The following is a 115,221-nucleotide window of genomic DNA, read 5'->3' as shown; positions in this document are numbered from 1 at the left end:
CCTCACAAGATATCCATGTGTTAACTCCTGAAACAGGTGAATGTTATCTTGTTTGGCAAAAAAAAAAAAAAAAAAGAAAAAGAAAAAAAACTTTGTATATGTGATTAAGGATCTTAAGATAGGGAGATTATCTTTGATTTTTTAAGATGAGCCCTAAATACAATCTGAAGTGTTCTTATATGAGAGAAGCAGAGAGATGACACAGACAGAAGAGGAGGTGGATGTGGTGAATGATGGTGTAGAGGACCTCCACTGCAAATACATCATCCTTATCTACACCAACTAGAAGGTGGACAAGGAAAACTATGTGAAGGACCTGCCTAGTCACCTGAAGCTTTCTGAGAACCTGCTATCCCAGAACCAGGGGAACCAGGCTTTCATGATGGGCAACCAGATCTCTTTCATGGACTAAACCTACTGGGCTTGCTGCTGAATCTCTAGGTCTGGCTGCCTGTACTCTTTCCTCCTGCTCTGGCCTTCCTAGGTGGTAACACCTAAGGGTGATCCCCTTAAGCTCAAGGACTTTCTGACCCCTGCCTCAACATGTGAACCTCCCAATCAGTGGCATTGGGAAACAGTAACTGTTTGTGGCACCCTCAGCAGGAGGCAAGGTGGCCTTCCTCCCTTTCTTCAGGATCAATGAAATTTTTGAGAAAGAGAGAAAAAGGTAGGGCTTTGAAGGATCACATTTTCTGATAAAATCCAATAAAAACACAAATAAATTATTACCAAAATATCTTAACCAGATGGAAATTAAGAAACACTTTCCTATATAAATCAAGACTAAATATCTATTATATACACATAAACTCTACAAGTCCATAGAGAAAAATGGAAAATTTCCAATTTATTTTATAAAAGCAGAATAACTTTAATACCAAAACAAATATTGCTCAAAATAAAAGATAACTAGAGATAATCTTTCATGGATATGGATGATATTTTGTAAATAAAATATCAGCATATCAAATCCAGCTGTGTCTCAAGAAAAAAATACACCATAACCATTAAGATGATTTCAAAGCCCTGACTGGTATAGCTCAGTGGATTGAGCATGGGCCTGTGAAGCGAAGGGTCGCTGGTTCAATTCCCAGTCAGGGCACATGCCTAAGTTGCAGGCCAGGTCCCCAGCAGGGGACACATGAGAGGTAACCATACATTGATGTTTCTCTCCCACTCTTTCTCTTTTCTTTCCCTTCTCTCTAAAAATAAATAAATAAAATATTAAAAAAAAGATGATTCCAGCAGCCCTGGCTGGTTTGGCTCAGTGGATTAAGCATAGGCCTATGAACCAAAGAGTTGCTAGTATTATTCCTAGTCAGGATACATGCCTGGATTGGGGGCAACGTCCCCAGTTGGAGACACATGAGGGGCAACCACACATTAATGTTTCTCTTTCTTCTTCCCTTCCCCTCTCTCTAAATAAATAAATAAAATCTTAAAAAAATAATTTCAGGAATTCTACTATGAATAAACATTTGTAAATCAATTTACAAAACTCATCACACAAATACTTTAGAAAGGCCACATAATGCTATTAATTATTATAAAAAGTTGTATGATACAATGAGGTAGCCATTCATATTAATAATAAAAACTCAAAATAGTAATAGAAGGGAACTACTTAAAATTGACAAGACCATTTTCCAAAAATTGCCAGAAAACTTTATACTAAATGATAAACATTTAAACCATTTTCATTAAAATTGGCAAGAAGGTAAGGATGTTCTCTATCATATTTCTTACCGAACATTATTTTGAAGACTATCTCAACATTGTCCAACACGACTTCCCACAACGATGGAAAATGTTTTCTATTTAATATTGTCCAGTATAGTAGCCACTAGCTATGCATGGCTATTGAGCAATTGAAATGTGGCTAGGTGATTAAGAAACTAAATTTGAAATTGTTTTAGTTTAAATAAATTTAAATTTAAATAGCCACATAACTGCAAGCAACACTCTGAGGCAGATGATCAAACAATTTGAACTTGCTATAGCAACAAAGTCTAATCTATTCTGGTGTTCACTCCTCTATGAGGCAAGCCTGTTATATAGACTTAGTTTTAAAAAATGGCCACATAAGCTTAGTGGCTATTGTCTAGTACAGTTGAAATAATCACATCAAATATTGGATAAAAGACAATATCTATATCTGATATGACTGTACAATTAGAAAACCTGAGCGACTATACTAAGAAGCTACCAGATTTTGGACTTCTGGCCAAGATGGAGGTGTAAGTAGGCACACTGTGCCTTCTCACACAACCAAAAGAAGGACAACAATAATTTAAAAACAAAAGACAACCAGAACTGACAGAAAATCTAACTGTATGGAAGTCTGACAACCAAGGAGTTAAAGAGGAAACATCCATCCAGACTGGTAAAAGGCGTGGAGACAGGCACCTGGGCAGAGAGAAGTTGTGGCAAAGTGGCAGTGGAGGACTGGGGCCCGAAAGGTGGTGGCTGGTGGAGTGGGCAGTCCTACATTTACACACAGATAAACTGGGAGGAATACCTGGGGAATAAAACAGACTGAGCAACCCAGGGTCCCAGCAAGGGGGTAATAAAGCCTCAAACCACTGATTGAAAACACCTGTGGGGGTTGAGGTGGCAGAAGGAGAAACTCCCAGCATCCAGCCTCACAGGAGAGTTCATTGGAGAGACCCACAGGGTCCTAGAATGTACACAAACCCACCCGCCGAGGAATCATCACCAGAAGGGCTCACTTTGCTCATTGGTAGTGGGGTAAGTGAGTGAAATCCAGCAGAGAGCAGAGCACACGCCATTGTCCCCTCTCTACCTCTTCCCCACATAGAGTGTCACAAAGCAGTGATGTGTGTAGCCCGGCCCTGATGAACACCTAAGGCTCCACCCCTCATATGTAGCAGGTGCATCGAAGTAAAAAAAATAGCCCAAATGAAAGAACAGATCAAAACTCCAGAAAAAATATAACTACATGACGAACAGGTAGACAACCTATCAGATGCACAGTTCAAAACACTGGTAATCAGGATGCTCACAGAATTGGTTGAATTTGGTCGCAAATTAGATGAAAAAATGAAGGCATGCTAAGTGAAATAAAGGAAAATGTACAGGGAACCAATAGTGATGGGAAGGAAACTGGGACTCCAATCAACAGTGTGGACCAGAAGAAAGAAAGAAACATTCAACCAGAGCAGAATGAAGAAACAAGAATTCAAAAACATGAGCAGAGGCTTAGGAACCTCCAGGACATCTTTAAACATTCCAACATCTGAATCATAGGAGTGCCAGAAAGAGAAGAGGAAAAGCAACAAATTGAAAACTTATTTGAAAACATAATGAAGGAGAACTTCCCCAATCTGGCAAAGACAATACACTTCCAGGAAGTCCAGGAAGCTCAGAGAGTCCCAAAGAAGTTGGACCCAAGCAGAAACACACCAAGGCACATCATCATTACATTAGCCAAGATTAAAAGGAAGCAGAGAATCCTAGAAGCAGCAAGAGATAAGAGAATAGTCACCTACAAAGGAGTTCCCATCAGACTGTCAGCGGATTTCTCAAAAGAGACCTTACAGGCAAGAAGGGGCTGGAAAGAAGTATTCCAAGTCATGAAATCCAAAGACCTGCATCCAAGATTACTCTGTCGAGCCAAGCTATCATTTAGAATGGAAGGGCAGATAAAGTGCTTCTCAGATAAGGTCAAGTTCAAGGAGTTCATCCTCACCAAGCCCTTATTATATGAAATGTTAAAGGAATTTATCTAAGAAAAATAAAATAAAAATATGAACAATAAAATGACAGCAAACTTACAGTTATTAACAACCACACCTAAAACAAAAACAAAAGCAAACTAAGCAAACAACTAGAACAGGAACAGAACCACAGAAGTGGAGGTCATATGGAGGGTTATCAACAGGGGAGTGGGAGGGGAAGAGAGGGGGGAAGGTACAGAGAATAAGTAGCATAGATGGTAGGTATAAAATAGACAGGGGGGGTAAGAATGAATAGTATAGGAAATGTAGAAGCCAAAGAACTTATATGTATGGCCCATGGACATGAACTAAAGTGGGGGAATATGGGTGGGAGGGGGTGTGCAGGGCGGAGAGGAATAAAAGGGAGGAAATGGGACAACTGCAATAGCATAATCAATAAAAATATTTTTAAATAAATAAACTAATAAAAAACTAAAACAAAAAAGAAGTTACCAGACTTGGTAGGTAGTTTTGATAAGGAGCTAGGTATAAGGTATAATTATAAAAATGGGTACTTTTTTCCTATATTAGCAGAAAGCACATAGGATTAGCAAAAATGAATCTGAACAATGACAACAAAATTATTATAAATATCTAAAAATAAATTTTATAAGAGAAGATAATGCACTTATGATAAGACTATAAAATATCATTTCAGTATATAAGTCATGATCAAATATAGATGCAGGCTAATTAGTTACAAAGACTTATTAAGCATTGACTATTTCTAAGCTGTTAACATAATATTGAATAAAATTCAACTCAAAATCACAATACTTTTGTTCTGATAGGAGTTTTGGGAGAATGCTAGAGAATAGCATTCATTTTGAAAATTGATAAAACAATTTTAAACTCCAGCGCTCCTAGAAAAATAAACTTGCAAGAACAAAAATTCTTTGAAATCAGATTACAGACACACAATAGAGTTCAGATTAAATGAATTCACTCATGTCATATGAATAATAGAGACATTTATCGAGGAAGATACAACTGTACCTAAGACAATGATGCCTCAGTCCCCTTGAAAGTAGGCACCTTGCGACCTCACGCAGTTCTCCCAATTGCCATCAGCAGCCATGTCATATTTTCCTGAATCTTATCAAGGGTCTGAAATCTCTTCCCATTCAAAGGTGATTTTAGTTTCAAGAAAAGCCAGAAGTCCAGGGCCCCAAATCTGGGCTGTAGCGGGGCTGAGTCACTTGGGTGATTTGACATTTCACCAAAAACCTCTGCACAAGACATGATGCATGAGTGGGTGCCTTGTTGCAATGAAGCTGCCAATTTCCGTGATTGCCCATAGCTCTGGCCTTCAGATAATCTGGATAGATTCCATAGAAGAATATTCAAGCTTAACACAAATTTGATGCAGATGTGTTGCTTTACTGACTCAGTCATTTTGAATGTAATAGCCACACAGTACACATGGTCACACAACAGTGTCTACTGCCTCCCTCTGTTAGTACAGTGAAGTCATCATTATCCTTGCATGCTCATTCCAGTCTCCTTGGCTGCCAGGTTACATCAATGTTGCACAAACCATTCTCACTATAGTAACAATGGCTGGAGTTTTTCCACAGTCCTTGTATTTGTGACCTCATATTACAGATGTTATGTAATTGAGCAAATGCAGAGCAATGTGTTCCATAAAGGGTCTCAGCTGATAATGAATTTTACTTGAGTCCCATGACCTTGGTAAACAAGGCAGTTCAAAAAATCCCCTTACTTTTTTTGTGTTCCAGAAAATGGCTTACTGACAAGAACTCCACTTCTGTGTATGACTTAGATAGGAGTCACAGATGCCCCACCTTATTTACCTATAAAGATTAAGATACAGATCCTCCAAATTCCCATTCTTTATCTCGTAAACTCTGATAAATTGGAACAAATGCTTGTTAGCTAAACTTTAGTCAGGCTTCTGTCTTTACTACAGGCTCCTGAACTTTGGTCACCCCTTCCTGAGCAAGCACAAAAAATAATGTGGAAGGTGCCCCCTTCTCAGCTTTTTCCGAGAATCAGATCCACTGGTCATTTCCATGATTGTGCAGCTTCTCCAGACTCTGCTGACCTTGGCTTGCCTTGTCCTTAACCTCACTATATGAGAAAGGCAGGCCCTTTTTCTGTTTGGTTATGAGATGCGTGCAGATTTCTAAGATGGGAGCTTTCTTCCTATTGCAATAGTCTCTCTTTGTAATCAGTCTCTTCCTATCAATATGTGGATTTGTTTTTATTTGACACAGCAAAAACAAAGGTTGACTTTAACCTCATGCCACATACTAGACTAAATTCCAACTAAATTAAAGGTTCAAATAAAAAAATTAAAACAATAGAAAAGAAATAAATATTGCCTGGCTAGGTAGCTTATTTGATTTAGAGTATCATTGTAATACACCAAGGTTGTGAGTTCCATCCCTGGTTAGGGTACATACAAGAATCAAGCAATGAATACATAAATAAGTAGAACAATAAATCTGTTTCCCTCTCTCAAATCAATAAATAAAAATTTAAAAATTAATGTTAAGACTACCTTTTTAGGGTGAAAGGATTGAGAAATACAGACTGGTAGTAACAAAATAGTCATGGGGATATAAAATACAGCATAGGGAATATAGTCAATAATATTGTAATAACCACTAATGGTGTCAGGTGGTTGCTGAAAATATTGGGGGGGTACTTGGTAAAGTATATGATAATCTAACCACTATGCTGAGTACGTGAAACTAATACAAAATAATATTGAATGTAAACTGTAACTAAATTTTTTAAATTTTTAAAAATAATAAAGTGAGATACACACAAAAATACAATAAAATGTACTTAATAGATTACAGGTAAACTATGTGATATTTATTAAAGTAGATTTTTATTGTATCATTAAAAAATTACCTTTTTAGGGCTGCCTGAAATAGGGAAGGAGAATCATGCAAGACAGGAGATACAAAATCCAGAAAAGAAAGCTTAGAGTTTTCTGATGAGAGAATACATTTTTGTAATTGCAGATCAAAGGAAACATAAGATGCAAAGAACAAAGAGTTAGGGGAAACATGTTGCAATGCAACTAGCAAAGTGTTACTATCCCTGATGTACAAAGAGCTTCTGCAAAATGATAAGAAAAAAACAAATCACTCTGAAGAAAATTGGACAAAGGATTTGAAGAATGTCAGAAGAGAAAATTGAAATGGTCAACAAAGAGAAAAATATCCTGAGTTGCAGAAGTAGTTAGAAAAATGCAAATTAAAGCAGTTTGATACTACTAGCTCACTGGCCAAAATTAAAAGGAGCATGGACATCCAATGCTAGAGATTTGCCATAATGGATTCATATTTTTGCTGATGGGAGTTGGAAATGTTAGTCTTTTGGGGAAGTGCTTTGGCTGCATTTATCTATTCAAAAACAAAATACCGTTACCTGCATCTAATAATAAAACTTCACTTAGCTTAATATTCTTCAGTTCCATCCATGCTGTTGCAAATGGTAGGAGTTCTTTCTGCTGCACACTAGGGAATTGACTGTATGTGGGGGGGAGGGGTGGGCAGAGGAGGGCAAAGAGGGGGGAAATTGGGACAACTATAATAGGATGACAATTTTAAATGATTTAAAAAATGTCAAAATATAGGAAGTGCCAATTGACTGGTGCTGTGAAAACCTGACTTATCACCGACACAGTGGGGGTATTTCAGTAATGCATGGGGGAAGCAGGAGAAAATGATCAAGGAGATAAACATTTTAAATGACCCAACAAAGAAGCTTGGACCAATAAACACATAAGCTAAACACAACAACTGGAAAATACATTGTTTTTTCGATCAAGAGATGACAGTGTTGAAAACTGGTGTAGTACTTAAGCATTAAGGGAAGTTTTAACAAATTTCAAAGACTCAACATTATTCAGACATTATGACACTGCAGTGCAATTAGGATAGATGTCAGTAACATGGAATTAACTTTGTGTTTAGGGAAATGGAAAATGATGTGAGGAACTGTAAAATTTTCTGTACTCCCTTTTAATTCTTTGTTTGAGTCATTAATTCTGAGAACAGGATGTGGCCGGACTGAGGTGGCCCAATCATAAACTGCTCCTTTAGGCTGAATTTCAACAACTGTAGATCAAGGACCACCAAACTTGCAGCTGGCACTCGGTACTTTCTTTTCCTTCCCCTGTAAATAAAAACTCCTCTCCTATATAAAACTCTCCATGCTCTAGGGGCCACTGCATTGGGTTGTTGTCCCTGTCACTCCCGTCTGAATAAAGTACCTGTTTCCTTGCCCCGTGGGTCTCAAAGCATTTTTACAAGTTCGACAGTGGACTGCTAAATAATTCATGAGTCAAAAGGGGAAGAAAGTTACAAATGAGCACTTGAAATTGAACACTAATGAAAATATATCAAAACTTGAATCTTCAAAACTGTAGCCTTAATGTTTATATAAGGAAACCATAAAGGTTAATTAACGGATTTTTAAACATTAGATGATGTGCCCCACCACAGATGTCACAGACTCCCCCCATCCAAGTTACTCCACAGATTCTTGGTGTCAGACTCCTCATCACCCCTCAAGTCCCCGAGCCCAGAGCGGTTAAACTCTCGCTGCGGGCGACTTCCGCTTCCTGGCCTAAATCTGACACGTACTATTACCCCCGGTGGCAACGATCCTGGGTCGGTAACAGCTGAAGAATCGGGCGATGCCCTCAGCCCACGGGTGGACAGAGGCGCTGTCAGGTGAGCACGAAGCGGCGCCCCAGGCTCCGTGACCGCCAGCGGAACGGGACCCTTCAGTATCCCCGCAGTAAGACGGGGCTGGGGCTTAGGGAGGGGGCGGGCCAATATCTGGGCCGGCTGCTCAGAGTAATCTTTCCAGCTGAGTTGGGGGACGGTGGCTGGCTACGGGTGAAGCAGCTGCGAGCTCGGGGGATACACCTGAGTGCCAGCACCTGCGTTCTGAGAAGGGACAGCGCCAAACCTGAGCCTCGGCGGCTGCTGGGGGACAGTGCTGTGGGAGAAGTCTGGTTGGCACCGCCTGTGGTCTGGCCCCATCGGCTACCGGGAAGTACCACAGGGGGAGATCGGGGCGGGGACCGCCGCTCAGTGGCAGAAATGACTACTCTTCCAAGATGGCGACTCCCGGAGAGATACTCCCAAGGGGACAGCCATGTTAGTTGCCTGACAAAGTCACTCAAGAAAAATTGAGAGCCCACCTCTCCTTGGACACACATGCACACGCACGTGTGTGTGAGCATGTGCAAGATAAAAGAGTCCCTCAAATGCACTTTCAACACTTACGGCTCCTGGCCTAAGTTTAACAGGGACAATTTAGTGCCACTAAAGTATTCATATAATTATCAGGGTGTTATAACATGAATTTGATACTCTGTAGGGTGAATGATGGGGCTTCTTTGGGGTCACTTAGAAGGTGCGCAGAGTAAGTGGCAGGGGTTTATGCGTGAGTGATGGGGACAGTGGGGAAAAATGTGGATAGTCTGTGGAATGAGTGATGGGGAGACGAGTGAGTCATGGAGGAGGTACGAAGGGGGTAAATGGTGCAGAGTTTGAGGTGGGAGTGAGGGGAGAACTGTGGAGTTAGTATTCGGTAGTCTGGGATCAATGACTTGGGGATATGTGTGGTGACCAATCAGGGTCCTCTAAGGTCACTGATGGGGATCCCTAGAGGTTATTGATGGGGTCTGTGAGGTAAATAATTTGATCTGTGGGATAAGTGATGGAGCTCTATGTGGTGAGTGATAAGGGGTTAGTGGAGTAAGGAATGAGCACTGTGGTGTGAGTAATAGGGTCTCTAGGGTATGGTGAGTAGTCTGTGGGATTAGTGGTGGAGGTCTGTAGGGTAAATAATGGAGGATACTCTGCAATGAGTCATAGGGTGTTAGTGGGATAAGCCATAGAGGTCTGTTAAGATGAATGATGGGAGTTCAGTACGGTGAGTAAGGAAGGTCTTTGGAAGGAATAATGGGTAGTCTGTGGTGTCAGTGGTAGAGAGGTGTGATTATTGGACACTCAATTAGCAATGAGGACTGTGAGGTGTGTGATGTGGTTTATTCAGTGGGTAGTTAAGATATCTCTGGTGCGGGTGATGGGGTTCCATGGGCTGAATCATGCATTTATTTGGAACAAGTGATGGAGGGGCCTATGGAATAAGATATGCTGTTTCACGGGGTCAGTGATAGTGAGTCTCAGATGGGATCGTTTCAAAAACCCACTTTTGACTTTGTTGGTCCTCCTGTATCTTTGTTCCCTGTATCATTAATTTCATTATCTCTTATCTGTTTTTAATTCCTATTTCAAAATTCCTAATTGTATGCTTATCTCATTAATACTCATTTTCTTTTATAACATAAGCATTAGGTGTATGAGTTTTTGAGAACATTGTAGCTCCATGTCCCAAGTTTTGATATGAAACATTTTCACTATGCTTCACTTCTCCTGTTTTCTAATTTCTGTTGTGGTTTTCTCTCTGACCCCCTTAGTTATTTACATATGAGATTTTGGTTTTCCAAAAAGTTGACAATTTTGTTATTGATTTCTTAATTACAGTCAGAGGCTGTCATCTGAGTGGTTATTAGGTGCAGGAATGAATGTTTTCAATCAATACATACCACCACATTATTTTCAAAAACTTGTAAAATTAGAACTCCCACCAGCAATATAGGAAACAGCTCTATCCAACATCCTTTCCCACACTGTTAGTGCTTTTTAAATCTTCCCCATTCTGAGAGCCAAACACAAGAATATCTAGCTTATTTTCATGTGCACTTTCCTGACAACTAGTTCTTGAACATCTTTTTCTCTTCATTGACCACCGTAATGTATTTAAAAATTTTTTAGTGTCCTTTGCTCTTTATTTCTTTGGGTGGCTTGTCTTTCTTACTAATTTGTGAATATCAACCTTGTCATTTCTTGTAATTATATTTCCTTTGTCTCTTTATATGTTGACTTTTAAAAGGTGTCTTCACATATAATTAGAAAGAATAATCATCTGATTAGATATATATCTTTATCCTTTACAGTTCCTGAGTGTCTTCTCTTGCCTACACTTCAAGTTTAAACAAGTATATGCCTTAAATTTAATGTTTTATGGTTTTTATTTTTTAAGTTAAATTTTAGTGCAACTGGAAGTTATTCTGGTGTGCTGTGAGATGGGACCAACATTTGTATTTTCCATTTGGATGGAAAATTGCCAGCACTAATCATTTAATGAATACCATTTTCTAACTCAATTGGATGCCATTTTTATGACATAAATTCCTAAATGTTATCATTCTATTTCTGAACTCTGTTTCTGCTTCTGGTATATTTGTCTAACTCCCTATAAAATTGTATTGATTTTAGAAATATTTTTAAATTTAATTTATTTTAATTGTTATTCAGGTACAGTTTTCTGTCTTTTACTCCCAACCCAGCCCACCCCCCAGTGCTCCCCACCTCCCTCCCATTTCCACCCCCCTTAGTTCTTGTCCATGTGTCCTTTATACTAGTTCTTCTAAACCCTTCCCTTTTCCCCTGAAATTCCTTCCCCTCTCCCCTCTGGTCACTGTCAGCCTGTTCTCTATTTCAATGTCTTTGGTTATATTTTGCTTGCTTGCTTTTGGTTTGTGGTTTAGATTCCTGTTAAAGGTGAGATAGTATGGTACTTGTCTTTCACTGCCTGGCTTATTTCACTCAGCATAATGCTTTCCAGTTCCATCCATGCTGTTGCAAAGGGTAGGAGCTCCTTCTTTCTTTCTGCTGCATAGAAATCCATTGTGTAAATATACCATAGTTTTTTGACCCATTCATTTACTGATGGGCATCTAAGTTGCTTCCAACATTTGGCTATTGTAAATTGTGCTGCTATGAACATTGGGGTGCATAGGTTCTTTTGGATTGGTGTTTCAGGGTTCTTAGGATATAATCCTAGCAGTGGAATTGCTGGGTCAAAAGGCAGATCCATTTTTAGTTTTCTGAGAAAATTTCATACTGTTTTCCATAGTGGTTGTATGAGTCTGCAATCCCACCAATAGTGAACTAGGGTCCCCATTTCTCCACAACCTCTCCAACACTTTAAAAATATTTTTAATATTGAATAGTGATAGTCTCACTGTTCTGCTTTTGGTTGTTTTCTTTAATATTCTTTAGCATTTATTCTGGCTTGAATATTAAAGCCACTTTATTTTGAATCAAAAACAACCATTAAAACTATAATATTTATAGTTTTCTTTTTATAGAGTCAGCACCTTTAAAAATATTCTTAGATATTTTTCATTTGTTTTGTCCTCATGGTGAATAACATATTTTTTATTTCTATAGAAAATATCCATTTTTGTAATTTCATTTTCTTTTGCTTTTTATTTTTTATGTACTCCAATCATCAAACTCTCATGTGAATTCCAGTTGCTTTTTATAGTCTCTTAGTTTTCCTAGATATACTAATCATATTACATCAAATTAACAATGATACTCTCTTTTGCTTTCAAATATTTATTCTGATTACCTCATCTTCTCTTATTGAATTAGCTGAAGTCTTCAGAACACTGTTGAGTGATACTTGATAGAGGGAGTAAATCCCTATCTTGTTGCTAATTTGAAAGTGAAATGTGTTTATTCATTCATTAGTTAATTCATTCAACAAACATTTGTTGACTACCTTCTCTTGCCAGATACTAGGTTTGAAATCCTAACTAACTACCTGTTTTTTTTCTAAGAGCTTTGCTGATATAATTCACCTACCATAAACTTCATCCATTTAAAGCTTATGGATGGTTTTAAAGTAGTGGTTTTCAGTATATTTATAGAGTTGTATAGGCACTGCCACAATGTAATTTTAGAATATTTCACCCCTCCAAAAAGAAACATTGTACTCATTCCTCATTCTCACCCCTTACCCACACCTGCAGGTGAAATTTACTTTCTGTATCTATAGATTTGTCTGTTGTAGACTTTTCATATAAATGGAATCCTAAAATATGTGGTGTTTTGTAATTTTCTCCTTTCACTAAGCATAATGTTGACTCATCTATGCTATAGTATATTATCAGTACTTCATTCCTTCTTTTTTACTGAATAATATTACTTTTCAAGGTTATATCATATTTTGTTTGTCATTTCACCAGTTGAATATTCAAGTTGTTTTCACTTTTTTTGGCTACTATGAATGATGATGCTGTGAACATTTGTGTACAAGTTTTTGTATGGTGTGTGTTCTCATTTCTATTGGGAGTGGAATAGCTATATTATATATCTCTGATGCTTAACATTTTGAAGAACTGCCAAACTGGCTTTCACAATGGTTACACCTTTTTACATCCCACCAGCAATGTATGAAGGTTCCAATTTGTCTCATCCTCATCAACACTTGTTATTGTCTGTCTTTTCGATTCTAGCCATCCCAGTGTGTGTGAAGTGGTATTTCATTGTGGTCTTGATTTTTATTTCCCTAATGACTACTGATGTTAAGCATCTTTTCATATCTTCAATTACTGAATGTTTATGCTCCCCTATTCATATGTTGAAATCCTGGGGTGGGATGCTGGGTGAAAAAGATGAAGGGGTTAATCAAAAAACAAAAAAGAAAAAAATCACAAACTGAATACTGTATTGTGATTACTAGAAGGAAAGTGAGATGGGGAGAGAGGCAGGAGAGGGTAAAGGGGGGATGAAATGTTAAAGAACTATACACCTGAAACCTATGTAATTTTATTAATCAATGTCACCCCCACACATTAAATTTAAAAAGAACGAAATCATAATCCCCAATGTGATGGTATTAAGCAGTGAGGTCTTTAGGAAGTGATTAGGTCGTGAGTGTAGAGCCCTCATGAATGGGATTAGTGCCCTTATAAAACAGACCCCAGAGAGCTCCCTTCCCCATTTTGTCATGTGAGGACACAGCAATAAGGTGGCCTTCTATGAACCATGAAGCAGGTTCTCATCAAACACCACACTTGTTGGCACTTGATGTTGAACTTCCTAGTCTCCAAAACTGTGAGAAATAAATGTTTAAAACACCAGTGCATGGTAGTTTATTATAGCAGCCTGACTGGACTGAGCCAATGAGCTCATTGGCCATTTGTATATCCTCTTTGGAAAATATCTATTCAGATCTTTGGCCTATTTTTGAAATCTTTACTGTGTTTTTTTTCCATTACCATTTAATCCCTTTATACAACCCTCCCTTCAACAATCACCACACTGTTGTCCATATTCATGAGTCCTTTTTCATTTTTGTTCAATCCCTCCACCCCCTCACCCCTACCACTACCTGGGTTATTTGTCTTTGTATTACTGAATTGCAAGTGTTCTTTGTATGTTTTGGATATAAGTCCCTTTTCAGATAATATAACTTTTATATATTTTCTTCCATTTTGTGGGTATCTTTTCACTTTCTTGGTGGTGACCTTGTAGCACAAAAGATTGTAATTGTGATGAAGTCCAATTTATCTATATATTTTCCTTGCTTGTTATAGACCTTCCTTCCCCTACTGAATTGTATTGAAATTGTTATCTAAAATCAATTGACTGTAAATGTAAGAGTTTATTACTGAGCTCTGGATTCTGTTTCATTCATCTATGTCTACCCTTATGCCAATACCACACTGTGTTGATTTGTGTAGCTTTCTATTAAGTTTTGAAATAGGAAAATGTGTGTCCTCCATGTTCTTGTTCAATATTTTGGCTATTCAGGGTCCATATGAGCTTTAGAACCAGCTTGTTACCCTCTGCAAAAATGCCAGCTGGGATTTTGATGTGGATTCTATTGAACCTGTACATCATTTGGGAGAATATTGTCATCTTAATGATATTAAGTCTTCTGATCTGGACTTGTTTTTAAGCATGATGTTTTCTCGTGATGTTTTGGTAGTCGTTGTAATATTTGAATAGTTTTTATGTTCCTTTTTAATTTGTGTTTTTATTAAGAACAGCCTCTGAATTGTTTCGGGTGCTTTTTGGTAGCGTCAATGGTGTCATTATCTTCACTTGATTGTTTGTACTGATATGTTTGTGGACCGATCTTTGCCTTCCTGGAATGATTCTATTTCCTCAAGGGGAATCTTTCTTCTGAGATGGTCGGATTTCGGTACTATTTTACTAAAAATTTTGCCACATAAGAAAACCGCTTATATTTTTCTTGTTTTTATTTAACATGTTTTGGTATTAAGCTTATGATAGTTTTTAAAATAAATTCAGGAGTTTCTATCTTTTATATGTTACAATGGCATACTAATTATCTTTAAATTTGAGGTATAAACACATTTAGAACTGGTGCCTTTAAAATGGTAAATTTTAAAGGACTTCCGCCAAGATGGAGGCATAGGTGGAAATACTCTACCTTCTCTCACAACCAAGTTTAAAAACAACAAAGTTTTAGTGACAAAAACGTAGCCAAACCACAGAAAATTGAACTCTAGGGAAGTGTGACAATAATGAACCCTTCAGCCAAACCGGTAAGAGGGGCAGAGCCAGCAGCAGAGTTGGGTCAGGCAGGAAAGATACACTCCACCAACCCAGGTGCGCGACCCAGGCATTCCAGCAGCCCCGGGTGGATCCCAGGTTGGACCCACTGAGGGCTGACCGTGGTCACACATTCGCTCACAGATAACCGGTGAAGGAGCGAGCAGTGAGACTGAGACAGACCACACTGGCCCCAGTGGCAGGAAGCAGCAGAAGGGACCGCCATTGTCTCTCTCTGACCCCGCCCCCACACACAGTGTCACAAACCAGCAACCTGGGTGGCCCCTCCTTGGTGAACACCTAAGGCTCTGATCCTCATACCTAACAGGCACGAACAGAGCAAAACATTATGGCTCAAGAAGAACAGCTCAAAGCCCCAGAGCTAATAACTCTAAGCGATGAAGAAATAGCCAAACTCTCAGATGCACAGTTCAAAACACTGGTGATCAGGATGCTCACAGAACTGGTTGATTTTAGTCACAAATTAGAGGAACATATTAAGGCTAAACTAATTGAAATCAAGGGAAACGCACAGGAAACCAAGAGTAATGGAAAGGAAACTTGGACTCAAATCAATAGAGTGGACCAGAAGGAAGAAAAAAATGACCAAACAGAAAAGGATGAAGAAACAAGAATTCAAAAAAATGAGGAGAGGCTTAGGAACCTCCAGGACATCTTTAAATGTTCCAACATCCAAATTATAGGGGTACCAGAAGGGGAAGAGGAACAGCCATGAGTGGAAAACTTATTTGAACAAATAATAAAGGAGAACTTCCCCAATCTGGCAAAGACAATAGACTTCCAGGAAATCCAGGAAACTCAGAGAGTCCCAAAGAAGTTGGACCCAAGAAGGAACACACCAAGGCACATCATAATTATATTAGCCAGATTAAAATGAAGGAGAGAATCCTAGAAGCAGCAAGAGATAAGGGAATAGTCACCTACAAAGGAGTTCCCATCAGACTGTCAGCGGATTTGTCAAATGAGCCCTTACAGGCAAGAAGGGGCTGGAAAGAAGTATTCCAAGTCATGAAAGGCAAAGACCTACATCCAAGATTGCTTTATCCAGCAAAGCTTTCATTTAGAATGGAAGGGCAGATAAGGTGCTTCTCAGATAAGATCAAATTCAAGGAGTTCATCCTCACCAAGCCCTTATTATATAAAATGTTAAAGGGACTTATCTAAGAAAAAGAAGTTAAAGAAACATGAACAGTGAAAGGACAGCAAACTGACAGTTATTAACAACCACACCTAAAACAAAAGCAAACTAAGAGGACAGCGAGATCAGGAGCGAACCATAGAAATGAAGATCACATGAAGGGTTAGCAACAGGGGAGTGGGAGGAGGAGAAAGGGGGAGAAGGTACAGAAAATAAGTAGCATAGACGGTAGGTAGGAAATAGGTAGGGGGAGGGTAAGAATAGTAGGGGAAATATAGAATCTAAAGAACTTGAGACACATGGTCATAAACTAAAGGGGGGAATTTTGGGGAAGGGGGTGTGCAGGGTGGAGGGGAATGAAGGGGCGGAATAGAACAATTGTAATGGCATAATCAATAAAATATATTTTAAAAAAGATAAGCACAGTGTAATAAGCAAGGAAGAGCCGGATAGATGATGAGCTTGGGGAAATGGGCAGGAGCCAGATCATGCTAAAGGAAAGGTGCAGAGGTGGAGAGAGAGAGGGTCCAAAATGTGAGAAATGGGTGCATGGACTGGGGTGGTGGCCATGGAGGCAGGAAGCAGTATATGGACTCAGACAATATCTTGAGGGTAGGCATGAACTGCAAATTAACCAATTTGGGTGATGGGGGAGCAGAGATACTGAATATAGTAAAGAATTTCATACGATTTCTAGATTTTTGGCCTCAACAGCAGTGTCAACTATAAGACCACTTACTGAGCTGAGAAAGAACAGCTATGTGGTGGAAATCTGAGAATTGCATTTTGGTCATTTTATGGTTGAAATGCATATTAGATATTCTGATGAAGATGTTAAGAAAGTTGTCAAGTAGCTCTCAAGGAAGAGTCAGGGCACAGATATCCATTTAGGAATTGTTTGAAGGTTGTTTAAAGCAATGGGACTCAAAAGATGGCATGGAAAGGCAAGACATCTCAAAACCAAACGCCAGAGATTGAGCTCAAGAGAAGGAGCCAGAAAACAGATAACCAGTGAGTGAGAAGTCAGGGGAATATGCTGCACCTAACAAAACCAAGAGAAAAAATTGTTTTAAGAAAGAGGAAATTACCAGCTGTCTTCAAGGTTACCGAAAGTTTGAAACTTAGTAAAGTGAAGTCGCCCTCATTTTGGCAACAAAGTGACCCTTACAAGATCAAGCTCAGTGGAGAGGCAAGAAAGAGAAGAATGGAGGTGAGGCAGGGGGTTTCAGCGGGACCTCAGACAGCACTATTGCCTTTCGTTTCCCCGGAAGTGGAGCCTGGAAATGGGCAGGGCTGGAGTTGTGCTGGTGGATCAGGGAAGCCTATTTCAGGGACTGATTTTAAATCTTAGATATTTTCAATGTGTGAAGTTCATTCCAGTCATGTTGAAATTTTACAACAGTTATTTTATAATTATTTTGGATAAAGCAACATTATGGGTATATGTAATTAATTAAATGGAAAATACTGAAATGATAAAAATGGTAAATTTTAAGTATTTTCTTTTCTGTGATTACTGGTCTTTACACATTTTTACTTTTGGGTGATTAATTTTGATAGTTTATGTTTGCTAGGGATTTTATATTTTCCCAAGCTGCCCATAATGCTTAGTTAAATTATTTTGATCGCTTCCATATCTGTGGGAATAACTCCTTTTTCCTTCCTAAAATTGTGTGAATGTGTGTGTTTATGTAAATACATATTTAAATAGCCCCGGCTTGTGTGGCTCAGTGGATTGGGTACTGGCCTGTGAACCAGAGGGTTGCTGGTTTGATTATCAGTTGGGGCACATGCCTGGGTTGCAGGCCAGGTCCCCAGTGCGGGGCATGTTGGGGGCAGCCACACACTGATGTTTCTCTCCCTCTCTTTCTCTCTTCCTTCCCCCTCTCTAAAAAATAAATTTAAAAAATATTTAAAATATATATACATATATATACCCACATATATGTATATATATAGTCTTCTCTTACCTCTATCAAGTTTGTCATAAATATTTTCATTTTCTAATTTCTTATGTTTAACACTTAGTTCATTTATCTGTGGATTTCCTTTTTAAATATTAAAAACATTGTGGACCAAAATATTCTTTAAATATAGCACTAGCTATGTCTCAAAATTTGGTGTGAAGTATGTAATTTTATTACTGATTTCATCTTCAATCTTAGCATGTTTAGAGATTATTTCCCCACTCTATTGAGATATAATTGACATATAATATTGTGTAAATTTAAGATGTACAATATTTTGATTTGATTCATTTATATATTGCAAAATGATTACCACTATAGTGTTAGTTAAACCTCCATTGTGTCACATAATTTGTGTGTTGTGTGTATGTGTGGTGAGAACATTTTAGATCTACTCACTTAGTAACTTTCAAGCATAGAACTTAGTTTTATTAGCTATAATCATGATGCTATACAATAGATCTCCAGAACCTCTCTTATAACTGGAAATTTGTACCTGTTGACCAATATCTCCTCATTTCTCTCACACCCTGCCTCTGCTAAATTGCAAGCTGGTTTTGGTTTTTGGTCATCTTTTATATATTTATTTTTTAATATTTATTTATTTTTAGAGAGAGGAAGAGCAGGAGAAAGAGAGGGAGGGAAACATTGATGTGTGAGAGATACATTCATCAACTGCCTCTCGCACACTCCCAACTGAGGACCTGGCCCACAACCCAGGCATGTGCCCTGACCCAGAATTGAACTGGCAACCCTTCAGTTCACAGGCTGGCACTCAGTCCACTGAGCCACACCAGCCAGGGCTGTATATTTCTTTCTTATTGAGATATAATTATCATAAAACATTGTGTAAGCTAAAGCTGTACAACATGTTAATATATTTATATATTGCAGTATGATTACCACTATAGCTTTAGCTAACACCTCTATTATGTTACATAATTATCATTTCTTTTTGTAGTTGAGAACATTTAATATCTAGTGCTTTAGCAATTTTGAATCTATATTTGAACTTATATTTCTGACATTACAGGGTTATAATTATTATAGCCTGTCAAAAATTTAATTTTTAAAAAATAATCAATTTTCTAGCCCTAGTTGCGCAATGAAAATAAAAAAATTTAAGTGTGCCATGAGTTTAAGAGAAGAGTACATTCATTGGACATAATGAAGTTATGCATCTCCAACTTATTGATTATATTTTTCAAATCCTCTTTACTTGTTTTTTGTCTACTTGGCTCATTAATTATAGAAGAGATATAATCAAATCTCCCAGCATAATTATGAGTTTTTAAAAATTCTTTTACTTTGAGCTCTGGCTGGTGTGGTTCAGCGGATTGAGCGCTGGCCTGTGACCCAAAAGGATGCCGGTTTGATTCCCAGTCAGGGCACATGCCTGGGTCCCCTGGCATGGGTTGCAGGCCAGGTCCCCAGTTGGGTGTGTGTGACAGGCAACCAATCAATGTATCTCTCACACACTGATGTTCACTTCTCTTTCCCCTCCCTTCCCTTTTTTCTAAAAAAATAAATCAATAAAGCCTTTAAAAAATTTTTTACTTTGCAAAAATTATAGACTCATAAGAAGTTGCAAACATGAATTATATGTAGTTGCAAATTTAGTACAGAGAGATCCTGTGTAACCTTCACCCAGTTTCCCTCAGTAGTTACATCTTACAAAGTCATAATATAATATAAAAATTTGACATTGGTACAATATGTGTGTGTTTATAATTCTTTGTCATTTTGCATGTGTGCAGATTTGTGTAATAACTGCCACAATCAAGACACAGAACTTTTATCCCTTTTATATTCTTTACCCTCACCATCACCTTTAACCCCTGGCAACCAATAATCTGTTTTCCACCTCCATAATTTTGTTACTTTGAAAATGTTATTTATTTTTTGTTTTTAAAATATACTTTATAGATTATGCTATTACAGTTGTCCCATTTTTCTCCCCTTTATTCCCCTCTTCCCTGTACCCCCACCATCATTCCTTCACCTTAGTTCATGTCCATGGGTTGTACATATCAGTTCTTTGGCTTCTTCATTTCCCATACTATTCTTAACCTCTCCCTGTCTATTTTGTACCTATCAATTATCCTTCTTATTCCCTGTATCTTTTCTCCCATTCTCTACCCTCACCCCTGCTGATAACCCTCCATGAGAGCTTCACTTCTGTGATTCTGTTCCTATTCTAGTTGTTTGCTTAGTTTGTTTTTGTTTTTTAGGTTCAGTTGTTCATAGCTGTGAGTTTCTTGTCCTTTTACTGTACATGTTTTTATCTTCTTTTTTTTAGATAAGTCATTTTAACATTTTAGATAAGAAGAGCTTGGTGATGATAAATTCCTTTAACTTCACCTTATCTGGGAAGCACTTTATCTGCCCTCCATTCTAAACAATAGCTTTGCTGGATAGAGTAATCTTGGAATACTTCTTTCCAATGCTTCTTGCTTGTAGGGTTTCTTTTTAGAAATCAGCCGCTAGTCTTATGGGAACTCCTTTGTAGGTAACTATCTCCTTTTCTCTTGATGTTTTTGAGATTCTCTCCTTATCTTAAATCTTTGGTAATGTAATTATAATGTGCCTTGGTGTGTGTTTCCTTGGGTCCAACTTTTTTGGGACTCTCTGAGCTTCCAGGACTTCCTGGAAGTCTATTTCCTTCACCAAATTAGGAAAGTTCTCCTTCACTATTTTTTTCAGATAAGTTTTCAATTTCTTGCTCTTCCTCTTCTCCTTTTGGCATCCCTATGATTCAGATGTTGGAACATTTAAAGTTGTCCTGGAGAATCCCAATCCTCTCCTCATTTAAAAAAAATTCTTCTTTCTTCATTCTGTTCTAGTTGTATGTTTATTTCTTCCTTCTGCTCCAAATCATTGATTTGAGTTTGAGTCCTGGTTTCCTTCCCTTCAATGTTGATTCCCTTTATTTCACTTTTCATAGCCTTCACTTTTTCCTCTATTTTTCAACCATATTCAACCATTTCTGTGAACATCCTGATTACTGGTGTTTTGAACTCTGCATCTGACATATTGGTTATCTCTTCATCACTTAAGTTCTATTTTTGTAGTTTTGATCTGTTCGTTCATTTGATCCAGGTTTCTTTGTCTTGGCACACTGGTTACATTGTAAGGGGCAGAGCCTTAGGTACTGCCAGGATGGGGCAACCCACATCCCTGTGTTGTGGGAGGGGTCAGAGAGAGAACAATGCTGCTTGCTCAGCTCTCAACCCGCTTTCAGTCACTTCCCCTGCTACTCACAAGCAAATTGGGCCCTTCTGGTGCTGATTCCCAAGTGGGTGGGCTTGTGTATGTTCTAAGACCCTGTGGTTCTCTCCAATGAACACTTCTGTGAGACTGGGAGATTCTGCTGCCACAGCACCCACAGGTTTTTATAGTCAGAGATTTCGTGACTTTCTTTTCTTATGCTGGAATCCTGGGTTGTGTGGTCAATCTCACTCCCCAATTGTTTTTCCTGGTTTATCTGCACGCAAATGTGGGAACACCCTGTCCACCAGCCACCCAACTTGCCACATGTCCTCTCCACCCTGGCTGCCCATCTTCGCCCCTCCTACCACTCTGGATGAATGTTTCTTCCTTAACTTCTTGGTTGTTGGACTTACATACAGTTTGATTTTTCTGGCAGTTCTAGTTGTGTTTTGTTTTTAAATTTGTTTTTGTCCTTCTGGTTGTGTGAGGAGGCAAAGTGTATCTACCTATGCCTCCATCTTGGCCAGTAGTCCCTTGAGAATGTTATTTAAATGGAACCATACAGTATGTGATTTTTGAGATATTTTTTATTTAGCATAATGTCCTTGAAAACCATCCAAATTGTTGTAATAATAGGTCATTCCCTTTTACTGCTTAGTAATATTCTATATTATAGATATGCTACAGTTTGTTTAACTACTCATCTATTGAGAGATATATTGATTTTCTCCAGCTTGGGGTTATTACAAATAAAGTGGCTATGAAAAATCTTCTACAGGGTTTTCTGCACATTTAAGATTTCTTTTTTCTGGCATGAATGCCCAGAAGTATGATTGCTGGGTCATGATGTACAATGTTTGTTTAGTTTTTAAAGAAACTGTCAAATTATTGCCAAACTATTCTCCAGAGTGGCTGTACCACTTTATATCCCCACTGGCATTATATGAAATATCTAACTTCTCTTCATTCTCTACAGAATTTGGTATTAATACTATTTTTAAAAAATTGGCCAATAAGTGTGTAGCAACTATCTCATCAGTGTCTGTTTTTATAAAATTATATTTTATTGATTATGCTATTAATCCTGGTTCTTTCTCCTTCACCCATCTCCACCCAGGGTCCCCTACTCCCTCAGGCAATCCCCCCCACCATTGTTCATGTCCATGGGTCATACATATAAGTTCCTTGGCTACTCCATTTCCTAAACTGTATTTTACATCTCCATGGCTATTCTGTAACTAACTACTTATACTTGTTAATCCCCTCACTTCTTCACCCATTCTTTTCCATCTGGCAAACATTTGGTAACTAACTTCTTTTCTCTCATTGCTTTTTAAAATAATGTACTTTATTGATTATACCATTACAGTTGTCCCCTTCCCCCTTCATTCCCCTCCACCCTGAACACCCCCCCACCCACATTACCCCCTTTAGTTCATGTCCATATGTCATAAGTTCTTTAGTTTCTACATTTGCCACTACTCTTGCCCTCCCCCTATTTTCTCCCCACCGTCTATGCTACTTATTCTATGTACCTTATCCCCCACTCTCCTCCTCCCACTCCCCTGTTGCTAACCCTCAGTGTGATCTCCATTTCTGTGGTTCTGTTCCTGTTCTAGCTGTCTGCTTAGTTTGCTTTTGTTTTAGGTGTGGTTGTTAATAACTGTCAGTTTGCTGTCCTTTCACTGTTCATATTTTTTATCTTCTTTTTCTTAGATAAGTCCCTTTAACATTTCATATAATAAGGGCTTGGTGATGATGAACTCCTTGAATTTGACCTTATCTGAGAAGCACTTTATCTGCCCTTCCATTCTAAATGAAAGCTTTGCTGGACAGAGCAGTCTTAGATGTAAGTCCTTGCCTTTCATGACTTGGAATATTTCTTTCCAGCCCCTTCTTTCCTATAAGGTCTCTTTTGAGAAATCAGCTGACAATCTGATGGGAAGTACTTGGTAGGGGAGTGTCCCCTTATCTCTTGCTGCTTCTAGAATTTTCTCCTTCATTTTAATATTGGGTGATGTAATTATGATGTGCCTTGGTGTGTTCCTCTTTGGGTCCAACTTCTTTGGGACACTCTGAGCTTCCTGGACTTCCTGGCAGTCTATTTCCTTTGCCAGAATGGGGAAGTTCTCCTTTATTATTTATTCAGATAAGTTTTCCACTTGTTGCTCTTCCTCTTCCCCTTCTGGTACCCCTATAATTTGGATGTTGGAGTGTTTAAAGATGTCCTGGAGGTTCCTAAGCCTCTCCTCATTTTTTTGAATTCTTATTTCTTCATTATTTTCTGTTTGGTTGTTTGTTTCTTCCTTCTGGTCCACTCCATTGATTTGAGTCTCAGTTTTCTTCCCATCACTGTTGGTTCCCTGTGCATTTTGCTTCATGTCACTTAGTGTATCCTTCATTTTTTCATCTAATTTGTGACTAAAATCAACCAGTTCTGTGAGCATCCCGATTGCCAGTGTTTTGAACTGTGCATCTGATAGGTTGGCTATCTCTTGGATGGTTAAAAGTATTGGCTCTGGGGCTTTGATCTGTTCTTCTATTTGAGCCATAATTTTTTGGTCTGGTCATGCCTGTTACATATGAGAGTGAGAGCCTTAGGTGTTCACCAGGGCAGGGCAACCCAGTGGCTGGGTTGTGACCCTGTATGTGGAGGTGGGGTCAGAGAGGGAACAATGGAGCTTGTTCTGCTCTCTGTCAGATTTCAGTCCTCTCTGCCACTTCCCACAAGCAAATTGGGCCCTTATGATGCTGGTTCCTGGGTGGGTGGGCTTGTGTACATTCTAGGACTCTGAGGGTCTCTCCAACAAATTCTCATGTGTGGTTAGGAGTCTCTCCTGGCACCTTTTCAATCGGTGCTTTTAGGTTTTATTTCTTGGCGCTGGAGCCCTGGGTTGTGTGGTCTGTCTTGCTGCACATTTTTGCCTAGTTTATCTGCACGCGAATGTGTGACCGCAGTTAGCCCTGCACCACCTGCACTCCTGAGTCTGGCAGCCACTGCCTTTTCCTGCCTCAAACCCTCTCCACTGGCCACCAACTCCACCCCTCTTACCTGTCTTGTTGAATGGTTGTTGGACTTCCCGACAGTTCAATTTTCTGTTTGTTCTGGTTGTGTTTTTGTTTCTAAATCTTTGTTGTCCTTAATTTTAGTTGTGTGAGGAAGCACAATGTTTCCACCTATACCTCCATCTTGGTTGGAAGTCCTCTCACTGCTTTTTTAAAAAAATCTTGGAAATGTTTTTATTTGCTTATTTTTAGAGAGATGGAAAGGGAGGGAGAAAGGGAAGCAAAGAAACACTGATGTGTGAGAGATACATTGATTGTTGGCCTGTTGCACACCGTCAACTGGGGCCTGGCCCACAACCCAGGCATTTGGCCTGACTTGGAATTGACTCAGCAATCTATCAGTTTGAAGGCCAGTACTCCATCAACTGAACCACACCAGTCAGGGCTCTCTCATTAGTTTTAAAAGCTTCTTTTATTAAAAAATTTTTTATTCATTTATTTTTAAATGGGAAGGAAGAGAGAGAGTAGGAGAGAGACATATCAATGTGTAGTTGCCTCTTGCCTGCCCCACACTGAGGACCTGGCCTGCAACCCAGGCATGTACCCTGCCTGACCAGGAATTGAACCAGTGACCCCTTGCTTCACAGGCTGGCAGTCAATTCTCTGAGCCACACCAGCCAGGGCCAAGAGCCTCTCTTTATCCTTAACCCTTGACATTTTAATTATGATATGTCTTGGTGTGGTCCTTTTTGGGTCAGACTTCATTGGGACTGTCTATGTTTCCTGGGTTTGCATGTTTATTTCCTCGCCAAATTAGGGAATTTTTCTTTCATTATTTTTTCAAGTAAATTTCCAATTTCTTGCTCTTTCTCTTCTCCTTCTGGCACCCCTATGATGCGAATGTTGGAGCTCTTGATGTTGTCCCAGAGGCTGCTTATACTACCTTCAGTTTTTTGGATCTTTTTTCTTTCTTCTTCTTGTTCTGATTGGGGTTTTTGTTGTTGTTGTTTTGCTTCCTTATGTCCCAAGTCATTGATTTGATTCTTGGCTTCATCCACTCTGCTGTTGTTCCCCTGTAAATTGTTCTTTATTTCAATTAGTGAATCCTTTGTTTCTGACTGGATCTTTTTTATGCTGCTATAGTCCTCACTAAGTTCCTTGATCGTCCTTATAACTAGTGTTTTGAACTCTGCATCTGATAGATTTCTTATTTCCATTTTGTTTAGCTGTTTTTCTGAAGTTTTGATCTGTTCCTTCATTTAGGCAATGTTTCTTTGTCTCCATGTTTTGGCAGCCTCCCTGTATTTGTTTCTATGTATTAGGTACAGCTGCTTTGATTCCATGTCTTGATAGCATGTCCTAACATAGTAAGTGCCCTGTAGGGTCCAGTGACACAACCTTCCCTATCACCCAAGCTGGGTACTTGAGGTGCTCCCTCCATGTGGTCTGAGTACACCCTCCTCTTGTAGTTGAGCTTTGGTTGATGTTGGTAGGTTAATGGGAGGGATTTACCCAGGCCAGTCAGCTGTAAGGATTGGCTGGGGCCACTTACCACCAAACTTCACAGTCTGTGGAGGATCATCGTTGTATTAATTTGCCTTTCCCTAATGGCTAGTGGCATTGAACACTTTTTTTTATTTTTAAAATTGAAATATTTATTGAGATAACTATAGCTCACATGTAATTGCAAGAAAAAAATAATACAAAATGATCCTTTGTGCACTTAGCCCAATTTCCTCCAATGGTAACATTTTACAATGTGCCAACCAGAAATTTGACTTTGATAAAACTCATCATCTTATTCACATTTCTTCAGTTTTACTCATATGTATGTTTTTAAAAAATATTTTATTTAAGGGGAAAAATGGGGAGGGATTTTGAGGAACAAGTATGAAAGACACAGGGATGAGGAATGCGGGGGGAGGAAATGGGAGGGAGGTGGGGAGACAGGGCGAGGGGCTGGGATGGGAGAAATAGACAAAAACTGTACTTGAAAAATAACTAAATAAAATTTAAAAAAGAATATTAAAAATGTATAATTCTTTAAAATATATATATATTATTTATTTATTTATCTTTAGAGGGGAAGGGAAGGAGAGAGGGAGAGAAATATCAATATATGGTTGCCTCTCATGAGTCCCATGCTGGGAACTGGCCTGCAACCCAGGTATGTGCCCTGACTGGGAATCGAACTGCGATCCTCTGGTTTGCAGGCCCGTGCTCAATCCACTGAGCCAGTGGGGTTTTTTTTTTGCCAGCCTATGCCAGCCAGGGCTTTTTAAAAAAGTTTTATACATGTTATCAACATGTAAAAAACTTAAGTTGATAACATGTTACACAGTTATCATCTGTGTAAATCTGTGTATCCACCACCATTGTCAAAATACTGAGTAGTTCCAACATCACAAGGATCCTTGGTGTTGTCCTTTTGTAACCATACATACCCATTTCTTTCCTGCCCCCACTAGCCCTTAGAAACCAATGTAATCTGTCCTTAATATCTAAATTTTCTTATTTCAGAAATGTTATGTAAATGGATTCATACAATGTATAATCTTTTGGAGTTGGTTTTATCACTCATCATCATGTTCCTGAAAACCATCTAAATTGCTGACAGTATCAATAATTCATTCATTTTCATTACTGTAATATTCCCTGATGTGGATATACCGCAGCCTATTTAATCGGTCGCTTGTTGAAAGACATCTGAACTAATTCTAGTTTTTGGCTATTACCAGTAAAGCTGCTATGAGCATTCATTTTACAGGTTTCTGTGTGAACAGAAACTTTTATGTCTTGGGTAAATGCTTGAGTGCAATTGCTGGATTTTATGATAATTGCATACTTAGTTTTATAATAAAGTACCAAACCATTTCTAAGGGGTTCTGTACTATTTCCCACCAGCAATGTAGGAGAGCCAGTTTTTGTGCATTTTGACCAGCATTTTGTGTTGTCACTTCAAAAAAAATTTTAGCCATTGTGATAGTTGTGTAGTGATAGCTCATTGTGGTTTTCATTTGCATTTCTCTGATGACTAACAATATCAAACACCTTTTCATAGGCTTATTTGTCATCTGTATATCCTCTTTAGTGAAATTCCTATTCATATGTGTGTTTTGCCTAGTTACTAATTGAATTGCTTGGTATATTTTTACTGTTGAGTTTTGAGAGTTCTTTGAATGTTCTAGATACCTGTCTTTGTCAGGTATGTTCTTTGCAAATATTCTTCCCAGTCAGTAGCTTGTCTTTTCATCTTCTTCATCTTTTCCATTCTCTGGTCTTTTTCAGAGCAAGTCTTTAATGTTTGGTAAGATTCAAATTATCAGTGTTTCCTATTATGGATTATGCTTTTGATGTCTTGTCCAAAAACTTTGTGATCTCCAATTCTGTAACACCAAATGAAAGTCCAGCAATTCAGTTATGACTTTAATATCACATCCAATGAGTTAAAGGGCTCAGTCCCACAAGACTGCCCCCACTTCAGATGCCAATCACAAGCTCTGGGCCACACATACTTCTGATTTACTGGCTATAAATTCGTGGTTCCCATGACCCCTTCCTCAGGTTCAATAACTTGCTAGAATAGCTCACAGAGCTCAGGAAAACACTTATGTTTATCAGTTTATTATAAAGGATATAATTCAAGAACAGCCAGATGAAAGAGATGCATAGGGCAAGGTATGAGGGGAGTGGTACAGAGCATCCGTGCACTGTCTGGGCATGTTTCCCTCACAGCAATTCTAGCAAGTCTATATGTTCAACATGGAAGCTTCTGAACCTTTGTGTTTAGGGATTTTTATGAAGTTTTTTTAATGTGAAAGTTCCATTATGTAGGCATGATTGATTAAATCCTTGGTCATTGGTGATTAAACTCAATCTGTAGTCTTTCTCCCCTCCCAAAGAGGAAGGTGGCGGCATGAGGTAGGGGGAGAGGAAGTTGAAAGTTGCAACCCTCTAATCTAGTCCTCTAATTACATGATTGGTTCTTTGGCAACCAGCCCCCAACCCTGAAGTTATCCAGGAGCTCCCTGAGTCATTTTATCAGCACAAACTCAGACCTGGTACAAAGGGGCTAGTGAAGAATAACAAACTAACCACAGGTGCTCTTATCACTCAGGAAATCCCAGGGATTATAGGAGATCTGTGCCAGAAACCAGGGACAAAGACCAAACTTATATTTCTTATTATACTGCACTCTGCCTAGCCCTGGACCCTGAAGATTTTCTTCCATGTTTTTTCTCCAAAAATTTAGGTTTACACTTTACATTTAAGTCTATGATCCATTTTGAGTTCATTTTTCTATAAAGGGGTGAGATTTAGGTTGAGGTTCTTTTTTAAAACTTATGTTTTATTAAATATAGTTGGCACACAATGTTATCTTACCTGCAGTACAACATAGTGATTCATCATTTATATACTTTACAATATGATCACTACAATAAGTCATCATACAAAATTATTACAGTAGGCTCTGGCTGGTGTAGCTTAGTGGATTGAGCGCAGGCTGCAAACCAAAGGGTCATTGGTTCAATTCCCAGTCAGGGCACATGCCTGGGTTGCAGGCCAGGTCTCCAGTGAGGGCCATGTGAAAGGCAACCACACATTAATGTTGCTCTCCCTCTCTTCAAAAATAAACAAATAAAATCTTAAAAAACAAAATTATTACAATATTATTGACTATCTCCCATATATATTACGTTTCCATGACTTATTTATTTCATAGCTGGAAGTTCAGACCTCTTATTTTCCTTCACTTTTTCATCCCTACACCCTAGGTTGAAGTTCTTTTTGCCTATGAATGTACAATTGTTCCAGCATCATTGAATTGTTTTTCACCTTTGTCAAAAAACAGTTGGCCATACTTATGTGGGGCTATTTCTGGATCCTCTATTCTATTACATTGATCTATGTGTTTATCCCTCCACCAAAACTACGGTCTTAGATTACTGTACCTATGTAGTAAGCTTTAATATTGATTAGAGTGATTCTCTCACTTTATTCTTCTTTGTCTAGACTGGTTTAGCTATTCTAGAGCCTGTGCTTTTCTTTTTTAATTTTATTTATTTATTTTTAGAGAGAGGGGAAGGGAAGGAGAAAAAGAGGGAGAGAAACATCAATGTGCTATTGCCTCTCACATGGCCCCTACTGGCCCTGCAACTCAGGCCTGTGTCCTGACTGGGAATCAAACCAGTGACACTTTGGTTCACAGCCCACGCTTAATCCACTGAGCTATACCGGCTAGGGCTAAGCCTGTGCTTTTCTATATAAATTTTAGAATATGCTTGTCTGTGGGTGTTGAACATATTCTCATGTGCTTTTTGCCCTTCTGTACCCTCTTGGTGAAATGCCTATTTATGTCTTTAGCTCACTTTCTAATTGGATCATTTGTTTCTTCAATGTGAGTTTTGAGAGTGTATAATTTTTTATATATTGCTGAATTATATTTGCTAATATTTCGTTAAGAATTTTTGCATCTGCATTTATGAGTGATATTGGTATCTAGTTTCTTTCTTTCTTTCTTGTGCTATTTTTGTGTAGTTTTGGTATCAGGCTTCATGAAATGAGTTAGGAAGAATATCCTCTTCATTTCACTCAGTAGCTTTTCCCAGGGTATGAAAAAATTTCCACTTAGTAATAGCAATAATCTTAGTTATTCCAAATGCTCAATTACATTATTTTTCTTTACTCAGATATAACTGTATATTAACTGCAAGGATTATTTCTCAAAACTGCTTTCCTCTGAATTTGAGATTTCTGCAACTGTTACTGAACAACAAGTGGGGTCCTGCTGCCCGCTACCACCCTCTAGGCAAAATTCCAGAGGCAAAGGTTTGGTGATAAAAGAAAGGAATCTTTATTCCAGGGGTGTCCAACCTGTGCCAGGATGGCTGTGGATGCAGCCCAACACAAAGTCATAAATTTACTTAAAACGTTATGAGCTTTTTTTGTGATTATGTGTCACAATGTATTTAATATGTGGCCCAAGACAAATCTTTTTCCAGTGTGAAGTGGGGATGCCAAAAGGTTGGACACCCCTGCAAAGCCATCACTTTAGCCTATCAAGTCACAGCTTTAATCATTTAAAACTATCAATTAAGGCTAAACTCTAACACCTGGGTTCTCCTAGCATTCTCTCTGTTTTCGGTTGTCTTATTTCTACAGGGTTAGTTCACAAACTAAAACAACATAATACACAAAAGCTACACAATATTGGAAGAATGGCAGGCTTCTGCCTCAGAGTCTGTTCCCTCTAGAACAAACCAAGAATAACCCTGCCACCCTCTGCCAGGCCAGCCTGACCATAGGCTGTGCCCAGAGTTCCTTCCTATCCAAAATATCATCTGTTGGAAAATGCAGGCAACTGTAGCGCGATGCTGGAGGAAGAAAAGCCGGAGAGCAAGGGAGAGCCAGGGAGAGCCAGGGAGAGCCAGTGCCACCTCCTCCCCCAGAGCCCAAGAGCGCTTGTTTTATTTCAAATCTTCTCATTCATAATTCCATGTGCTCTGGAGTCATTCAGCTTCTCAGCCAGTCCTGTTCTAGTCTACTTACTATTGCCTTGGGCAACCTCGTCCTACGGCTTCCCAGTGATCTGATCAGATTTCTCTGTATCATAACTATTTCGTTTATAATTATTCAGACTATTCCCCCGAGTGTTCTCCTGAGATAGGAATATTAGCATATTATGCTCTAAATTCTTTTATGTCTAAAATTGTCTTTTGCTCTGACAGAAAAATGGTTTTGATCAATGGTGGGTTTTAAATTCTAGGATCTCAGTCACTTTCAATAATATAATGTTTTCTTTTATACAGCTTCTATTTTTGCAAATAAGGAGTCTAGGTCTACTGTGATTCCTTCCCATTGTAAAGAACATGTTGTTTCTGTCTGGAAGTGTTTAAGTTTTCTTCTCATCTTTTAAATTCAATGCCAGATCCTATTTGGAGTTGATTGGGTTGCTCTGGGAATCAAAGAATGAGGTATTTCAGTGAAGGAGGATCAATGATTTAGGGTCCAATAGGATTAGATAATTCAGTGTTATTCATGTTGGGGTAGTGAGTGACAGTCTTGTGGAAACCTTGAAGGAAAATAATTGAAACATTTGTGGATAAGTGATTGAGAACTCTGTGGAAATTCTTAAAGTTTAATAAGAGTTGGAGATCTAAGTATCTAAAGTCATTGATTGGTCCATGAGAGTTATTGGTTGGGACTGAGGTGGTGAGTAATTGATTCACCTGGGATTACCAGTCTTTGCAAGTCAGTTTGCAGGGGCCTGTAGGAGTCATTAATTAGGACCTGTGGACATCAGTAATTGAAGGATATTTGAGAGTTGATATTTGATGGACCAGAAGGTCTATTACTGAGGATTTCATGGGAGTCACTGATTCTATATATTGGCTGTGAGTTATAGGCAGTCAGGTTTGGCCCCCCAGGGGCCTTAAGCAGATCCATAGTTGATTTTTTATTGAAGGTACATTGTCTATGTTGGTGATTATTTGAAAAGCCTATGGAAACCAGTTGATGTCACCTTTGCGACACTGTTTTGTCAGACAGTGTCAGTTAATGATTTAGGGACCTGTGCAGACATGTTGGTTTTCAGGGCCCAAATGGGAATTGAGTGAGGTGGCAGGTAATAAGTTTATGCTTTAATCTTTGGCATAAGAAGGTGGGCTCTGTAAGTTGCTCAGAATGTACACTAAATTATACAGAAGGTTGGTTTATGTACAGTGACATGGTCAGCCCTCAGCCAAAATATTCTGAAAGCAGCAGGAAACAGAAATAATAATTGTTGTGACTCTGCCTTGTATAAAATACCCTACAGCACAGCGGTTAAGAAAATGCGCTTTGGAGTCAGGCATACCTGGGTTTGAGTCTTTGTCCTTCCCCCTAATCCGAGTGATCTTGGGGCAAAGTTCTTAAGATTTCCAAATGGCTGTATCTAATGCTAAATGGGAATGATGATGATGATGATGATAATTCACAGAATGGGTGTGAAAATTAAATGAAGTACCTAAAATATATGCCTGGAACATTATAATAGCAATATTTAATATTAATAGAGTGTGCTCCAGGTGCCAAGTAGGAGTAAATACTTTAGAAGCATCACTTCATTTAACTCTAACAATCACATGAGACAGGTATTTTTGCCCTGTCTTAAGATTTAAAAAATCGATATAGGACTTCCGCCAAGATGGAGGTTTAGCTGGATGTGCCTGCCTCCTCACACAACCAAGTTTAGGGACAACTAAATATTAGCATCACAAAACACAACCAGAACACGGAAAACTGAACTTTTCGGAAGTCCGCTAACAACAAATTCTTCAGCCTGACTGGTAAGGGGCGAAACCTGCGTCGGGTGAGGACTTACAAAGGAGGGCTTGGTCGGACCGGGCGCGGAATCCAGACGCACGAATCCAGTCGCGCGGGTTCCAAACCCAGGATTGGACCTAGTGAGCCACCGAGCAGCCCACCGGGGGAGCGACACAGTGGGGAGGCGGTGGCAACGAGTTGACTGTGGTTGCCTGGTTGCGCGCGAGTGAGGGAGTGAGCGGTTGGACCAGCCCAGCGGCGGCCATTTCCCGCTCTGACCACGCCCCCACATACAGCGTCACAACCCAGCGACCTGGGACTCCAAGGCGCCGCTTGTCCCACTTAAAGGGCCAGAACAGACCAAAAATGTCGCAGGCAGAACTCAAAGCCCCAGAGATAAATCTAAATGACGAAGAAATAGCAAAACTCTCAGACGCACAGTTTAAAACACTGGTCATCACCTTTCTCACAGATCTGGTGGATTACAGCCACAAATTAGAGAAACATATGGAGGCTAAATTAAGGGAAATGAATGGAATTCCACAGGAATCCCATAGAGATGAAAAGGAAACTGGGACTCAAATCCATGCAGTGGACCAGAAGAAAGCAAATAATGGACAAACAGAAAAGAGTCAAGGAGCAAGAATTCAAAGAAATGAGGAGAGTCTTAGGAACCTCCAGGACATCTTTAAATGCTCCAATATCCGAATTATAGGGGTACCAGAAGGGGGAAAGACACAACCACCAGTGGAAAAACTATTTGAACAAATAATAAAAGAAAATTTCCCCAATCTGGCAAAGGAAATAGACTTCCAGGAAATCCAAGAAGCCCAGAGAGTACCAAAAAAGTTGGACTCAAGAAGAAACACACCAAGGCATATCATAATTACATTAGCCAAAATTAAAATGAAGGAAAGAATCCTGGAAGCAGCAAGAGCTAAGGGGACAATCACCTACAAAGGAGTCCCCATCAGGCTGTCAGCAGATTTCTCAAAAGAGACCTTACAGGCAAGAAGGGGCTGGAAAGAAATATTCCAAGTCATGAAATCTAAAGACCTACAACCAAGATTGCTCTACCCAGCAAAACTTTCATTTAGAACGGAAGGACAGATAAGGTGCTTCTCAGATAAGACCAAATTCAAGGAGTTCATCATCACCAAGCCCTTATTATATGAAATGTTAAAGGGACTTATCTAAGAAAAAGAAGTTAAAGAAACATGAACAGTGAAAGGACAACAAACTCACAGTTATTAACAACCACACCTAAAACGAAAGCAAACTAAAAGGACAGCTAGAGCAGGAGTGGAAACATAGAAATGAAGATCTCAAGGAGGGTTAGCAACAGGGGAATGGGAGGAGGAGGTGGGGGGAGAAGGTACAGAAAACAGGTAGCATAGACAGTAGATAGAAAATAGATGGGGGGGGGCAAGAATAGTTTGGGAAATATAGAACCTAAAGGACTTGAGACACATGGACATAAACTAAAGGGGGGTAATGGTGGGGTTGGGGGGGCAGGGTGGAGGGGAATGGAGGGGGGAATAGAACAACTGTAACAGCATAATCAATTCAAAAAAATAAATAAATTTAATAAAAAATATAAATAAATAAAAAAATAAAAAAAATAAGTGGAACAACAACAAAAAAATAAAAATAAACTTGTTTGTATAGTTCAAAAAAAAAAAGATTTAAAAAATCAGGCAAAAGTGACTTTCCCCAGAGCTGTATTTCACATTCTCATTCATTTTACAACAAATCTCATGAGTTTTTCCCATATTTGATGCTAATACTTGTTTGTTTTACTGGACTTTTCTCTTCCACAGTATCCAGCAAGCCATCTCTTCCACAGTATCCAGTAAGCCATCTCTTGGTGCCCCCAGGAAGCATTTCTGGGGTGAATGTGGAATAACTGACTATGTGGACACTGTCCACATTTCTTGGAATCTCTGTGGAGTCCCAGGACCAGACCTCATAATGAAGGCTGCAGGATCTCCTTCTAGCCCCAGCAGCTCTGGCTGAGCCCACAGATGCCCTCCTGACTTCAAGCTCCTGGTAGGAACTGAGTTGTCAGCAAGAGGCCCAGGGCTGAGGCTCAGCAGGAACATGCCATCCAACCGGAACTCTCCCCCATGGACCACGACCCTGGCTGCAGAGGGACATGGCAGGTTGAGTGAGGTGAGAAGGGAGATGTCTCCAGGGCAGGAATTCATTCAGTAAGGAGATAGTCTCAGCCTATCATGGGGCCTCAGAGCAGGGGCAAGTGGGTCACTGGGGCAGCATATTCCAGATTCACTGCCCCTGAGACAGATCACTATCTTCCTGCTGAGAGCAAGTACCACATGACTCATATCCCACATCTGGAGTCCTATGTGTTTCAGTGAAAAATGTGATATAACTAATGCAGGAAAGGTGGGAGAAGAGGGTCAGCATCACACCTGGAGGAGAAGGCCAGCTCCCCTGCAGGTTGCAGGCATGTCTGTGTGGGGATGGTCACTGGCTCTAACCAGGGATACGTTGCATCCTGGCCCCTAGCATGGGTCCTTCACTCTCCACTGGCTCTTTGCAGATGCTTAGCCAATCCCCACTGGAGCCTTCTTTCCCCCATGGTCTCTAGGGATTTGCTGATTTCTCCTCTATCATAATCTCAGATAGAAAAATCCCTTTTCTTTGGAATTTAGAGGATTGTGGGATAATGGGGCAACCACAGTCTTTAGGGCCTTTCTAGTTCTTCCTCCTTTCTAAGGTAAACAAAATGGCCAGAGAATGGACATGACTTTCCCTGATGGCTCAGATTGTGGATGATAGTACTGGACTGCAACTCAGTCTCCTGAAGGTGTCCTCCACTCTTGCCCCACTGCAGCCCAGACTAAGTATCCCACTAAAATCTCCCCTGGAGAGGCTGTAAACAGAGGAAGATGATGAGAGAGCCAGACCCTACCAGACAGCTCCCTCCTATGCAGATCATCTTATGGATGCTGTCATTTATGGAACAGGCTCATTGTCACAGGGGCTCTTGGTCATGTGGTCATTAGGATAATATTGAACTTTAAAAAAAAGATTTTATTTATTCATTTTTAGAGAGAGGGGAAGAGAAGGAGAAAGAGAGGGAGAGAAACATCAATGTGTGGTTGCCTCTTGTGCATCCCATACTGGGGACCTGGCCCACGACTCAGGCATGTGCTCCAACTGGGAATGGAACCAGCAATCCCCTGGTTCACAGCCTGCACTCAATTCACTGAGCTACACCAGTCAGGGTCGATAATATTAAACTTTAAAAATTTACTTTAGTTTTTATTATTTCATAATTTTACTATTTAACAATAAAAATGTTAGAATATGCAGGTAAGCAAATAGAAGAGAATAAAACATTATTCATAATTCCAGCATCACCCAAAACGAACTAGTGTTAACATTTAGCTATATTTTCTTTCAGTTGTTGTTTTATATTTGTATGTGCATGAGTGTGTGTATAGGGGTATAGTGTGGGGCTGTGAGTGTGCATACATACTGTATACATATATATTATATAGCTCAAGTTTGAAAATGGAACCATAGTATATGGTGCCTCCTTTTTAACTTGGTAGTTTAACATAATTTTCTAGGCAATAAATATTTTTCTTCATATACACATGATGCATGACATTATGTCTTTTGGATAAACTATAATTAATTTAACCAATCCATTATATGTACATTTAAAGTGTCAGGATCTTAGTTTTTTCATTAGATATCAGGGAGCAGGGAATGGGCACATATACCAAGGAACCAATAAAAATGTCCCCAGGAACAGGGAACAGCTGGTTGGATCAAGAAATAGTGGCTGAGGCTAGAAAACAAGCAGAATGTGTCAGTAAAAGAAAGGGGTGAGAAATAGCCACAGGGAACAGCTGGAGGGACCAGGGTGCACTTACTGGAGATGAAGGATAGCCAAGGGACCTTGAGGACAGGTAGGAGTGCAATAGAGGAGACAGAAGAAATGGGAAACATAAGTCAGAGGTCAGGGAGCAGCAGAGAGACCAAGAAACAGTTGTCAGAGCTGGAGAAGTGGTGATAGTGGTATGCAAAGGAGAGCATGAGGGTCCCAGAATGATTAGGGATCTCAGCATAGGAGGAGGGACCAGGAGATAAAGGAACTGAATAGCAGCCAGAGGGAGCCGGGACCATCCAGAGGGACGAAGAAGCAGAAGACTCAGTTAAATAGAAAAAGCAAAAAGGTTCGGTATGCTGGGTAAGAGCCTGCAGGACAAGCAACTTTGTGTGGTACTAGGGTCTAGAGAAAAATCTGGGGAGATGGGAAATGCAGAGACACCAGGGAACAAGAAATGGAAAGATGAATCTGGGAGTGAGTAGCTGCCAAACGAAGCAGGGACCAGCTGCTGAGGCTGTAGAACAGGTGGAGGAGCAGAGAAAGAAATGACCCATGGGACAGTTGGAGAGGCAGAGAAGGACCTCGAAGGCTGAGGAATAGCTGAAGGCACTAGGGGCCATATGGAACACAGAACAGCTTCTGAGATATAAGACCAGCCAGAGGGAACAGCAAAGGTGTGCTGGGTGTCCACCAGAGGTCCCAGACTAACTGGAAGCCTGAGGAATGGGAGACATGACCATTAAAACTGTCTTGTGTGTGGTAACACCCTGACTGACTAGACAACTCATAGAGGGACTAGAGAACACACAGAAGGCATAGTATTAGTTCTTGAAGCTAGTTAGCAACCAAAGGCCCCAGGCAGTGGGCACTGAAGCTAAGGACAGTTGTAGAATTCAGAAAGAGGCTGGCAATCAGTCAGATGTCCCCAGGATAGGGTGACAGTGGTGTCCTGGGATGGGAGACTTCCAGTGCTAAAATAGGGAAAATCCTGGGCAAACTGGGGCTGTTGGTCACCCTGACCAAGAAATAGAGTACCCAGCCAATAGTCAGGCATAATGTAAGTGATGCAGCAGAAAAAAGTACAGAATCCAGCTGTGGACAGACCACACAGAAATAATATAATTTTATGTTCAAGAGCCTAGGAGCCAACTGACCCACACTCCACAAAGTGTGGTCCATGGACCAGAAATAGCATCAGTTGAGAATGAATTAGCAATGTATTTCAGAACTGCTGAAGAAGCAAAAAAGAATCTAGACTAAAGAATAGTCAGAGAACTAAAATGGCAGTCAGTCTGTGTCTAGTAGGAGAAATGAGAAAATCTCATCAGGACCAGAGAACAGGCAAATGAATCCAATCTAAAGATGGTAGAGGAGTAAGTAAAAATTACACTAACCTCCTTCCAGGACCAATCTGGAATTACAACTATGGTACTTCATTTTGCCATGTTTAATGTTCACCCACATTTTGTATGCATTATATACAGGATTATTATACCCATGGTATGTAATCATTGTACCCATGTATAATGCACATCCTTATTTTTCCCTCAACATTTTGGGCAAAACAGTGCACATTATACATGGCAAAATACAGTAAATTGTAGCAAAATCATTTGGAATAAATAACTAAACAGTAGCTGGAGAGTAAGTAGCCTTATATCTATGAACAGACAGAAGAAATCACTTCACCACAATGTGACTGGTATGGAGTGTGGAGGAGACATGGGAAGGCTTTCTGTGCTCTCATGGGTGGCAGCTGAAGTGCCAGAGGGAAATTTCAGTGGCTGGGGGGTTCCCCCTGAGAAGTGTGGGGTCTAAGCCCCAAGCTAAGCTACCTATCCTACAATACCAGAGTTGGAAAGGAACCCAGATAACATCCAGCTGTGAAAAGTGGCAGGGTTTCTATCTTCCAGGGAGAGATGGCTAGAGACACAGAGAACCTCATAAAGGACCAACCCCCCCCCCCCCCCAAAATTTGTTTGCAGCCACTTATTCTGGGCTCCGGCAAAGGGAGGGCAAAGTAGACTAAAGACACTTGAGAAGAGTCTGGGGATTGTGGCTTTAGGAAGAAAACTGAGGGAACAACCACCAGGATCCCTGAGTCATCCCCCATGCTGCAGGAGCCATCTTGCTCAGGTAGAGCAGTTCTCTCCAAGCAGCATGAGCCTGAAGGGGAAGCAATAGCCCCACCTACGGAAATTACTCTGTTCTACCCTGTGTGCTTAAGCCTGATAGCTGATTATAGACTGACTACATTAACAACAGAAGGAAACAGCCACAAATTGTGGATCACTGGTAGTCTCGAACAGGTTGCCTAGGGCCAGTTTGGGACACCATCTGACATCACCAGGGGCAGATCCATACAGAGAGGATTGGGTAAACACTAGATTCGACTAAGATGAATTCCACTGCAGTCTTAATGATTTGCATTATTTTCTCTCCTGCATAGCTTTTTAACATTCGTTTCTTATCCTTCAAATCTGTGGCTATTAGGTTACTAGTTTTTATGTTATAGTTTATTTCAAATCTCATATTTTGCTCCTCCCTTGTCTTATACCCTTTTACCTTCTTCTTTCCTCTTCTTATTTTTGTTTTAAATTTTATTTTCTTTTTTGCTATGACTTATTTCCATTCCATACTCTTACTATTTCTACCCCCTCTGGCCTCTCAAAACCATTTTTCTTATCATTAGTATGCCATCTGCCGCCTTGCTCACCTCTGTCCTCCAGCCACCACCTTGCTCTGAGTCTTCTCTGCTCTGGCTGCACATCTCTGCCCCTCCTACCTGTCTGAATGAATGTTTCTTCTTAAACTCCTTGGTTGTTGGACTTCCATACAGTTCGATTTTCAGGCAGTTTTGATTATTTTTTGTTTTTAAATTGGTTGTTGTCCTTCTTTTGATTGTGTGAACAGTTGCTTAGGCTTTCTTTGACTTTCATGACACTGACAGTTTTGAAGAATGTCTCTCAATTTCAGTTTGTTTCTTGCTTCTGCATAATTAGATTTGTGTTATTCATTTTTGTCAGGAACATGACAGAAATGATGTTGTGGCCTTCTCAGTGCTTCATGTCCGAAGGCATTTAAATATTTTATTTATTTATTTTCAGAGAGAGGGGAAGGGAAGGAGAAAGAGAGGGAGAGATCAATGTGTGGTTGTCTCTCATGTGTCCCCCACTGGGAACTGGCCTGCAACCCAGGCATGTGCCCTGACTAGGAATTGAATCACGATCCTTTGCTGCACAGGCCCGTGCTCAATCCACTGAGCTACACCAGCCAGGATAAGAAGGCATTTAATATCAATTTATCCCTTATTGATATTAACTTTGATCACCTGGCTAAGATGCTATCTTCCAGATACTCTGAAGTTACTATCTTTCCCTTTGTAAATAATAACTATTTTGGGGGGAGATCCTTTTATACTATGTAAATAACCTATTTCTCATGATTTTGTCCACTGATTTTAACAGCCACTGATGATTTTTGCCTGCAACAATTAATAGTTGCTGTTTCCCTATGGTGTATGGAAAACATTCCTCACTTTGATGCTGAAAAAGGACAGTGATGTGTGTCCCAGGCACAGTGAGCACACTTTGATTTGCCACTTATCACTAGTAGGGAGTAGAGCTGCTTGTTCCTATAAGTGGAGAAATGACTGACTACAGGATTAGAACAGGAAGTGTACAAAATTATCTGGAGGAACTCAGCTCTGGATAGTAATGAGGTACTCAAAAGATGGGGGCATGTCAAAAGCACAGAGGAGTCAGGTTGAAGGAGTTCTCTGGCCAAATCTGGGACAATTTGAGTAGTAATATAAATAATGATAGTAATAGAGTATAACCTGCTGAGTAAAGTAGGAAGTCACCAGTCCACATGATAGGTAGGCAGGTGGGTGGGTAGGCAGATAGATAAGAAAGAAGTAAATGCTTCTTCTAATAGCATCCTGATCTTTCATAGTATGTCCACTAACTTCTCCAATCTTTCTGAAGATAATATTGTTAATTTGTTACAAACTTTTTATTTTGAAATAATTGTAAATTTATAGAAAGTTGCAAAGATGGTACAGAAAGTTCCCATGTAACACTTTGCCCAGTTTCCCCCAATGTTTACATCCTGCATCACTGGAGTATAGTATGGCAAACAGGAAACTGATATTGATACAGTGTGTGTAGTTCTCTGCCATTTTACACATGTGTAGATTCCTGTACAATAATCCAGATACAGAACTATTCCATCACCACATAGGTCTACTGGTGCATTGACATTTTACCAGTTAGAGTGAAATATAGAAAACTTACCTGCCTTTAAGTCCCTTTACCCTCACAGTTTGTAATAAAATTGTCTTAAATATTTCCTCTAAATACATGGAGATCCACATCAAACAATGTTAGACTTTTTGCTCTGAACTTCAGACATAATTTAGAACACTCAAGAGCAGAAGGAAATTCTGTTGTATTTACCCATATATTTGTTCTTTCCATTTTCTCTTTCCAATGTTCCAAGAGTCCTTTTATCATCTCCTTTCTGCTTAGAGAACTTCCTTTATCCTTTCTTTTAGGGTAGGTCTACTGGCAACACATTTTCTTAGTTGTCATTCATTGGGAAAGGTCTTGATTTCCCCTTCATTTCTTCTTTTCTCTTTTTAAATGCTTTTTAAATTTGTACTGATATTTTAGGGGGGAAGAGAGAGAAGGAGGAGCATTGATTTTGTTGTCTTACCACTCATGCATTCACTGGCTGCTTCTTGTATGTGCCCTGACCAGGGATTGAACCCACAACCTTGGTATATCAGGACAGTGCTCCAACCAACTGAGCCACCCAGCCAGAGCCATTTCTTCTTTTAATAAAAGCTTTACTGAGCCCTGGCTGGTGTGGCTCAGTGGACTGAGCACTGGCCTGTGAACCAAAGGGTTGCTGGTTCAATTCCCAGTCAGGGCACATGCCTGTGTTGTGGACCAGGTTCGCAGTAGAGGGTGTGTGAGAGGCAACCACACATTGATGTTTTTCTCCCTCTCTTCTTCCTTCCCTTCCCCTCTAAAAATAAATTAATTGATTAATTTAAAAATAAAGTAAAATAAGCTTTATTGAGATATAATTCACATGCCATATAATTTACCCAAAGTATGTGGTTCAATGTTTTTTTTGTATATTTATAAATACATGTAACCATTACTACAATCAGTTTTAGAGCATTTCCATTACCTCAAAAAGAAACCCTATACATATCCTTAGCCATTACTCCCCTTCCTTGTTTCCCCCCTCCCTACCTCTCCTAACACTATGTAACCACTACTCTCTGTCTCTATAGACTTCTATTCTGGATATTTTGCATGAATTGAATCATATAATATATGATCTTTGTGTATAGCTTCTTTCACTCAACATAATGTTTCAGTGTTCATTCATGTGTAGCATGTATGGGTATTTCATTCCTTTTTATGATTGTATAATATTCCATTGTACAGATATACCACCTTGTGTTTATCCATTCATCAGCCAATGTACATTTGGATTGTTTCCACCTTTTGGATATTATAAGTAATACTGTGATAAACATTTGTGTACAAGTTTTTATATGGACATATATTTTCATTTATCTTGAGTGGAATTGCTGGGCCAAATGATAATTCGTATTTAATCATTTGAGGAACTGCCAAACTTGTTTTTGAAAGTAGGTCCACCATTTTACATCCCACCAGCAATGTGTGAAGGTTCCAATTTCTCTACATCTTCATCAACACGTTATTATCTTTTTAACTCTAGTCATCCTAGTAGATGTGAGGTAGTATCCCAATGTAGCTTTGATTTGGATTTTCCTGATAATTGAGGATGTCAAGCATCTATTCATGTATTTGTTAACTATTACCTCTTTATTTCTGAAGGGTAATTTTTCTAGACACAGAATTCAAGGTTGACAGTTCTTTTCTTTCACACTTGAAAAATGTTGTGCCACTTCCTTCTCACCTCCATGGTTTTGATGAGCAATTCTCTGTTACTTTGTTTTTCCCCCCTGTAGGTAAGGTGTCATTTCTCTCTTGCTGATTTTAAGATTGTTTTCCGAGTTTAGATTTCTGAAGTTTGATTATAGTGTATCTCTGTGTAGATTTTTTTTGGTTTATTCTTATGGGGTTTGCTCAGCTTCTGGACTCTCTAAGTTGATATCACTTGTCAAATTTGAGAAATTTTAAGCCATAATTTCTTCAAATATTTTTTCAGCTCCATACTTCTCCTCTCCCTCTTGGGACTCTGATGACATGAATGCCAGATCTTTTGTTATAGTCTCATAGGCCCCTGAGACTGCTAATTTTTTCCCAGTTTTCTTTGTTATTCAAATTGGATCATTTGTGTTTTTCTATTGTTAAAATGTTTTTTTCCTTTGTCCTCTTTATTCTGCTATTGAGCTATTGAGCTCATCCACTGAATTTTAAATTTTTGGTTATTATATATTTTCGGTTCTAAAATTTCCATTCAGTTCTTTTTTATATCTTCTATTTTTTTGCTAAGACATTCTATTTTTGTATTATAATGCTACTTTAAAAATCTTGTCAGATAATTCTAATATCTGTGTCATCTTGATACTGGTGAAATCTATTGTCTCTTCTCATTAAAGTTGGGATTTTCCTGCTTCTTCATATGATACCTGATTTTTAATTATGTCCTGGATATCTTGGGAAGTATGAGACTCTGGATATTATTTAAATCTTGTGTTTAGCAGGCCTCTGCTGACTCTGTTCTACTAGAAAAGGAGAATCTCTTTCTTACTGCCAGGTGGAGGCAGAAGTTCAGGCATCTCAGAGGGGAATGAGCACCTTGTTGCTGCTGGATTGAGGTGGAAATCCAAGATCTTCTCTTAGCCTAACTGACACTATGGAGGAGAGGCCTTATTACCCCCAGGGAAGGATGAAATTCTGGGCTCCTTACTCAGCTTTTGCTGATGGGAATGGTGGTGGGGACCACAGTTTTCCTGTGATGCTTGGCTGGAATAGGGCAATTATTATCAAAAGTTTTCTTTCTTGTTGCATTTCCCCATTTCCTGGTCCTTTTGCTAGAGAGAGCAAGCTTTGAAGGGGTAGATTTTGTCTATGCCCATTGGCTTTCTGGATTTCCAGCCTTCTCAGCACCTAGTCCAGGATATACGGGACAACAAGAAAACACGGGAAAACCACTATTGTGTCATTTGACAGGTTCTGACATCCCTAGAGAGTTTACCTGCTCTCCAACTGACAGTCTTCTTCATTTCATTTTTAATATTTTAATTAATTTATTTATTTTTAGAGAGAGGGGAAGGGAAGAAGAAAGAGAGGGAGAGAAATATCAGTGTGCAGTTGCCTCTTGCCCTGGCCTGTGACCTGGCTCACAACCCAGGCATGTGCCCTGATTGGGAATCAAACTGGTGACACTTTGGTTCACAGGCTGACACTCAATCCACTGAGACACACTAGCCAGGGCTGACAGAGTCTTCTTATCTTTGTTTTACATATAATATCCAGGGCTTTCAGTTGTACTTAGCAAATTGGAGCAAGGGAGAATCATGTCTATTCCACTTTTATTCAATTGGCAATTTTTAACTTAATTTTTTAACAGTTAACACATTCATTTGGTTTTCTTCCCCAACACCTCAAGTCTCCTTAGTACAGAAAACTGATCCTGATTAGTTTGTAGGTGGGGTATATCTTTAGAGATTATGCAAATAAAAACAACAAAGAAAATATCTTTAACACTTTTCCACAAAGACAGTAGATACTGTTATATTAAGCACTGATTTTTAAAAAGTACTCTTTTTTTTTACCTTTTTTTCATGAAAGATTACACACATTTTAAGTAATGCTGCTGTAAATATTCTTGAACATGCCTCCTGCTGCATATGTACACATATTTAAATTGGGCATATTTCCATGAGTAGAATCACTGTGTCCTAGTGTATGCATGTCTTCAACATTACCAGATGAAGCCAAAATATTTTCCAATATGGTTGTATCAACTTACATGGCTATGGGTAATGTGAGAGTTCTCACTGCATCATATTCTCTTCATTATTTTGTATTTTTAGCCCTTTTCATTGAAGACATTCTGAGGGTTGTGCAGTGGTATCTCATTGTGGTTTGAATTTGAATTCTCTGGTTAAGTAAGGTTAAGCCCTTGTTGTGTGTCTATTGATGCTTCGAATTTCCTCTTTTGTAAAATGACCATTCAAATCCTTTGCCCACTTTTTACTAGGTGGACTCTTTTCTTTCTATTGGTTTGTGAGAGTTATTTATATCCTCTAAATAAGAGCCTTTGTCAGTAATATTTGTTGCAGTTATCTTCTCCTATTCTGTGGCTTTCCCTTTTTCCCTCTTATAATGCTATCTTTTAAATGAATAGAAGTTTTAAACTTTATTATAGACAGACTTATCAATCTTTTTCTTTATCGTTAATGTTTTTTGTATCCCATTTGAGAATTATTTTCCTAAACCAACATCATGAAGATATTTGTCTGTATTGTCTTTTAAAGTTTTTATTGTTTTGCCTTTCCCCCATACAATTCTTCTAAATGCCTTTTAGCACCCTTTGTGTCTTCCTGGGTCGCTGTTCAAGTCTTTAATTTTTTCTATATTTTATTCAACTCTATTGCCATTGCTTAGCACAGAATTGACCAGCAAATGTATTGTATCTTGTTCTTACATTAACCAGAGGACTTAAAGAGAACCCATTTTAATCCCCATTTTTGAAAAGACAAATGACTGAATGAATAAGTGAATGAATGTAGTGCACAATGAATGTCAAGATACTTCAATAAGTTTTTTTCTCAGAAAATAAAAATGCAAAACTAGGTACCGAGTGAAAACCCTATGATACATTATAGTAAAAAGCATTAAAAAGAACTTCCTATTTATCTTCCCATTATACTCCCCGCTCACCATGTTGTTTTGAACAGGATTGTATTGTTACAGGTCTCAGTATCATTCAAGGATGTGACTGTGGACTTCAGCAGGGAGGAGTGGCAACACCTGGACCCTGCTCAGAGGCGTCTATACCGGGATGTGACACTAGAGAACTATAGCCACCTGCTCTCAGTTGGTAAGCACAGCCACCTATGTGTCTATCAGGGGCTTCAGTGAGGCTATTTGCATTCTCAGCTGCTGAGTGTTCTGGGCCATTGCAAGTATGTGTTGATATTATTGTCCTTGATTTATCTGACACTTCAGTCCTTTTTCACCTCTGTGATTACTACTTAATTCCCAGTGAAATGTGATTACTTTTCTGAAGAGCAAATGGAATTGTCATTGAAAGGTCCCTGAAGTCCATTTAGCTAGACTCAATCTTGTATCATGTCCTGTTAACAGGGTACAAAGTTCCCAAACCTGAGGTCATCTTCAAGTTGGAGCAAGGAGAGGGACCGTGGACATTGGAGGGGGAAACCCCACATCAGAGCTGTTCAGGTGAGTGAGAGTAGCTCAGGCAGACAGGGGATATGGAAATAAATTTCACTTTTGTAGGAGACATTGGTACCTTCCAAAGGCTGTGAAGATAACTTGTCTTGGAAGCTGTAAACTTTTGTACTTGCTTGGGGGATACTTGACAGAAGACCCTTTGATACCTAAATGCCATCTCCAGCTATGACCCAACTATTGCCACATCTCTTCTGTTGGCTTTTTGACAAGAAAGCTGTCTCCAGTCCTGTACACTGAATTACATACATACCACCCTATTTAATCTAGCACCTTTTTATACTTCCTACTCCACCTCCATCCCCCTTATCTTAGATTCTTTCCTTGTACATTCAGATACGTTTACATTTCTTTCCTTTTATTCCAATTCCCCATATCCATTACTTATGCCTCCTCCTATGGGTACCTGGTCCAATGTATTTGATCTTTGAATTTGTATGGTATTTCTCTTAAAGCCTGAAGTATTGGTTTATGAGTATGTACTTTTAGTATATATAAATTATTTTCTGCAATATGTCTTAATTCTGTTCCTTTTTTTCACTTGTTATCTTGTCCTTTTGATGATAGCCTTTCTAACAGGTATGAGGTGATACCATTATGGTTTTGATTTCCCCGATGATCAGCGGTATTGGGCACCTTTCCATGAACCTGTTGTTCATCTGTATGTTTTCTTGGAAAACTTTCTATTCAGTTCCTCTGGCCTTTTTAAAATGAGTTGGATTGGAGGGGTGGTGTTCATTGGTTTGTTTTGTTATTGTGTTATGTGAGTTCTTTATATATTTTGAATATTAACCTTTTATCAGATGTATGATTTGCAAATATTTTCTCCCATCACATAGGTTACTCTTCATTTTGCTGATTGTTTTTTTGGCTTTACATTTTTAACATTTTCTTTATGTTTAGCACATTTATTGTCTTCATTGAATCTTACTGTATTCTGTGCTGTTTGTTGAGATGATACATTTTCACCCTGTGATCAGGTATCAATTTCCATGAAATGGCTCTTAATTATTTCAGCATATATGGCTCTTTCCTTTTTCTCTTCTTCCATCTCATGGGAATTTAGAGATAAAGCACAGGATTTTAGACTGTGATAACTGAGGCTTTTAACTCTGTTTTTACAAAGTTCCCAGACTTAAGACCTTGTTTCTATTGTATAATTCAGGGTCTGATCGGAAAAGAGAGACCACATACTAATTTGAACTGGGAAGTTTAACAGAAAGAATTATTAGCTATAACACGATTGAACTAACAAGGGTGGCTAGTAAAAGTAAACAGAACTCTAAAGAATAAAGAAATAGCAGGAATAAGGAATAGCCAGTACCTCTACCATTGTGATGCAGCACCCAAGCAAATGCTTCCCCTACTTCCAAGGGATGAGATCCAGACTTTGCTGTGAGGGCACAACTGTGGTTCACAGCATGACAGAAGAATTTCTGTGGTGCCATGCTGGCAGGAGTTGCTGGAAATCTTCCCTCTGGGATTTCAGAAAGGGGATCATGGGGAAGAGTCTTGCTGGAGGTATTACACTACCAATCATCTGAGCAGGGTGCCAAGGTAAACCACTGGGTGCTGCTGGCTGCAATACACTGTAGGGTCTGGGTGCTGGAGAAGTCACCCATTACAGACAGGAGCTGAGCTCTAAAGAAGCCACCCACTCTGCAAGACCAGGGTGCTGGGGAAGTTTCATGTGCATCATGAGCCAGATATTAGCAAATCTGCCCACACTGCTCTTGCTGAGAGTGTGTTAAGTGAGCCTACTAGAATGAGGAAGCAAAACCACTTCCCCCTGTGATGTCTCTCCATTACTTTCCACTGACCAAGCTTGTCATTGTGCCAGCTGACAAGGGAAAAGCATATGTAAAAAGACTCAGATCCATTTTTGTAGAGTGTACAAGGAAGCATAAATTTGGAGTTGAGAGGCAATAAATTGATAACTGGCACACTTATTCTTTAGTTTCCCAAAGTGAAGCATGGAAATTATTTAGTAAATTTAAACTTAAATTTATTGAATTTGGGGAGATAGAGGAGGATATTTTACTCTCTTTCAGAAGGATTGTTCAAGTGTCTGCTAGGAGGCATTCAAAGAACCGTAGAATATATTTGGAAAGGGAAGACAGATGCATGATATGTTAATGATTTCAGTCTTTGTGTATTAATATTTTCTGTTATAACACAAAACTATGCCAAATTGAGTATCAATGTGTATGTGCTATATTTCTTTATATATTCATAGCAGATACAACCTCCCCAGAAATTTACTGAAATTAGAAGTAATATCATGAGCAATCCATTTTGAATGTGCACAGAGGAGTAAAACAACAAGCTTAACATAAATGTTTATCCCCTCATATAATAATTCTGAAGTGAATGGGTTCATTCAACAAGTCAACCTTAATCCTGACATATCACTCATGGACCATGTTCCAAATCATTGTTCTGCCATCTCCTAGGACATTGTTGTCAATTGCATGGTTTATGTTGGGTCATTACGGCATTCAGTGGGGAGGGAAAGGAGGAATACAGAAAATTTGTCCCCTGTCTTAAGGCCTGACATGGAAGTTGCACATATCAATCACTTATGCTCACACTCCACTGGTGAGAACAAAGTGAAGATGGTCAGTGTAATGCCCAGTTACATTCTGTTACTATAAAATAAGAGGTAAATTGATTTTGATGGATGGCTTGAAGTTTCTGCAAGAGATAGCTTTCCTTCTATTATTTTATTCTCATTAAAAGCATATATTTCTGGGACCAAAAAAACCTCTTGCAGCTGGCTATAGAAGTGGAGCACAGATACCTATTTGCTGTTTCTCTATGTCAGGATGGCTGGTGTTGTAAGAGTTTTTCTTATATATATAAAAGAATTGATGTTTGATGCACATAATTTTATTGTTGATGCTCATAATGGTTCAGAGAGAAAAGTAAGAAGCAGAGAGATTAGTAAGGTTTTAGTGTTGATATGTAATAAAGACATATGGAGTCTGTCCGGAAAAAGTCCAGCCATTGTTAATGTAATGAGAACAGTTTGTGCAATATTGATGTAACCTGGCAGCCAAGGACAGTGGACTGGAATGCACATGTGTGAATAATGATGACTTCACTGTACTAGTCATTGGGGGGGGGTAAACACCATTGAGTGACAATGTGTACTCCGTGGCCATCACATTCAAAATGATAGAGCGAGTAGAGCAATGAGTCTGCATCAGATTTTGCTTCAAGCTTGAATATTCTTCTATGGAAACTAACAAGATGACCCAGAATGCCACAGATATGGGCAACTAGTGATTGGCAGCTTCATCACAACAACATGCCTGCTCATGGATCACGTCTTGTGCAGAGTTTTTTTTGCAAAACATCAAATCACCCAGGTGACTCAGCCCCACTACAGCCCAGATTTGGTGCTCTGTGAATTCTGGCTTTTCCTAAAACTAAAAGCACCTTTGAAAGGAAAGAGATTTCAGACTGTCAATGAGATTCAGGAAAATATGGTGGGGCAGCTTATGGCAACTGGGAGAACTGTATGAGGTCCCAAGGTGCCTACTTTGAAGGGGACTAAGGTGTCATTGTCCTATGTACAATATTTCTTGTGTCTTGTATCTTGTTCTATAAATGTCTATTTTTCATAGAACATAGCTGGATACCTTCTGGACAGACCTTGTATAATCTGAAATATTTCTTGCATGCCAGACTTCCCTTTAACAGACTTTAGTTTCTTCTTCTGGTTATTCTGTTCATTATCCAGACCTTCTACTAGTGGATATGGATTCCCAGGGTTCAAATCCCATCTCTCTCACTTATTTGGCTATTTGATCTTCAACAAGTTACATAACTTATCTGTGTTTGTTTTCTCATCTATAAAACATGATTGATAATGATAGCTACCTCTTAGAGTTTAGTGAAGATTAAATCAGTTGTTATGTGTAAAGCATTTGGAACAGTGCCCACTGCATCACAAATGTTATATAATTGTTTTGTATATAGTGCATGTTCTACAAGAATTTTATATTACTGCATTATCACTATTTTCATTATTGTCATATGGACTCTGTGTTCATCTTGTCTGAATTGTATGTACCCTCTATCCTCTGCTAATTATTCTTTGAGTCATTTTCATTTTCCCTTTTTCTTTTTAGATGAAGATGTTGGGCAAACCAAACAACAGAGAATTTCTGGAGAAGTTTTATTCCAGTGTGAGAAATTTGGTCAATCCATAGAAGATTCATTGTGTTCCATTTTAGAATTGTGGCAAGATAATGACCAGCCGGAGAGAGATCAAGAAAAGCAAAATAACCCTCTAAGTCATGTGAAAGTATTCATTAAAGAGAGGGGCTATGAATGTAAAAACTTTGAAAAACTAATTCATGTGAGTACCAAGATTGTTCCTTCAATTAAAAGACTCCATAACTATGACACATTTGGAAAGGGTTTGAAGCATACTTTAAACTTACATAATCATAATAAAAGCAATGCAACAATGAGCCTGGATAAGATTTTTGGAAATGGCAACAATTTTTCCCATAGCTCTTCCTGCACTAAGAATGACAATGCTAATACAGGAGCAAATGCTTGTGAACACAATCAGTGTGGAAAACATCTTGGCCACAAACAAGCTCTCACCCACCATCAGAAAATTCACACCAGGAGGAAACTTTGTGTATGTACTGAGTATGTGAAGAGCTTCACCCAGAAGTCAGATCTCTTTGCACATCAGAGAATTAATGCTGGAGAAAAATCTCATGAATGCAACAAAAGTGATACGGTCTTCACCCAGAAGCCCCAAACTGATGTAGCTCAGAGTGTTTATACAAGAGAAAAGTCCTATATATGTACTCATTGTAAGAAGGCCTTTACTCTCAAGTCAAACCTCACTACACATCAGAAAATTCATACTGGGCAGAAACCCTACAAATGCAGTGAATGTGAAAAAGCCTTTTTCCACAGATCTTATCTCTTTAGACATATGAGAATTCATACAGGAGAAAAACCTTATGAATGCAGTGAATGTGGAAGGGGCTTCTCCCAAAATTCAGACCTCAGTATTCATCAGAAAACTCACACTGGAGAGAAACTCTATGCATGCAGTGAGTGTGGGAAAGCCTTCACAAGAAAATCAGCACTCAGGATGCATCAGAGAATCCACACAGGAGAGAAACCCTACGTATGCACTGAATGTGGGAAGGCCTTCATCCAGAAATCACATTTCAATACACATCAGAGAATTCATACTGGAGAGAAGCCTTATGAATGCAGTGACTGTGGGAAGTCATTCACTAAGAAGTCACAACTCCATGTGCATCAAAGAATTCACACAGGAGAAAAGCCCTATATATGCACAGAATGTGGGAAGGTCTTTACTCATAGGACAAACCTCACTACTCATCAGAAAACTCATACTGGAGAGAAACCCCATATGTGTGCTGAATGTGGGAAGGCTTTCAGTGATCAGTCAAATCTCATTAAACATCAGAAAACTCATACTGGAGAGAAACCCTATAAATGCAATGGTTGCGGAAAAGCCTTCATATGGAAGTCACGCCTCAAAATACATCAGAAATCTCATATTGGAGAGAGACACTATGAATGTAATGAATGTGGGAAAGCCTTTATCCAGAAATCAACACTAAGTGTGCATCAGAGAATCCATACAGGAGAGAAACCCTATGTTTGTCCTGACTGTGGGAAGGCCTTCATCCAGAAATCACATTTCATTGCACATCATAGAATTCATACTGGAGAGAAGCCTTATGAATGCAGTGACTGTAGAAAATGCTTCACTAAGAAGTCACAACTCCGTGTGCATCAGAAAATTCACACAGGAGAGAAACCCAATATATGTACTGAATGTGGGAAAGCTTTCACTGACAGGTCAAATCTCATAACACACCAGAAAATCCATACTCGAGAGAAACCCTATAAATGCAGTGACTGTGGAAAAACCTTCACCTGGAAATCACGCCTCACCATCCATCAGAAATCTCATACTGGAGAGAGACACTATGGATGCAGTAAATGTGGGAAAGCTTTCATCCAGAAAGCAACACTAAGTATGCATCAGTTAATTCACACAGGAAAGAAACCCTATGCTTGTACAGAATGTCAGAAGGCCTTCACTGACAGATCAAATCTCATTAAACACCAGAAAACTCATAGTGAAGAAAAATTTTATAAAAGCAGTGACTGAAAAAACGCCTTCAGCTGGAAATTGTAGCTGTGTATGCATCAGATGGCTCATAGTGAAGAAGAGGAGTGCCTGATGCCACAATCATTGTGCGTGGGGAAATAGATGCAACAGACTGCATGTGAAGTGAACAGAATGCAAACAAAGCCAAGTATCCCCCAAAACCAAATAACTGCATCACCACAGTTGATACACAATTCTACATGTAGGGAGACTCTTTCAACAATAGTCCTGTTTGGTTTCATGACTCATGTAGGTGGGTCTCAAGCTCCTGCAAATAGTAGAAAAAGGGACCCCAGAAGATTATTTGTAATCTCATATGTTTCACTTTTTGAATAAAGGACTTTATAAATTCAGCATTGATTAGTTCTTCATACCCTGGAGTGAAAGGTATTCAATATTGGACAAAGTTTTTCAAATTTCTAGGGTTGGGAAAAACATTTTCATTGTCTAAATACTTGCAGGGCACAGAAGTCAAGGCAAAAACCTACTTCAGAATGCAGATCTGTGAGTAGAAGCCAGGAGTTTTTGTGATCATTGACATTTAGGACACAGAAAAGACTGCCATGAACTATTCTTTCTCTTCCCTTTGAGAAGTCACCATGGTATGCTTCTTAAAAATGTAATTTTAAAACTTAAAGTTAAGTCTGACTTTATGCATTGGCAAATTAAGCAAAGCTCTAGCTTATGTTACAAGAATACAGTTATTACATGTTGCACACATCTAAAGGTGGCAATTGTTCCCTCATTAATTCCATGATGTGGCAACAGGTTGATGATTCACACTCGAAAAAACCATGCATACCTTCTAACCCATACCCCAAAACCTACCATTTACATCAATTGCATGCCACAGACTTCTTATCTCTTTAGTGACTGACCTTGACCCATGAGACTCTGGACTTCCAGTCTCATCCACTGAAGCCTTTGCTTTCTTTTGAATTCTTGTTCGAAAAAGAATGAGTGAGAAATTGGGTTTTAATACATAAAGTTTTGCTTTTATTTTTCTACCAATTTGATTAACACATTCATTTTCTATATGCATATTAAGACTACTTTTGTGTGGATTGCTGTGGGATAGTCATTTTGCATTGTAGTTGGCTAGTTTAAGATATGATTAAGCTTATGATAGTTGAATAACTGGAAGACTTTTCTAGAAAGAGCATTGCTTTTTTTAAAGCACTGATATATAGATACTTTCTCATTTTCTCTTAAATGTTTTTAAACAATACTCATGAGAAAGGGAGTTTTATTTCTTAAATGCAATTTAATTTTACTAAAGTATAATGCATACAGAAAATACATATGTCATAAGCATACAGCTGAATGAATTCTCACAAACTGAAAATACTCAGATCAAGAAACAGAACATGACCAACACTCTAGAAGCAATCCCTTTGCTCCCTTCCAGGCCTTACTACTGCCTCCCTCCACAAAGGTAACCACTGTCCTGACTTTTTTTTTGTCCTTACTTTTAACAGCACAGATTGTTTTTCTGTTTTGTATTTTATATACATTAAGTCAAACAATTATAATTTATATTTTAGTGTTTATCTTCTTTCATTCACATTATGAATGTTAGGTTCATCTATATTGTTTAATATAGTTGTAGTTAATTCATTGTCATGTTATATTCTACTATGTGAATATGCTATAATATATTTATCCATCCTACTATTGATGGACATTTGGATTGTTTGCAGCTTGGGATTATTAGGAATAGTGCTGCTATAAATATATTAGTACCTATCTAATGGTGAACATATTTATGAATTTGTTAAGTAAATGCCAGGTCATAGAGTGTCCATATAATCTGCTTTAGTTTATAAAACTAGTTTTCCAAAGTGGCTGTGCCAACAGCAAATTATGAAGCAAATTCTAGTTACTCTAAACTTTATCAACACTTGTTATTTTCTATCTTTTTTACTTTAGCCATTATGGTGGCTATATAGTGATATCACAGTGTTGTTTAATATTTATTTCATTGTCCTCCAATCCCACCATAGTGTCTCTCCAAGACAGCTGACTGATATCTGAGTTCTGAGACCCCATCACAGTCCTCACATGTCTGTACCATTTTATATTCCACCTTCAATAAAAGCAATTAATAGGTTTAATTCTTTTTTAAAAAAATTTATTGTATTTTTTCTGTTACTGTTTGACCCCCGTATACCCTCCTCAGTTTAATTCTTCTCGCACACACAAAAGACCAAAACTAGATGGTTTAATTGGTTAATGGCATCAAACACTTGTGAGATAAATAATATCTATGTTCCACAAAATCTCTCAGAAAACAGGAGAGGGGAGTACTCCCCAATTCTATGAGGGCAGTATTACCCTAATACTTAAGCCATACAAACATATCACAGGAAAAGAAAACTAAAGACCATTATTCCTAATGAACATAGATGTAAAAATCTTCAATAAAATACTAGCAAACTGAATCCAGAAATATGTAAACATATATATCATGATCAACTGGGATTTATTCTAGTGATGCAAGGCTGCTTCAAAATTCAAAATCATGCAATATAATCTATCATATTAGCAGGCTAAAAAAGAAAAATTACATGATCTACAGGTTCAGTACAACTCTCTCCAATTTCCAACAAGTCTTTCTTGCCTAGAAATTTATAAGCTAATCCTAAAATTTATACAGACATAGAAAGGACCAAGAATAGCAAAAAGAAGTTTGCCAAAGAACAAACTGGGAGGAAATTCACTTCCTAATTTCAAAATTATTATAAAAGTAGAGTAATCAAGACAGTATGGTAATGGGATGGGGACAAAGAAATATTCTGTTAATGGAACAGAATAGAGAGTCCAGGAGCAAACCCTCATACTTATGGTAAAAATATTCTTTATAAAAGTGTTAAGGTAATTCAATGGAGAAAAACAGTCTTTTTAACATTTACTGAAAGAATAATTGGATATTCACACACAAAAAGATGAATTTAAATCTTGTTTAACACCATACTAAAAATGAACTCAGAATGGATCAAAGATGTAAATATAAAAGCTAAAATTATGAAAGTTTTAGCAGAAAACATAGGAGAAAAATCTCTGTGTCTTTGTATTAAGCAAGTAATTCTTAGAGAGTATACCATGAAGAAAAGAATGATAAATTGGACTTCATCAGAACAAAAAAGGTCTATACTTCAAAAGACACTATTAAGAAAGGGAAAAGACAAAACAGACTAGGAGAAAATATCTGTAAATCATGTATCTGACAAAGGACTTGTATTTAGAAAATATAAAGAATGCAATAATAAAAAAAGAAAAACAACCCAGTTTAAAAATGGGCAAAAGGCCCTGACTGGTTTGATTCCATTGGACAATATCCCACGAAAGGTCGCAGGTTCAATTCCCAGTTGGGGCACATGCATGGGTTGTGGGCCAGGTCCCTGGTTGGGGCATGTATGAGAGGCAACTGATTGTTGTTTCTCACACATTGATGTTTCTCTTCCTCTCTTTTCTAAAAAAATAAATAAATAATTTTTAAATGGGCAAAAGATTTCAAGAGACATTTGCAACCTAAGTACCCATCAGTAAATGAGTGGATCAAAAAACTGTGGTACATTTACACAATGGAATACCATGCAGCAGAAAGAAAGAAGGAGCTCCTATCGTTCGTGACAGCATGGATGGAACTGGAAAGCATTATGCTAACTGGAAAGCATTATGCTAAGTGAAATAAGCCAGGGGGCAAAAGACAAATATCATATTATCTCACTTATAAGTGGGACCTAATAAGCAAAACAAACAAGCAAGCAAAATACAACCAGAGACATTGAAATAACAATCTAAAAGTAACCAGAGAGGAGGGGGGAAGAGAGACAATGTGGGGGACCATCAAGGAACATGTATGAAAGACACATGGACAAAACCAAAGGGGGTGGGTTTGAGGGTGGGAGGCAGAGATGGGCAGGGTGGGGTGGCATGGTGGGGTGAAAAATGGAGACATTGTACTCAATAAAAAAAGAAGACATACAAATAAGTACATGAAATTTGCCCAACATCATTAGTTATAAGAGAAATTTTAATGAAAACCACAACGAAATACCACTTTTTTGTACAATACATATACTAAAATGGCTATAATAAAAGACAATCATAACAAATGTTGGTAAGGATATGTAGAATCAGGAACTTTTATACATTTCTGGTGTGAATGCATTAAAATGGTATAGCCACTTTGGAAAAGTCTGACAGTTTCTAAAAAGTTGATTATAAATTTACTGTAGGACCCAACAATGCCATTCCTATTATGTACCCAAAAGATATGTAATGTGGTCACACAAGCACTTCAATATTCATAAATGCATTATTTATATGAGGCAAAACATAGAGACAATCCCAATATCAATCAACTGGGGACTACATAAACAAAATGCAGTATATTTGGCAATAAAAAGGAATAAATACTAATTCAGGCATACCTGGTTTTATTGGGCTTCATAGGGGTTGTTTTTTTTTTTTTTACAAACTGAAGGTAAGATCAGCAGAAAGATTATGACTCACTTTTTTGCAATACTCACTTTATTACAGTAATCTAGAACTGAACCCACAGTATATCCAAGGTGTGCCTGTAAATACTACAACATGGGTGAACCTCGAAAGTATTATGCTAAGTGAAAGAAGCAAGACACAAAAGATCTAATATTGTATTTGTACATTGTATTTATAGGAAATGTCCAGAAAAGTAAAATCTATAGATATCAATAGATTAGCAGTTGTCTGGAGGTGGGAATGAGAACAGTCATTAACTAAATTAGTACAAGGGATATTATTGGGGTGATATAAATGTTATGGAATTTGATTGTGGCAATGGTTGCAACTGAGTAAATGTAATAAAGGCCATTGAGGTGATCCTTAAATCCATTCCTGTTTAAAGAAGTCTCTGCCATAACATCTGTTGCCACCTATAGCTAGAAGAAAGTGTCTTGGAGCCTGTTACATACTTAAGAATAAACTTTTGGATGTCACTGCCAGGCACCCAGTGGGACGTTGGCCAAGCCTTCAGCAGGCTTTCTGGGAACAAAAATGGTTATGGCCAGCAATTTCTACCTGTACTACTGTTTAGGGCACAAAGGCAAATTTGGACATGAGTTTCTAGAATTTGTGTTTTGGTGGAACAGAAGTTTAGACGTGGCCACAACAGCAATGACAAAAATGATTTGCTGATCAGAAAAGAGGAATATGTACAGAAGACTCATGTGAAGAGAATTACTGATGACAGTGAAATTACAAAAGAAGATGATGCTTTGTGGCCTCCCCTTGACAGGGTTGGCCAACAGAAGCTTGAAATTTGAATTGGAGATTAACACATTTCTTTTACTACATAAAAAAATAGGTGCTCTTATTGATGTAAATCAGTCAGAGGATTCTGAAGGCCTTTGAGTATTTTACTGTTTGGTGCAGGATATAAAATGTTTAGTTTTTAGTCTTAATGGAATACATTTCAAGATTAAACCAATCTAAGTTATATGTTTTTTAAAAGATTTTATTTATTTATTTTTAGAGAGCCGGGAAGGGAGGGAGAAAGAGAGGGAGAGAAACATCATGTGCAAGAGAGATACATCAATTGGTTGCCTCTGGTACACCCCTAACTGGGGACCTGGCCTGCAACCCAGGCATGTGCCCTGATGGGAATCAAGCCAGCAGTCCTTTGGTTTGCAGGCCAGCACTTGATCCACTGAGCCATACCAGCTAGGGCTAAGTTATATGTTATTTGAACTTTTAAAAATATTTAATTAAAGTTTGGGGAAGGGAGGGTTTATCTTTTACAATATTGCCATTTTTGTGAATGTGAAGCAAGCACAACGTTTTGTATGCAAATTGAAAATAAGAAAATATATAAACAACCCTGGCTGGTGTGGTTCAGTTGGTTTGAGCACTGTTCTATACACAGAAAGATTGGTGGTTCCATTCCCCATTCCTGGTCAGGACACATCCTGGGTTACATGCAAGAGGCAATCAATCGACGTTTTTTCTCTCACATAGATGTTTCTCTCTCTCTTTTTCTCTCTCTCTCCCTCCCTCCATCTCTCTTTCTCTCCCTGTCTCATCAATGGAAACATGTCCTCTTGTGAGTATTTTTAAAATTATATACACACACACAGGTTTAATGGTTATCTTCACTTGTGTCCAAGTGGGTTGGACAGTCCCCAAGCACATTAAATTCTGTAAATAAAAGCCACCTTTCATTGAAATTTTGCTCCAATGAAACTTACCAAAGCCTGAAAAAATATATTTAAAGATTTTTTTTAAAGAAAAAAGAACAGCCCTGACCAGTGTGGCTCAGTGGATTGGGCATCATTCCACAAAGCAAAAGGTCACTGTTTCAATTCCTGCTGAGGGCACATGCCTAGGTTGTGGGTTTGGTCCCCAGTCAGGGCATGTATGAGAGGCAGCTGATTGACTTTTCTCTCTCACATCAATGTTTCTCTCTCCCTTCCCCTATCTCTAAAAATAAACCAATAAAACCTTTACAAAATAAATAAAAATGAAAAATAATACTTTTGTTTTTTTAAAAAAATCATTGAAATGTACAATTTAAATATGGAATGTAAATTATACCTCAATAAAGTCTCTTTTTCAGTTATTTTTTACTATTCTAGGTCCTTGACACTTCCATATGAATTGCAGAATAAGTTTGTCCATTTCAACAACAAAAAAGCTACTATGATTTTTATTGGGATTGGTTTTTTAATCATTTTTATTTTCAATTACAGTTGTCATATATTATTGTATTGCTTTCAGGTGTACACCTCACTGATTAGACATTACATAACCTAAGTGATTATCCTGATAAGTCTCACACCCATCTGACAACATACATAATTATTAGACTATTATTGACTACTTTCCCTATGCTATATTTTACATGCCTATGACTTATTCTGTAACAACCAATTTGTATTTCATAATCCCTTCACCTTTTTTGCCCATCCCTCTAACCCCCTCCCATCTGGCAGCCATCAAAGTGTTCTCTATATCTATGATTCTGTTTCTGTACCACTTGTTCATTTATTTTGATTTTTTAGATTCAATTATTGATAAATATGTATATATTGCCATTTTGTTGTTCGTATTTTTTATCTTCTTCATGAAGAAGACCCTCTAACACAGGGGTATCCAACCCATGGCCCACAGGCTGCATGTGGCCCAGAATGGCTATGAATGCAGCCCAATGCAAAATCATAAACTTACTTAAACATTAATAGATTTTTTGTGATTATATGTCACAATGTCACATAAAATAAATATATGTACAATAATGTGTAAAATAAATGTATGTACAATGACATTTTATTAGATATGTACATTTTCTATATTAGTGATCACAAACCTGGGACCTGCTTGATGATTTTAAAAGAGTATCAAGCCCTGGCTGGTGTGGCTCAGTGGATTGAGTGCCAACCTGTGAACCAAAGGGTCACAGGTTCAATTCTTAGCCAGGGCACATGCCTGGGTCACAGGTGGGGTCCCTGGTTGGAGGCACATGAGTGGTAACCACACATTGATGTTTCTCTTCCTCTCTTTCTCCCTCCCTTCCCGTCTAAAAATAAATTAAAATCCTTTAAAAAACAATTATTGAAAGGGCTGCTGCATAATGAGGTTATTATGTGAGGACTTCTTTGCTTATCTGTGGTGGCAGACATCATGAAAATTATGCACAGACCTGTTTTTTTGCTCATCAGTTTTCATTAGTATTTGTATATTTAATGTGTGGTCCAAGACAACTCTTCTTTTTCCATTGTAGCCCAGAGATGCCAAAAGGTTGGAAACCCCTGCTCTAACATTTCCTATAATACTGGTTTGGTGGTGATGAACTCCTTTAGCTTTTTCTTGTCTGGGAAGCTCTTTATCTGTCCTTCGATTCTAAATGATAGTTTGCTGGTTAGAGTAATCTTGGTTGTAGGTCCTTGCTTTTCATCACTTTGAGTATTCCTTGCCACTCCCATCTGGCCTGCAAAGTTTCTTTTAAAAAATTAGCTGACAGTCTTATGGGAGTTCCCTTGTAGGTAACAAACTGCTTTTTTTTCCTGCTTTTAGGCTTTTCTTTAACCCTTGACATTTTAATTGTGATATGTCTTGGAGTGGGCTTCCTTCAGTTCACCTTGTTTGGGACTCTCTGTGCTTCCTGGATTTTTATGTCTATTTCCTTCATCAAATTAGGGAAGTTTCTCTCATTATTTTTTCAAATAGGTTTTCAATTTCTTGCTCTCTCTTTTTCCCTTCTGGCACCCCTATGATGTGAATGTTGGTATGCTTGACATTGTCCCACAGGCTCCTTACACTATTTTAATTTTTTTATTCTTTTTTTTTCTTACTTTCCTGATTAGGTGTTTTTTGCTTCCTTATATTCTAAATCGCTGATTTGATTCTTGGCTTTATCCGCTCTACTGTTGATTTCCTATAACTTACTCTTTATTTCAATTAGTGTATCTTTCATTTCCGACTCTTTTTTTTTAATGTTGTTTAGGTTCTCACCAAGTTCACCAAACATCCTTATAAGCAGTGTTTTGAACTCTGCATCTGAAAGATTGCTTGTCTCCATTTTGTTTAGTTCTTTTTTGGGAGTTTTGATCTGTTATTTCATTTGGGCCATGTTTTTTGTCTTCTCAGTTTGGCAGCCTCTTGTTTGATTCTCTGTATTAAGTAGAGCTGTTACATCTTCCAGGCTTGACAGAGTGGCCTAATGTAATAGGTATCCTGTAGGGTCTAGTGGCACAGCTTCCCCTATCAACTAAGCTGGGTACTCGAAGTATAACTTCTGCGTGGGCTGAGCACTCCCTCCTCTTGCAGTTGAGCCTTGATTACTGTTGGCATGTCAATGGAAGGGATTTACCCAGGGCAATAAGATGCAAGGAATGGCTATGACCACTGACAACCAACTTCCAACCACCATGGGGTATCATCTGTGCAGAGGCCCACTCCACAGAGCAAGACTTACTTTAGCAGGGCTCTCATGCCCAGAGACTGCTCCTTGAGTGTGTCACTTGTGGAGGTGGTTGGGTGGTGGTGTCCCAATGCAGTCTGAAGCTGTCCACTAGGTGGGTTGGCTCTGGGGCCTCCCAGGACGTACAGGCCAAGGTCAGCCACCACCTGTGCTTTCCTTGGAGCACCCCCACCCTAGCCTAAGCTACAAAGTGATCTGCAGGTGGCTGCTACTTGTACTGGACTTGGAGGTGTCCAGGTGAGGCCAAGCTGTGAATCAAGGCTGGCTGCTGCTACTTAGTAAGAGGTATGAGGTTAGCTGAGGCCAGATGCTGCTTCTTTGAAAGAATTTAAGAAAATCTGAAGTATGAGCCAAGATAAGCCATTTGCATGGAAAAGCCACTGGTAACATCTTTGGTGGCCCAGAAAGCTGGGTGATGTGAGGGCCTCAGGCAATCATGGCACAGGGTGGGAGGGCAAACAATGTGAGCCAGAGTGATAGAGTCTCAGATATGGCATCTGCCTGCTAGCTTTGAGGGGGGAGGACTCAAAAACGGAACAGTGGCCTCTGCCAGCACTTCTGTCTGGGAGAAAGCCCTCCCCAGCTCTTGCCTTAATGCTGAACAATTCAGTGCCTCTCAGTATGTCTCTGGTGCGGTGCCTTTCAAGCTGCTTTCCCCTGCTCTGGATCTCAGAGGGAGTGAGTCCAAGTAAGTCCGTGCATGGGCCCTTTAACAGGAACTGCTTAGGACTTCAGAAGTTTCCATCTTCCTCATCTTCAATCTGCTGGTTTTTACAGCCAGAAGTTATGGGGACTTCTCTTCCTAGTACTGGAACCTTTGGCTGGGGAGTCTGGTGTGGGCCTAGGACCCCTCACTCCTGAGATATCCTTCCTGAATTTTATCTGCCACACATGGGTGTGGGACCAAATCATTCTGTGTCTCCACCCCTCCTACCGGTCTCGATATGGTTTCTTTTTTAATTCCATAGTTGTAGGACTTCCATTCGGCTAGATTTCTGGCTGTCCTGAATGATGGTTGTTCTGCAGTTTAGTTGTAATTTTGATGTGGTTGTGTGTGGAGGCAAGTACTGTGTTTACCTCTTGGGACTGGTTTGAATCTATAGATTAATTTTAGGAGAATTGAAATCTCAACAACATTGAGTTTTCTGACCCATAAATAAGGTATATCCCTCCATTACTTTAAGTATTCTTTGATTTCTCTCAGAAATATTTTGTAGTTTTCAGCATACAGGCCTTTCACATCTGATAAATTATCCCCTAAGTATTTTATATTTTTGATGCTATTTTACTTGGTGGTGTCTCATTTCAACTTTATTGTGTGGTATTGGTTTTTAATTTCAATTTCTTGCTAATTACTCATACATTGAAAATCAATTGATATTTGTATGTTTATCTTGTGCAAAAGTTAGAAGAAACAGTCCCCACACGAAACTTCCCTCCTAATACCAATTACAAGTTCAAGTTCAAGACTCTCCAATACCACCCTCTGGTTCAATAACTTACCAGATTGATTCACAGAACTCACTGAAAGCTATTATACTCATAGGTACATTTTATTACAGCTAAAGAATAGATATTAAAATCAGCCAAGGGCCCTGGCTGGTGTAGCTCAGTGGATTGAGCTCGGGCCTGCGAAGCACACAATCACAGTTCGAATCCCAGTCAGGGCACATACCGGGTTGCAGGCTGGTTCCCTGCAGGCCAGTTCCCAGCAGGGGACACACGAAGACAACCATACATTGATGTTTCTCTCCCTCTCTCCTTCCCTTCCCCTCTACAGATAAATAAATAAAATCTTTAAAAAAAATCAGCCAAGGGATGAAACACACAGGGCAGAGTGAAGGATGGTAAACAAATGCAGAGTTTCTACTTATCATCTCCCCACAGAATCAAGACAGCATTACTTTCCAGGCATTGATTGCAATAGCAATACCAACCAGGGAAACTCACCAAAACCTTGGTGTCCAGAGCCTTTAATGGGGCTCCATTATGTAAGTACAGGTGACTGCTTGCTCACATGGCTGAGCTCAGTTTCCAACCCTCAGGAGGCCAAGTTTCATGACCCAAAGACCCTACCCTTCATCATGTTGTTGATGTGGCTCTGAGCCCCCATCCTAAATCACAGATACTGTCTGGATGGCACAAGGCCCCCAGGTAGACAAAAACATTCCTACCAGCCATTACATTCCAGGGCCCTAGAGATTACCTCCCAGAAGCTGAGGGCAAAGGCAAGGTCTCTCTGTGGTTAAGGTTGAATGCTTTACTACACATGCCACCCCTAGCCTTTGGCCAAGGCTCTTTCATAGCAAAATACATTTATCTGGGCATCTAGTTTTAGTATAGCACTTATATGACACACAGCAATAGTAAAAAATTAATTAACCCTATATAACCATTATATACATTTTCATATTTTAATACTAATGATAACTCTTCCCCTTTCATCTACCTCTATTTGTACCTTATGATACACTTGTACTGAATTATTTAGCATAGAAATTAGTTGACAATCAGCTAAATCCATTTCTTCCTCAAGCCAGTCATTTCCATCAGTATTCTATCCTGAAAAGTCTTTAACTCAATTTCCTGATATATTACACCATCATTATAAATATAATCTTAGCAACAATGCCAGTGTTACACCATATCATAGTATGGTAGTAGATGTAAACTGCATATAACACTGTACCTATAGTCAAAATAACATACTATATTTTTTAATTTTTGTTAAGAGGTTATATCTCTTAAGTGTTCTTCCCAAAATAAAACAATAAAATAAAATACTGAAAAGATACTGGCACATTACTAGAATCCACTTTGCAACAGCATGGATGGAACTGGAGAACATTATGCTAAGTGAAATAAATAAGCCAGGTGGTTAAAGACGAATACCATATGATCTCATCTATAAGTGGGACCTAATCAACAAAACAAGCAAGCAAAATACAACCAGAGACAGTGAAATTGAGAACAAACTGACAGTGACCAGAGGGGGGAGGGGGGAGGAGATAATGGGGGTAAACAGGGGAAGGGTTTTCAGAAATATGTATAAAAGACACATGAAAAAAAACAAAAGGGGGTAGGATCAAGGGTGGGGAGCCTACACACACACACACACACACACACACACACACACACACACACATGCTTATAACCACTCAGTGGAGACAAAAGTCCTGGCTCCATGATCAATTTTTTTCTGACACCACCTTGACAGAAGTTTGGCATGACTTTTAGGGCCTGTTCAGGGTAAAAATATAAGGTACTCACTTGGCATGTGTTGGTATGACTGTGAGTTGTGCCACAATTTTTTTCTATACTGTTCAGATGCAATAAAGCAACTATTTTCTATAAGTTTACTGTCTTGTTAGGCTGCCCATTTCCTGGTTCCTTGACTAGAGAAAACTAGCTATTTTAGGGTCATATTTTTGTACGGGTCCATTGACATTCCAAGTTGCCAGGTCTTCCAGCATAGTCTCAGATATATGAGGCAAAAAGGGAAAATCCATGAAACTCACCAATATGCTCTTTTGGGAATCCTAAGGTCCCTAGCCAGTCTACATTATATACTCCATCTTTCAGAATCATCTTGTTTGTTCTATGAGTATCATTTCCAGGGTTTTTTGTTGGACATAGCAGCAGGAAGAGGGAAAAGTACATCTCCATTTTCCCAGAAGTAGAAGTCTTATATTTGGGCCTCCCCCCCCATTTTCCATGTCTCTACTAACTTTCTCAGCATGTGGAATACATTTATAGTAACTTTTTGAATATCCCTGTTGACTAATTCTAACATTTGTGTCAGTTTTGGGTTGGTTGATTGCTTGATTATTCTCATTATGTGTCTTGTTTTCCTACCTCTTGGCATGTCTAGTAATATTTGATTGCCATACATTGCAAATTTAACTTTGTTGGGTTGTATATTTATGCATGCCTATAAATTATCTTGAGTTTTGTTCTGGAACACAGCTAAGTTACTTGGAAACAGTTTAATTTTTACAGGTCTTGCTTATATAACTTTTAGATCTATCTAAATAATCCCCACTTATGAGACAATAGCTTCCTGAATTCTCTACCCAGTGACCTATTTTTCCAGTCTGGCTAGTGAGAAAAGCCCTGTGTGAGCATCAGATACTATTTGCTCTTATCCATTCAAATGGTTCTCTCCCTGGCTTTAGTTTCCTCATACACATGTGCTGATCAGTACTCTACAGAACACTCAAGGACACAGAATACCTAGGCAAATCAACTGGGTCTTCTCTCTGTGAAGTTTTCTCCACTCTGATAGCTTGCCCTATGAATTCTAGCTGTCTTGTTCTCCTTAGACTTTCAGTTCTTTCTCAACTTAGGGAATTCACCATCTTCCTCAGTTTCCCCTCTTGCCAATGCCTTAAAATCCCTCTCAAGGAAATAATGCTGGACCAATCATAGGGCTAACCTATTTGTTTCCCTTTTCTCAGAGATCACTGTTCTTTATTGCCTGACATCCAGTGACTTGAAAACCATTTTTTTCTCAATGTATTTTGTCTATTTTTGTTTTCTTTGTTTATTCCAGGCATGAGGGTAAACCCAGTTACTATGACTCCATCTTGGCAGGAAAAGGTCACAGGCAGGATTACTTTATGACAGAAGGGGTCTTATAAATATAATTAAAGTTACTAATCAATTGACCTTAAAATAGGGAACTAATCCAAGTGAGCCTAACCTAATTAATTAAGCTCATGAGGATCTTTAAAATGAGTTCTTCCTTCAAAACTCCTCCTTCAAAAATGAGTTTTGTCCTCCTGGTGGCAGAAGAGGACATCAGAGAAACTAGAAGTATGAGAAGCATTTGGCTCATCCTAATTGGCTTTGTCAGCCAGCGAAGAATTGGGAATCTCAGTGCTACAACTGTAAGGTACTGAATTGCCAATAACCTGAATAAGGTTGGAAATAGATCTTTCTGAGAGCCTCCAGAGAAGAGTCCAGTGTGGCAAACACTCTGACTTTGGGTCTGTGAGACCATTAAGCAGAGAACTCTGCCAAGTTCACTTGGACTTCTGACATACAGAACTGTGAGATAATAAATGGGTGTTGTTTTAGTCTATTAAGTTTGTGGTAATTTGTTACACAGCAATGGAAAACTAATATAATATTTGCCAATTGGGTATTTGTGAAAGAGGGGATATGCCACACTGATGAGAGAGGACTTTTCAAGGGAATGATTTACAAAAGGCTTGGGGATATGTCATCTGTAGTCTTGGAAATAGTAGAGATTTATAAACATTAGGATGTGACCATAGCAAGGACTGCATAATGGCAAACTGTTATGGGTTGAACTGTGTCCTCCAAAAATATACAATGAAGTCCTAATCCCCAGTGCCTCAAGATGTGAGCTTACTTGGAAATAGAAAACAGGAAAATTATCACTTGGGGAATGGTTGTCCTCAGAAGTCTTTGAAAATGTTAGTATTTGTCAGTAGGGGAATCTGCACACTAGAAATTATTGTATGAGCAACATCATTGGTAGAAAAATATTATAATAAGCATACTAAATATTCAAAATGTCTTTGGGAGAGATTATTAAAATCATGAGTTAAAGGTGCCAAAGTGTATGAAATTATTACTATGATATATTATTTCCAATATTATAAATGACCATTCTTCATAAACATTATTTGCAATATTATAAATAATCATTACTAACATTTATCACTACTAGGTTATAAATTAAATTATATTTACCACTACTACTACAAATAATAATACATACAGCTATGTGCCTAGCACTGTTTTAAGCATTTACATATATAACTTGATTTAATACTCACTTTATCCCTATGAATTAATAGGCATTATTTTAGTGCCATTTTATAGATGTAGCAACAAGCATAGAGAGGTAATATGATTTCTCCAGTAACACACAACAAGGACAAGAAAAAGGCAGAATTTTTTTTCAAAATGCAAGCAGGTATTAATTAAAAATTTTTTGTTATGACCTAGTTAAAATCTTTTTATTTTTATATATATTTAAAACTTTATTGACATGCAATTCACATACAGTAAAATTTATCCATTTAATATGACAATTAAATTAACATATTAACAGAATTGTGTGATAATCACAATAGAACTTTAGAATATTGTCATCATTCCAAAGTGAAACCCCATACCCATTAGCAGTCACTCTACATTTCTCCCACCTCTCCCCACCCTATCCCTATACAACCACTAATGTACTTTCACCATAGTCTCCAAAGATTTGACTATTCTAGACATTTCATATATATGGAATTAAACAATATGTGGTATTTTATGACTGGCTTCTCTGAACTCCCATGTTTTCAAAGTTCATTCATGTTGTAGCATGTATCAGTACATTTCTTTTCATTACTGAATAATATACCATTGTGTGGATAGACCACATTTTTATTATCCACTCATCAGCTGATGGACATTCGGGTTGCTCCCACTTTTTGACTACTATGAATAATGTTGCTGTACGCATTTGTGTATAAGTTTTTATATGGGCATGTTTTCATTTTTCTTGGATGTGTACCCAGGAATGAAATTCCTGAATCATGTGGTAACTCATTTTGAGAAACTTCCAAACTGTTTTCCAAAACAGCTACACCACTATACATTATACCCGCAATATAAGATGGGTCCAACTTTTCTACATCCTCATTAACATTTATTATCATCTTTTTTTCCCTAGCCATACTGGTGGATGTGAAGTGGTATCTTGCGGTTTTGATTTCTATCTTCATGATGCCTAATGATATTGAGCAGCTTTTCAGGTGCTTAAGCCATTTGAATATTTCATTTAGAGAAATGTTTATACAGATCCTTTGTCCATTTTTAAGTTAGGTTATTTATTAATTTTTATCATTGAGTTTGAGTTCTTTATATACTCTGGACAGAAATTATGTGTATCAAATATATGATTAGCAAATAATTGCTCTCATTCTGTGGGCTGACTTTTTACTTTATTTACAGTATCATTTGCAGCATAAAAATTTTAAATTTTGATAAAGTAAAATTTATCTTTTTGTTTTATAGTGTGTGCTTTTGGTACTGTGTTTAAGAAACTATTAAGGGGCAGGATATCAATACAGATTTGGCTCCGCTGTTCATGTTCTTAATTAATATATTACATAGCCTATCTAAAAATTGAATCACTGTTAGTAATATTACACATGAAGTGATTGTTAGAAGAGTTTTGTGTGTTGACCTGAAAAAATTACCAAGGGGTGAATACACTCATGGATCATCCTCCAACCCTAGCACAGACCTTGGAAGGATTCTGGGTAGAGACTGTGAAGCCCATTTTTTATGGAGAAGGACTGAGGCTTGACTGAGGGAAAGGCCAGCCCCCAGGCTACGCATTGAGCCGGACACCATGCTGAACACCTCACACACAGGGCTGCCACCCCCATGTGCTTCCCCTCAGCCATCAGGGTCTCTCCCAAGCAGAGATTCACAGATATACAGAATGCTGGGGTAGGGGTGAGGGTAAGTTACTTTACTCACTTTAGTGGGTTTTCTAGAAGTGTGATGGGGAGATATAGTGACCTCAGGACTACAGATACTCTGCCAGGAGCTACACCAGGAGCCTGAAGCAGGCAGCCTCTCTGTGGCATGTATGTCTCCATAGCAACCATAGCTAAAGGGATCTACCTGAAAGAAAGGTACTACCTGAGCAGCCTGAGAGTCCCACTTGCTGTTTAATGTCCCTGACCATATCTAGTATATGTAACATTCCTGGTAATGAGAAACAATTGGAGAAACCAGAATATAAGTAGAAGGAAGATGTGTAAATATATTCAGGACTGAGGTAATAATTGGGAAGGTAAGGTAACCTATTTCAGGTATTGTGGAACAACTACAAGCTGCAGGAACAGTCTGTGATTCCAGACAATAGGCCAGAGCTGGGGAAACATCCCAGAACACTACAAAAGAGCCAGAGGAACCAGGGAACACTCACTGCAGTGATGTGAACAGTCAGAGAGACTATTAAACAGCCAGAGCACCAGAGAATAGTCCTTATAGTTAGATGACAGCCAGGGAAGCTCTAGAACAGCAAACGGAAGAGGAAATCATCCCTAAATGTCATGGAACAATTAAAACTACACAGAAGACAGCCAGAGAGATAAGGGAACAATGTTAGGCTCAGGAAACAGCCAGAGAAACAAGGAAATAGCTGAAGGGACAAGGGAACAGTGTCTGGAGTTGAGGAACAGAGAAATTATCAAACATCTGGAGAGACCATAGACAACCTTGTATTTAGAGGATAGTCAGAGAGAGGTTCTACAAAACAGCCACAGCAACTGGAGATAAACCCTTGGGATCAAACCACAGCCCAAAGACCAAGGAACAGTCTCTGAAGTTCAGAAAACAGAGAAATAAGAAAGCAACCTGGCCCTGGCTGGTGTGGCTCAGTGGATTGAGTGCTGGACTACAAACTTAAGGGTTGCCAGTTCAATGTCTAGTCAGGGCACATGCCTGGGTTGCAGGCTGGGTCCCCAGTTAGGAGCATGTGAGAGGGAACCACACATTGATATTCCTCTCCCTTCTTTTCTCCCTCCTTCCCCAATAAAAACAAAGGAAAGCATTGTGAAAGACTGAGGAATCACTAGAGTCCAGGGAACAATTGCAGGGATTTAAAAAACAGCCAACAAACCAACACGCAAGGATCAAATACCAATGATTGGTCCTGTTATAGGGTAATCACAAAATGTGGGGAGTAATTACAAAGATCAAAAACACTATAACAATGACTAGAGGGAATTCAACAGACACGAGAGCTAATATAGTATCAGCAGACATGGCTATGGGGACTCATGAGGGTCAAAGACATTGTATTGGTGACTAATACAAGATCATCTGAAACCATGAAGGGTTCTAATGTAGGGTAGGCTCTAATGAGTCCCAGCATAGTGCCTTATGCTGCCACTCTTGAGGTCAATACATTGTACTAGTAGATAAGGAGAGACCAGCATCTGTAGGGATGGGGACAGTGAATAGGCTGATGGAGACAAAATCACTTTAGTGGTGGCTAATGGCTTATAGAGTGATACAGGGCTAAAATGGGGTCAGTGGATACTGAGTTGATTTTTTATCAAGATCATAGATAATACTTGCAACCAAAATTAGTAGACACAGTGATGATAGTAATTAATATAAGGTCCACAGCACATACCATGATTGAGAAACATGAGGCAAAAACTAAACTAGTGGCTAGTCGTCAGCAGTCAGTGTTGAGACTAATATAGAGTTAGCATACACAGTGATGGGCTCAAAGGTATGGCCAGCATGCACTGTACTGGGCCATCATTGCATTTATTTATTTATTTTATTTAATTTATTTTTTAAAAGATTTTATTTATTTATCTTTAGAGGAGAAAGGAAGGAGAGAGGGAGAGAAACATCAATGTATGGTTGCCTTTCGTGTGTCCCCTGCTGGGAACTGGCCTGCAGGGAACTGGCCTGCAGGGAACCGGCCTGCAACCCTGGTATGTGCCCTGACTGGGAATTGAACCTCAATTGTCTGGTTCGCAGGCCCATGCTCAATCCACTGAGCTACACCAGCCAGGGCCTTATTTATTTTTTAAAATATTTCTTTTTATAGAGAGGGGAAGGAAGGGAGAAACAGAGGGAGAGAAACATCAATGTGAGAGAGAAATATCAATCAGTTGTCTCTCACATGCCACTTCATGTGAGACTAAACCTGCACCCCAAGCATGTGCCCTAGCTGGGAACAAATCTGTGGCCTTCTAGTTCGAGAGACAATACTCCAACCCACTGAGCCACACCAGTCAGGGTGTATTTAGACACAATCAGTGGCTAATAGGGATCAATAAGCACAGTGATGAGAGTTAATGCATGGTCAGCAACACTGTGATTAGGACATATGAGAATCAAAGACATTGTAGTCATGGCTAATGGGTGGTCAGTAAGGTGAGACTACTGTGGAATCAGCAGAGACTGTGATAGAAGCTTACATAGGTTAGTCTCTGCTGTTGTGGCTAAGTGGGGATCACCAGAATGATAGCAGCCAATGTGGCTTCAGCAAATACATGCTAGAGTCTCAGGGGTGTCAAAGAAATTGTACTGTTGGCTAATGGAGGATCAACAGACACCATGATGGGAGCCAATATGGGGTCAGCAGACTACTCAGGTTTGAATGGGTCAATGACACAATACTAGTGGCTAAAAAGGGTGGGATTCAGCAGACATAGTAATTCAACTATGGAAATGACTAAAAACATGGTGCTGGGCCCTCAAGGTCGTACTCTGTGTTGCTGACTAATAAATCAGAAGACATTAATATATGGTCAGCAGATACACTGACAGTACAATGAATGACTATAATGTAGGGTCGGAAGACACAGTGATGATCACTATTTTAAAGAAAACAGACACCACTGGGTCCTCACATTTTAAAAAAACTTGAAAATTAGTAAATGGGGAATCAGAAGACAATGTGACAAGGTCATGTGAGTTCTGCAGACATTGTGCTTGGGCTCAGAAGGATCAAAGTCACCATATTGGTGGCAAATTGTGGAACTGTAGATAAATATTACTGCAATTGTGCTATACTATGGGTTTATGGGGGTCAAGACACTGTACTGGTGGCTAGTGGAAAATCAGTAGACATAGTAATGAGAACTAATGTAGGATGAGCAGACACCATGATTAGAACACATAGGATTAAATATCTTGTATGGCCCTGGCTGGTGTACTTCAGTGGATTGAGTGCCGACCTGCAAACCAAAGAGTCACTGGTTCAATTCCCAGGCAGAGCACATGCCTGGGTTGCAGACCAGGTCACCAGTGGGGGATATGTGAGAAGCAATCACACACTGATATTTCTCTCCCTCTCTTTCTCCTTCCCTGTCCCTCTCTCTAAAAATAAAATCTTTTAAAATAAACATCTTGTATGGTAATCAATGGAAGATCAATAGACAAATGGTGAGGACAAACATAGGGTCAAGCAGACACTACATGAGATCTAAAGAAAGGTGATAAAACATCCCTGTGAGCTAATGGGAGGTCAGCATTCACCATGCTGAATCTAAAGGAGGGTAAAAAGACACGATAATGAGTTAATGAAGGCTTATCAGTCACCAAGCTGGAGGTGAAATATGTGAAAAAACACTATACTATGAGCAAATGGGGATCAACAAAAATTGTAATGGATACTAGACTTATTCAGGTAATTAATTCCTGAGTTATATAAAAGTCTAATCACTATGTTGTACAGCTAATATGGTATGACAACTCTAAATGAAAAGTTCAAAATTAAAAACTAATAAATGTACACTTTAAAATTGATAAAACTGTGAACCTCATGTAAATTTTGTCTCAATAAATTTTTTCAATAAAAAATTTTTAAACAAATCCAGTTTATGAGATTCTTTTTTTAAAGATTTTATTTATTTATCTTTAGAGGGGAAGGGAAGGAGAGAGGGAGAGAAACATCAATGTATGGTTGCCTGTCGTGTGTCCCCTGCTGGGAATTGGCCTGCAGGGAACCGGCCTGCAACCCAGGTATGTGCCCTGACTGGGAATCGAACTGCGACTGTTTGGTTCGCAGGCCCGTGCTCAATCCACTGAGCTACAACAGCCAGGAATTCAATAAAAATTTTTAAACAAAAACTATAATGGAAGCTAAAAGAGGTTGTGAGACATGATGCTATGAGCAATGGTGGAGGTGGTCGACAGACTTTGATGGAGCAAAAACTAGTGATAAGATGTTGTGAGCTAATGGTGGGTCAGCAGACATTGTGCTCTGCGTTAAAAGAGGTGATAAGAACTGCTATTAGCTAATGAGGTGTTTATAGATACTGTGCTACCATATCATGGGGGTAAAACCTACTGCATGGTAGCTAACGTAGAATCAGGAGAGACTGTCCTTAGGTTATTGGGAGTCAAAATACACACAGTAGGGGGATGACCATGTAAGTGATGGTAGCTAAGAGGACCAGGGCAATCCATTATGGGCCTCAGTAAAGGTCATTTTCATGGAGTAAGACCATTTCTAAAGCCTTGGGAGGACTAGGTCTCTCATTGCCAATGTCTTTCATTTCAGCTAGTGGTCAAAATTCCTGTTTTTCTCCCAGGCAGCTCCTGTTGTGGGAAGAGGGAACTTTTTATTATTGTTTTTAAGTTTTAAGTAAGATATAATTTACATACAATAAAATATACAGATATTAAGTTTACTCTTTTTTAAAAGATTTTATTTATTTATCTTTAGAGGGGAAGGGAAGGAGAGAGGGAGAGAAACATCAATGTATGGTTGCCTCTCATGTGTCCCCTGCTGGGAAGTGGCCTGCAACCCAGGCATGTGCCCTGACTGGGAATCGAACCGCAGTTGTTTGGTTCGCAGGCCTGCGCTCAATCAACTGAGCCACACCAGCCAGGGCAAGTTTACTCTTTTGATGACTGTTGTATACACCCATTAACAAACATTCCAATCAATATACAGAATAGTTCCATCATCCCAGAAAGTTCCCTCTTACCACTTATGAATTAATTCTCACTCCAGAGATAACCACTGATCTGCTTTCAATTATAGATTGTTTTATTTATGCTTGACATTTTCCATAATAATAATTTTAAAACATCAAGTTTGGCAGTAAAAAAAGAAGGAAATCTTACTCTTTGTGACAGTATGGATAGACCTGGAGAACATTGTGCTAAATGAAATAAGCCAGTCGGAGAAAGACAAATACCATATCATCTCATATGTGAAATCAAATAAACAAAAATAAACTAACAACCAAAATACAGACACACTCATAGATAGAGAACAGACTGACAGCTATCAGAGGGGAGGAGGATTGCAGGGCTGGGTGAAAAAGGTGAAGGGATTAAGCTAAAACAAAACAAAAGAAAAACAACTCATAAACACAGACAACAGTATGGTGGTTACCAGTGGGAAAGGGGGTGGAGGGTGGTAGTAGAGGGTATAATGGGTTAAATGGTGATAGACAGATACTTGACTTTGGGTGGTGAGCACACAATACAATATACAGATGATATGTTATACAGCTGTACACCTGAAACCTATATAACTTTATTAACCAAATTGTCACCCAAATAAATTCAATTAAAAAGTGAAAGAAAGAACTTTTGGGAGGGGAGTGGGACTGGAGATTAAGTTATTAAGTTTAACCACTAGTGATTTAATCAGCTGTGTCTATGTAATAAAACCTCTATAAACACCCAAAACGATGGGTTTTAGAGAACTTCAAAGCCAGTGAACATAAAGAGATTTGGAAGAGTGGTACACTCAGAGAGCATGAAAGTTTCACATCCTTTCCCCATACCTTGCCCTATTCATCTCTTCCACCTGACTGTTAAATGTTTTCTGAGCTCTGAAAAAAATCAAGTTTTATGTTTTAAATGAATAAGTTGGTGATTAGAAGAACTGATGAGATAACATCTTCATAAATTAATATTTAGTAAATGGAGGTGAGGCATTCTGTATATGAAATGCAGAAAGTATAATATGTATATTCAAGCGTATGCTATATTGGGGGGGTCATCTGATAATTAATTAAAATATCCTGGATTATCATAATCATTATAGGACATTCAGGGGAAAAAGCAAAAAAAAAAAAAGGCATTTAATTTAGCATCAATTTACTATGGCATAGTCACCAAATACTAAAGGTAAAATATTTGCTTTTGCTTATCAAATAAGGTACAATAGAAAACATTCTCAGACAAAGTTGAGGTTTGCTGTTAACGACCTCCACTACAGAAAACTCTAATGGGTATTTTTCAGAAAATGATTCTGGAGGAATGCAGAAAGGAATAAAGAGCAATCAAGGTGATGAATATGAGAGTAAAGTAAAATGAATATATAAAGCAAAAATGTTTTCTGTGGAGATTTGCATGTACATGTGTTTATACAAACACATACTTTGCATTTAAGAATATGTATCAACCCCATAATACATAATTATATTTTGAATTATAATACATACATTATACTCACATATATGAGCAAAGTTTCTATTAAAAGATTAGCTTTCAAAGACGATAATTGGAGAAAACCATAAAATATTATTGAAGGTCAAAAAAGATGCATTAAAAATAAAAAAGACAAACCACATTCATGAATGGAAAGGTTTAAAGCCATTTTACACTTTTCAGATTGGCAACAATTTCAAAGACTGATAGTAAGTCTTGGTGAATATGTGGGAAAATGTAAACTTTTTCTCCAACTGCTCATTAGATTGTAAATTAGTATAATTTGGAGGGAAATTCAATTATTATCTTTTAATTTACTGATTTGAGAGAGAAAGGAAAAAAACATTGATTTGTTATTCCGCTTATTTATAAATTCATTGGTCGATTCTTATACATGCCCTGAATCAGGGATTGAACGTGCAACTTTGGCAAATTGGGATAATATTGTAACCAACTGAGCTACCCATCCAGGGCTCAATTATTTAATAAAGTTGAAAAACTTTTTTTTTTGCAAAAATATGGAACGCTTCACGAATTTGCGTGTCATCCTTGCGCAGGGGCCATGCTAATCTTCTCTGTATCGTTCCAATTTTAGTATATGTGCTGCCGAAGCGAGCACTAAAGTTGAAAAACTTTTATGTTAACCAGAACCCAGCTAGGAGACAGAAGCCTTACCAGTTATTTTAATAGAAAGCCCTTACTATGAAGAATTCTTAACTGGTAATGAAGTTATTAACCACATAAATGAAAAGACAAAAAAAAGAGAACATTAAAGTTATTATAGAGGTAGCAACTTCACAAAGAAGCCAGGCTAGAGTAATAAGGGAAGGAATGAATCTATTAAAAATTAGAAGGTTGGAGGAGGGGGTCTCATTTGGCTGGGACTCATACCTCTAGTGGCACCAGCCAGATGCTGCTAATGACTCTAGAAGATTGGGGGACCTAAGGCTGTTGTGTGAATGGTGGAAAACTGCAAACTGGATTAAACTGCTGCTACTCTAAGGAACTGCTACTGCCCCAGTGAAGAAGTAATGCCAGCCTAACACTCAGATAAACAGGGAGGCCCAACAGGGAGCAGCTGACAAGGCAGAAATGTGTCTTGTAGAGTCATGGCCCCACATCACAAAGCACAGTACAGAAGGATAGGTTTGGAGCTGGTGCACAATAGCTTAATAACTGGCACACTCCCTATACCCTATGACCCATCAGTTCCACTTCTATATTTAGACACTAAACACAGAAACAACACAAATGCCTTTCACTTGGGGAATGAAGACAAATGAATAAACCAGAGCTATATTTATCAATATGGATATAGCTTAGGAAACATTTTATGAAAAAAAGCAAGCTGTGGAAGTTTAAACATAGTGTGATATCATAATTAAAGTTTTTACACACAGACACAGAAAGACAACAGCATGGTGGTTACCACAGGGAAGGGGGGTGGGGGGAGTAAAGGGTAGAGGGGATCAAACATGGTGATGGAAGATGATTTGACTTTGGGTAGTGGCCACACGGTACAATATACAGATCATGTATCATAGAAATGTACACTTGAAATCTATACGAGCTTACTAACCAATGTCACCCCAATAAATTTAATAAAATAAAAAACCAATATATCTATAACTAAACTTTAAAAAACAATATATCATTATATATTGCAGAATTCATACTATATTTTAAAAATTCAGGGTACATTAAAATTCTAAACATTGAAAGAAAAATTTTAACTTTGGAGGAAAGCATAAGAGAAATACTATCATCTTGAAACTGACAATATTAAAACATAAAACTTGAGCAGAAGAAAAGAGTTAACAAAATTAAAGAACCACTCATAGTCTGGGAGATCTTTGCAACACACATGACTAAAAAAGAATTTTTATAGTCTCATATATTAAAAAACAACAACAAATAACATTTAAAACAAGAGGTAAGCCTGATTGGAGTGGCTCAGGTGGTTGGGCATCATTCCACAAAGCAAAAGGTCACTGGTTAACTTCCCCATCAGGGCACATGCCTGGGTTGCGGGCCAGGTCCCTGGCTGGGGTGCATGTGAGTGGCAACAAATTGATGTTTCTCTCTCATATCAATGTTTCTCTCCCTCCTTTTTTCCCTCCCTTCCCCTCTCTCTAAAAATAAATAAAATCACTTAAAAAAAACACCCCAAGAATTCAAAGATAAACTGCCAGTTAGAAAACAATGAGCAGCCCTAGCTGGTGTGGTTCAGTGGATTGAGTGCTGGCCTATGAACCAAAGGGTTGCCAGTTCAATTCCCAGGTGAGGATACATGCCTGGGTTGTGGGCCAGATCCCCAGTAGGGGGTGCACAAGAGGCAATCATACATTGATGTTTCTCTCCTTCTCTTTCTCCCTCCTTCCCCTCTGTCTAAAAATAAATAAAATCTTTAAAACAAGAAAAAGAAAGCAATGAGCAAAAGGATATGAATAGAGAACATGAACAGTCGATGCTCAGAACAAAAACCCAAATAGCCAATCAACAGAGAGGAAGATGTTCAACTTCATCACTAGTTAAGAAAATCCAAATGAAATAACAACGAGTTATCCCCTAAGGGGATCAGGACATATTTTCACAACAATGTAGGAGTCAAACTGTAACAGATGTATTCTGTGTACTCTGACGATCAGATGGTCCAAATGGGCTTGATCAAATGGTGAGGGGAGTCTTCACAGAGAAACTTTCTCCACAGCATAAGGCAAGTGCCAACCTATGTGCATTCTCTGATGTTCTGTGAGGTGTGCTTTGCGGCAAAAGGCTTTCCTGCATTCTTGACATTCAAAAGGCCTCTCTCCTGTGTGAATTCGCTGATGCTCAATGAGACGTATTTTCAAATAAAAGGCATTTCCGCATTCACCACATTCATAAGGTTTCTCTCCTGTGTGAGTTTTCTGGTGTTGACAAAGGGATTTCTTCATACTAAAGATCTTTCCACATTCACCACATTCATAAGGTTTCTCTCCTGAATGCATTCTCTGATGTTCAATGAGGCGTGCTTTAACATAGAAGGCATTACCACATTTATTACATTTATAAGGTTTCTCTCCTGTGTGAATTCGCTGATGTATCCCAAGAGATGAGTGCACCCTGAATGATTTTCCACATTCATTACACTGATAGGGTTTTTCACCTGTGTGAGTTCTCTGATGATTATTGAGAGTTGTCCTCATTCTAAAGAATTTCCCACATTCCTCACATTTATAGGGTTTCTCACCTGTGTGAGTTCTCTGGTGTTGATTTAGGGATTTCTTTGCACGGAAGTTTTTCCCACACTCACCACATTCATAGGGTTTCTCCCCGGTGTGAGTTCTCTGGTGCTGGGTAAGGGATATTTTAACACGAAATTTTCTCCCACATTCCCTACACTCATAGGGTTTCTCCCCTGTGTGAGTTCTCTGATGTATCGTGAGGGTTGCCTTCTCAGAAAAGGTTTTCTTACATTCGGTACATTCATATGGTCTCTCTCCTGTGTGTGTTCTCTGATGTAGAATGAGTTGTGACTTCCTACCAAAAGATTTCCCACATTCATTACATTCAAAGGGCTTCTCCCCTGTGTGAGTTTTATGATGAGCAATGAGGTATGATCTTGCACTAAAGGTTTTTCCACAGTCATTACATTTATAGGGTCTCTCCCCTGTGTGTACTCTCAGATGTTCAATAAGGTTTGATTTCCTACAGTAAGTTTTTCCACATTCATAACACTCAAGGGTTTTATATCTTGTACGTGTTCTTTTATGTCCAACAAAGCCTGTTTTCTTATAGAAGACTTTCCCATAGCCATTATATTCAAGAGTTTGATCCAAAGTTTGAATCTTCTGATGCTGAAGAAGGTCATTATCATGCCTGAGAGCATTACCCCCAACAGAATTGTTGCCACACAGCAGTGAGAGAGATCCTTTTAAAACAAATTGGATCATATCACTTACTCAGAACCCAACATGGCTTTCCTTGTCACAGTATAAAATTAAATTGCTTAACACAGTCTAAAAACTCTACATAATTTGGCCTCCAGTTAATGTTCTGATATCACCTCTTAACACTCACCACCCACACTTAAGCTACACTGCCCTCTTTGCTATTGCTAGGATATATCACTCAGACTAGGCTTGGCACTTACTGATTTCCATGCCCAGAATATTGAAAATCTACATGGCTACGTCTCTCTCACTTCACTGATATTGGTGCAATGATGTTAACCTTACCAGAAAGTCTTCCCTGAACATTCTTTAAAAGTTCATATCTTGTCATTGACTATCCTTCTTATCTTGCGTTGATTTTCCTCACTACCAAACATTACGTATTTGTTTACTACTGGTGTATTGTATTGCCCTCATGTAGAATTGCAAGCTCCAGGAGAAGAGGTATTAATTTATTCATTCTGGACCCCCATACCTGGAACATGACCAGCATATATTTGACGTTCATGAATGTATGAATGAATGCCCACAACAGAAGGCATCCAAAGCAACAGAAAGAAGGCATTGAGAATACTAAAGAGACACTAGCTAAGGATAAATGTCTAAGATGAGGCAGGCAGAGATTGATGAGTAATAAATAACCACAAAAATCAAGATAAAATAGGAAAGAGCACTTAAGTGTGAGCATGATATTGGGATATGTGATTTAGACATCTGAAGCATACAGACTTTCTGTCCTCCAGTCATTTTCAAAGAACAAGGGCCTCTAAAGAAAGGTTGCTGAAAAATACTGCCAAGAGGTAACCTTAGACCTGAATTCCTGGGCTCTTATCTCCTCTATTATCCATATGTCCAGTTCTTGCTCACTCACCTGGGTAACCATGGCCTGAGGATTCCTCCTCTAATACCCATAGTTCTTCTCGCTCCAACTTGCAGATCATCTCTGGTTTGGCCACGCAGAGGCCTGTTAATGGGAAATGGCACAGGACATGGGCCAACTTGTCTGAGCTTTAGGGCCTCTGATGAAGGAGGAAGGTGCATCTTCATGAGCTGCACAAGGAAGGGGGCCCATTTAAACCTTTCAGTGGGGGGAAGTAAGAACATACATACTCTTCCTGGTGCCCCAAACTGATCAATCACCTGTGATCCTTGCATCTAAAGCTAAAGTATCATTAAACTCTACAAAGGCTGTAAACATACAGCAACCAAAAAAGGAAACACATGATACAAGAAGTTACATGGACAATAATCCTCACCCACAAATGCCAAGTTGCTGTAGTTCTCCAGCATCACATCCTTGTGCATAGTCCTCTGAGCAGAGTCCAGTTGCTGCCACTCCTGTTGAGTAAAATCCACGGCCACGTCCTCGAAAGACACAGATCCCTGTAACAAAAATTTGCAATGATCAGAATGGGACACATGGAAAAGATGTTTTGGAATTAATTCTGTCAATAGTGCTATTGAGAATTGACTAGGAAAACTACACAGGATACATCTCCCTATCTCGCTTGATATTATACTTTGTGGGGGCAGAGGGACCCAGAACATCCCTGCTTCTATGTTACTTTTCATGAAGAAAAGACTACATAATACTCAGTTAACACTATGTACTCTGACCTGCCCCAGTTGCTGGGGAAAGAAAAAGGAAAAAGGAGGAATGCCTGCTCTCAAGGAGCTCATACCCCAGTAAGGATACTTGTATATGAACACATCCCTGTGATGAGCTGCTACAGGAGCTATACTGGACATGTATAAAGGGTGCAGTGGGCTTTTACAAGGGAAGGAATCAAATTGCATTTTGTGTTATGAGACTGAACTTCACTTGGGGAGGTAGCACTTTGAATCCTTAAATAAGAATATCATTTCTCTCATGAATATGAGGCAATAGCATAAGAAAAGGCAGGAAGACACAAAACACAGATAGTGAGTTATAGAATTATGTAGCACAGTATGACAGGAAAACAGTGCTTCAAGCTATGGTGAGATAAAAGGCTACAGCAGCAATTTTAACAGGTGTGCCACAAGTATTTTAAAAAAATGTAATACCTGACTATTTAGTCAGGAGCACTGACCTCTTTTCCCTTAGACTATCAAATAAAAAATGAAAACAGCCAACACAATAGCCATCCAGTCTGAATGAGCCAAAATTATATATATTTTCCTCAGATTGGCAAAAATTTTTTATGGTATGCTGCAGAATTTTAGTTATTAGTACATGTGTGCTGTGAGATTAAAAAGGTTGAAAACAGCTGGGCTATAGAGACATTCAGGGCTCAGACAGTGGAGGAATTATCAACTTTTTTTCCTATAGATCATCAGTCTCCAAAATACTTGACTTCCTATACCATCAGAATATTTTCTGACCTTCCCACAATATATTTATATTTATAAGTTACAAAGAATAGTATCGAGGGGGAGAAAGGGAGACCATATTACTCCCAGGATAATGGCATGAGCAGCTGAGTTGAGGCTGATGCCATATATCGAGATTAGCAAAACAGGGAAGAACAAACGTTGGCAAAAGGAGAAATTGAGATAGATCTTGAACCTGAGCTAGAGTGTTTGTGCTACATACTAATACAGACATCCAGCTGGCAGGTGATTCTGGAGCTCAGAAGAGAATGCTAAGATAGACCAATAATTGCAAATACTGAAGAAGGCATGCTAGTACTGAAATATGCTTAGAGTAGATTTCAGGTGCACTCAGCATACAAAAAAGGGTAACTATGTGAGGACATATGTGAATTAGCTTAACAACAGTACCCATTTCACTATGTTAATATATGCATATCAAGTCATCATGTTGCATACTTTAAATATATACAATTTGGGGTGGGGACTAAGGAAAGGTTTATTAAAAGTTTTTTTAAAATATATTTTATTGATTATGTCATTACAGTTGTCCTATTCCCCCCTTCAGTCCCCTCCACCCTGCACACCCCCTCTCCCACCATTCCCCCCTTTAGTTTATGTCCATGTGTCTTAAGTTCTTTAGATTCTATATTTCCCATACTATTCTTGCCCTCCCCTATCTATTTTCTACCTACCATCTATGCTACTTATTCTCTGTACCCTCTCCCCCCATCTCCTCCTCCCACTCTCCTGTTGCTAACCCTCTATGTGATCTTCATTTCTGTGGCTCTGCTCCTGATCTAGCTGTCCTCTTAGTTTGCTTTTGTTTTAGGTGTGGTTGTTAATAACTGTGAGGTTGCTGTCCTTTTACTGTTCATATTTTTTATCTTCTTTTTCTTAAATAAGTCCCTTTAACATTTCATATAATAAGGGCTTGGTGATGATGAACTCCTTGAACTTGGTCTTATCTGAGAAGCACTTTATCTGCCCTTCCATTCTAAATGAAAGTTTTGCTAGATAGAGCAATCTTGGATGTAGGTCCTGACGTGGACCTACTTCATGACTTGGAATACTTCTTTCCAGCCCCTTCTTGCCTGTAAGGGCTCTTTTGAGAAATCAGCTGACAGTCTGATGGGAGCTTCCTTGTAGGTGACTGTCCCCTTATCTCTTGCTGCTTCTAGGATTCTCTCCTTCATTTTAATCTTGGCTAATGTAATTATGATGGGCCTTGGTGTGTTCCTTCTTGGGTCCACCTTCTTTGGGACTCTCTGAGCTTCCTGGACTTCCTAGAAGTCTATATCCTTTGCCAGATTGGGGAAGTTCTCCTTCATTATTTGTTCAAATAAGTTTTCCACTCATGGCTGCTCATCTTCCCCTTCTGGTACCCCTATAATTTGGATGTTGGAACATTTAAAGATGTCCTGAAGGTTCCTAAGACTCTCCTCATTTTTTTGAATTCTTGTTTCTTCATACTTTTGTTTGGTCATTTGTTTCTTCCTTCTGGTCCACTCCTTTGATTTGAGTCCCAGTTTCCTTTCCCTCACTATTGGTTTCCTGTGCATTTCCCTTCATTTCAATTAGCTTAGCCTTCATCTGTTCCTCTAATTTGTGACTAAAATCAACCAGTTCTGTGAGCATCCTGATCACCAGTGTTTTGAACTGTGCATCTGATATATTGGCTATTTCTTGGTTGCTTAGAGTTATTGGATCTGGGGCTTTGAGTTCTTGAGCTATATAATGTTTTGGTCTGTTTGCACCTCTTATGTATGAAGGGCAGAGCCCTAGGTTTTCACCAGGGTAGGGCCACCCAGGTTGCTGGATTGTGATGCTGTATGTGAGGGCGGAGTCAAAGAGGGGCAATAGCGGTTCCGTCTGCTGCTTCCTGTCACTGGGGCCTGTGGGGTCTGTCTCACTGCCCACTCCTTCGCCTGGTTTATCTGCATATGTGAATGTGTGACCTCAGTCAGCCAGCCGCCTTGTACCCTCACTGGGTCTGCCCATTCCAACCCCATGCCTGGGATCTGCCAACTGCTTCCCGTGCGTCTGGGTCAGTCTGGCCAAGTTTTCCTGAGCAACCCCGCTCTGCCAGTCACTGGCTCTGCCCCTCTTACCAGTCTGGCTAAACGGGTCGTTGCTGTCAGACTTCTGTATAGTTCAATTTTCTATGTTTTGGTTGCATTTTTGTTACTAAAACTTTGTTGTCTTTAAACTTGGTTGTGCAAGGAGGCACAGAATTTCCACCTACACCTCCATCTTGGCCATAAGTTGGTTTATTAAAGGTTTGTTGATCAAGAAGGCACCAACTGAGAAGACAGGAGCCCTAGTGGTACCTCAAATCCATCTTCAGAAACTACAGACCTCAATTTTTTTTCTAGTATTTTTCTCTACTAGAAAAAAAAGAAATGAAAACACAGACTGCAGGCTTCACTTATGTCAAGGAAAAGAAAAATGGGAGGAGCTGCTTTTGTAGAACTCAAGCCACAAGCAAAATTCCTCAATGATTAACCTGTCTACACGCAAGACTAAGCAGAAACTATCAGCCTGAGGGTTATGGGAACAAAGCAAGCTTAAATAAGATGGAATCAGAGAGAGACTAAGCTTTCACTCTGTTACAGTACCCCCCTTTTTTGTTCATTACTTAGTCTTGAGGGAAATAGGGCAATCAATAAATATATACAATTTTTATAAATAAATAAGTAATAAGAAGAAAGAAAAAAGGGTTAATTAAGTGTACTATAAAAAAGTATTAACTCAAAGGTAACCTTCAGCATAAAAATATAAACCTTTTTAATTACCAAAAAAAATTTAGAGGAAACACTCAAGAGAAAAAGAAACACAGTAAATATGATGAGGTCTGTCCAGGAAAAGTCCAGCCATTAATATAATGAGAATGGTTTGCATGACATCGATGTAACCTGGCATGGAAGGACAGTGGACTGAAATGTGCATGTGTGAAGAACAACAACTTCACTGAACTAGTCAGTGGAGGAAGTAGATGCTATTGAGTGAGCATGTGTACTATGTGGCCATTGCATTCAAAATGAGTGAGTAAATCAATGAATCTGCATCAGCTTTTATGTCAAGCTTGAACATTGTTCTGCAAACACTATTACTGAAGGCCACTGCTATGGGCAACTGGTGACTGGCAGCTTCATCACAACAACACCCTCACACATCATGTCTTGTGCAGATGTTTTTCGCACAACATCAAATCACCCAAGTGACTCAGCCCCACTACAGCCCAGATTTGACACTCTGTGACTTCTGGGTTTCCCAAAACTAAAATTACCTTTGAAAGGGAAGAGATTTCAGACTGTTGATGAGATTCAGGAAAATATGATAGAGCAACTGATGTCAATTGGAAGACCTGTGTAAGGTCCCATGGTACCTACTTTGAAGGGAACGGAGGTGTCATTGTCCTATGTACAATGTTTCCTGTATTTTGTATCTTCTTCAATAAGTGTGTCTATTTTTCATATTACATGGCTGGATACCTTCTGGACAGACCTCTTATAACAAATACACATAGTAATTACAAAATATTTAAAATGAGAAGATTGAGAGCAAACATATTTGTATTATTTATATTATGAAATAGTAATACAAATAAATATGTATGTGCCTACCTCACCTATTAAAAGAAAAAAGGTTTTCCCAACGCCTCATAAAGCAGAACCCAACACCATGCTATATATACAAGAAACAAGCTTAAAACCCGGTCATTCAAAAAGGCTAAAATTAAAGAAATGGACAAAGATTTACCAAATTAAAACAATATAAAAGCAGGATTAAAATCCTGGTAACAGACAGAGTAATACCCTAAAGTAATTATATCAGACAAGGTAGGATACTTTGTAATGTTAAAAACCTTGCCCACAATGAAGATATAACGATAAAGACATTTGTGAATACCTATGCACAAAATAACACAGCAAAAGCCTATATTAACCAAAACCTACAGGAATGCAAGAAGAAATAGAAATGTTCTCTAAAGGGAGACTTTTAACATACTAGATTAAGTGGACAAAAAACAATAAGTAATGCTATAAAAGACCTAAACAACATAATCAATAATGTGGAACTTCTATTTTTGTAATACGTTTATTGATTTTAGAGAGAGAGGAAAAGGAGGGGAGGGAGACAGACAGACATCTATATGAGAGAAAAACATCAACTGGTTGCCTCCCATACATGTCCCAACCAGGTATGAACATACATACACACAACCTAGGTATGTGCCCTGACTGATAATTGATTCCGCAGCCTTGTGGTATATGGGAGAATGCTCCAACCACCTGAGCCATACTGGCCAGGGCAATAATGTACAACTTTTAGATGTGTGTGTATGAGGGGGGACCCCAAAAATGGAATTTATTTATTAAAAATTGTTTTTATTCTTTCACGTTTAAAGTTAGGTCACCTTCAAAGTACTCTACATTTGATGCAATACACCTATCAAGATATTTTTCCCACTGTTTAAAATAGCTTTTGAAGTCATCGATTTGATGCCTTTTAGTACTTCTTTCATTTTTTATTTCACCTCTTCCACATCAGCAAAATGTTTCCCTTTGAAGACTTTATTTATCCAGGAAAACAAAAAAAAAAAAGTTGCTGGAGGAAAGATGGGATGAATAGGGAGGTTGGGGCATGGGGGGCATGCTGATTTTGGTCAAAAACTGCTGAACAGTCATTGCAGTGTGGGCAGGTGTGCCCATTTATCGCCCATCTTGAAATAAACACATTGAAAGAGTTTTCAAAAAAAAAATCACTGAAGCTGAATGCATCCTCTCACAACAATGCCAGCTAGTAAACTGATACAGATGGGTTCCTAGAACACTTACCTAGTGGGGGAACCTGTACTACAAGAGGCCTGTCCTATAGAATGTAATTCTGGTTTTTGAGGGGGAGTCCCCCCCATCTGTAATATAAAACACTACATAAATATCTACTCACTGGGTTGTACACCTGAAACTAATACAGGGGTGGGCAAAAGTAGGTTTACAGTTATCTGCATGAAAAGTAGTACAATAATTAATAAATAATAATACAATAAACTGTTCCACTTACTTACACCTATAAACCCAGTTTTGTCCACCCCTGTATAATATTGCATGTCAACTATAATTAAAAAAATAGAAATTATTTAAATGTTAGAGTTGGGCATTGATTTTGAAAAATCTCTAGGAATTAAATCAATGTATTCCATTTGGTTTTTTATGTATGCATAATAGTGAACTTGATTAAAATATATGTTTAAACATCAAAAAACTGTGGCACATTTACAGAGTGGGATACTATGCAGCAGAAAGAAAAAAAGGAACTCCTACCCTTCGCAACAGCATGGATGGAACTGGAGAGCATTACATTAAGTGAAATAAGCCAGGTGGCGAAAGACAAATAGCATATTATCTCACTTTTAACTGGAACATAACCAACAAAAGAAAAAAGCAAGCAAAATATAACCAGAGACATGGAGCTAAAGAAAAAACTGTAGTAACCAGAGGTGAAGGGGGAGGAGGATAACAGAGCAAAGAAGGGGAAGGGTCAGTCATCAAGGAACATGTATAAAGGACCCATGTACAAAGACAACAGAGGGTGGAGGATTGAATATGGAAGGTGGGGGTGGGTAGGGCAGGGGAGAGTAATAGAAGAAAAAGGGGACAAATGTAATTAAACAACAATAAAAAATAAACATAAAATTAATAAAACCCTACACCCAGATCATACAGAATATACGGAGTACTTTTTCTCAAGTACCTATGGAACATTGACAAAAATTGAACATATACTAGTGTACAAAAACAACAATCTCAGTAGGTTCCTTAAAATAAAAATATTGCAAGCAACACTGATCACAATCAATAAAGAAATTTAAGAAATAAAAATTGACAAACTGATCATAAATTTCATATGAAAATTTAAAAGGCCTAGAATAGTCAAAGCAATTTTGAAAAAAAGGGGACAAGATATGCCTTAGCTAATTTCAAGACTTATAAAGTTACAGTTTTCAAGACAGAGATTTTTATAAAGACACAAACACACACATGAGACAAAACAGAGTCTAGAAATGACCCACACATATATGGTCCATTGATGTCTGAGAAAGGTGTCAAGGATATTCAGTGAGGAAAGATTACCCTTTTCAACAAATGGCTCTGGAACAATTGGACAGTCATACTGAAAAAAAATTCATTGTTCTCCATTGGCAAGAAAATCTCAGATATTCCCGAATAGCAGCTGCTCCTTTGAGAAAGAAGAACAAAGTAGGAGGGATCACAATACCTGATATCAAACTGTATTACAAAGCCACTGTAATCAAAAAAGCCTGGTACTGGCATAAAAACAGGCACATAGACCAATGGAACAGAACAGAGAGCCCAGAAATCAACCCAACCCTCTACAGTCAATTAATATTCCACAAAGGGGGCAGTAACATAAAATGGAGTAAAGATGGCCTCTTCAGCAAATGGTGTTGGGAGAACTGGACAGCTACGTGCAAAAAAATGAAACTTGAGCACCAACTTACACCATACACCAAAATAAATTCAAGGTGGATAAAAGACTTAAATATAAGCCGTGACACCATTAAAGTCCTAGAGGAGAACATTGGCAAGAAAATCTCAGATATTCCACGCAGCAACATTTTTACCAATATGTCCCCTAGAGCAAGGAATATAAAGGAAAGAATAAACAAATGGGATCTCATCAAAAGAAAAAGCTTCTGCATGGCTAAAGAAAACAGTATTAAATTAAAAAGACAACCAACTGTATGGGAAAACATATTTGCCAATGATACCTCAGACAAAGGTTTAATCTCCAAAATATACAAAGAACTTACACGACTCCACTCTAAGAAGACATTGAACCCAATTAAAAAATGGGAAAAGGACTTGAACAGACACTTCTCTAAAGAGGACATACAGAATATCCAGAGACACATGAAGAGATGCTCAATATCGTTAGCTATCAGAGAGATGCAAATTAAAACCACAATGAGATACCACTTTACACCAGTCAGGATGGCTATAATAGACAAAGCAACAAACAACAAATGTTGGAGAGGGTGTGGGGAAAAGAAACTGTTCTGTGACTCTTTGACACATAAGAACAACACAACAGTTGATGTATTAAGATACAATAGTTGATGGGATTAAGGTGAAAATTAGGATGAAAATGAGAATGTTTGAATGAATTTTATGTGAAGTAGTTACATATCCTTCATCTAGATGTATTATTGATTTGGATACTATGTCTGACTGGGAAATACTTTCTATCTAGTATTGCAAAACAGAAGCAATGTAAGTTTACCCTTTGGCCCATATTACTTGCACATGAGAAATGAGAATCTTTAGAACTGTTCAAGTCCATCCAAAGAAGTTTTTTTTTAATTTTTAAAAATATTTTATTTATTTGTCTTTAGAGGGGAAGGGAAGGAAAGAGGGAGAGAACATCAATGTATGGTTGCCTCCTGTGGGTCCCTGGCTGGGAACTGGCCTGCAACCCAGGCATGTGCCCTGACTGGGAATTGAACCACGATCCTCTGGTTTGCAGGCCTGCGCTCAATCCACTGAGCTACACCGGCCAGGGTTACTTTTTATTTTGAAGCAGTATAGAATACATGATGGACAAAAAGAGATTACCACTTTAATTAATGACATGTCAGAAGCTGGAGTGCTGGTCCAACAAATTCTCTTTAGAATTCTCTTTAGAATAGACCTGTGTGGCCCATGAAAAAGATGGATGGCTCAGGGAGACTAACAAGACTTAAATAAATTAGTATTGCATACAGCATCAGTAGTTCCTGATATGGTTCAACAGTGAAAATAAAGGAAGCTAAAGGAGACTGGTTCTCAGTGACTGATTCTACAAATGCTTTTTTCTCTGTTACAATATTGGAAAACAGTCAACTGCCATTTGCTTTCACATGGGAAGGATCTCAATTTACAGTTATTGTACTGCCAAAGTAGTATTTGAATTCAATAGTTGTCATAATTCAACTGTCATAATTTGGTTAGAAAAGATTTGAACTTGATACAGGTCCAAAGTATAGTAACAGATTTCATTGATGACATCATGATAATATCAGAAACTGAAGCTCAAGCTAGACTTAAATGCAATAGTGACACACATTTATCAACAGAAGCTTGTTGATAAATGCAATAAAAATCCAAGGGCCCAGGGAGTGAAGAAGTGAAATTCTTAGGAATAATATCCTGGGTAGGAGCCATCTATGACACTCCACAGACAATCAAAAATAAACTGCTGTTGTTGCCTACCCTTGGTATGAAGCAAGGAACAACACCTGATCAGTTACTTGAATTTCACAGGATACACATTCCACATCTGCAAATATCACTAGCTCCTCTCCATAAAACTACATAAAAGAGGTCATATTTGAATACAGCCCTGAAAAAAACATAACCTATGTCTGAACAACAATCCACAACAGCTCACCCTGGCTGCTGTGGCTCAGTTGGTAGGAGCTTTGTCCCATAGACCAAAAGGCTGTGGATTAAATCCCAAGTCAGGGTGTGTACAAGAGGGCAACCAGTTTCTCTCCCCTTCCCCCCTCTCTCTCCCTCACCTTCTACCTTTCTCTCTAAAAGCAATGAAAAAATGTCCTTAGGTGAGGATTTTTTTTTAAAAAAAGCAATAGTTCTCTTGATGCCTTTGGACACTCATGCATGATCCACACTTAGACATGATTCTCAAAGTGTGTGCAAGTTGGACTAACGAAGATGGGAGCCCATAGGCCCATGACCAAAATGACCACAGTGACAAGGATGAAGGTTATGCATGGATTTAACAACATGGACTTCCAGTCACCAAGGGTGATCTGGCTACCTCAGAGAGCCTAATTTGCCAACAGCAAAGAACAACACTGAATCCCTGATATGGTACCATTCCCCAGGGTGATCAGCCATCTATCTGGTGGCAGGTTGATTCCATTGGATCACTTCCATCATGGAAGGAGCAGCACATTATTCTTATTGCAATAGACAGTTACTCTGGATATGGATTTGCCTTCCCTGCATACAATGCTTCTGCCAAAACTGCCATCTATGGCCTTACAGAATGCCTTATCCACCATCATGGTATTCCACATAGCATTGCTTCTGATCAAGAAACTCATGCCATGGCAAATGAAGTGCAGCAATGGATCCAATCTCATGGAATTCACTTGTCTTACCATGTTCCCCACCATCCCAAAGCAGCAGGCTTGATAGAATGGTGGAATGGCCTTGTGAAGACTCAAGCAGGCCTGTGAAATAACATGGAGTTCCTGCAGATCCTGAAGTACAAACTGTAGAAGTCAGTGGCCACCGTAGCTTCTGCAGCTATATGCAAATTTTCTTCAGGGCAAATCCTGTTGGTACATTAGTGGGGGAAGACAAAAATGAAAACGAACACTATGAAGATAACAAGCAGTTGTTTGGTTGTCACCAATGTGTTATATATACAGTATTTCTCCTCTCCCCTTATCCACGGGATACATGTTCTGGGACCCCCCAGTGGATGCCTGAAACCACAGATAGTGATATAGCCACAAGCCAAAGAACAACCTGAACTGCTAGAAGCTAGAAGAAGCAAGGAAGGATTCTCCTCTAGAGCCTTCAGAAGGACCATGGCTCTGCCAACACCTTGATTTCAGACTTCTGGCCTCCAGAACTACAAAATAATAAATATTTGTTGTTTAAATCTAAGTTTTTGGTCATTAGTTATGGCATACCTGAAAACTAATACAAATTGTATTGTGACATGAGGTACTATAATAAATACCTAAAATGTGGAAGTGATTTTGGCTTGGGATAATTTGTAGAATCTGGAAGAATTTTGAGGTGTGTGACAGAAAAAGCCTGGATTGCCTTGAAGAGACTATTGGAAGAAATATGGACATTAAAGGCACTACTGCAAAGGCCTCAGAAGGGAAAGAGAAAAACAGTAGAGGAAGCCTCTATCATCTTAGAGAATATGCGTATTATTATGAGCAGAATGTTAATAGAAATATGGCCATTAAAAGTGCTTCTACAGTGAGATTTCAGATGAAAATAAGGAACACATTATTAGAAACTGGAGGAAAGGCTACCCTTGTTATATAGTGGCAGAAAATATGACAGATTATGTTCTATGGTTGTGTGGTAAATAGAACTTATAAGGAATTAACTTGGATATTTAGCTGAAATATTTTCAAGCAAAGTATTGAAGGTATATCCTGGATTTGTCTTGCTGCTTATAGTAAAAGGTGAGACAAATGAACCATATTGAAGAAGAAACTATTAAGGAAAAAGGAACCAACACTTGATGATTTGGGATATTCTTGGCCGACCCATATTGTAAAGAATGCTAAAATTAGAAAATTCAGTGTTGGGAACTAGTGTTATGGAGAGAAAGTCAAGAGTGTGGCTAGAGAATCTTTTCCTGAAGAGATTAGGTATATGACTCCTGGACCTACTGAACCATCTAGGAATAGAGATGGGATTATCTAGTAAAGATCTCTTGTCTCATGGGAACACACACAAGATAGCTACAAGGCTTTTGAGAAACACTTCATGCTTGAACTGAAAGGGACAGACATAGGACAAAATGAGAGAAGGCTGTTAGGCTTCCAAAATTTTGTAGGTAGGAAAACTTGTGATGGAACTACTTAGCTGTAAACATATGCTACTTTGCAAAAAAAGGAAGAATTACTTTAAGAGCAGAGGCTTGGATGCAGAGTCAGAGGGTGGAGATGCAAGCCCAGAGGTGGAAGCCAATGGAATAGTAGGAAGTGCAGGGGTTGAAAGTGTTGCCACAGATCCAAAAGATAGAGCCACCACAGCCCCAGAGGGCAGAGAATATGCCACAAAGAACTAGTTTCAGGCCTTGTGTATGGATGTAGTTGTGAACAAAACTAACTCCATCTTTGTGTCCCTGATTTCTTTTCTCTTCACATTTTTCATGCTGTGAACTTTGACCAACCTCACTATTCTCAACCAGCATGCCAAAGCCTTACAGTTAATCATTATCTGTTTCTCAAACCTATACAATGTGGCTGTAAAGATTCTTGTCAGTAATGGCCTGAATGGCATGACAACTGAGATAAATATCAAACCAGTGTTAGTGTCCATTCTAAGTAGTCATCTATCACAAAACCACCGGGAGGTATAGTTCCTGGCACATACTGCATTCTTAGTCCCTTTGTCTTGTCAATCATTAATACCTAAGGTATACTATAAAAATATACTGTAACAGCAGTGTGATAGCAAAGAATATCTGCTCATAATGCTGTGTCACCTGTCTACTCCAATCCTATCCCTGTAAGGAACTTACCTTATAATAAACTCTTTTATGATCTGTGGAATTGGCTGCATCATATTTTTGGTCTGAAAAAATCCTCTCATTACAGTGGTTACTACACTGGTATTCTACCCTCAGATACCTCAAAACCTAATGGAGCCCTGGCTGATGTGGTTCTGTGGATTGAGCGCTGGCCTGTGGATCAAAGGGCTGCAGTTCAATCTCTGGTCTGGGGCACATGCCTGGGTTGCAGGCCAGGTCCCCAGTAGGGGGAACATGAGAGGGAACCACACACTGATGTTTTTCTACCTCTCTTTCTCCTTCCCTTCCCCTCTCTAAAAACAAACAAACAAACAAACAAATCTTTAAAAAGGAAATCTAATGGAATTGCCATGGTGAATTGCGTATTTGCTTTATTCCTTCCAATTTCTCCTTTTTGGAATGGGAATGTCTATTTTATGCCTGATATACCATTGTATCTTGGATAACCAGTTCTCTCATTTCACAGATTCACAGATGGAAAGAAAGTTTGCCCCAGGATGAATCATACCCAGAGTCTCAACCCATCCATACCTGACTTAGATGATTAAATAGTAAGATCTAGTGCTTTTTGATCTGATGATACTTAGATGAGATTCTGGACTTAGATTTGATGCTATAATGGGTTAAGATTTAAGAATGTTGGGATGTGGTGCATTTATTTTGTACGTGTGACAAATGTGAATTTGGAGATTAGAGGATGGACTATAATGGGTTGAATGATGGCCCCCCAAAAAATATGTCCACATGCTAACACCCAGATTCTGTGAACATTACCTTATTTTGCAAAAATGATCTTTGCATATGTTGTTAAGGATCTTAAATTGAGATCATCCTGAATTACCTGGGTGGACCCTAAATCCAATGACAAATGTCCTTAGAACAGCAGAGGGGAGGGGAGTGATGCTGTGGTTCCCAGGCACCATTCAGGTCACCATCACACTGGCCAAGATGAGCAGCATGGTCTTCATGGTGTTTGTGACAGCTAATGAGGAGCAGTCTACACAGATGTCTGCAAGTTGGGAAAATGACAAAGTGACAGAAGCATCCTCAAACAGTTCTGTTGCTGTTAAAAATCAATATCAAAATATACACTCACTAAAAGTTGAGACACCAGTTGCAAATGGGAACCAGTCAGAAAATTTAATCTAGCCCCTATTGGCGTGGCTCAGTGGGTTGGGCATCACTCTGCATACTGAAAGAGCTCTGGTTCAATTTTCATTCAGGGCACATGTGTGGGCTGCAGGCCAGGTCCCCACAGCCCACACATGTGGGTATGTGAGAGGCAGCCAATCAATGTTTCTCTCTCTCTTTCTCCTTCCCTTACCCTTTCTCTAAAAAATAAATTAATTAATCTTTTTTTAAAAAAGAATGTTTACTCTGTTTCCACTCCTCATTTGAATCCTATAACACTTCTAAAAACTCTCAGTCCAAATTTTGTGATACACCACCCTCCTCTCTTAATACAAAATCATATATTTAAACAGGAGGAGAAAATTCAGGACATGCTACTCCCTCTGAGAAGCCTACTAGATGTTTAAATAAGAGACCTCTCCAGTTAAAAAGAATAATTTAAGAAAAAGAAAATAAAAACTATGAACAGTAAAATGACAACAAACTCACAAATGTCAACAACTAAATCTAAAAAACAGAAACAAAAACAAACTAAGCAAACAATGAGAACAGGAACAGAATTACAGAAATGAAGATCACATGGAGGTTATCAGTGGGGAGGGGGAGAATGGGGAAAAGATACAGGGAATAAGAAGCATAATTGGTAGGTACAATATAGACAGGGGGGAGGTTAAGAATAGTATAGGAAATGGAGAAGCCAAAGAGCTTATATGTACAACCCATGGACATGACCTAAGAGGGGCGGGGGGATGCTGGTGGGAGGGGAATAAAGGAGAGAAAAAATGGGACAACTGAATAGCATCATCAACAAAATATATTTTTCAAAATAGAGACCTACCCAGAACCTCACTGTCAGAGTGATAAAACTAACCAAAACACTTGAAGAAAGAAAAGTGAAAGAACAAAGGGAGATTAAGAAGGAAATTGAGAGAGACATCCAGTCAAGATGGAGATGTACGTAAACACAGCTTGCCTCCTTGCTAGGCAAGCTATAATTTTTGCTAGACTAAAAACCAACCAATACCCAGAATCATCAGAAAATCAAGCTATATGAAGTCTGACAACCAAGGAATTAAAGAAGTCATATCATCCAGATGAGTAGGAGAGGTGGAAACACAGACATGCTGAACAGGTGGTCCCACACCCACCACCCAGGTGGTGGATGAAAATCAGGAAGGATACCTCGGGAGCAAGGGATGCTAGCCCCACACCAACCACCCAACCCAGGGTTCCATGGCCAGGAAGATAAATCTCCATAACTTCTGGCTGTAAAAACCAGTGGGGCTTGGGGCAGAGGAAGAAACTGCAGAATTCTCAGGAGTCTCCATTCAAAGGGCCCACAACGTACTTTGGACTTACACAGACTCACTCCCTCTGAGTTCCAGCACTGGAGTAGCAGCAGGAAGGGCACCAGTGGCATACAGGGAAAAATCGAAGTGTCTGGCATGAGAGTGTCTGGCAATCGAAGTGTCTGGCATGAGAGTGAGAGAGTTTTCCCAGAGAAAACTCCAGAGGCCAGGCAGCGGTCATTGTCCCCTTTCTGAGCCCTCCCCCACACAGAGCCACAGACTGGTGATACCATACCCAAGACTCCATCAACTTGGTTCACATGGGTTGTCCTGCCCTGGCGATTACTTAAGGCTCCACCCCATCCAACTTACTGGTACACTTATCTACAACAGGCCATGCTATTAACACAAGGAGTCAAAGCAGCCCTACCTGATACATAGAAAAAACACAGGTAGGTGCCAAAATGAGGAAACAAATACTGCCCAAATGAAAGAACAGAACAAAACTCCAGAAAAAGAGCTAAACAAAATGAAGATAACTATCAGATGCAGAGTTCAAAACACTGGTTTAATAACCAGTGCTCAAGGAACTTTAATGATTTTGAAGTTGGGTACTTCAAAATCATTAAAAAAATACCCAGGAAGAAATGAACGTTATACTAAGTGAAATTTTAAAAACTTTAAAGGGAACCAACAGTGGAGTAGATGAAGCCAAGAATCAAATCAATGATGTGGTACATAAGGAAGAAAAATACATTCAATCAGAACAGCAAAAACAAAAAAGAATTAAAAAAAAAAACCCCAAGATAGCTAAGGAGCATCTGGGAAAATTTCAAACGTGCCAATACTCAAATCATATGGGTGGCAGAAGGAGAAAAGGAAGAGCAAGAAATGAAAACTTATTTGAAAAAATAATGGAGAATTTTCATATTTTTGGTGAAGGAAATAGGCTTCCAGGAAGCCTTTGATTGCTGGATATTGACTTTGTATCCTGCTATTTTGCCAAATTCATTTATTAGATTAAGCAGTTTTTGGGTGCAGTCTATAGGATTTTCCATGTACACTATCATGTCATCTGCAAACAGTGACAGTTTTGTTTCCTCCTTTCCTATTTGGATGCCTTTTATTTCCTTTTCTTGTCTGATCACTGTGGCTAAAAATTCCAATACTATATTGAATAGAAGTGGTGAAAGTAGACAACCCTGTCTTCTTCCTGATCTTAGTGGAAAAGATTTTAGTTTTTGTCCATTGAGTATGATGTGGGCTGTAGGTCTCTCATATATGGCTTTTATTATATTGAGGAATGTTCCCTCTATTTCCACTTGGCTGAGTGTTTTTAACATAAATGGGTGTTGTACTTTATCAAAAGCTTTTTCCACATCAATTGATATGATCATGTGATTTTTGTCTTTGCTTTTGTTTATATGATGTATTACATTTACTGATTTGTGAATATTGAATCATTCTTGCATCCCTGGGATGAATCCCACTTGGTCATGGTGTATGATCTTTTAAATGTATTGTTGGATGCAGTTTTTGTTGAGGATTTTAGCATATATGTTCATCAGTGATATTGGCCTGAAGTTTTCTTTCTTTGCTGTACCTTTATCTGGTTTTGAGATTAGGATGATGCTGGCTTCATAAAAAGAGTTTGGGAGTCTTCCATCCTTTTGTATTTTTTGGAATAGTCTGTGAAGAACAGGGGTTAGCTCTTCCTTAAATGCTTTGTAGAATTCTCCTGTGAAACCATCTGGTCCAGGGCTTTTGTGCATCAGGAGATTTTTGATTACTGCTTCAATTTGCTGTTATTGGTCTATTCAGGCTTTCTGCTTCTTCTTCATTGAGTTTTGGAAGATTATATTTTTCTACAAATGTGTCCATTTCACCTAAGATTTCAAATTTCTTGGCATACAGTTCTTTGTAATAATTTCTTACAATCCTTTGTATTTCTGTGGTGTCAGCTGTAATCTCTCCTCTTTCATTTCTGATAGTGTTTATTTGGGTCCTCTCTTCTTTTCTTCATGATCCTGCTTAAAGGCTTGTTGATTTTGTTTATCTTTTCAAAAAACCAGCTCCTGAATTCATTGATCCTTAGAATTGTGCTTTTAGTCTCTATGTCATTTAATTCTGTTCTGATCTTGGTTATTTCCTTTCTTCTACTTGCTCTGGGCTCCTCTTTGTTGTTGTTCCTCGAGTTCTTATAGGAGTAGAGTTAGGTTGTTTGTTTGAAATGTTTCTATCTTTTTTAGGTAGGCCTGTATTGCTATCAACTTCCCTCTCAGGGCTGCCTTCACTGTGTCCCATAAGTTTTGGATTGTTGTGAGTTCATTTTCATTTGTTTCCAGAAACTTTGTGATCTCTTCCCTAATTTCATTCTTGACCCATTCGTTGTTTAATAGCATGCTATTCAATCTCCATGATTTTGAGTGTTTTTGGGTCTTTTCCCTTGGGGTTAGTTTCCAGTTTCAGTCCCTTGTGGTCAGAGAAAATGCTTGGGTTGATTTCAATTTTCTTAAATTTGTTGAGGCTTGTTTTGTGCCCTATCATGTGGTCTATCTTTGAAAATGTCCCACGCACATTTGAAAAGAACGTGTATTTAGCTTCTTTAGGATGAAGGGCTCTATATATATCAGTTAAGTCCATTTCATCTAGGGCATTGTTCAATGCCACAATATCTTTGTTGATATTTTGTTTGGAAGATCTGTCCATTTATGACAGTGTGGTGTAAAAATCCCCTACTATAATTGTGTTGCTGTCAATATCTTTCTTGAAGTATTCTTAAGATTTTCTTTATATATTTTGGTGCTCCTATGTTTGGTGCATATATATTTACAATATTTATGTCTTCTTGGTGGATTCTTCCCTTGAGTATTATGAAGTGACCTTCTGGGTCTCTTTTTATGACCCCTTTTTTGAAGATTATTTTGTCTGATATGAGTATTGCTACCGGCTTTTTTTTCCTGGCTGTTTGCTTGGAAAATTTGTTTCCAGCCTTTCACTTTTAGTCTGTGCAGGTCTTTTGTCCTGAGGGGGGTCTCTTGTAGGCATCATATGTGTGGGTCATGCTTTCTTATCCATTCAGCTATTCTATGTCTTTTAAGTGGAGCATTTAATCCATTTACGGTTAAGGTTATTATTGATGGGTATTTATTCATTGTCATTTTTATACCTGTGTTTCTCTTTGTGTTTCTTTTCCTTCCTTTCCTTAAAGTAGTCCTTTTAGTATTTCTTGCAGAGCTGGTTTGGTGGAGGTGTATTCTTTTAGACTTTTTTAGTCTTGAAAGCTATTTATTTGGCCTTCTATGTTGATTGAGAGCCTTGCTGGGTAAAGTAACCTTGGTTACAGGTCTCTGGTTCTCATTACTTGGAATATTTCTTACCATTCTCTTCTTGCTTGGAGCGTTTCCATTGAGAAGTCAGCAGCTAACTTTATTGGGGCTCCCTTGTATGTTACTTCCTGTCTCTCCCTTGCTGCCTTTAAGATTCTCTCTGTCTTGGAATTTTGCCATTTCAATGATGATGTGTCTTGAAGTGGGCCTCTTGGGGTTCCTCTTCATTGGGACTCTCTGTGTTTCCTGGATTTGTGTGACTTTTTCTCTCATCAAATTAGAAAAGTTTTCTATCATTACTTTTTCACACAGATTTTCTATCCTTTGCTCTTCTTCTCCTTCTGGTATCTCTATTATCCGGATATTATTACGATTCATACTGTCTTGCATTTCTCTTAATCCCTCTTCATTCTTTCTGAGGCTCTTTTCCTTTTCTTGCTCTTTCTGGGAGTTTTTTCCTACTTAGTCCTCCAACTCGCTGATCTGATCTTCTGCTTCATCAGTCCTGCTTTTGATTCCTTCCACTGTGTTCTTCAGTTCAGACACTGTATTCTCCATTTCCTCTTGGCTCTTGCTGATGGTTTCTATTTCCTTTTTCATGTTGATATAGTTTGCAGTGAGTTCATTGTAATTCCCCTGTAGTTTCTGGTAGCTCATTGTGAGCTCTTTGAACTTCCTGATAACCAGTGCTTTGAATTCAATATCTGATAGTTGACTTGCCTCTATTTCATTTAGCATTCTTCCTGAGGCTTCCTCCTTTCCTTTCATTTGGGGATTGTTTCTTTGTCTTCCCATTGTTTGTGAGACTCTTCTTGTTAGCTTCAGCTTCTTAAATTGATTTGTTCTGGCTTCCTGGGTTCATGGTGTGAACTTCTGTGGTATAATACCTGTGAGATTCAGTGGTATAGTCTCCTTGATCTCCCCAGCTCACTGTTCTTGGGCTATCCTTTACATTGGCTCTGAGTTTGTCTTTGGGTTTTGGTTGTTTTTGGGTCTTTCTTTTGTGGGTCCTTTCCCCCAGATGGTGAACTGATGGTCCCTCTGTCCACCACCCATTTTAATTTGTTGTACTGGTGAGGGTGGGCTGTGATGAGGGTAGTTCTTCTGTGTGTACAGGGTTTTGAGGATTCTCTTTTGCTCTTGTTCTGTTGTTTGCCCTGGGTAGTTTCTCCACTATTTATTTGTATTTCCAGATAGGCCTTGGATTGATGTTTGTGCGGTTTCCACTCTGTCCTTCACCTTCTTCTGTTGTTATCTGTTGGTGGTTCCTTTGTTGTCGGTTTTTCTCTTCCAGTGGGTATCCTGGTGTTCACTGCTTCCACCTACTCTCTTTTTTGTGTGTGTGTGATCAGTTGGAGGGGAAGGCAAAATGATTTATGACAGCAGGAGAGTATTCTATGATATTTACAGTAGCAGCCAGTAGAGAAGAGATAGGAGATCCTTTGACTATGTATAGTGATAGCCATATTCTTCAACCCAACTAGCCCCTTTTTAGAAAGGATGGAAAGAAGATAAGGCTATTGTTGGGGATGGAAGGTTTGTGAGTTGAATCTAAAAAGCAGTGAGGTTGTGGGAGGCCAGATTCTGAGGTAAGTTGAGAACAAAGGATGGTAAATAGGTGTAGTGTGAGAGAGAATAGAGTTAACTAACCACTACAGTAATATAGTTCAGGAAACAATGAAGTGGGCTAAGATCTGGGAGGGGTGCTGTGTAGTATTTACAATAGTATGTAACAGCTATTATTTACAGTAATATTAGAGCAACAGTCGTATGACAGAATCTATGAGATATCAAGATTAGGGAGTATTGGACCTTCAATAGTGTGCTAATGGAGCAAGGGGAAGTAAAGGACAGTAAATTAGCAATACACTGTGAATGAGGAGACACGGGAAACCTGTCAAATGATACAATATATCCAGCCAAGGCAAAGAAGAGTATACAGAAAGAGGAGAAATACAAAGATACTATTAAAATAAAATATGTAAGAATAATAATACAAATATGCAGTAACTTGTAGTTTCTCTGCTATAGGAAAGTGAAATTTGTCTCTCTGTCTGTACTGTTGGGATGCCCCCTCTTTGCGTCCAACTCTGGTCTTTTCGCAGTTCCAAGTTTTTTGTCTCACTTGTGGTGGGGGGGAAGGCAGTGGAAGGGAGGAAAAAGCAATAAGTTTGGAAAGAAAGGAAGAAGAAATAAAACAAGAAAGGCAGAAAGAGAGGGAAACAGTATTGAAAGATAAAACAATAATAAAGTTAAAAAATAAAAGATTATTTTAAAAAACACCTCTTTTTGTTTTCCAGCTGGCCAAACCAGGTTTTCTGGTCTCACTGGCTGCAGCAGGCTGAGGGATGATTGGTGTGGCCTTTCTTTCTTGTGGGTGTACTCAGCCGGTCTCGTGAGCACTATCCCAAGATCCAGAATGGCGCCTCTCCCCAGCACCCCACCAAGGGAATCCAGGTCCTTTTTATTTTTTAAATTTTTAAAAATTTTATTGATTATGCCATTACATTTGTTCTATTTCCCCCCCTTCATTCCCCTCCACCCTGCACATCCCTCCCCCACCATTCCCCCCTTTAGTTCATGACCACATATCTCAAGTTCTTTAGATTCTATATTTCCCCTACTATTCTTACCCTCTCCCCTATCTATTTTTTATCTACAGTCTATGTTACTTATTTTCTGTACCTTCTCCTCCCTTCTCCTTCTCCCACTCCCCTGTTGCTAACCCCTCATGTGATCTTCATTTCTATGGTTCACTCCTGATCTAGCTGTCCTCTTAGTTTGCTTTTGTTTTAGGTGTGGTTGTTAATAACTGTGAGTTTGCTGTCCTTTCATTGTTCATCTTTTTTAGAGCACTCTTTTCCCGGGAGTCACTGCCATGGGCTGGAGTGTGGGCGCATGCTCCTGGCCAGGCTTTCCTGGTCCTGCAGGCTTGGGTGCAAACCTTTCCCAATGCTACTGGGAACACTAGGGTGACTCTCAATTTTCCCAAGATGGAGACCACAGACTTCACGTGTGATCAAGGCCCCCGAGTTTGCCTCCTCTTGCCCATTCCTCTCTCCGACACTTTAAGCAAGCAGATCTCTCCCAGCATTTTTCAAACTGTGCCCGGCCAGGTAGGGAGGGAGCTGATGACCCTGCTCTCTTTGAAGGACCTTGCTGCCAGCCCTTAGTTCCCAAAGAGTCCATGGCAGTCCAGTTCCGGGCCCCTGGTGACCTGACCGGTGGAGGCAGCCTCAGCCTGCAGCCTCAGCCTGTGGTCTCTGCACTGTTCCCTTGGACCTTATTGATCTGCAGCCGTCTCCTCACTGTCTGGTCTTTCAGTATCCGCTACAATTTCTGGACTCCTATTTTCCTATATGCTGGGGCACTGTTGGCTATTTGCTGTGTTCCTCCGCAGATCGGCCAGGTTTTTCTCCCTTGCGTGGGAGGAAGCGGAATCCTCTTTGTCCTACTCTGCCTCCATCTTCTCCTCCTCCCATACATTTTATATAATACTGTATTATAAAACTACAGTATACTTGGAGATATTTAGACTTTGGTTGATAAAAAAAAGAAACAAAATACATATGTAAAATACTGAAGATGAAAAAATATGGAATGCCTCGGGAATTTGCATGTCATTCTTGCTCAGAGGCCATACTAATCTTCTTTGTATTGTTCCAATTGTAGTATATATGCTGCTGAAGTGAGCAGTGATTAGCAATTTCTTATTTCATAATGCTCTTCCTGCACAAAGTTCTTTGATAACATCATCAGAACACTCAAATTGTATACCACCCGTCAACTCAGAAATGAAGTGAACCAGCCAGAAGAGTGCTAGAAAAGCATGGGGAAAAATTCAAATGGAAGAGAAAGGTTGATGAAGTTCTCAGGGTGATGGTGATGAAAATACTTGGAATACAAATTCTACTCAACAAATGTAATGAGACTAGTACAAGACGTACAGTAATCATTGTTTGTCTTATGATTTAATTCAACTAAAATTCTATTGGGGAGGTAGGACTGCTTTAAATTTTTGAACTAATCTATATTTTCAAATGTTTCTTTAATCCTGCTTAGTGTGTGTAGGTTAAACTGGTCTAATTTAGGACAGTCAAGAGATAAAACTACTAAATAGCTGCAAAGTCCCTGCAAATGACAAACAACTATTAGAAGTCTAAAGAATCTAAAGGTCTGACAGAACTTTCCTCCATCACCTTCCTTATGCAGTGTTCATGTACCCATTATCCCTATACTCTCAGATGATATGTTTTGTTTAGAGATATTTTGCTCTAAAACTCTTAAGCCCACACAAAGTAACTGGCTTTTCAGAGTATATAATTTGATTCTTGGTCAGATGCATTTTAATTAACCACTCAGATAATAATTTATGTTTAGCCTTTCTCTTATGGCTCATCAACTGCAAGCACAATCTGGTAGTATTTAATCTTACTTAAACAACAAATGAAAAATCTTTTCAAAAGGAAAAAATACCTAGAGACCAGTAATAACCTTTATGACAATATTGTAATTGAAAATAATGCTTTTATCATCCATATTAAGATCTACAAAAACATTTCTTGACCTTCAGGTACAGAAAATTTTTACTATAGAAGAATTATTGATTTCTCTGTGGGGGCATTTTAATTACTGTGTCTGATTGCAATAAGTCTAGTCTTCAAAGTTTCTACCTGTTAAGTCTGTCAACTAGCATGCCTACCTTCTAAAACTTGTGTTGATATTTTCTTCTTTTCACTTCCTTTATCCTAATATTTATCTACTTATACTTATAAGCTCCTTAAAACCACAGGAAAACAAAGGCAGCAAGTAAATAAATGGCAATAAAACCTAGCTGGGAATGTAAGCATTTCCAACTCATGTTTGGAAGCTCTAGGAAGCAATAGTTGGGGAGGGTAGAATAACTGATGATAAGGAGAAAGTTGCCATGCATGGCTCAGGATCATCAGCCTCCAAACATTATTACCACGCAATGTGAAGAGGAAGACTTTTCACTGTCATCCACTGAATTCCTTACACTTTAATGATTCCTCTCCTGTGACACAAAAATTTAATTTCTGGAAAAATTTCTTTAACAGATAATCATGGACATGCATAAAAATCCATCAAGGAATTTCACCACCAAATTGTCATTTATAATGAAAACCTACTGCCATTGCACATGCTCAAAAGATGAAATGCTGTGTAACCATTAAAATTATGTAGAGATCTAGACATGGAAAAATATTTATGTAACACTCCCAGTGTTTCTTGTTTTTAAAAGAAGGCAACCATTTTTATTAGTTTTACTATATTATTCCATTATTTTGTAAATTATAGGACAAACCAAAAAAATAATTATGTTAATGTCATTATGACCCCTCTACCAAAAATTATAAAGTATATCAAAGATGTAAAAGTTCTGTAATTTTAATCTGAACTGGCAAAGAGCTCTGTATTCTTTTTCTCTTAAGAAGAAGTAAGCTTACCTCTGCTTCCAGAAAAAAAAATGTAAATGTACTTTTCTCTATTCTTCCTGCTAAGTACAACTAAAACCCTGACACTATATATAAAACAAAGAAGGGAAGACTCTGACAGTTGAAGAGAAAGCAGACCAGCCACAGACCTCAGAACCTGAGAAACAACATAGCAGTTGATTCCCACCCTGGCCAGTGTGGTTCAGTTGGTTGGGCATCACCCTGCGAACTGAAAGTCCTAGGTTTAATTCCCAGCCAGGGCACATGTCTAGGTTGTGAGTTTGGCCCTGGTTGGGGCACATATAAGAAGTAACCAATCGACGTTTCTCACTCCCATTGAAGTTTCTACCTCACATTGATGTTTCTCTCCTTCTCCCTCCCTTCCCTTCTCTCTAAAAATAAATAAATAAAGTTAAAAAACATAGCAGTCATTCCTTTCAGTTTGCTTTTTATCTCATATATCCCAGACTAGGTGCTGGAGAAGCTGGAAACCCAAAAATGCCAGTGGACACAAACAAATATAGCTCTAGGAAAGCCTGTTTTCTCAAGTCCAAGGACAAGCAAATGAACAACCTAGCAAGACAGAAGAAATTTTAAATAATAACTATCTTTCTCTAGCCAAGCATCATGGAAAAAATTATGGGTCATAACACCATCTCATCAGCAAAAGCCAAATTGGGAGCATATTATTTCCACTCTTATCTGGCTATAGTAAGGTGCTGCACCCGCTACAACACTGGTGTGATATAAGAAAAGATCAAGTAAGGGAAATAAGGCTCATCTGTTCTGGGCAGTAATGAGGCTCCTCATTCAGTGCTGGCAGTAGAGAAATCATGGGGAGGCTGGACTTCTACCCCAAATCAGCAGTAATAAGATATCCATCCTCCATCTCGCTGGAGTGGTGTCAGGGGAGGCCTGCTGGTCAAGGCTTTCATCACTGCCAAGGAGCAGCAAGCCCAAGCCCCCACCCTCCCATGGTATCAGTGGAGTAATGGGAAGCAGCAATTAGGCACTACTACTCCTTCCATCCAGGGAGAAACCAGGTGAGACAGTATAAAGCTAGAATTCCACCCCCACCCAGAAGTAGCTCTCCACCTTGGGTGTCAAGGGAAGCTAAATGGGAAACCTGGACCTCCCCTACATGGCTATAATGAAATGGTGCCTCGCCTTCCTCAGGTGGAGACCAGATAAAATAGGTTTAAATAAGAACCAACTTTAGCTCTGGCTGGTGTGGCTCAGTGGAGCTGGTTTGGACTAAGTGCCGGCCTGTAAACCAAAAGGTTGCTGGTTTGAATTCCAATACAGGGTACGTGCCTGGGTTGCAGGTCAGGTCCCCAGTTGGGGGTATGTGAGAGGCAATTGACAAAGATACTTCTCTCACACATTGGTGTTTCTCTCCCTCTCTTTCTCCCTCCCCCATCTCTAATATATATATATATATTTTTAAAGATTTTATTTATTTATCTTTAGAGGGGAGGGAAGGAGAGAGGGAGAGAAATACCAATGTATGGTTGCCTCTCGTGCATCCCCTGCTGGGAACTGGCTTGCAACCCAGGCATGTGCCCTGACTGGGAATCGAACCATGGTTGTTTGGTTCGCAGTCTCATGCTCAATCCACTGAGCTATACCAGCCAGGACTAAATAAATAAATATATATATATATATATATATATATATATATATATATATATTTTATAATTTTTTTAATTTTTTATTGATTATGCTGTTACAGTTGTTCTATTCCCCCTTTCATTCCCCTCCACCCTACCCCCATCCCCACCATTACCCCCCTTTAGTTTATGACCATGTGTCTCAAGTCCTTTAGATTCTATATTTCCCATGCTATTCTTGCCCCCCCCATCTATTTTCTATCTACTGTCTATGCTACTTATTTTCTGTACCTTCTCCCCTCTTCTCCCTCCTCCCACTCCCCTGTTGCTAACCCTCCTTGAGATCTTCATTTCTATGTTTCCACTCCTGATCTAGCTGTCCTTTTAGTTTGCTTTTGTTTTAGGTGTGGTTGTGAATAACTGTGAGTTTGTTGTCCTTTCACTGTTCATGTTTCATTAACTTCTTTTTCTTAGATAAGTCCCTTTAACATTTCATATAATAAGGGCTTGGTGATGATGAACTCCTTGAATTTGATCTTATCTGAGAAGCACCTTATCTGTCCTTCCGTTCTAAATGAAAGTTTTGCTGGATAGAGCAATCTTGGTTGTAGGTCTTTGGTTTTCATGACTTGGAATACCTCTTTCCAGCCCCTTCTTGCCTGTAAGGTCTCTTTTGAGAAATCCGCTGACAGTCTGATGGGGACTCCTTTGTAGGTGACTGTCCCCTTAGCTCTTGCTGCTTCTAGGATTCTCTCCTTCATTTTAATCTTGGCTAATGTAATTATGATGTGCCTTGGTGTGTTTCTTCTTGGATCCAACTTCTTTGGTACTCTCTGAGCTTCCTGGATTTCCTGGAAGTCTATTTCCCTTTGCCAGATTGGGGGAAATTCTCCTTTATTATTTGTTCAAATAAGTTTTCCACTGGTGGCTGTGCCTTTCCCCCTTCTGGTACCCCTATAATTCGGATGTTGGAGCGTTTAAAGATGTCCTGGAGGTTCCTAAGACTCTCCTCATTTCTTTGAATTCTTGCTTCTTGACTCTTTTCTGTTTGGCCATTATTTGCTTTCTTCTGGTCCACTCCATTGATTTGAGTCCCAGTTTCCTTTTCATTGCTATTGGTGTCCTGTGCAATTCCATTCATTTCAATTAGTTTCACCTTCATATATTTGTCTAATTTGTCGGTATAATCAACCAGTTCTGTGAGGATCCTGATCACCAGTGTTTTAAACTGTGCGTCTGAGAGTTTTGCTATTTCTTCATCGCTTAGATCTATGGGCTCTGGGGCTTTGAGATATTCTTGCGACATTTTTTGGTCTGTTCTGGCCCTTTAAGTGTGAGAAGTGGCGCCTTGGACTCCCAGGTCGCTGGGTTGTGACGCTGTATGTGGGGGCGTGGTCAGAGCGGGGAAATGGCGACCCCCTCTGCTGTTTCTCACAGCTGGGTGAGGATTAGCGTCTTAGGTGGTTCACCTGGGCCGGGCCACTCAGAGTCGCTGGGTTATGACGCTGCATGTGGAGGTGGGGTCAGAGCAGGGAAATGGCGGCGCCCTCCACTGCCGCTTGTCGCGGGGACCCGTCTGGCCCTGGTCCAACCGCCCACTCCTTCGCCTGTCCGCCAGCGCACAAATGCGCGACCACAGTCAACACGCAGCACCGCTCCCCCACTGTCTCCCCCGCCGTCGCTTGCCTGGTCGCTCGCTCGGTCGCTCACTAGGTCCAACCCTGCACCTGGATTCCGTGCGTATGGATTCCGCGCGCGTGAGTCCGTCCAGCTGAGTTTTCCTGTGCAATCCGGCTTCACCAGCCGCTGGTTTCGCCCCTTACCGGTCAGGCTGAAGAATTTCTTGTTAACGGACTTCCGAAATGTTCAATTTTCCATGTTCTGGCTGTGTTTTCTGTTGCTAATATTTAGTTGTCTCTAAACTTGGTTGTGTGAGAAGGCATGGCACATCCACCTATGCCTCCATCTTGGCGGAAGTCCAATAAACATATTACTCCTTAAGAATCAGCCCTGGCTGGTGTGGCTCAATGGATTGAGGGCCAGCCTGTGATCCAAACGGTTGCCAGTTCGATTCCCTGTCAGGGCACATGCCTGGGTTGCAGGCCAGGTCCCCAGTAAGAGGCACATGAGAAGCAACCACACATTGACAATTCTCTCCCTCTCTCCCTCCCTTCCCCTCTATCTAAAAATAAATTTAAAATATTTTTAAAACTTAAGAATCAAATTCTAATAATACCAAAAGAGGCTAGGTTTCAGTTGAGAATCACTCATATCAAGGGCCACAAAAATCTCAAACTGAATGAAAAAGGAAGTACCAAGAATGAGATAACAGAGATAATTATCCAACAAAGATTTTGAATCAACCATCACAAAAATGCTTCCACATAGAAGTTGGTAGTTACAGAATAGCCATGGGGATGTAAAGTACAGTATAGTAAATTCAGTAGCCAGAGAACTTATACACATGACACATGGACATGAACAGTGGTGTGGGGACTGCCTGAGGGAGTGCTGGGTGGAGGGGGACAAAGGGGAAAAATTGGGATAACTATAATAATCAATAAAATATTATTTAAAAAACAAAAATGCTTCAACAAGCAGGTCTCAGCAAAAAACATAGAAGATGGAAATTTTAGACCTGAAAAATACGATAACCAAAATAAAAAATTCAGTGGATGGCCTCAACAACAAAACAGAGAGGAAAGAATCAGTGAAATAGAACACAGAAGAATAGAAACTTAAAAATGAAAACAAAAACTACACAAACAACTAGAACAGGAACAGAATCACAGAAATGGAGAACACATGGAGAGATTTCAGTGGGGAGGGGGGAAAATGGGGAAAAAGGTGCAGGGAAGAAGCATAACTGGCAGGTACAAAATAGACAGGGGGAGGTTATGAATAGTATAGGAGATGGAGAAGGCAAAGAAGTTATATGTACAATCCATGGACATGAACTAAGGGGGGGATGCTAGAGGATTGAGGGGTGTAGGGTAGAGGGTGGATAAAGAGAGAAAAGTTGGAGACTTCTGCCAAGATGGAGGCGTAGGTGGAAACACTCTGCCTTCTCTCACAACCAAGTTTAAAAACAACAAAGTTTTAGCAAAAAAAACCACAGCCAAACCACAGAAAATCGAACTATATGGAAGTCTGACAACAACAAACCCTTCAGCCTAACCAGTAAGAGGGGAAGAGCCAACAGCAGAGCGGGGTCGGGCAGGAAACACCCACCAGACCAACCGGGCTCGAGACCCAGGCACACAAGCAGCCAAGGGCAGATCCCAAGTGTGGAGTAGCAGTGGGTGGACCCACTGAGGGCTGAGCGCGGTCACACATTCACATGCAGATAAACTGTAAACCGGTGAAGGAGCAAGTAGTGAGGCCCCAGTGGCTGGGAGCAGCAGAGGGGACCGCTATTGTCCCTCTCTGACCCCGCCCCCACATACAGCATCACAAACCAGCAACCTGGGCAGACCTGCCCTAGTGAACACCTAAGGCTCCGCTCCTTCTATGTAAGAGGCACTAAACAGATCAAAACATGGCTCAAGAACAACTCAGAGCCCCAGAACTGATAAATCTAGGTGACGAAGAAATTGCCAAACTTTCAGATGCACAGTTCAAAACACTGGTGATCAGGATGCTCACAGAACTGGTTGATTTTAGTCACAAATTAGAGGAACATATGAAGGCTGAACTAATTGAAATGAAGTGCAATGCACAGGAAACCGATAGTAATGGAAAAGAAACTAGGACTCAAATCAAAGGAGTGGACCAGAAGGAAGAAAAAAATGACCAAACAGAAAAGGATGAAGAAACAAGAATTAAAAAAAATGAGGAGAGGCTTAGGAACTTTCAGGACATCTTTAAACGTTCCATCATCCGAATTATAGGGGTACCAGAAGGGGAATAGGAACAGCCACCAGTGGAAAACTTATTTGAACAAATAATAAAGGACAACTTCCCCATTCTGGCAAAGGAATTTCCTGGAGACTTCCAGGAAATCCAGGAAGCTCAGACAGTCCCAAAGAAGTTGGACCCAAGGAGGAACACACCAAGGCACATCATAATTACATTACCCAGTATTAAAATGAAGAAGAGAATCCTAGAAGCAGCAAGACATAAGGGGACAGTCACCTACAAAGGAGTTCCCATCAGACTATCAGCAGACTTCTCAAAAGAGACCTTACAGGCAAGAAGGGGCTGGAAAGAAGTATTCCAAGTCATGAAATCCAAAGACCTACAACCAAGATTGCTCTATCCAGCAAAGCTTTCATTTAGAATGGAAGGACGGATAAAGTGCTTCTCAGATAAGGTCAGGTTCAAGGAGTTCATCATCACCAAGCCTTTACTATATGAAATGTTAAAGGTACTTATCTAAGAAAAAGAAGATAAAAAAGATGAACAGTGAAAGGACAGCAAATTCACAGTTATTAAGAACCACACCTAAAACAAAAGCAAACTAAGAGGACAGCTAGATTAGGAGAAGAACCACAGAAATGGAGATCACATGGAGGGGTTAGCAACAGGGGAGTGGGAGAAGGAGAAAGGGGGAGAAGGTACAGAAAATAATTAGCATAGACAATAGGTAGAAAATAGATAGGGGGAGGGCAAGAATAGTAGGGGAAATATAGAATCTAAAGAACTTGAGACACATGGTCATAAACTAAAGGTGGGGAATGGTGGGGGAGGGGGTGTGCAGGGTGGAAAGGGAATGAAGGGAGGGAAATAGAACAACTGTAATGGCATGATCAATAAAATATATTTTAAAAGAGAGAGAAAAGTTGGGAAAACTGTAATAGCATAATCAATATAATATACTTTAAAAATTCAAATGATGAACCTATTGCTGTTAAAATTAGCAAGAAGATAGGGATGTCTGACATAATTGAAAATTGTTTTCCTGGCTTTGGCTCACACAATAGAAGATGAAACAATCAGAATAAGTATTGCAAAGAAATAAAAATGTAGCTTTATTTGCCGCAGATATGATGTCACATGTAGAAATTAGAATTCACTGGATAATTTCATAAGGGGCTAGGTACAAGATAAATTTATAAGAGCAGATAGTTTTTCCTCTATAACAGCAGTGATGAAGTGAAAATGGAAAAAAGACCCATTAGTAATGATAACAAGAAATATATATAACAAGCTTGTTTAAGGAACTGGACCTATAAAATTAAATTTAAAAAATTGACAAATATAAAACAATCACACAGACATACCATATCCCTGGATAAGAAGATTTAGTAGATTTAATAGCACTATATTAAGGTAATGTAAAGAATAAATTAAAGAAAAATGTAAATACAAAGCTCAATAATAAGATCGTGCATAGAAAATTTTAGCTAATGAGTCTCTTAGAAGGATATTCATGTTCTTAAATGATTTTTCACAAAGGAAGGCTGAATATTAATAAATTAACATGTAACTTTAAAAGTTAGATAAAGAGAAAATAGTACAGGTCAGAGCAAAAATTAAGGAAATAGAAAACAAAGATATATTAGAGAGGATCAACAAGGCCAAACGCTAGTTCTTTGGAAATACTAATAAAATTATCAATTCTCTGGGGGGACTGATGAAGGACAAATCTAAACATACAGACTATTAATTATTAAGACTTGACAACAAGACACAGAAGGGAGTCTAACAACTAACAACCACAGACACCTCCATTCCTGACCCGCATAGACTCCCATTCACTAGATTCTTTTTAAAAATTATCTTATTGTTGTTCGAGTACAGTTATCTGCATTTACCCTCCACTACTCCCCCTACCCCACCCCGACTATGCCTACCTCCCTCCCCTGATTCCATCCACCCCTTTGGTTTGGTCCATGTGTCCTTTGTAGTTGTTCCTGAATATTCACTAGATTCTTTAATTTCCTATCAGTTGAACTAACTGACAGGGTATCTTTCCCAAAAGCCAACAAAGCCATCACCTCAAAAATTACCATAGTGGCTGTCAAGCCACAAACCTTCGTGCATTCGCTTTAGCGCCGCACACCACCAAGACTTAAACGACCTCCGAGGGCACTACCGTTTCCTGCCATCACCCTTACCACTGCCCCTTTCAGGGCTATTGGTTTCGCACACGATCATAAAGGCTGTGAGGCTGTGATCTACTCACTCTGAATCAGGTGCAGTTGTGAATCCGCCCAGACATTAACTGTGAGTGACGTCATCAGGCGAGGAACATGGCTGCTCCCAGGCGTCCCTACATAAGAGACGCCATCTTAGCAGCTATTCCGTACACTGGGCTGTTCCACACAAGTGGGGGCGGGGGTGCCGTTATTCACGGTAGAAACCTTGTGAGTGAGAGCTTTGGCAGCACATAGTCTTTGGAACTGGGTTCTAATGGTCTATGCAAAGTTTACAGAAGTAGAGGTGGCAAACTCCTATCCCTGAGGAGAGAGGAGAAGTTTCCAGATCTTCAGTGGAGATACTACTGGGGAGAGGGGGAAAGGATTACAGTTTCTTCCTAGGGGATGTCACCAGAAGTTAGGATGGTACAGTCCTCCCTCCTGGCCAATACTATATGGCAAGAGAGGGAAGAAGGCAAGGTGGTACAATCCTCTCCTTGGAGATAAGGCCAGGAAAATGGGCAAAAGAGTAATGAAGGACCCTCCTGGAGTATAATGGCGGAAGAAAGGAGTGAGGTGTCGGGGTGGTACAATCTCCTCTTGATGGGAGGAATTAGTATGGAAGAGACTTGAATTCCCCTCAATATCGATTTCCTGCATTATCCCACTAAAATAGTAGCTGCGAATAATAATTACAATACTAGCCTTCAATATGGACAAGTAATGTTTTTCAGTATATCCTCCTGCAGAAAGCCTTCTCTGACAAGAGGTAGAGAGGGCTCCTTCCCTGCTGAATGCATTTCAAACCCAGCGCATTTCAAGTTTAGGCCCTGGGTAAACTTGAGTATGGATTGCTGGGTACCATAATGATATTCAGATCTCTCTGGGCCTCAGCTCAAAAATCAAGAGCATTAGATTGTCAACCTCACAGAGTATTCCATTTTCTTTGTCTCTTCTACAGTATTGTGAATTGAATAGGAAATAGAATGGCAAATGTGAGAATATTGCTGTAACACACATGCTTCTACAGAAATTATCAAAACTTATTATTGTCATAACTTCTCAACGTTTCAAATCCTGGACTCTGTTAAATTCCATCATCAATGCCTCCTTAGCTGATCTCAAACTTGGGCCTTTCTTTCCCTTTTCATTGAATTTTTTTAAATAATGTATTTTATTGATTATGCCATTACAGTTGTTCCCTTCCCCCTCTTAATTCCCCTCACCCTGCACCCCCCTCCCATCCACATTCCCCCCCTTTAGTTCATGTTCATGTGTCTTAAGTTCTTTAGCTTTTCCATTTCCCATACTATTCTTGTCCTCTCCCTGTCTATTTTCTGCCTACCATCTATGCTACTTATTCTCTGTACCTTTTCCCCCCTTCTCCTCCTTCCACTCCCCTGTTGATAACCCTCCATGTGATCTCCATTTCTGTGGTTCTTCTCCTGATCTAGCTGTCCTCTTAATTTGCTTTTGTTTTAGGTGTGGTTCTTAATAACTGTCAGTTTGCTGTCCTTTCACTGTTCATATTTTTAACTCCTTTTTCTTAGATAAGTCCCTTTAACATTTCATATAGTAAAGGCTTGGTGATGATGAACTCCTTGAACTTGACCTTATCTGAGAAGCACCTTATCTGCCCTTCCATTCTAAATGAAAGCTTTGCTGGATAGAGCAAGCTTGGATGTAGGTCCTGACTTGGACCTACTTCATGACTTGGAATACTTCTTTCCAGCCCCTTCTTGCCTGTAAGGTCTCTTTTGAGAAATCCACTGATAGTCTGATGGGAACTCCTTGTAGGTGACTGTCCCCTTATCTCTTGCTGCTTCTAGGATTCTCTCCTTCATTTTAATACTGGGTAATGTAATTATGGTGTGCCTTGGTGTGTTCCTCTTTGGGTCCAACTTCTTTGAGACTGTCTGAGCTTCCTGGATTTCCTGGAAGTCTCCAGGAAATTCCTTTGCCAGAATGGGGAAGTTGTCCTTTATTATTTGTTCAACTAAGTTTTCCACTGGTGGCTGTTCCTATTCCCCTTCTGGTACCCCTATAATTCGGATGATGGAACGTTTAAAGATGTCCTGGAGGTTCCTAAGCCTCTCCTCATTTTTTGAATTCTTGTTTCTTCATTCTTTTCTGTTTGGTCATTTTTTTCTTCCTTCTGGTCCACTCCCTTGATTTGAGTCTCAGTTTCCTTCCCATCACTATTGGTTCCCTGTGCATTTTGCTTCATTTCACTTAGTGTAGCCTTCATTTTTTCATCTAATTAGAGGCCAAAAATCAACCAGTTCTGTGAGCATCCTGATCACCAGTGTTTTGAACTGTACATCTGATAGGTTAGCTATCTCTTGGTCGCTTAAAAGTATTGACTCTGGGGCTTTGATTTGTTCTTTTGTTTGAGCCATAAGTTTTTGGTCAGGTTGTGCCTCTTATATATGAGTGGCAGAGCCTTGGGTGTTCACCAGAGTGGGGCAACCCAGTGGCTGGTTTGTGACACTGTATGTGGGGGCGGGGCTAGAGAGGGAACAATGGCGTTTTTTCTGCTCTCTTTCGGATTTCAGTCCCCTCTGCCACTTTCCACAAGCAAATTGGGTCCTTCTGATGCTGGTTCCCCGGGTGGGTGGGCTTGTGTATGTTCTACGTCCCTGTGGGTCTCTCCAATGAATTCTCCTGTGAGGTTGGGAGCCTCTCCTGGCACCTTTTCCATTGGTGGTTTTAGGCTTTATTTGCTGGTGCTGGAGCCCTGGGTTGTGTGGTATGTCTTGCTGACTGTTTTTGCCTAGTTTATCTGCACGCGGTGTGTGACCATGGTCAGCCCTGTGCCACCTGCCCTCCAGAGTTTGGCAGCCACCGCCTTTTCCTGCCGTGACCCCTCTCCACTGGCTGCTGACTCTGTCCCTCTCACCTGTCTGGTTGAATGGTTGTTGGACTTCTGTACAGTTCAATTTTCTGTCTGTTCTGGTTGTGTTTTTGTTTCTAAATCTTTGTTGTCCTTAATTTTGGTTGTGCGAGGAGGCACAGTGTTTCCACCTACACCTCCATCTTGGCCCCCTTTTCATTGAATTTATTGGGGTGGCATTAGTTAACAAAATCATACAAGTTACAGGTTCACAATTCCACAATACATCATGTGTACTCTATTGAGCCTGTTTTAAAAAACTCTAGCAACACCTATATTGTACTCTTCTGATCTGGATTCATGTCCCATATTAGTGATTCCATTATCAATGTCCCTTTATTTGGACCCTGAATTTAAACTGCTGCTAACCCTTCCACAATATATGCCCTTTATAGATTGAGAGACTAGGCATATGTTAATTCTCCACTATCAATGTCTCTCTGGTCTAGATCTCAACTATCAGACCCTGGTTAACTTTTCAACTATCAGCGTCTTTTAGATTCCTCCAAAACAGTCCTCTTTTATAGATGTCTGGTTTCAAGTTCAAACCAAAGAAGTAATGATGTTTGTAAAGTAACAGAGACCCAAGTTCAAGAACTGGACTTAAAGAC

General features: G+C 39.2%; 2 protein-coding genes, 2 non-coding genes and 2 pseudogenes across 5 annotated transcripts; 3 read left to right on the top strand and 3 right to left on the bottom strand.

Annotated features, from left to right (window-relative positions):
• The first annotated feature begins 1,953 nt into the window (after nt 1-1,953).
• On the top strand, nt 1,954-2,069 carry LOC119060428 (uncharacterized; annotated as a pseudogene).
• A 6,219-nt stretch (nt 2,070-8,288) lies between these two features.
• Nucleotides 8,289-56,111, top strand: ZNF41 (zinc finger protein 41). Of its 2 annotated transcripts, none has more exons than XM_037160086.2 (5): nt 8,289-8,452; nt 34,639-34,990; nt 45,614-45,740; nt 46,007-46,102; nt 50,248-56,111. In XM_037160086.2, the coding sequence occupies exons 2-5, from the start codon at nt 34,919-34,921 to the stop codon at nt 52,293-52,295; spliced, it is 2,343 nt and encodes a 780-aa protein (XP_037015981.2). In that variant the 5' UTR covers nt 8,289-8,452; nt 34,639-34,918; the 3' UTR covers nt 52,296-56,111. The 2 variants fall into 2 exon arrangements, with proteins under 2 accessions (XP_037015981.2, XP_053526616.1); XM_053670641.1 differs by having other exon boundaries at nt 8,438-8,519.
• A 212-nt stretch (nt 56,112-56,323) lies between these two features.
• On the top strand, nt 56,324-57,773 carry LOC119059321 (protein mago nashi homolog 2-like; annotated as a pseudogene).
• Nucleotides 57,774-75,728: 17,955 nt separating this feature from the next.
• LOC119060384 (U6 spliceosomal RNA) lies at nt 75,729-75,835 on the bottom strand. Its single transcript, XR_005084578.2, has one exon. It is a non-coding gene; the product is annotated as a U6 spliceosomal RNA (small nuclear RNA).
• Nucleotides 75,836-76,909: 1,074 nt separating this feature from the next.
• Nucleotides 76,910-111,791, bottom strand: ZNF157 (zinc finger protein 157). Its single transcript, XM_037158931.2, has 6 exons — nt 111,765-111,791; nt 93,664-93,831; nt 90,694-90,870; nt 80,408-80,534; nt 80,023-80,115; nt 76,910-79,129 (listed from the first exon to the last, which is right to left on the bottom strand). The coding sequence occupies exons 3-6, from the start codon at nt 90,706-90,708 to the stop codon at nt 77,904-77,906; spliced, it is 1,461 nt and encodes a 486-aa protein (XP_037014826.2). The 5' UTR covers nt 90,709-90,870; nt 93,664-93,831; nt 111,765-111,791; the 3' UTR covers nt 76,910-77,903.
• LOC119060422 (U6 spliceosomal RNA) lies at nt 102,161-102,267 on the bottom strand. The gene has a single exon (XR_005084586.2). It is a non-coding gene; the product is annotated as a U6 spliceosomal RNA (small nuclear RNA).
• Nucleotides 111,792-115,221: the final 3,430 nt, after the last annotated feature.

This window comes from Artibeus jamaicensis, unplaced genomic scaffold (assembly GCF_021234435.1).
Source record: "Artibeus jamaicensis isolate MK-2021 breed Jamaican fruit bat unplaced genomic scaffold, CSHL_Jam_final contig_60, whole genome shotgun sequence".
Lineage (NCBI taxonomy): Eukaryota > Metazoa > Chordata > Mammalia > Chiroptera > Phyllostomidae > Artibeus > Artibeus jamaicensis.
Note: the sequence above shows the minus strand (reverse complement) of the source record. Positions and strands in the feature narration are given on the sequence as shown.

Excerpts from the sequence above, each read along its gene's own strand:
- ZNF157 (XM_037158931.2), bottom strand. Across the intron at positions 80,116-80,407 it reads CAGCAACTTGGCATTTGTGG|GCCTCTGCGTGGCCAAACCA; the intron begins GTGAGGATTATT and ends TCCCATTAACAG. Across the intron at positions 79,130-80,022 it reads CTCAGGCCATGGTTACCCAG|GATCTCTCTCACTGCTGTGT; the intron begins GTGAGTGAGCAA and ends TTGTTTTAAAAG.
- ZNF41 (XM_037160086.2), top strand. The coding sequence starts at position 34,919 with ATGCCATCCAACCGGAACTCTCCCCCATGGACCACGACCCTGGCTGCA. Across the intron at positions 45,741-46,006 it reads TAGCCACCTGCTCTCAGTTG|GGTACAAAGTTCCCAAACCT; the intron begins GTAAGCACAGCC and ends TCCTGTTAACAG. Across the intron at positions 46,103-50,247 it reads CCCACATCAGAGCTGTTCAG|ATGAAGATGTTGGGCAAACC; the intron begins GTGAGTGAGAGT and ends TTTTCTTTTTAG.